General features: G+C 39.3%; 1 protein-coding gene across 1 annotated transcript; it reads right to left on the minus strand.

Moving 5' to 3' along the window:
• Positions 1-11,089: 11,089 nt before the first annotated feature.
• On the minus strand, positions 11,090-89,621 carry UGT8 (UDP glycosyltransferase 8). Its single transcript, XM_062199114.1, has 6 exons — positions 89,547-89,621; positions 80,495-81,318; positions 24,410-24,552; positions 22,733-22,809; positions 17,361-17,580; positions 11,090-11,453 (listed from the first exon to the last, which is right to left on the minus strand). The coding sequence occupies exons 2-6, from the start codon at positions 81,314-81,316 to the stop codon at positions 11,090-11,092; spliced, it is 1,626 nt and encodes a 541-aa protein (XP_062055098.1). The 5' UTR covers positions 81,317-81,318; positions 89,547-89,621.
• Positions 89,622-144,179: the final 54,558 nt, after the last annotated feature.

The following is a 144,179-nucleotide window of genomic DNA, read 5'->3' on the forward strand; positions in this document are numbered from 1 at the left end:
GACACTTTCAGAAGCAGAGAAACTCTGGGTAACAGGAGCCCCAGATTTAGTATGGAGGTGATGAGTGAAGAGGAAGGGAAGAACTGGTCAAGGCTGTGAAAACACCAAGGAACTCTGATAGTATTTTTGTCAAATGGCCTACCCAATATTTGGAAGGATTTGAAGGCCTGTAGTCCAGACTTCTAGAGCAGAAATGTGTATTAAAGTGTTACTGTCAACAAATCTTAGCTAAGTAGCTGCTATCCTGAGCTCAAAAGTCACTCACAACAGAGCATGTTCTATCAGTGATTAGGTCAAGATGTCTAAAGTATAGAAGAATATTTTAATTTAAAAATTACTTTCGTACAATAATTTGTATTTTTTACTTTTTTTTCCAGAAGAAAATGTTTACACTATTTGGACAGAAGGGGCTTTTGAATCTTCTTGAACAAAAGCTCTTGAGCAAAATTCTTAGAGGGAGGAGCAACAGGGAATGTTCTTTTAGAGTTGACATTTACTTAGTTTTCAATGCAGAGCCATGAAACCATTCCAAATTCTCCCACTTCATCTGCTGGCTCTCTTTATCTTAAGTTCCAAGATCTGGCAGCATATCAGACAGTTAGATTCAAGTTTTTAACCCTCTGAGCCTAATGTGAAAATAAATATAATTCAAATAAATCAATATCATTGCTTGGAGTTTTAATTGTAACATTATCAGGCTCTCACACAAGGGAACTCAGGGTGTTTGCTTTCTCAGTCTCTTTGTTCCCAGTTTCTCCTCAAATGAGTCATGGTCAAGGAAAATATGTTTTATTTTCTTTTATCTCCAAGAAGGAGATAAAAGCTCCAAAGATGTAACAGGCCCATTGAACTAGAACTACCAAATCCAATCTGAGGAAAAGGGGTTAGAAGGTATCTTTCTGCATGGGCTCTACTCACAGACTTGAAACTTTTCCTAATTTTATTACTTTATATCCTGTGTTCTTCACCCAACGGCAGAGACAAGATACTGATTCTGAGATTCAGCTATTGAATCAATTGTTAAATTCCATGCATGATTGCCTTATTTACTGTATTTCATTATTGTGCTTAGTGTCCTCGTCATACTGAACTTCAGCACGCCTATCCTTTCCTTACACGTGTTTGGGAAGTTTTAGAAGCCACAGTTGGTCTGATTCTGGGACCTGGGATTCATGTTTTGAATACATTATTTCGTGAAATGGAGATTAATAAAGACTAATAACTGCTAAAGCAAAACAAAATTATAGAAATAACTGCTGATTAAAATGTATGCTATATTCAAAATCTCTAAAAATTATAATATGTGAGATTTTTAAAAAGGTATATAAATGCGTACTATGAGAAAATTATGCATAAATTCTTAAATGCCCATTATGTCTTTTAATTCCATTTTCAATGATTTTCTGAAGTTCCCTTACGTAACACTCAGTTGTAACATTTCTTTTTTTTTTTTTTTTTTTTTTTTTGACAGGCAGAGTTAGACAGAGAGAGACAGAAAGGTAGTTATAACATTTCTTGTATAGTCACTCACACCTAGAGTAATCTTTTTCTTTTTTTTTTTTTTTTAGCAATTTCTTTATCTAAGGCAACATTATGTCCTAATCCTTGCACTCCCATTTAAATCGTTATCACCTAATCATAATCTTTAGTGTATCATGATTGTTCTGGATCACCTTGTTAGCACTCCTAGTCATTCTTCCACACTAAGTTGTGTAAAAAGCTAGTTTATTAATTGTTATTTCTGCTGAATCTTTCATTACCAGAACATAGCCTTTCATGTTTTAAGATGAAAAACAAAAAAATCATTTCTTTTTCTTCAAACCAGCTAAGAAGTTGTGCATGTTACAACTATATTGTATTGGTCATTTCCTAAGCCAAACACAAAGAATCTTAGAAGTGCTTTCCTGTTATCTACAATTTAGCTTAAATGAAATGCTTAAACATTATATCAAATGACCCGTATACAGAAAGTTTGACATCCGTAGTTTTGAGAGCTATGCCACATGACTAGGTATTGAACACTCAAGTACATAAATGCATCTTGGGAGAAGTTACTGAATTGCTAATGCAAGGCAGATTGTGTCTCACAGTGACAAACTGAAGAGCCCAAAGAAAACAGGAACCGGTAAGAAAACAGATCTTGTTCTCAGAATGGTAGTCACTTCATCATAATACACACTTGTCAGAACAAATTACTTGCAGGTTCCTGTGTTCCTCACTGTCTCCTGTAACTCAACCCTTATCACTCTAGGGCCAGCCCTTCCCCAAATGTCCTTCATCTGCTTCTTGGCTTATGGAACTTCTATTCATTATTTCTGATTCCACTAAAATAACTCCCATGGTGTGGAAACTTTTCTGTGTTTCAATGGCACATTGTTCAGACCTCCATTACAATATACATCCCATTGCCTATTGAAATTGCTTATTTGTTGTTTTGTTCTCTTGATGTCAGGGACTATGGCTTCTTCATGCTTGAATCAACACTATCACATACAGTGCCTGGCACTTTAGAAACAAAGAAAACAATGTTTGTTTGTGTTTTAAGAAAGGCAGTACTTAGAGCAGTGAGATCAAGAGGATCATAATACTGACTAAGAAATGCTACTTGGTGGTGCCCAAAATGAAGAAATATTTGATGATATATAAACTAAAATAAATTTTACAGATGAAATCCAACTTAGGAATATGAAGTATATGTTTGGAATTGATTATAAAATGAGTGGGCATCTTGTAAATAAAATTAAGAAATGTGAGAAAGCTAGAGGGTAGGAAGTGAGTAAGCAACATCAATTCATGGAGTTGGGATTAAAAGACCATTAAAACGTAACGAAACACACATCTTTTGCTATAATTTTATGAGATAAATTTCTGATAAATATAGATTATAAGTGAAGGAGAATATTCCACCACACTACTTATTCTATAAATGAGGCAAATAGAAAACAATAAAAACATAAGTAACAGAAATAAAATATTAAATTATCTAATGATTTGCAGCAGAATGTAAGTAGATGGTGTTGAAAGAAGGATTAAGACATGTTAAATTGGTAAAGAGATATACACCAAAAGCCAAGGTGAATGGCAAAAATTACTTAGGTATGTTTGAGAACCATAAAGATCATTCCCATGAGGAAAAAAATGCTATTCTAAAGGACATGGGTGCTTGGGATGACACTCAAACTTTGAGTAGAAATATACAAAGCTTTTTTATTTCCATGGATCTTAAAATCTTTTTCTATGGTGTAGACAGCAATGCAAATGGATACTTAACTTACAAAGAAATAGAGACTTCTAGGGAAAGAGACACCAAAACAGGAGCAATTGGATCCGTTTGATGCTGATAACAACAAGGTATATTCCTACACTGAACCAATAAGAGCACTTGGACTGGATTTCAAAGGCTGGCACACTGGTAATCATCAGATAATAGGTAGCCCTCAACAATGCTCTATATTGTAGCCAGGAAGTAACACACAACTCACAGTTGACAACTTTTAGTTTACAAATAGAATCCAAAAGCAAGGAATTTAGGAAAACTGAAAAAGTGTCAATAAACATGACATGCTATGCCATACACATTAACAATTAGTGTAGCAAAACTAGTAAGCACTAAGTTTAATTGCATGAACAGATCATTTATTTACTTACAGGGTATGGAAAGGCATATTACTCAGGTGACTTTTCATATTTGCTGAAAGGATTTTATCATGTGACACTTTTAACACTGCGAACCTTTGAGTCTTATAAAGCAATAGGAAAATGAAAAGACTTCTATTCACTTAAATAAGGAATTGAAACAATATAAACTGAATAAATTAAATGAAATCTTCAAGAATATAAGATATGCTCTCAAACTGAAACATTTCCCTCATCTGATTCTTTTCTTTTAGAGTTCATAGACTCTATTGTGTAACAAACTTGAAAACATTCATCATAAATATCTAGGAATAGTTTCTTCACCAGTGGTGTGAGGGACAGCAGACATACTTCAGTTGGCATCTAAAATGTGGTAATGTTAAATGGACACACTTGGCACAGACAAACTAAATGCTAAGTTTGTAACCAAATGCTAAGTTTATTAACATTGGAGAATTTAAAATTATTAAGTTCCATCATCTCTGATTCAAGAAAATCAGTGATAACCAGCAGGAATTTGTTTTGCACCATGTTGATATGCAAAAACATGAATTGACTCCATCTGCTCCTACAATAGTAAGCTACTCTCTAAGGGACTGGATCCATTTATACTGAAAGCTGAATCACTAGATCTGGGTCATATATTCAAGTCCTTTAAATACTTTTACTTGATTGTACTTCTTCCCACATTCTCTTGTGCAAAAGAAAAGATGGCTTACCATGCCAACAGGTTACAGAGTTGGAAGACCTACCTATGTAGTACATATAAGCCTCTCTGAAATACATCAATTGAAATAAAAATGCACTGTGAAGAAAATCATAGGCATTATGAGGCAGTTTTGATCTGAAACTTGAATTATTTACGTATTTATTTGATATGCAGAGGAGAGAGAGAGAGAATCTCATCCATTATTTCAGTCCCCAGATGACTGCAATGGCTGGGGCTTAGGCTTAAGCTGGGAGCTGAGAACTCAATCCGGGTCTCCCACACAAGTGGCAGGAATCCAGTTACTTCAGCCATCACCTGATGCCTCCGGCAATATGCATTAGTTGGAAGCTAGAGTCAAGAGCCGAGGCAGGAATCAAATCCAGGTGCTATGATGTTGGACATGGCATCTCAACAGCAGATCAAATACCCATCCCACTGGCTGCTTCCTTCCCAGACTCTCTGCCTTTGTAACCCATACCTTTTTATTCTTTGCCACATAATGAATAATCATGCTGCAATCCCAGGTTCCAATAACTTTTTGAATGCCTGCCATCTATCTGTCTTGGGCTTTTCTCTAACAGACAGTTGGCTACAGTTTCAATGTATTCTGTTAACAACAGGGATATGAGTGATACTAAATAAAGGAGAGCTAGAGAATCAGAAGCAGAATGAATTTCCTGGTGCAGAAGGACCCTGTTAGAAGTACCAATAAAGAAAGGATGAGGCAAGCTTCTAGTGGGGAGAGATGAGGTCTTCATTTGTACAAACTAGTTGTCTAAGAATTTTAACTGACCAAGTTGATGATAAGAAGGCAGATATGTGGCTTGACAATGTACAGACCACCAATATGTCCCAAATAGTTCAAGTAGTGCCACATCCAGAGGGTCACTTGGTGCCCTGAGGAAACAGAATGCTCACTCAGTGACAGCATTCCTCCTGATAGCCACAGGGAGCACAATGTGCTCATTCATCATTTCTGATGGACCTTATACCCCTTAAATGGGATTCAGTTGGCTCAGATAAAACACTTTCAGATGAATTCAAAGTTCTCTTAGTTTGGCAATATGTAATTTAGAATGTTTGAATCCACAATTATTAAGACACTCAGGATATCTACAACCCATATCACAATCTCTACCTTGGAGTCCTAGCTACAGAACTTTCTCCTGATACACACCCCAGGAGGCAGCAAGTGATGGCTCAAATACTTGGGTTTGTGCCACCCACATGGGGCACCTCAGTAGTTCTTGGCTCCTAGCTTCAGCCTGGCCTAGCCCTGGCTGTTGTGGGCATTTGGGAAGTGAATTGGAAGACAGAAGATCTCTCTTACTCTGCTTTTCAAATAGAATATTTTTAAACATAATTTTTTAAAAAATTTCTTAGATACAGCACAAACACCATAAACTTGGAAATGGCGGGCAATTTAGAAAACATCTAATGAAGGTAACAGAAAACCCAGCAGAAGAAACCAAAAGCTTGGAGTTACGAAAAGGATAACAAAAATAAAGAAAACAGAGTATAACACAAAACCCAGATTCAGATAGATTCATGTTCAAAATTAAGTGTGCTTTCAAAAGTGGTACAACTTGCACATCAAGTCCCTTGGTTTCATGAAATTTACAGAGGTACTGGGTAAATTTCTTCCTTATCTTCATCTTCTTTGAGAGCTCAAGTGAGAAAATGTCATCAATCAGTTAAATTCATTGTTAATGTTTATCCCTAGACTGTAAATATAGTTTAATTCCTAAATCTAAAAATGTTTTTATTCCAGAATAAGATGGAAATAGAAGAGTATTCAAAGTCGTGCCTTGATTTTATTCTGTAAGTTTCATTCTATTTTCCCAATATTTAATCAACTGTTGCAAAGAGTACATCTGACAGATTCTAAGACTTGCTACTTCTTTTGAACTTCCTTCCATTAAGATAAATTTTTGTTTCCTGAAATAGTCTTAGTCTGTATTTCTGCCACTGTCTCAAGAAATCAAGAAAGTATTAATATTTTCAAATCTAATTTCTAGAGAATTATAACATTTAAAAACTATGCACATATAAATATATTCATATATAAAAATAGAGTTTATATTTACCACTTACACATATTGCACTAGTATTTGCTTTTTCTATGATCAAAAGTAACTGTTCAGGGCCAGTGCTGTGGCTCACTTGGTTAATCCTCCGGCTGCAGCATTGGCATCCCATATGGGCACCAGGTTCTAGTCCCAGTTGCTCCTCTTCCAGTCCAGCTCTCTGCTGTGGCCCAGGAAGGCAGTGCAGAATGGCCCAAGTGCTTGGGTCCCTGCAACCTCATGGGACACCAGGAGACACCTGGCTCCTGGCTTCGGATCGGCATAGCTCCAGCCGTAGAGGCCATTTGAGAGGTGAACCAACAGAAGGAAGACCTTTCTCTCTGTCTCTCTCTCTTACTGTCTAACTCTATCTTTAAAAAAAAAAAAAAAAAAAACAGAAAAAAGTAATTGTTCACATTGGTATTTTTAAGTACTGCAGCACTGTCTTCTCACTTATACATTGAGCCTCTTGTTATACCTAAAGAGAATATTCAGGCCTAGAAGCAGAATTGATTTTCAAGACATTATATACTTGACCTTTTCTAGATCTCTGGGCTCTGCCAGTTCCTTCAATTGGTGGACGAAAGGCATAGCCCACCCATCACACAGTACTACTAACTTGATAGGCAGTATTACATACAATTTACCTAATGTACTTGCATCCTTCAAGTTCCCATTTTGTGCTAAAAGTGAGGAATACACAGACTGGCCAAAGTTGTATGATGGAAATCAAATTAGCATGGACATATACAATTCATCCTTCCAAACACGTTAGATACTGCAGTGCAGTGTTCTGCTAAGTAAAACAACAACAGATCCTTCAATTAAAAACAAAATCTATTTGGATTAAAGATGTCCATTTAAAAACTCTTAACTCTTTCAGTGTATTTATTTGAAAGGCAGAGTGACATGTGGGGGAGAAGGGATCTCCCATCAACTGGCTCATTCCCCAAATTCCTGCAGTAGCCAGGACTGAGAAAGGCTGAAGCCAGGGGCCAGGAGCCAGGAACTCTATCTGGGTCTCCCCCATGGGTGGCAAGAACCCCAAGTACTTGGACCTTCATCTTCTGCCTCCCAGACACATTACCAGGAAGCTAGATGGAAGGCAGAGGCAGAGGCAGGACTGAATCCTACGCATTCCAATATGAGATGTGTCCCAAGAGGCAGCTTAATCTGCTCTCTGTCCCACAATGCCCATCCATAACATCACATTTTGAAAATGTTAGAACACATTATAGATAAAAACATGAGAATGAAATAATTTGAATTCTATAAAATTCAGTGTGAACTTCAAGTTTCCATGGCTAATAAAAAAATGTACTGTAATACCTGAAATATTACAGTAAATTAGATTAATGTTGGTGCTGGGCTGCTTTGAGTAGATAGACACTATTAATTATTTCATAACAATTTTATCTACAGTTCTGATTTTCCAGTCTGAACTTGGACTATATATTACTGTATTAAAAAAAAACAGTAGTTTAACAAACTAGGTAGATTATCAGAAATCGTGAAGGTTGCATTATAAATTAATGCTCTCTTAAATCATGCCTGATTATTCCAAAAGTAAAGGTATGAGTGATGTAATTACAATGAATCTTTTTGGTTTCCATATTACAAAAACCGAGTATCAGCACCCATGCCATTCATCTCCTGCTAGTCCTCCCAACTTAGCAACTCAAACACGCAAGTGATTGGAGAGCTGTTAAATTTGGCAGGATTTGTAGAAAAATGACAATATGGATATTTTAATTGTGTGGGACTTCTAAGGCACTTCTAACTAGGACTTGCTGAAAAAAAGTTTTTGCTGTCTGCCAATGATCAATAGCATCTTTGTATGAAATTTATGGCTTTAAAAGCTAGCTAAGAATCTCACCATCTCAGAAGCAGGATAAGAAATTCTTTAATTTATAATTTGGAGATGTTTCAAAAAGACAGTGCCTATTGTTCTCAAACTTCATAACATAAGATTGAAATATCTTCTATTTCAAATTATTTTCAATTATATAAGCTGCAAATAAGCATTCTCTGATGTGATTTGATATATAAAAACCAGTGGAATTATGTAGAAGAATGAAAATCAATTAATTATATTTTCAACAAAACATATTAAATTATCTTACAGTTATTTTTCAACTTATTTTGGTTCTTGTATTCTTAAAGCAGTCAATCTGGAATCACTGAATTTTAGTAGCTGGCTTTGAGAATAGAATATTTAGAGATCTTTTCTGAACTTCAACTTTAAACAATTGCTTTAACCCAAACATGAGCTCTCTTCAGTCTTCGACATCCAAAACTAAAGGGAAAATGTATTACTTCTCATTTTTGTCTGACATGATGACACCAACCAAAGAAATATTTAAATAATTGCAAAGATTCTTTCTGAAAAATAAATGAATAAATACTTTCTTGAAAATTTTACTTTATTAGAGAATCTAGCCCAAGTGTGGAAAATTTAAAATCATTCTATTTATCAAAAACTGGCTAACAATAAACTTACTAGAAAAAAAAAAAAACAAAACAGTGATCTGTAAATACCTACAGTTAACATTCTTAGTTCTGGGACAGAATTTTAAGATCCATGTTGATGTACCTGTTAGGTAAATCCTCTTGTTTAATAAGAATAAAAAACATTCTCACATTTAATACATTGTTTTCACACTCATTTATACAAATAAAAGTTGTGAGACCTGTCTTAGAAACAAGTTTATGATGGATATATATATATAAATATAAATAACATTGTCAAATAAAATCTTATTCCAACAACATTTCTCTATTTTAAATCATGTTTATTAAATTTTTATCACAGTGGAGATTACCTTATGCTTAATCATCCAGTCAGTGCCTACTGTCAAATTCATCAAATTCCAAAAAAGTAAAATCAACTCATTCATACACTCTAAGTCCTGTTACCATCCCACCATTCATTGCCTGTCTTTTTTTCCCTTTCAATGTCAACAGTATGATAAGATTGTGAAAAGGTATAACTAACAGACTTATATGTATAATACCATTTCTTCAAGTATTCAGAGAGCAGTACATTTGTCTGCACTGTACATTAGAAAACTACCTGTGACATTATTTCTAGATATAAGGGAGAGGCTCCTGGTGGGAGTGTAATGAAGTTGTATGTCATAGTGTATGACAAGGATTTATAACATTCTAGAATTTTCACAACTCCTCCATATTAGTGAATGATATCAGGTAAATGTTGTATTTTTCTGTTCTCAGCTGTCAGACATGGGATTTCAAACTACAAATAAATAAAGCATACACTCAACATGTGTAGTGCAAATGCTAAGTAAACAGAATGACATGGAATAAACCCATGCTTGCCAACAAGTGAACGGTTCAGCAGGGAGGTCCTGATTTTGCGATGCCTGTGCCTTGGGTCCCTGTTCTCATATGAATACTGCCATTGTTCCATGTCAGCACAATGACTGGAAAAGGCTGCTGCGGTGGGGGCGGCATGGGGGAGGCAGTAAGAGAAACTCATTCTCATGAACAAGTGGTACAATTTCTCTGTCACACCTGTGTATCACGGTAAAGTCTGATTTGCTAACAGAATCTCAAACCTCTCCAGACAAAGCAGGTACCAAGATGGAGAACTGTGAATGTTTCAGTAAAAGTGTTGGCACCTATGTAACATAGATTGTGTGGCTTAGACAACACAGGGATGAGATGATTTTTTAGAGTTAAAACTTTGGAAATGTAACACCTGAACATTCAAAAGTTACATTATAGAAAAGCCATCAAATAGTTATATAAACAAATAATGGCCCGGTTTTAAAATGTCATATAAATGATAATTTTTAGTACTTTGAACAAAAGTCATAGCTTTTTGCTTTGTCTTAATGACACAGTTAACATAATGGCTCTCATTACAATGAATAGAAAAAAAAAAAAACCTAAAATTCTTCTAGAGGAAAATTACTGGGAGGAGAACAAAAGTAAAATGTGACAAGCAATCATACATTTGCTTATTACATGTTTTCCCCACAGAAGTATTCATGGTCTGTAAGCAAAGGAAAACACAAACAATGAACCAAACAAGAAGTACAAAAAACTATACCATCTATATCTTCATTTTCTTCCTCTATTCATTTTTGAGGGCAAAGTGTTCTTTCACATTAGTGTTCTGAATTCACACAGATTAAATGCTGCAAGAGACACATCTGGAACCTGTGTGTTTACTTCATTTCTGAATGTGTTTTACCCTCAACAAATGTAATGAGCAGCCAGGATATATGTTCTCTATTAAGAGAAACACACACAGCCACACCCATACCTACACCCACCCACACACACACACATACAAATATTACTTAGAGGAAGGAAACCATTCCTTATCTGGGACACACACAGATAAAAAGACTTAAAACTAAGGTCTGACACAATCACTTAATTGATTTAAATAATTAAGGCTTCTAAAAGGTTCAGTGCCAAAACTCTCTGCATCAGTGTTCGGAAAAAACACTTTTTTTTTTTTTTTTTTGCATTTTAGGTTTGTGCTTCTTACAGCCATCATCATTCCACAGAATTTCATTAGTAAGATCTGATAAGGGACTGTTAAAATTGTTTTTACTGATGTTTTCCTTTTAGTAGCTGTTAGACTAAATTATAGCAGTAAAAATTCAATGACAACAGATTTGATTCCAACACCCTGGCTGTTGGATCACTTCACTTTCTTTTCATGTTTAATATGGCCGTTTCTTTTATACTTGCCATTGAGGATTCCATTGTGGAAATGTCCATTAACTGCGCTATGCTTATTTCTAGACCACAGACTTTTGATTTTTCTGTAGATAAACTTTGTCACCCAGGACAACAGGAAGTAAAACAAGGCAGCACCAATCAAAAACACAACAGCAACATCCAGTAAAAAATACTGAAAGAAGGAGATCTGATGGACAGCGGCACGCAGGTGGTGGGCTCCATTGTGGCGGAGAATGTAATCTATCCAGTAGACAGTTCGATCAACAGGGTGACCAGGTTGATCCTTGTGAATTTCTGAAAGCTTCCGGGCCCTCTGACGGTAGCTACGGGGTGGAGACAAAACACAGGGTGGTCAAGTATACACACGGTTCTGCATTTCTCTATCTCTGGGAAAATCAAAACAACGATCTTTTATCAAGCACCTACTCTGTTCCAAGCACTGTGTTAAGTGCCTGAAACACATTATCTTTTTATATTTATTACCCAATATTATACATTTCATACTGGCAAGGAAGATGTAAATCAGAGCATTACAATAAACTGGCTATGACTACAAAGCTGAAATTCAGATTCAAACTTAGACCCCAAATTCTACTCTCTTTACTCACTACTCACACATAGTCCTTCTCTCTATAAGCTTTTAAATACTATTCATCCAGTAGTATCAAACAGGAAGGGGAGTGTAGTTATTAGATTGTAAAAGAGAGAATGGAGAAAAAAATGCAGAATTTTGTTCCTCCATTTTTAACAGTGACATTTAATTTTCTTTTAATTGGAAATGGTGGCATGCACATATTCTTTATTATGTTGAAAAATGCTCCAACCTGTGAAGCCATACATGACATCATATGCAAATGTAATTACAATGTTTCCAGCTTGCATAGCTCACATGGTAGAGCCAATTAACAGGACATGGATACAGAACCCAAGGAGTGCTGGGAACAGTCATGACAGTTTGTGATGGAGTGGAAGGAAAGATCCAGAAAGCAGCTAGAAACTTGAGGCAGGAGTGAGAATACAGTGACTAGTGAAAAGTCTACTCAGAATTTATGAGCTGATTGGATGACTCTTTTTATGATTTTAGCCCTAAACATTAAGCTCTAACAGATGAGAACAAATTTGAGAAGTGTGAACAGCAGGGTGTTAGGACTGAGGGAGAGATCAAGTGAAGGCTTTTTCTTACGGGTTTCTTTCTAGAGGGTCACGTAAGATGAAAGAAAGTGATTTTCCACAGGCATGTTTTCTCTTTCAACAATGCCTCACGACCAGGTTACTGTTAAATAATAAACCCAGCTGTAAAAAGTACAAAACCCAAGTAATAAGAGGTCATCAGGACTCTCTTTCTAGGGTAAACAATGGCGTCCCCTTAGGATTCCCCCATGAGGAAACGCTTCCCTCAGGGCTGAATAAATGATCACCTCATATGAAACTCCTATAGGTTCCCTTTTATTTATCAGAAAAGTCCTTGAGGATAAAAGTAAATCACCACTCCCAAAGAGAAAACTACCATATGTTCTCCCTGATCTGTGATAACTAACAGAGCACCAAAAAGGAAACCTGTAGAAGTGAAATTGACACTTTGAGAAGCAATGACTTGAATAGACCTTGTCTTGACTGTAGAGGAACAGTTCTTTTTTTTTTTTTCCTTCTTAATACCATTGGTTGAACTCTACTTAACATAAAATTAATCATATGTGTATAAAGTCAATTTAAAATAGATCCCAGTAAAAAATAAGAGTGCGAATAAGAGAGGGAGGAGCTATATAGTTCTACATACATTCCTATGGCCTTACTTCTAAGGGTACAGCTAAAACCTTGTCATGGGACTCCAAATCTCTTTACGTTGAGTGGAAATAATGCCATCTTAAGTGTTAAAGTGATCACATTAAGTGTTAAATTGATCATAGTTAAAGGGATCTTATAAATAAGACCAAGTGTCTGGTAATAACGATAGAATCAAAAAGGAAAGAATGTTTCAACATGGGAAGTAGTCCACATAGCAGACTCATAGAATGGCCATTGCTCCATATAGCACTCTTACTTCAGAATCAGCCCTTAAGGCATTCTTTTCTAGCTGAAAAGCCCATGAGAGCATTTCAGGCATAGAAAGCCAAGATACTGTGGTAAAAAAAAAAAAAAAAAAAAAAAAATGTCCTACATGAGGGATCTCTGTGAGTGAGACCCCAGTGGAAAAAAGGGGCCATCAAAGAAGAGAGGAGAGAACTTCCACTTTGCTTATGGCCTTGTCTAAATACTGAGGAGACTGTGGACTCAAAATGCTTTCATAGCCTTGGCAGCTCATGTCAAGAACCTCAGGTGGTCACTGAGGTCATACATAGTGTTAACTTGTTAAATTAACAACAGGAGTCACTGTGTACTTAGTCTCCATTATAGGACCTCTGTTCTTAATGAGTTATATTGTGAGAATTAACTGTAAAACTTGTTCTCAGAGAATTTTTTATAATGTGTGTGTGTGCAAATTGTTGAAATCTTTATTTAGTATACAGTTGGTCTTCTCTGTATAAAGTTAATTGAAAATGAATATTAATAGAGAATAGGACTGGGAATGGGAAAGGGAGGAGAAGGGAGAGTGGGAGTCAGGAGTCGGGGTGGACAGGTGGGTATAGGGAGGAAGAATCACTATATTCTTAAAGTTGCACTTATGAAATTTGTACTCATTAAACAAAAGGTTTCTTTGGGAAAAAAAGTAAATCACCTATAATTTCAAGAGGTAGCTATACCATTTTTATGTAAGATGAGGAGTTCAAAAAGTTCATGAACAAGGGCCGGCCTAATGGCATAGCAGGTAAAGCTTATGCCTACAACACTGGCATCCCATAGGGGCATCCATTGGAATCCAGGCTGCCCCATGTCCGATCCAGATCCCTAGTAATGGTCTGGGAAAGCAGAGGAAGATGGCCCAAGTGCTTGAGCCTCTGCCCACATGTGGGAGACCTAGAACAGGTTCCTGGCTCCTGGCTTCAGTCTGGCCTAACCCTAGTCATTGCAGCCATTTGGGGAGTGAACCAGTAAATGGAAAATCCCTCTCTCTCTGTTTCTCCCTTTCTCTCTGTAAGTCTGCATTTAAAAATAAATAAATCATTTTTTAAAAGTTCACAGAAGATGGAATTAAAGAATAATTTTCTTTTATTGCAAAAATATTTTGAAATCAATGCATCATTTTTTAAAAATTTTTCATGAATTTTTTGAAAACCCTTCCTGTATATGATTTCAAAAAAAAGGTGAATCAAACTTTTAATTTCTTTTTTTTTAACTTTTATTTAATGAATATAAATTTCCAAAGTACAGCTTATGAATTACAATGGCTCCCCCGCCAATAACTTCCCTCCCACCCGCAACCCTCCCCTTTCCCGCTCCCTCTCCCCTTCTATTCACATCAAGATTCGTTTTCAATTCTCTTTATATACAGAAGATCAGTTTAGTATATATTAAGTCAAACTTTTAATTTCATTTCCATGAATTTTTTGTAGTACTTTTGCATGTGTGTATTTGTGGAAATGTATCTACATATCTACCAAAAAAGGGGCAGGGGGTAAAAAGTACTTAACTCTCTGCCTCAGCCTATCTGAAGAGTGAAGATTCGTCAACCAGACATTTTTAACTAGAAGCAAACGTTTAAAGCTGGATGCTTCCTAGCAAATCCTATTTTGTGTCAGTTTTCTGTTCACAGGCTCATGGATCAATTGGGAAGGAATACTGGGGCCATAAAAGGTAGATTTTTGAAGAGGAATTATTTTCTTTTCTGGAACTAGCCTTGAAATTAGTATTAAGTGATACTCTCCTTTCAGCATAGTCTTTGCTTTCAATTAAAAAATTATTTCCACTAAGAATAGTGAAGTTGCAAAGTGAAAAAAAAAAAAAGTGAATGGTCATTAAAAAGTGAAGTCATTAAAATGTTCACTTAAGCCATTCAGAATCACTAAGTAATCTATTAAAAATCCTCCTTTTTATAGTAAAAAGAACTACCTTGTAAGGGGCTCATGTAACTTATCTATTACATTTTACAAAAAATGTGTCTTTTATTAAAAAGTGACCAAAGGTTGGATGTGAACTTTGTCAACATGATCAACTCCCCATCTTTTTCCATATATTGTTTTAAAATTAAAATCTCTAGGGTGCAAAGAATCCTCCCACACAAGAAAATCAACAGGATAACATTAAATAAGTACACAAGATTAATAAGGGAAGATGTGTAATAGTTTAATTTTTCATTAGTAAAATAAATAATAACAATAAATAATACTTCAGAATATTGCTTACTTAGTTTAAACTAAAATGTCTTAGACCCAATACTAGTGAAGTAAATTAGCCTTTTCAATTATTATTGCATTTAATATGTATTAAATGTTGCAAATCATCATATATATGAAACAAAGAAAGTCACTTCAGTTTACATAATTACTTTTAGCAAAGGACATACACAAAACACTGTCACTTTCATATCGACTTAGATTTCTTTCAACTGTGAACTATACAAAAGTCTTTCAGTTAAATATTTCAAAGGTGATATGCAAACAAATCTGTATTTCATATATAAACTTTTGAAATAACATGAATTTATTCACTATATAAATTTTTTTAAAATTCTGAAATTCACATTTACTTCAAGATTCAGTTGCTAGAATTTAACAGCAGTGTGATCTAAGATTAAAACAAGTTCTCTCTTTGATTCAGTCTGTCTCATACCTAACAAAACACAGTCACACTAGCTTCCTGTAAATAACCATATTTTTTGCTCTTTTCTTTTTCATGGGCCTGATTTCAGCAACTGTGCAATTCTACACCACCCAAGAAACTCTACTTTAGAACTATACATTATAAAACTTTCCTAAAAAAGACTATATGAGCTCTGTGTGTGTGTGTGGGGGGGGGGGGGTTGTGTTGTTGTTGTTGTTGTTGCTATTGTTGTTTTGCTCCAAGTGCCAGAGCTGTAACCAGAGTCCTGCAACACAGAGTCCTTCATAAGGCTACAGCATGAAGACCACTTCTGAGCCCACATAAAGGCAGAACATTAAGCCTCATTTGAATCCAACAGCATCGTTTTATATAAAATCATTTTTGTTATTATTGTTTGTTCTTTAGAATATAGCAGCGTTTCTTAATCCTGTATTAAGCCATAACCTCCAGGGATAAACAGAAGCAGCTTGCTGTTTTCAAATCTTTAATGTCATTGAAATGGATAATAAACGTCGTATCTAAAAATGGCAGAAACTGGAGCCATCGCAGTGGCATAGTGGGTAGCGCCACTGCCTGCAGTACCAGCATCCCATACAGATGCCAGTTTCAGTCTCAGCTGCTCCACTTCTGATCCAGCTCTATGCTGTGGCTTGGGAAAGCCACAGAAGATGGCCCAAGTCCTTCGGCCCCTGCACCCATGTGGAAGACCTGGAAGAAACTCCTGGCTTCGGATTGGCGCAGCACCTGCTGTTACGGCCATTTGGGGAGCGAACCAGCAAATGGAAGACCCCTCTCTTGCTCTCTCTGCCTCTGCCTTTCTGTAGCTCTGCCTTTCAAATAAATAAATAAATCTTTTTAAAAAAATGGCAGAAACTGCTGCTTTGTTTTGAAACTACATAGGCCAGCTCTCCAGCGTTTCAGATTCATTTATGAACTGGATTAACTCAGGACCCATCAAGAATCTAAAAAACAAAATAAAATAAAATTCTGATTCACCTTTCACCTAACTAAATCTCAGCATGTCAAGAATACCCAGTGCTAGGACCGCCCAGCAGCTGCCTTACTGCAGACTACAGAGGACACTAGCTGGGCAGTCAGCCCTGGCTGCAAATTTACCTCCATAGTTGTGTGAATGGGGGCAAATTACTAAAGCTCTTGGAGTTTCAAGTCCTTTATAATGTCTATAATGAAAACTGCGATTTATAATTGCTATGAGTATTAAATTAAAATGGACATAGAATTTGACACATTGTAGAAATCTAATGATTTTTTCCATTACATGTTCTCTGTCCTCAATGTGGCAAATCCTGATAATTACTCAGAGTCATCATAACCTAGCTGGCCACATAACTGCTATTTTTATTTTTCAAATTACACAGTTCACGGAAAATACATTATCATGGGAATCCAAAGGATATTTCCATAACTGACTTATTAATAATTTGTTGATAATAACTGGGTGCTGACAATATACTGTATAGGTATAGGTGACAGATATAACCATAGATATTTGATATTAATTGAAACCTTACCTGGGATTATTGATCACTTTCACTAATGCTTCATAGAGCTCTCCTTCCGTAACTGTCTTCCACTCTAGCAATATCCCCATGCCTTTTGCCTGGACCCGGGTCATAGTATCATAATGGTCTCCAAAGAGTGGGATTCCCACTACAGGCACACCATGGTACATAGTTTCAAAAATGCTGTTCAAGCCACCATGACTCAGGAAGGCTTTAATATTTGAATGCCCTTAAGAAGGGTAAGAAAAGGAAACAACTTACAATACTATCACTCTAGAAGACAGAGTATTTTATACAATAATAATTTATAACAACATGTATTATAACATTATATAATAATTTTCCAGAAATTTCTTAAAAGTCCTCACTACATTGGGACCAGCATTGTGGCACAGCGGGGAAAGCCATGACCTGCAATGCTAGCATCCCACATTGCCCCAGGTTTGACTCCTAGCTAGCTGTTCCACTTCCAACCCAGCTCTCAGCAGATGCTCCTGGGAAAGCAGCAGAGGATGGCCCAAGTGTTGGCCTTGTATCCATGTGAGAGATGAAGAAGCAGCTCCTGACTCCTGGCCCAGATCTGGTCAATGCAGCCATTTGGGAAGTGAAACAGTGGATGAAAGACCTCTCTTTCTCTCCCTCTAGCTTTCTCTCTCTTTCTCTCTCTGTGTACATGTCTCTCTCTAACTCTGCCTTTCAAATAAATATAATAAATATTTTTAAAAAGTCTACATTATAGTAAAATGCATTTCATATATATAATTTTAAAGCATAATTTCACTACTTTTTTATCTACACTTATTATACTCTTATATACGTAATAATACATTTGTATATATTAATCAAAAGAATTTTAAATACTTAAAAACGTAGCTCTAAACAGAATATTCCTTCTTTCTCTTCATCACATCCCCTGAATGGCCTCACATATTTAAATGGCCAGTAACTAATAGCAAGTCAAAGAAAGCAAAAAATATCAGAAAATGGCAAGGTACCTCCATATTCTACTAAAAGTAGACACCTACTTTGGTGGCTTCTCAGGCATTTATCAATATTAAAGTCAAATTCTCTTCATAGAAAAGTTATGTACCAATTTAGCACAGGATTCTAGAATTTATGTGTTTTTTGTTTGTTTTGTTTTTGTTTTTGTTTTTTGGTTTTTTTTTTTTTTTTTTTTTTTTTGACAGGCAGAGTGGATAGTGAGAAAGAGAGAGACAGAGAGAAAGGTCTTCCTTTTTGCCGTTGGTTCACCCTCCAGTGGCTGCTGTGGCCGGCGCATTGCGCTGATCCGAAGCCAGGAGCCAGGTGCTTCTCCCGGTCTCCCATGTGGGTGCAGGGCCCAAGGACTTGGGCCATCCTCCACTGCCTTCCCGGGCCATAGCAGAGAGCTGGCCTGGAAGAGGGGCAACCGGGATAGAATCCGGCACCCCGACCAGGACTAGAACCTGGTGTGCCGGCGCCGCAAGGTGGAGGATTAGCCTGTTGAGCCGTGGCGCCGGCTAGAATTTATGTGTTTATCTATAAGGAAACATTGTGAAGTAGTCACTATTTGCAGTATTCAAGTTATATTGGCATTAAATTTTAATTTCACATTTTGGGGATACAAATAAGTAGAGAAGCATTTATAGAAATCAGTTGTGGGGCCAGCACTGTGGCATAGTGTAGTAAGCCTCTGCCTGTCGCACTGGCATGCTCTAGTCACAGCTGCTCCTCTTCCGATCTAGCTCTCTTCTGTGGCCTGGGAAGCAGTAGAAGATGCCCAAGTACTTGGTCCCCTACCCCAGCGTGGGAAAACCTGAAGAAGCTCTTGGTTCCTGGCTTTAGGTCTGCTCAGCTCCGGCAGTTGTGGCCATTTGGGGAGTAAATCAACAGATGAAAGACCTTCCTCTCTGTCTCTTTCTTTCTCTCTCTCTCTCTCTCTCTCTCTCTCTCTCTCTCTAACTCTACCTCTCAAATAAAGAAAGAAAATCTTAAAAAAAAAAATCTCTTTTAAGATATGGGATACCATGTCACCTCTAGTTGTCATGGAGGTAAAAGAGGGGGTTTGTCAAAATTAATGAGATATTTCAAAACCCAGATATGCTTTCCTACATAATAGCCTACATTTTATAAAAGATGGAAAGATTTGCATATGAAGTGTAAGAAAAGCAAACTCTGTACTTAAAAAATGTGTTATTGTTCAAAAAGGAATCATAGTTGGTAGAAACACAAGTCTTTTAAACATACACACACCAGGTACAAAAACTGTGTGTTAATCACAGCCTCCACGGGGTACCCAGAGCACTCCAGTATAAAAGCCCAGTGGGGAGCGACAGTCATTGTCACTAGATATAACTTACAAATGGCTTCCAAGAGTCTTAGGTCCAACTAAAGGATATGTCCCACATGTGGATTTCAAGCTTTCTTTTTTAACAGAAGAACCCCTTTCCTTGAATAAAACCATGATGCCAAGGCTGGTAAGAAAAATAAAGCCAAGTTGGCATGCAGAGAAAAGGAGGTAGCAAGGGGTGAGGGAGAGAACTTGATTTGGTTTCTACTTCCCATCCTGAAGGAATGTGTCAATCATGCTTAAAAACCACTAGGGGATCCACAAAGGTGCAGCCTAGAGTTAAAAAGGACATTAATCTCACTTATTGAGATTTGATTATTATTTACAGCTCTTATCTATACTCCTGAGGAACAATGCCTTTTCTACTCACTACTTGTTGAATTCTTTATTTTGTGGAAGGTTAAGCTTATAATTATAAAGTAAATTGAGGGGCTGGTGTCATGGTGTAGAAGGTAAAGCCATGGCTTGCAATGCCAGCATCCCATACCGGCGCCAGCTCAAGTCCCAACTACTCCACTTCCAATCCAGCTCCCTGCTAATGGCCTGGAAAAATAGTGGAAGATACCTCAAATTCTTGAGCCCCTGCTTCCATGTGGGAGACGCCTGGCCCACCTCTGGCCATTGTGGCCATTTGGTAAGTGAACTAGCAGATGGAAGATCTCTCTCTCTCTCTCTCTCTCTCTAACTCTGCCTTTCAAATAAATAAATAAACCTTTTTTTAAAAAAAAGCAAACTGAAAGTATGCCATTGCAAGTTATAAAAGAAAAATAAGAAACAATGAGAACAGAGAGTGGGAGCAAGTGAGGGAGGGAGGGAGGGTAGAGTGGGAATTATCACTATGCTCTTAAAACTATATATACAAAATGCATGAACTTTGTTCCTTTATACAAATAAAAAAAATTTAAAGGACATTAATCTTGGAAATGTCAGAGAGCTGAGACTGTGAAACCCAGAGAATGAGAGACTTGAGGATGGTGTTCAGGAGTGGGCACTGAGTACTGCACTTGCTGGAGAGTCCCATGTCATAGAAGCTTTGGTAATCCTGAATAACAGGATCACACTGTGACTTTGCTTTTTTTTTTTTTTTTTTTGACAGGCAGAGTTAGACAGTGAGAGAGAGAGACAGAGAGAAAGGTCTTCCTTCCGTTGGTTCACCCGCCCCAAATGGCTGCTACGACCGGCGCTGCGCCCATCCGAAGTCAGGAGCCAGGTGCTTCCTCCTGGTCTCCTACGCGGGTGCAGGCGCCCAAGCACTTGAGCCATCCTCCACTGCCTTCCCAGGCCATAGCAGAGAGCTGGACTGGAAGAGGAGCAACCGGGACTAGAACTGGTGCCCACATGGGATGCCGGCGCTGCAGGTGGAGTTTTAGCCTAGTGAGCCATGGCACCGGCCCCCACGCTGTGACTTTGTGATAACCCAGAGTCGAGTCATCAAATTTAAACTTCTTGCTATTTTCCTACTTTCTATGGAATCTGAAGTTGTAATTGTAAAAACATACAGGAAAAAACAGAAAAAGAAAAAATATAAATGTGAAGAAATGGAAATTTTCTTGTCTTCCTTTTTTCTCAGTTTTATCATCCAGAGAAAGTCACTTTTATTCATAAAACACATTTTTCATGACTTTTGGAGCCTCCTTGTAAACACAGATTTCAAAACTTTCACTAAAACAAACTTATCTTCTAATTCCATTTTCCATCTAATTGTTGATGTTTTCTCACATAATAATCACATAAAAATTATTTATGTGTATAGTATATATGATATATACATAATACATGCATATATATTATACATATGCATATATAATAAGCATAGTATATGTATATTATATATATCTATAATTCTTTACTATTTCAAAGTCATGAAGTCCAATTTGCTGATTTTTAGGGGGATCACTATAGTTTCTAGAAAGTACAGCTGGCATTGTGGCACAGCAGGTTAAGTCACTCTGCCAACTTTGGCATCATATATTAAAGTGCTGGTTCAAGTCCCAGATGCTCCACTTCTGATTCAGCTCCCTGCTAATGTGCCTGGAAAAGCAGTGGAAGATGGCCCAAGTGCTTGGACCCCTACCACCCACATGGGAAATCTGGATAACACCACTGGCTCCTGGCTTTGGCCCCTGTCCACAGTGGCCACTTAGAGAATAAACCAGCAGATGGAAGATCTACTTCTGTCTCTGCCTTTGTCACTCTGCCTTTCAAAAATTTAGAAAACAAAAATAAATACATTTTAAAAGCCCATTTTCAAAAGTATAATTTAAAGTCATGTGTATATTATTTTATTAGTATTATTAAGTAAACAGTAGCCAATATGATTCAAATCATAATCTTTTTATAATTTTCTTAATAAATATTACATTAAAGGATAGTGACATACTTTTAATAAATTTAAAAAACAAAAATTTATATTTTATCTGCTTTCTGAATAAATAGTTAAATTATTTAGATTCAAATATAATTAAATGATCTATATAAAATAACTTTCAATTTTGAATTGAGCATAAAAATCCCAAGAAATAAATCAAAAGAAACAATATGCTTCCATAACACCTGGTGATTCATGGGGAAATTGAGGTAGATGACTAAAAGTAAAAATAAATCAACTGTTTCCCTGGTCTTCTATTTTTCTTTGGTTTCAAACAAATAAGTAACTTCTAATATTCCTTGGCTCTGAGACACATCTGTAATAAAACTATAATACAAATCCATATGTTCATTATTTTAATTTTATTACATTCACACAATGAGATTAATCAGGTATAGCTTTATTCACTGGCAAGTTATAAAGTTTAATTATATTTTCCAGATAATTCAAATTGGTGACTGATCTAATGCTTTTAATTTATAACTCAAGTGCTTCTATTTTACAAATTTGCTTTCTAATAAAGACGTGGAATTTTGGGCTGAAATTTGAGACTTGAGATGGCAGAGAACACAGTCACTGTATCATAAAGTACACAGATTTAGTATGAATCATTCAAGTACAAAAGTCATGTTTACACAGTTAAACTCCAATAGCCAAGTAGTCATTCCCACATCATGGACTTACCAAGCAGGTCATTCTGCGGTAACCATTCTATGAGCTTAGTGTTGTTTCCTAGATTCTTTGGTTTGGTTCCAGAAAACCTGAAATGCACACCAGACAATTTATTTTTCAGACATCAAATCCTAGTTCACAATATGAGCTATCTGGTTTAACTATATTTCAAATAATTGGTAGTCTTAGAGTGAAACCATGCTTCAGTAACAACAAACATTTAATTAAGCTCCTTTTGAACCAATGATATTTATTTGAGGGATGCAGAAATAATTTGCTTAGATAGAAGATATATATTCCACTGGCTTCTCTATACAGAGATAGAGGGGGAAAGAACCAAAAAAACCTATAGTGGAAATCAAGTCATTTTCTGCCAGTCCCAGAAGCTGAAACAAAGGGCTAGTTTCACAGAGCAGTCAGGGGGTCCTACCCTTAAAACCTGGAGCCTGAGGGAAGGTACAAGTATTGTATGAAAGCAGAAAATACATCTCTTTAGCTGGGCCCCAAGGACAGCAGTTCCATGGAGCAAAGGACATAATTAGGCTATTCCCTGCCTGCTCTTTAAAAGGTAAACCATAAAGGTGAATCATGATTAAGAGTATGCCAAGAATTTGAACTGAACAGACACAAACTGTCCGAAATAAAATAGAAGAGGTGCTTCCTGGGTGAAATCCAAAGAGGAAATTTAGTAGACCAGAATCTGAAGGGAGAAGTCCTGAAAAGTTAGAATAAAATACTTGTGCACATCCATCTCAATTTAGCTCAGGACACATGAAGGCTGAAACCTACAAAGTTGCTATAAAGGAAAGACCCTTATTACTCACAGCCTACTTGTAATGGCTTGACTGTATGAGCACTATGGGGCTGACAGTGCTCACTACCACATCCACAGAGCCCAACACTGGAGGCAGGCACGAAATAAATACATGCTAAAGAAAGAATTTAGATCTATGTTTCAAACATGGGACTGGAAACTTCATACACAGACACCTGTTGGTGTCTTTCAAAGAAGCTGATGCCAAACTGTGGGTTTGTCATTAACTAGTGTTCACTGCTAAGTTATTCACTATATTTGCACCAACACTGATACACACACACATTTCCTTTTTTTCTTTTTCTTTTTTGTTTGCTTTTTAAATATTATCTCCCACATGTAAGTTAGAACAGTTATCTCAAGAACTAAAAAAAAAAAAAAAAAAAGTGAGCAAGGAAAGAGGGGGAATAAATGGAGGAGAGGAATATCATTGTGTTCTTAGGATTGTATCTACCAACTCCGTTGAATCTGTTAAAAACTAATTAAAAATTAAAATAAAAAATTTACAAACTGACTTAAAGGACCATACTGAAAGGCATCATGCAACTACAACTAAATTTTTTAAAATGATAATAAATAATGCAAGAGTAAATGAGGATAAAAATCTGAAGGAAGATTACAAATGCATCTGAATCTAGAATAAATCATTCTGAATCAAATTCTTTTCTATGCAATAGGCTAGCAGTCTCTTTAATCAATCCCAGAGTCTTATGAATTAATTTCTAAACTCCATTTCACTAAGAAACCAAATGAGGAGTCAGGAGCATCCTGTGAATATTGCCAGAAGACTCAAAGTGCTGTGCTTCAGTGGGACCTGTGCACTCAACAAAGGGATATGGAAAAATCAAAGCAAAGAAGCTTTATTACTGTCTTACCTCCAAATCACTTTTTGAGGCAATCTCCCCAGTGCTCCTGCCAGTTTGTTAGCAATGTCTTCTGACAGATACTTGACACCAGCTCCAAATGAGACCAAGACAAAGCCATGTTCATTAGCACCATTTACCCACTGTTGAAGATCCTATAAGTCAAAGCATGGCAGGTAATTTTATGAAGACCAATAAAGTTCATAATCAGTGTTGTCAACAATCCTGCTTTTCAAAAGCCTTCAACAATTAAGAGGTAAAGAAGAGAATACATTTTCCTATAAATAACTGTCATAGAGAGTGGTTCTGACCCACTCCATACTCCTAACAGGCAGATTGAAATGTCACAGTTCCATTTCACAGACCACACAGGTCTCTTGCTTGAGTCAAATGAGTTGTGACAGCCACATCACCTATGGTTTTCTAGTGTAATCTTTCTAGCATAACCCGATTTGTAGCTCAGGATTACTACAGAATACACTGCATAGCTTAATTATTTAAGTGGAAAGTTAAGCCTAAAGTCCCTTCCCTTCCTTTCCATATCCTTTCATCACTTAATTAGGTTTCTGTTAACTATCACACTCAATTTTAGCAAGGGGGCCCCAAGAGAATCAGTGCATAGTATCGCTACATTATGAAGGTGCATTACCCTTTCCAACTATCGAGCTACAAGTATTTATTTTTTTTTCATTTATTAAACTTTTATTTAATGAATATAAATTTCCAAAGTACAGCTTATGGGTTACAATGGCTTCCCCCCTCCCATAACTTCCCTCCTGCCCGCAACCCTCCCCTTTCCCGCTCCCTCTCCCCTTCCATTCACATCAAGATTCATTTTCAATTCTCTTTATATACAGAAGATCAGTTTAGTATATATTAGGTAAAGATTTCAACAGTTTGCCCCATATAGCAACACAAAGTGAAAAAACTACCGTTGGAGTACTAGTTATAGCATTAAATAACAGTGTACAGCGCATTAAAGACAGAGATCCTACATAATATTTTTTTAATTAATTAATTTTCTATGCCATTTCCAATTTAACACCAGGTTGTTTTTTTTCATTTCCAATTATCTTTATATACAGAAGATCGATTCAGTATATAATTAGTAAAGACCTCATCAGTTTGTACCCACACAGAAACACAAAGTATAAAGTATAAAAATACTGTTTCAGTACTAGTTATAGCATCACTTCACATTAGACAACACATTAAGGACAGATCCCACATGGGGTGTAAGTACACAGTGACTCCTGTTGCTGACTTAACAATTTGACACTCCTGTTCATGGCATCAGTAATCTCCCTAGGCTCTAGTCATGAGTTGTCAGGGCTATGGAAGCCTTTAGAGTTCGCTGACTTTGATCTTATTCCGATAGGGTCACAGTCAAAGTGGAAGTTCTCTCCTCCCTTCAGAGAAAGGTACCTCCTTCTTTGATGGCCCCGTTCTTTCCACTGGGATCTCACTCACAGAGATCTTTCATTTAGTTCTTTTTTTTTTTTTTTTTTTTCTTTTCCATGGTATCTTGGCTTTCCATGCCTACAATACTCTCATGGGCTCTTCAGCCAGATCCGAATGCCTTAAGGGCTGATTCTCAGGCCAGAGTGTTGTTTAGGACATCTGCCATTCTATGAGTCTGCTGTGTGTCCCGCTTCCCATGTTGGATCCTTCTCTCCCTCTTTGATTCTATCAGTTAGTATTAGCAGACACTTGTCTTGTTTGTGTGATCCCTTTGACTCTTAGACCTACCAGAGCCATCGATTGTGAGCTGAAATTGATCACTTGGACTAGTGAGATGGCATTGGTACATGCCGCCTTGATCGGATTGTGTTGGAATCCCCTGGCACATTTCTAACTCCACCATTTGCGGCAAGTACGATTGAGCATGTCCCAAATTGTACATCTCCTCCCTCTCTTTTTCCACTCTTAAATTTAACAGGGATCACTTTTCAGTGTGTGTTAATTACAGAGTTCAACCACTAGTACTAGAACAACAACAACAACAACAAATACTAAAAAGAATAAAGTATTACATTGTACATCTAGAGTCAGGACAAGAGCTGATCAGGTCATTGTTTCTTATAGTGTCCATTTCACTTAACAGGTTTCCCCTTTGGAGATCAGTTGTCACCGATCAGGGAAAACAAATGATATTTGTCTCTTTGGGACTGGCTTAATTCACTCAGCATGATGTTTTCCAGATTGCTCCATCTTGTTGCAAATGACTGGGTTTCGTTGTTTCTTAGTGCTGTATAGTATTCTATGGAGTACATGTCCCATGATTTCTTTATCCAGTTTACTGTTGATGGGCATTTGGGTTGGTTCCAGGTCTTAGCTATTGTGAATTGAGCTGCAATAAACATTAATGTGCAGATGGCTTTTTTATTTGCCAAATTAATTTCCTTTGGGTAAATTCCAAGGAGTGGGATGGCTGAGCTACAAGTATTTATTAAAGCAAACTTGAGGGGCTGGTGCTGTGGCGCAGTAGGTTAATCCCCAGCCTGTGGCACCAGCATCCCAGATGGACGCCAGTTCTAGTCCCAGGTGCTCCTCTTCCGATCCAGCTCTCTGCTGTGGCCTGGGAAAGCAGTAGAAAATGGTCCAAATGCTTGGGCCCATGCACCCGCATTGGAGACCGGGAGAAAGCACCTGGCTCCTGGCTTCAGACCGGTGCAGCTCTGGCCATTGCGGCCACTTGGGGAGTAAACCAATGGAAGGAAGACCTTTCTCTCTGTCTCTCCCTCTCACTGTCTGTAACTCTACCTCTCAAATAAATAAAAATCTTAAAAAAAAAAAAAAACAACAACTTGACCCAAACATCTTATTTTCAAGGAAACTCATTTATAAATATATGAGAGGAATAAAGGCTATACCAAATTTTTAAAGGAAAATGGAGCGAGACAGAGAACTTCCATCTTCTGGTCCCCTTCCTAATTGCCTATAACAGCTGGAGATGGGCCAGGCCACAGCCAGGAGCTAGGAACTCAATCCAGGTCTCCCACACGTGTGGCAAGTTCCCAAGTACTTGAGCAATTTCCTGCTGCCTCCCAGAGTCACAATAACAGGAAGCTGGGATCAGAAATAAAACAGGAATTTGAACCCACATACTTGGATATGGGATGCAGATATTTCAACTGGCATCTTGAATTGCTAAGCCAAATACCCACCTATCTTATATCAACTTTTAATTTATATTCTGCTACATTTACCAAGAATATCACATGTGCTGCTGACATGTTAATGGCATTAAGTATGAATTCACAGAATCAGGAGCAAATTGATTTAAAATTGTAATTTCATGTACAACCCTAAGCTGGATGTACTTAAAACAAACAGAAATGCTATACTTGCAATAACTTGAATATATATGATGTTTTATCCCTAGGGTTTGCTTTCCTCCAAATAAAGTATTATCTACTACCAAGTTCTCTAAAGATGAAACTTCCAGAGCCCATATTATTTACAAAACACTGAATAGTCAAATATATCAGGTAGGTCTTAGATTAATAATGCTACTTAAATTTTACTTCACGAGGACTTAAAAGGTATTTGAGTTTCAATTGACCATCTAATACTTCTCCAATTGTTTGGTTTGTGTTCTGCCTGATACAGTTTTTTAAAGTTTTTTTTTTTTTACTTATTTGAAAGACAGAATTACAGAGAGATGTAGAGACAGAGACAGAGATAGGGATAGAGACAGAAAGAGAGAGAGAGACGTCTTCCATCCGCTGGTTCACTCCCCAAATGGCCACAATGGCTGGAGCTGTGCAGATCCAAAGTTAAAAACCAGGAGCTTCTTCTGGGTCTCCCATGTGGGTGCAGGGACACAAGGACCTGGGCCATCTTCTACTACTTACCCAGGCCAAACAGAGAGCTGGATTGGAAGTGGAGCAGCTGGGCCTAGAACCTGTGTCCATATGGGATGCCAGCACTGCAAGCAGCGGCCCTACCCACTATGTCACAATGCCGGACCCTTGAACTCATTTATTAAGAAGGAGTTTAGGGGAAGAAGTGTTATTAAATCAATTTATAATTGATGGGACCCTAAATTCCAGAAAATACTCCATGTGGAGAGATAGAAACTAGCACCTTTAGGTAACTGGTTATATAGGCAGACTTTTCCTGAAGCTCAAATTTCAAAGTCTTTGTCATGAGTTCATCATGATGGCCCAAATTCTTGGGCCTCTACACCCGTGTGGGAGACCCAGAAGAAGCTCCTGGTTCTTGACTTCGGATCTGCAGAGCTCCAGGCCCAAGTCCTTGGGGTCCCCCACCCATGTGGGAGACCCAGAAGAAGCTCCTGGCTCCTGGCTTCAGATGGGTATAGCGCCAGCTGTTGTGGCCAATCGGGGAGTGAACCATCGGATGGCTCCTGGCTTCAGATTCACTCAGCTCCAGCCACTGCAGCCATTTGGGGAGTGAACCAATGAATGGAAGACTTCTTTTTTTCTCTCTCTGACTCTGTGTAACTCTGCCTTTCAAATAAATAAAGAAATCTTTAAAAAATAAATACATAAGCTTGTTCATTATAAATAAAGATATTTTAGAATCTTCCTGCCCTCAGAAAACATCAAATCTAAAAAAACTAGGCTTAAAAATTCACTCATAATGTCAAGAAAATCAACACGTGCTTAAAACTAACAAAAATTGCATACACAAAAATTAAAAAAAAAACTATATGAAGGACAGCAAAGGAAACCTGAATAAACAGAGACATATAACTTTTGCCTGAATAGGAAATATTAATGTTATCAAGATGCTAATTTTTATAAAAATTAAAGGGAATACAGTCCCAGCCTATCCTCCATGATATAGAAATTAAAAATGAATCTAAAAATCATCCTGAAAAGAAAATGTGACAGACCAGGTGAATTTTGTAAAAGCTCATGCAAAGTTTACTATTCTAGATTCTAAAATGTGCTCTCGATTTTAAAGCCACTACATTGCAAATTTTCATTGTGAACAGAAGGGAAGGTGCCCACAGACACAATGGCTGAGCAAGGTGAACTCAGCATGTTCATTAGCAGGGGAAAGAGTCATTCAGTTGCCAGCTATGGAAATAATATGAGGTTCGATCCATGCACTAGCATAAATCACAGAAAGGTTACAGAGTTAGCCTGAACTACAATACACCAAGCCCTCGAAAGAATCAAAAAATAATACTTTCATTGGGTTTGGGTAGAGAATTCCTCATCCAGCCACAGACTCCAATGTCATCAAGGAAAGACAGGACAGATGTGACTATGTAACAAACTTCTAGAATCTAACAGACACATTTTAAAAAACAACAGAACAACAAATAGACTGGCAGAAATGTTTTATATATAAATGAAGGATTAATACTGGGGCCGGCGCTGTGGCGCAGGGCGGTAATGCCCTGGCCTGAAGTGCCGGTTCAAGACCTGGCTGCTCCACTTCCTACCCAGCTCTCTGTTGTGGCCTGAGAAAGCAGCAGAAGATGGCCCAAGTCCTTGGGGCCCTGCACCTGCATGGGAGACCCAGAAGAGGCTCCTAGCTCCTGGCTTCAGATCGGCACAGCGCCAGCTGTTGCAGCCAACTGGGGAGTGAACCATCGGATGGAAGACACACTCTCTCTGCCTCTCCTCTCTGTAACTCTGCCTTTCAAATAAATAATTTTTTTTGACAGGCAGAGTGGACAGTGAGAGAGAGAGAGAGAAAGAGAGAGAAAGATCTTCCTTTTCCATTGGTTCACTCCTTAAATGGCCGCTGCAGCTGGCGTACCACGCTGACCCGAAGCCAGGAGCCAGGTGCTTATCCTGGTCTCCCATGCGGGTGCAGGGCCCAAGGACTTGGGCCATCCTCCACTGCACTCCCGGGCCACAGCAGAGAGCTGGACCAGAAGAGGAGCAACCAGGACAGAATCCGGCGCCCCGACCAGGACTAGAATCCAGGGTGCCGGCACTGCAGGCGGAGGATTAGCCTATTGAGCCATGGAGCCAGCCTAATAAATAAATCTTTAAAAAAATAAATTAATTAAGGATTAATACTAAGCTGAAATAGCAAGGGAAAGACCCACAAAAACCTTAAGAAACACCCAATTCCCAGCAGGAAAGAGAATGGATTAAACACAGAAAAGTGCTTCACCTCACATGATTTATCAGGGAAATGCAAATTCAAACTTTTTTCACATAAACTATGTAGTAGTCTATTAGAGAAGGCCAATTTACTGTCATTTAACCTTCGAAAACCGAAATTTATATTTACCTTTTAAGTATTACAATTTTGCAAATTTCTTTCAACTTTTTTTGTCACTTGCCAGAAAGATAAAATACCATTTCTTAAATGGCTTCAAGGTTGATAATCTTATGAAGCAAGCCCTTCCAGCTTAAAGTTTATCTTTTAAATTGTCCAGGGGCTGGTACTGTGGCATAGTAGGTTAAGCCTCAGCCTGTAGTGCTGGCATCCCATATGGGGGATATGGGAGTCCAGACTGTTCCATTTCCCATCCAGCTCCCTCCTAATGGCCTGGAAAGCAGCAGAAGATGGCCCAAGTGCTTGGGCCCCTGTACATATGTGGGAAACCGGGAAGAAGTTCTTGGCTCCTGGCTTCACATTGTCCCAGCTCTGGCCATCACAGCCTTTGGGGAGTGAACCAGCCAATGGAAGATCTCTCGGTCTCTGTCTCTCCCTCTCTGTAACTCTGCCTTTTGTATAAAATAAATCTTAAAAGAAAAAAAAGAGAGAGAGAGATAGGTGATTCCAACATGATGGAATAGGGAGGGAGTTTACTGCTCTAGTCTAGGGGAAGATAGTTAAAAAAGAAAAGAAAAAAAGAGAAAGAGTGCATTCTCAGGGAAGAGTTAGGGAGAAAACTGAAGTGGAAACTCCACGGATGTTAGAGGGATAATGTGGATCTACATGGAGCGTGTGGATGTGCAGCATGAATACGACACAACACAGGACCCCAGCAGCCGAGAGCCTCAACACCAGCTTTGGAGAGTGAATTGAGACCAGTTTGCAGCAGACCAAGCCACTGATGATAAAAGCTGTGGGGAGAGCATGCCATGAGTCCAGCCTGGAGCTCAATGGGAGACAGTGTACCTGGCAACCTAGAGAAAAAAAAAAAAAAAAAGGGAGATATGTTTCTGTCTCACCAACTCCCTGACAATGGCACTCTTCAACTAGCAGAGACAGTGTGGGTGCCATTTTGGACATACTTAACAGTTGTGTCAGCTTGTGTCCACAAGCCCAGCAGCCAGCCAAGAAGACACTGAGTCTGGCTAGGAGGATTGACAGGGGGCTGGGTGCCCACATAGGACTGTGAGGTGTCCTCAGCCTCCCAGCACGTCACAGGCTATGGGGCTTAGGCTGCCTTGGTGGATGCCTCTCTGTGGACAGCATGGACTAGCAGGGAAGAGTGGATCCTCAATACCCCATGACTGTGGAAGCTTCCTATGCTGGGAATGTGGAAACACTGTGGCTATGTGGGAGGGCACAGGATATGGGCACCGGTTCCCTGGGCAGTCACTGTGGGCAGCTCCACACACTCAGAGACCCTAATTGTCCCTAATTGCATGGAGTGGGTAACTGCTGCAGGATTTGTGCTCACACTGAGGACTGCACGGATCCTTTGTGTGGTCCTTGTGGTAGCACAGATGAATAATGCACTCACTGGGGCTAGCACCTGGGCATTTGTTGTCTTGGGGGAGAAGAAGTGAGGGTGAGATTACTCCAACAGAGCTGATCAAACTCTCCTTTCTGATTTAAAAAAAAAAAAGAGAGATTTACCACACCCAACTGGGATGTAAACCTGGATACTCCCCCAACCCTGGAGCACTGAACAGAGCTCCCAGGCCACATATGGCAAATAGATTTGGATATTCACTGAAAGAGCAGACACTCCACTAAGCCACAGAGACTTATTTCAAAGGTAAAATCCATCAGAGAAAGAAAAAAAGAAAAACAAATATCCCCACAAATGCCTAAAAATAAATGGAGATACTCAAGGAACAAGAATAAGGAAGACAACATGATGCCCCCATAGGAACACAACAATGCTCCAATACTAGGATGTGAAGATGAAGATATTGATGAAATGCCAGAAATGGAACTAAAAAATAATTATAGGATTACTCAGAAGTAATCAGAAGCATCCATGAATTTAAAAAAAATCCATAAATGACATGAATGAAAATTTTCCCATGAAATTGAGATTTTTAAAGAGAAATATAAACAATACATTATAAATGAAGATTTCAATAGATCAAATAAAAAATGTGGTGGAAAGCCTTAACAACAGACTTAGTGAGGCAGCAGAAAGAATATGAGGGTCGGCACTGTGGCGTAGTGGGTTAAAGCCCTGGCCTGGAATGTCGGCATCCCATATGGGGGAGTCCTGGCTGCTCCTCTTCTGATCCAGTTCTCTGCGATGGCCTGGGAAGGCAGTAGAGGATGGCCCAAGTCCTTGAGGCCCTGCATCCATGTGGGAGACCCAGAAGAAGCTCCTGGCTCCTAACTTTGGATCGGCTCAGCTCCAGACATTGTGGTCATTTGGGGAATGAACCAGCAGATGGAAGATCTCTCTATCTGTCTCTACCTACATCTCTCTGTAACTCTGTCTTTCAAATAAATTTTTTTAAAAAAAGAATATCTGAGTTAGAAGATGAATCTCTGGAAATTTTACAATCAAATAAAAAAACTAGAAAGATTAAAAACAGTGTTAGAGATTTATGGAATACTATCAGGTGACCCAACACACAGGTCTTAAGAGTTCCTGAAGGTATGGATTATAAGGCCTTTTTAGTGAAATAAATACACAAAACTTCCCCAATTTGGAAAAAGAAAGGGCCAAGTACAGGAAGAACACAGAACTCATAATATGCATGACTAGGAAAGATATTCACCATGACACATTGTAGTGAAGCTCTCCACAGCTAAACTTAAAGAAAATATTCTAAAATATGCACTGGAGAAACGCAAATTACTTTCAGAGGATGTCCAATTAGACTCACAGCTACCTCACTTCTCATCAGAAACTCTACAGGCCAGAAGAGAATGGCGAAATATAGTCCATGTCTCAAGAGGAAAAAAAAAAACAAAAACTGTCAACCCAGAAAACTATAACCAGCAAAGCTCTTTTTTGTGAATGAATGTGAAATAAACACCTTCCATAACAAACAGAAACTGAAAGAATTTGTCACCACTCATCCAGTTTTACGAAGATGCTTAAGGATGTGCTGCACACAGAAACATAGAAACGTGAAAAGAATGTGAAGGCAGAAAAATTCCCAGTAAAAGTACAAAGGAAATCCAAAGTAAAAATTAGGAGTATTCATGTAAAAATTGGCAGGGCCAAGTCATAACTTATTTTTTTAAAAAAGATTTATTTATTTATTTATTTATTTATTTGAAAGGCAGAGTTACAGAGAAGTCTTCCATCTGCAGGTTCACTCCCCAGATGGCCACAATGGACAGAGCTGTGCCGACACAAAGCCAGGAGTCAGGAACTTCATTTGGGTCTCCCATGGAGGTGCAGGGGCCCAAGGGCTTTGAAGCTACTGCCTTCCCAGCCACAGCAGAGAGCTAGATTGGAAGTGGAGCAGCTCAGTCTCAAACCAGCACCCATATAGGATGCTCGCACTGCAGGCAGCAGCTTTACCTGCTACACCACAGTGCTGGCTCCACAAGTCATTACTTATCAATAGTAACCTTGAATGTAAATGGCCTCCCTCTCCAATTAAAAGATACAGACTGCCTGAATGGATTAAAAAACAAGACCCATTTGCTGATTAAGAGAAACACATCTCACCAATAAAGATACATGAAGACTGAAAGGATGGAAAAAGATATTCCATGCTAATAGAAAGGAAAAAAGAGCTGGTGTAGCCATCCTAATATCAGACAAAATAGACTTTAACACTAAAACTGTTAAAGCAGACAAAGAAGGGCACCATGTTATGATTAAGAGATCACTTCAAAAGGAAGACTAACTATAATAAATGTATATGCACCCAATTACAGGGCACCTGGCTATTTAAAAGAAATATTAATTGATCTAAAGAGAGACATATACTCCAATAAAACAGTAGTGGAGGACTTCAATATTCCACTTTCAGCAATGGAAAGATAAACCAGACAAAAAAATCAGCAAGAAAACAACAGTTAATCAACATTATAGACTAAAGGAAACTAACAGATATCTGCAGAAGTTTTCATCCCACAGTTGCAGAATACACATTCTTCTCACCAATGCATGGAACTTTCTCTGGGATATATTACAAGCTAGGCCATAAAGCAATTATCAGTAAATTCAAAAAAAAAATCAAAATCATACCATGCATTTTCTCTGACCACAATGCAATGAAGATGGAAATCAACAACTCAAGAATCTCTAAGGGCTGGCACTGTGGCATAGTGGGTAAAGCTGCTGCCTGCAGTGCTGGCATCCCATATGGGCTCCGGTTCAAGTCCTGGTTGCTCCACTTCTAATCCAGCTCTCTGCTTTGGCCTGGGAAAGCAGCAGAACACAGCCCAAGTCCTTGGGACCCTGCATCTGCGTAGGAGACCTAGAAGAAGCTCCTGGCTCCTGGCTTCGGTTCAGTACAGCTCCAGCCATTGAAACCATCTGGGTAGTGAACCAGCGGATGGAAGACTCTCTCTCTCTGCCTCTCCTTCTCTCTCTGTGTAACCCTTTCAAGTAAATACATAAAAAATAAATCTTTATCTTTATACAAATAAATCTATATCCAACATAGTCCTGGAAGTTTTAGCCAGACCCATTAGGAAAGAAAAAGAAATCAAAGGGATAAAAGTTGAAGGAGGAAGTCAAACTATCTCTATTTGTAGATGATATGATTCTGTATATAGGGCATCTAAAAGACTCCACTGAAAGACTGCTGCTACTCATAAAATTTATGAGTTTGATGAAGTGGTAGGCTATAATATTAACACAGAAAAATCAGTAGCCTTTGTATACACAGACAATGCCATGGATGAGAAAACTTCTAACATCAATCCCATTCACAATAGCTACAAAAAAATTAAATACCTTGGGATAAATTTAACCAAGGATGGCAAAGATTTCTATGATGAAACTGCAAAACATTAAAGAGTTAGCAAAAGGCCCCCAAAAAACATAAAAATCTTAAATGTTCATGGATTGGAAGAATCAATATCATCAAAATATTCATACTACCAGAAGTGATTCACAGATACTATGCAATACCAATCAAGTTACCAAGGATATTCTTCTCAGATCTATAAAGAATGATGCTAAAATTGATATGGAAACACAGGAGACCCCAAATAGCTAAAGCAAACTTATACAACAAAAACAAAGCCAGAAGCACCACAATACCAGATTTCAAGACATACTACAGGGCAGTTATAATTTAAAACAGCCTGGTACTGGCACAAGAACAGATGGGTAGACTAATGGAACAGAATAGAAACTCCAGAAATCAATCCCCACATCTACAAACAACTTACCTTTGACAAATCAGCTAAAATCAATCCTTGGAGTAAGGACAGTTTCTTCAACAAACGGTGCTGGGAAAATTGGATCTCCACATGCAGAAGTATGAAACTAGACCCCTTTCTTTCACCTTAAACAAAAATCCACTCAAAATGAATCAAAGAGCTAACTCTACTATCCAATACCATCAAATTACTAGAGAACACTGGGGAAACCCTGCAAGACATTGGCATAGGCAAAGACTTCTTGAAAAAGATCCCAGAAGCACAGGCAATCAGAGCCAAAATTGACAAATGGGATTGCACCAGGCTGAGAAGCTTCTGCACTGCAAAAGAAACTCTCGGCAAAGTGAAGAGGCAATCGATAGAATGGGAGAAAATATTTGCAAACTAAAAAAGGCTTAATATCCAGAATTTATACAGAGCTCAAGAAATTCAACAAAACAAACAATCCAGTTAAGAAATGGGTGAAGGACTTGAATAGACACTTTTCAAAAAGGAAATCCAGGCCGGTGCTGCTGCTCAATAGGCTAATCCTCCGCTTTGTGGCGCCGGCACACCTGGTTCTAGTCCTGGTCGGAGCATAGGATTCTGTCCCGGTCGCTCCTCTTCCAGTCCAGCTCTCCGCTGTGGCCCGGGAGTGCAGTGGAAAATGGCCCAAGTCCTTGGGCCCTGCACCCGCATGGGAGACCAGGAGAAGCACCTGGCTCCTGGCTTCAGACCAGCGCAGTGCGCCGGCCACAGCGCGCCTGCTGTAGCAGCCATTGGAGGGTGAACCAATGGAAAAAGGAAGACCTTTCTCTCTCTCACTGTCCACTCTGCCTGTCAAAAAAAAAAAAAAAGAAAAGAAAAGAAAAAAAAAAGGAAATCCAAATGGCCAAAGGACACATAAAAAAATGCTCAGGATTACTAGCCATCAGGGAAATGCAAATCAAAACCATGATGAGGTTTCACCTCACCCCAGTTAGAATGACATTCATACAAAAATCAACAAACAAGTGCTGGTGAGAATGCAGGGAAAAAGACACGCTAATCTGCCTTAGGTGGGGATGTAAACTGGTGCTGCCACTGTGGAAGACAGAATAGATAGCTCAGAAATCTGAATACAGATCTACAGGCAGTGTTTACTCCAATTCCATTTTCCCAAAGGGGAAGCACGCAAAGCTCAGGGTCCTAAGGCTGAGACAGTAGAGTCCAACTCATCGAAAGAGAGAAAAGAAGCCCCGTTTCTCCTACCACACCAAGTCTCCAGCACATCAGGGTTCCCAGGAGTGATGTGAGCTCCCAGTGTCCTCACTGAGGTGCTGTTCTCCTAAGAGCTGTCTGCCAGGACTCAGCACAGTCCAACTCTAATCCACGGAACGGATTCCCACATGGCGGATAATGAAGAATCTGGCCAAGGGGGATAAACACAAAGGGGCAATAACACTAGAAAACCCTAAGCCTTTCATTTCTTTGCAAACTGAGGTTCTCTGGAGCCACATTAGGATTCAGACATTATGGAACTGTCCTTTGTTTGGGACTGCCGATTAAGCATTCTTGGGATATTACAATTTAGGTCCTAAGAGCAGTGTATTATTTATAGATTTGAACTCCCATGTAAAGAAAAAGTCCAAGAAGTGGTGTGGACTGAACATTTGTTTCTGGCAGCTGTGGTGACTACAGCACTGGAACTGTGTGTGTTTGGGAGTATAAACTCTTTGATGGCAGAAGGAATTAGCAGAAATAACAACAACATAGCAGATAAATGTCATGGCATAACAGCACCAAGTGGCTAGTCTCAAGAAGCACTTTCAAGGGGGGTAGGCTAAAATATGTTAGCATTTAAAGCTAATGTTTGAACTCAAGGGTACAAACTGCAAGTCTTAAGGTTTTCAACAAAATGTAAAAAATAAACATGATCATGAAAAACTATGCCTTTTGAGAGAAGTCTGACTAGGGTTCAGCAAGAATGAAAGTACTGTTAGTAACAGCAGACATGCACTACCACAAGAACTAAACCAACCTGTTTAACGAAGAAATGGGGTGGCTTAATTTTAAGAGGTGAGTTGGAAACTTACATTAAGCATCCTGAAACTTTAGTCTTCACATTCATCCATCCAGCATTAAAAAAAAAAAAAGCCAACAGCCCCTCTTATTTTTTAAATAAACAGATTCTGAGGAGGTAAAAATGAAAACCAGAACTCTTCCAAAGGGCTCTACTTTCCCCTTGTGGATCTTTTATTTTGCTGGGCCTCAGAAAAAGGATCTAACTTATTAACAACCCTAACAAATGTTAAACAGGTGTGATAGTGTTTTTCATCATCCCTGGGTCCCGTTATCTCCTCCTGGGGAACACTGAGAGCCAGGCACAGGGACAAGGGGACAGTGACCTACAGCGTAAGATGTCTTTCCAGCCTGAGAGCAAGCCATTTCAGGACACTCTTATATGCTACTTTCTAAGCATATCACATGACCATCATTTCCCTAATGGAGAAGATGGCCAAATGCATTTGCATTTGCTTTAAGACACTTGGAAATAAGAAGTGCTGGAAGAGGAAGCAAAGGTGAGAGAAAAGGCTAGGCCTGGGGGGGTGAGCTGATCGGAGGCTCACAGCAGCTTTGGGTCATGTGTGTTCCTGCAGTCCGGCAGCTGCTGAAAGCTTTCGGCAGACCTGTACTTCAAAGACCAGTAAAGGCTCAGGACACAGAAGACAAGGGATGAAGCACTAGGACCTGCAAAAAAAAAAAAAAAAAAAAAGGCTTCCAGTCCAGCTCCCTGCCAGTGCTCCCGAGAAAGTAGTGGAGGATGGCCCAAGTCCTTGGGCCCTTGCAACCACAGGGGAGACCACGAAAAAGCTCCTGGCTCCGGCTTGGTCCAGCCCCAGCCATTGTGGCCAGTTAGGTGGCGAATCAGCAGGTGGAAGCTCTCTTTCCCATGTCACTCTGCTTTTCAAAACTAAGTCTTTAATTAAATAAAGATTGAATGGCTGGGGCCTGTGCTGTGGCATCGCGGGTAAAGCCACTGCCTACAGTGCCAGCATCCCATCTGGGCCCCGGTTCAAGTCCTGGCTGCTCTCTGGGAAAGCAGAAGATGGGCCAAATCCTTGGGCCCCTGCACCCACGTGGGAGACCTGGTGGAAGCTCCGGGCTTCAGATCGGCACAGCAGCTCTGGCTAGTACAGCCAGCTGGGGAGTGAACCAGCAGATGGAAGACCTCTCTCTCTCTCTCTCTCTCTGCCTCTCCTTCTCTGTGTAACTCTTTCAATAAATAAATAAATCTTAAAAAAAAAAAAAAAAAAAAAGACTGGTTGGGAGAAGGAAGCAGATGGTCCAGGAACCTGAGACAGACATGGCAGTGCCTTCCCTGGGTTTTCCTCCTGCTCCGTGGTCCCGGGTTCGAACTTCAGCAGCCAGCAACCTAGATATGTTAACAAGCACCAAAGAGGCCACCACAGAAACCTGGTCTCAGCTTAGCCAAAGGATCAAGCTCAGAGCAACCAGCACGACAGAAACTGGGAGACAAGAACGGCTCCAGCACAGCCAAACACCGCAGACCAAGCAGAAGCAACAGCAGCCCACGAGAGCCTGAACGTCCATCCTCCCAGTGAGGCCGCCGGAGTGGTGTCACGGAGACCAAGCAGAGAGCTGAGACACCCCTGGGCGCCAGCCACTGAGAAGGCCTCCTCCTACCTGCATGGGTCTCGCCGAAAACCACGTGAGGAACGTGGATTTGGACCTCTGTTCGTAGTAACGAAGTCCCCTCACCCTTCCTGCCGGGAAACCCCGGGGCAGCCCCGGACTGTGCACCAGGGCCCTGAGGGAACAAGGTTATCCACTCCCCACCACCACCATGGTGGAGTGCCCACGAGGAGTCCGCCCTCCCTGACCCTTGTAAAAAAAAAAAAATACAGATCTACCCAGTCACCCCACTCCTGGGAATTTACCCAAACCAAAAGAAATCAGCACCTGTAAGAATTATCTGTACCCCAGTATTTATTGCAGCACAATTCACTGTAGATAAAATACGGAATCAACCCAGATATCAGTCAACTGAAGAATGGATAAAGAAATTGTGGGATATTTACATATGTAGTATACACAGCTGTAAAAAAAATGAAATTTTGTCCTTTGCAATAAAAAAAATCCAATTGAAAAATATTACAGTTAGTGAAATAAGCCAGTCGCAAAAAAAACAAATACCATGTGTTCTCCCTGATTTTTGGTAATTAATAGAGTAACTAAAAGGTAATCTATAGATGTGAAATTGACACTTTGAGATGCAATGAGTTTATACAGCCCTTAACTGTTGAGGAACAGTTTTTTCATATTATTTGTTGAACTCTTTAATTAGTGTAAGGATAATCTTATGCTTGCAAAGTTATTTGAAAATAGATCTTAGTAAAAAGTAAGAATGAGAACAGGAGAGGGAGGAGGAAGAAAGGTGCAAGTGTCTGTGGGAAGGAGGGCAGGATGGGAAGAATCACTATGTTCCTAAACTCATATATACGAAATGCATAAAGTTTGCATACCTGAAATAAAAGGTTTCTAGGTTAAAAAAAGAAATTGTCCACATTTCCTTTTAATAATTTATAGTGTAATTTTTTAAACTCTTTAACCTTTCATCCACTTAGAATTTACTTTGAAGAAAAGTATATGACTGGTATTCTGTATTTTTCTTTGAAGATTTATTGATTGATTTATTTGAAACGCAGAAGGTGGGGGACAGAGGAGGGGGCAGGCCAAAGCTAGGAGCCAGGAGCTGAGAGCCAGGAAACAGGACCTCCATCTGGTTTTTCCATGTGGGTGCAGGGGCCCAAATACTTGGGCTGTCTTCTGTTGCCTCCTCAGGTGCATTAGCAGGGAGCTGGGTGTGAAGCAGAGCAGCAGGGAATTGAGTCAGCACTCCATATGGCATGCCAATGTGGCAAGAGGTAGCTTGACTTTCTGAGCCACAACACTATTCCCCAGCTTCATTTTTTTAAACAAATAGCACCATTTACTGAATATTTCCTCCTCTCCTCAAAGACCTGGAGTGCTACCCTCTCTGTCCATGTCTAGATTCTACCCTGTTCCACTGATAATTTATCCATTCCTCTGCTAGTTCCAAAGAATTTTCTTTGCTGTCATTTTACATTTATAGTTTAATGTGTCTAGCGTTAGATTTCTCTCATTGCCTTTCAATTTGGGAATTTTACTAGCTATTCTTTGTGTTTTATGCAACTTTTGAAGGACTCTGCTTTTCCTTCTTAACTCACCAAATCCCATATACAGGTGGAATCACTTCTTCTGCATTTCCTGGGTATTTGTCTATGTCTGTGCAGAAAAACATTGCATTTCACTCAACAGCCAACCTTAGAAATCGCACTCAGCCTTTCCTGTTGACTTGGCCAGCTCTGCACGCACAACTGTGCCACTAGATGGCAGGGCAGGAATTCAGCATAAGCCTTTGGGCTTCAACTACAGTGCTCACCAGCCCAAACCCAGAGTCCATCTCTGTGGGCATAGAGAGGAACCTAAACCACAAGGGAAGAAGTCCAGTTTTCCAAATGCAAATGAAAGTCAAATGACCCCAATCATGAATATTAAACAGAAAACCAGCAACATGCGTAAGCGCTCCCCTCACTATGTTATCCTAATATTATTGTATAGAATAATCTTATTCTCATACAATTTAAGTAATCAATTTAGATATCCACTTATACTTTTTGGTAAATTTTATATGGACAAAATTTACAACAATTTGAAATTTGAAAAAAAAATCTTATCAATAAAAATCACTTTATCTTCTTGTAGGGCTAAATCCTTTGTGGAAAAATGTAGTATAATTATGAATTGCATTGATTATATTACATTAATATTACATATATTTAGCAAAATCATGTTATATACAGTAAAGTATTTGCCTTTTGTATTATTTATTTGAGAAGTTGAGAGAGAGAGGGAGGGAGGGAGAGAGCGAGAGCGAAAGTGAGAGAGAGAGAGAGACACGAGAGAAACAAACACTCCTGTCCACTGGTTCATTCCCCAAACTGTTGCAACAGTGAAGGCTACACCAGGCCAAAGTTGGCAACTCTATCCATGTCTCCCATTTGTGTTGCAGTAGTTCAGTCCCTAGAGCCATTATCACTGTGTCCCAAGGCCTACATTAATAGGAAACTGAGCTCAGGAGCCAGAACCTGGTATTGAATTCAGATATTCCAAAATGTGACATGGGCATCTTAACCACTAAGCTAAATGTCCACCCCTGTGCCTTTTTAAATAATCAGAACCTAGATTTAAAAAAATGGTTTGTTTTTTAAATAATGTCAGATTTCTTTTTCTCGAGCAATCATAGGTCAAATGCTTGATTTGGTCATAGGAAGAATAAAACCATGAAAGGTGTGGGGTCCTCCTCTGTCTCCTACCATGCAACTCTCTTCAATGGGAGCTACAGTAAGAAGCTAGGCTCTGTGAGCACAGGAGATGGGCAGGAGCAGGACCTGTGCAATATGACAGAATTGGAGCAATTGTTCCACAAGTAATATATGCAATAAATTTAGGCAAGAAAGGAAGGATGATGAGAAGATACTAAAAGGAATAGAAAGCAAGATCTTGAGATGTTTACAGAAGACAATCATTAGGTGATTCTTTTTTATATACTCAGACCCCTTTCCAAAAACAAACAGAAACTTCCTATAGCTGAAACCAACATAAAACACACCCCAATTCCAGAAATGCAAACATAACTTTTTTAAAAAATTAGCTATTTATGAATCAATGAAAGAATAATTAAATGCTGGATGTTGCAGGCACACCTCTGTAATCACCAGGTCGAGTGTGAGGACATGTGATAGTGTGTGGATCTCTAGAGAGATCTTTAACATTTCTGAGGGCTGGGAAATATTGACCCGCCTGGGTTAGCAGCAGCTATGTCCTCAGGGTAGCCGGTGACCAAACCTCCTCCGTTCTTTCTCCCCAGAATGGGAGTGATGAGAAGGGGGCAGCTCCACCAGGAGTCCAGCAACACTGCATACTTTGTAAACTTCATGAATTCTGAGGGAAGGGATGTATGTTTGGACTGTGAAAGAATCCACACAGAGACCATGATGGGAGAAGCGGGTGGTGCCGACAAGGGCTGTGTTTCGTTTCCCATCAGCAACATCAGTAGGTTTCTTTTCCTACTTTAATGTATTTAAAATAAGGAAATGTTCTGCTTTGGTCAGGTGAGCTGCAAAGAGGTGAAATATTCATTCTTCAAAACCCAATAGGTAAAATAACAGTAAACATTTTGACGAAAAATATTTTTTTTTCTCTTTTTTTTTTTTTTTTTTGACAGGCAGAGTGGACAGTGAGAGAGAGAGACAGAGAGAAAGGTCTTCCTTTGCCATTGGTTCACCCTCCAATGGCCAACGCGGCTGGCGCACTGCGGGCACCCCACTGATCTGAAGCCAGGAGCCAGGTGCTTCTCCTGGTCTCCCATGGGGTGCAGGGCCCAAGCACTTGGGCCATTTTCCACTGCACTCCCGGGCCATAGCAGAGAGCTGGCCTGGAAGAGGGGCAACCGGGACAGAATCCGGTGCCCCGACCGGGACTAGAACCCGGTGTGCCTGCCCTGCAAGGTGGAGGATTAGCCTATTGAGCCACAGCGCTGGCCTGACGAAAAATAACTTAAAACTTCATGGGATCTTGAGATGTTAGTATCATCATTGACTACTCCTGAAACATAACCAGGATTTATTAAGCAAGGGAAAAAATCAAGGAAAATATAAAAGTTATCATATAAAATATTAACTATCCATTGTGTTCAGCAATTTAATTGGCAAAAGTCTTACATCAAATTCCAATTCTAAAATTTACAATGTGATCTTAAATTAATCAAGGTGTCTAATCTCTGTGAGGTGCAGCTTCCTCATCTCTGAAACTACCACACAGTACACTGTGAAAATTAGGTGAGATCAAACACATCAAGCACCCTGTCAATCACAAATCACCTTGATATCTTCTCTAGCTAGGACTGACTCAGAGTTGAAATGATATCTGCATCGAGAAAAGAAAAAAATTAGTTATCTTGCACCAAGATGTTTTGTCTCAGTTATATTTTTTCACCATGTTTTTGGTTCTTCAGATAAAGCTGGTGAAATACATAAACAAAAACTACCACAAAAATGTTTGACATGCAATATCAAATTGAGTTATCAGTTCTGAAAATTTGAAATGATTTCCAAGATTATCCAACAGTATCTAAGCTGCATCCAATCTGAAGAAGTAGTAATGATGTGATAGAATAATAATGTAATCAATCCATTTCTTAAAACTCTCAGAAGATGCCTGCATTAACACAGTAAACATTCAGCAGAAGGAAGCAAACATTAGAAGGATTCATCCATATCCACCAAGATTTTGCTGTTTCTTTTTTTTCCCCTTTTTCTTAAAGCTTTTTCATTTTTGCTAGTACAGTTATGACTAAAAAAAGTAAGCAGGTACCAGCGCTGTGGTGCAGCAGGTTAATGCCTTGGCCTGAAGCGCTGGCATCTCATATGAGAGCCGGTTCTAGTCCTGGCTGCTCCTCTTCCGATCCAGCTTTCTGATATGGCCTGGGATAGCAGTGGAAGATGGCCCAAGTCCTTGGGCCCCTGCACCCAATGGGAGACCCAGAAGAAGCTCCTGGCTCCCGCCTTTGGATCCAGCAGCTCCAGCCTTTGTGGCCATCTGGGGAGTGAACCAGTGGATGGAAGACCTCTCTCTGTCTCTACCTCTGTCTGTAACTCTGTCTTTAAAAAAAAAAATAAATAAATCTTAAAAAAAAGAGAAGTAAGCCAAATTTGAAACCCAATTTGACTTTTAACAAACTTAACATTTTTAAATAAATCTTAAATATAATTTAACACTTTCAAGGTTCTTAACACATTTAAAAAGCTTTGCATGAGCACTCTGGACATCTCAAGGATATGATTACAGCAGGGTACTGAGGTACAACACTAAGTAACGACTGGGTATATGAAAGGGCAGAAATACTAACAGAGATAAAACTCTCACCAAAAAAAAAAAAAAAAGGAAAAAAAGTCAGTCCAAAGATGATATCTAAATATTTCTCATGTAACAAAAGGAAATTAAGGATGTTGAGACTGGGAGTGACCAGCATAGGTGTGAACATGTTTGAGTGCCATGAAAGCAGAGGATGTAGCAGGGAGGGATAAAGCTATAGAAGGTGGGGGCACAGCTTTTCTGTAAACATGAGAGCACCGTACAGACCTACAATTCTAGAGTTCTTTCCTTAACAATCTGCTGTCAGACTAAACGCTGAAAACTCTGCTACAACAAATATGGTCATGGCTTTTGAATAATCACTTATCAAACAGTGTCTCAGCTAGCTAGGTGGATTTCCAAGCCCCTTAATTAATTCAATACTCATTAGATACCAGCTATACATTGCACTTGGCACTCTTCTAGGCACTTGGGGCATACTAAAGAGTAAGTGATCAAAAACTCCTGTCTTTAGAATTGACATTCTTGACAAGGTAGCCATACTTAAAATTTCTATCCCAAGGTTCATCAAGTTCTGCCACTTTCTTTTTCACTCCTTCAAATATAGTCTTCCCTTTGCAATCTGACATTTCCTCCTGACACTACAGTTATTAATCAAAGTCCCAACAAGGATCTCTTCTGTTGTTTTCTGCTGTGAGAGTGGCTCTCTCATAGGGCACCCAGATCACTGCTTGCATTGATCAAGTTTACATATAAGATTTTGTCTCTTGCAGGTTGTGAGATGTAATAAGTACTCAATACTCACTTTTAATAAATGAAGAGAGAAAAACAGTAATCTAAAACTTTAAAATGATCAACAGTAAATCCATTGCTTTATGTTTTCCTTTCAGTTGAGTGGGTACTTACAAGAAGTGTCTCACTGTCTACCTTCTTTCTTTTCAGAAAGTTAATTTACATTTTCTTCTTGGTAATCACAATGTTATGCCATAGGAACACAGAGATTGATAAGTAATACTTATACAGTTTCTGATTGGTCACAAAGATAAAATTCATAACTTGACAGGGAATAAATCTGTTACCTAACAGATTCTAACAGAATCAAATGATAACACCAGAATCAAATGATATCAATAATGGACAGACAAGTCAAAACCACATCCAGCTGGATGGATGCAATACACACAAAATAGCATCCCTTCTGTGATACTCCTGCCAAGGATGTATAACCTGACCCTGAACATAAGATAAACACAATTAGAGGAACATCTTATGAGATAGCAAGTCTACGACCCTCAAAATCATGACAGTCAGAGAAACACTGAATAAATGGCCAACAAGGAGGAGCCTAAAGACAACACCTGATTGTGTACTGGGTCCTTTCCCTGAGAAGGGGTGCTAGCAAATTTTGGCCAAACTTCAGTGAGCTATGAGACTGAGGTGGAACTAATGCATCATTGTTAATTCCCTCATTTTCTCTAAACGTCATGTTGTTTTTTCTAAAAAAAAAAAAAAAATGTGTTTGTTAAAGAATCAAAGAAACACAGCGTTCAATTTGACAATTTCACAGAAGAAACAGAGTTTAAAAAACAAAAACAGGATTTTATGCAATTCACATAAAATATTTTTCATTAAAAATATAAACTACTAAATTTTACTTTTAAAACTTCTTTTTACCAATTTCAGCATCTAATTAAAACACATTTAAGGGCATTATTATTTTTTAAGAAGTGGATACAGAGAATGAGGATGTAATCTAGTTGTAAAAGCAATCTAGGGAGCGGCTGGCGCTGCGCTCCCATATGAGCACTGGTTCTAGTCCCTGCTCCACTTCTGATCCAGCTCTCTGCTATGGCCTGGGAAGGCAGTGGAAGATGGCCCAAGTCTTTGGGCCCCTACACCCACGTGGGAGACCTGAAAGAAGCTCCTGGCTTCGGATCAGCACAGCTCTGGCCATTGCAGCCATCTGGGGAGTGAACCAGTGGATGGAAGACCTCTCTCTGTCTCTACCTCTGTCTGTAACTCTGTCTTTCAAATAAATAAAATAAATATTTTTTATAAAAAGCAATCTAGGGAGATATAAATTACTTAATAATCACACCTTAAAATTACAAAGTCATAGCAAAAACCATGGCAATTATATTGCAACAGAGTGCATTTTCCCAAAATTAGGAAATGCAGTGTTTTCACTCCATCAAGAGAAGCTGTCTACACTGAAGAAATCTGAGCAGGCTCCTGACTTTTCTAACCAACAGGGTACAACAAAAGTAATGCTATGTGATTTCCAACTTTATAATAAAGGACACTGTTTTGCATGTGATTCTCCTTCTCTTGGAACATTTATCCTCGGCTATCCAATCATGCTATCAGCAAATCCAGGCCATATGGAAAGGTCAAGAAGAGCTAACAGCCCCAACTAAGGTCTCAGCCTATATCAACCATCAAACAGGTGACTCAGTGAGCCTGAAGATAATCCCAGCATCCAGCTGAGGTCTCAGAATATGTGCAGCACAGAAAAGTCATTCCCACTGCTCCCTGTCTGAATTCCTCACCAAAGGGCACAATAAATTGTTGCTTAAATGTCACTAGGGTAGATTTTACAGCTCTAGGGACTGGAATGTCTCAAGAGATATTCATTTGGTTCCTTTCTCAAGGGTTGCAAATGGGTTTTTAAAATATGGGAAAGAGATCCACATGAAGTCCCTAACATTTATTCTCAGGAAAAAAAAAAATCAGGGAGAAAATGAAGTAACTAACAGTAACCTAACACCTACTTTGTGATTTTTAAACATATCGATGTTATCTCTTCAAAAAAAGGTAGTTGATGAAGCTGATGCTCAATAACAGCAAATACCCTAGGTTCCAATTCATGAACTGATGACCTTCCTCAATACCATAGTATTAGCTGGTATTTTTCCAAAATAATTCTGGTAGCCACATTTTCTTTTGAAGTCTTTTGGTATGACAAACAGGGACAGAATATAGTACCCTTACATAATCTGTAGGTATATTCATTTCATCATTTGCTCACAGTTAAACAAACGTCTCCTGGCCACCTTCTATGGCCCAGGCACTAGGTACTAGGAATAGGAAAGAACATGATTCCGTTTCTCACCCAGGTCATAATTCGATTCGGCCTCCAGCCCCTCAACATGAACATCAGCACATCAGTACTGCTTTGGCCATATTTCTTCCCTGGATGCTGGGGAAATGGAGACCCTGGAAACAAACTACTGAATTTCTGAAAGTGCTATTAAACAAAATCTCTATAAATGATATCCCATCTTTATCTCAATTTTTGAACTAAATTTTCAAAGAAATAGTTTGGAAACAGGAACAAGCAATTAAACATTATATATTAATATTTCAAAACCTCAATTAGAAACACAGACACATTTGTGTATGTATAATCAGTTCAATTAAATGTTAAAAATGCTGAGCAAGTAAAAAAATATTATAAATTTTTAAAATTCTTTTTTTCCTAATATTGTACTAGTGATGCTTAGCATTTCTAGATTATAAATCCATAGAAAGAAAACCAATAAATATAGAATTTGGGAAAAATCAGTCTCATTCTCATAATTTGCAGGGTAACTCACTCAAACAGATCCTCTCCTGTCAATGATGGCATCAGAGCGTACCTGAGTCGGTTTCCCACTTTTCTATGTAATACGAAGCTAGACAAAGGCCAAAATGTACAACATGGTCATTTCTTTTGATGATATGCATATTTGCATTTGGTCTAATGTTTATTTGATGATCATGAGTAGTGGATGTGGTAAAAAAGGCAGCAGAGTAACTATACAGACTAAAAACTGGAACAGATCTACTCTGTCTTTATCTCACTCCCCTTTTAGGCAATCTATCTCTACACCTGTTCGGGAAGTAAACTCCTCTTGCACAACAAAGTCAGTGACCTAAAGTCAATGACCCAGAAGGGTATGGGCAATGATGTGTTAATAGTGGAATGTGTATTTGGTCATCTCAGTAGAGCATTTGTTCCTTGGGAAGAAACATGCACACAGCCATGGTAAACAGTATGTGCTCAGCTGCATACTATTCTAAGGACTACATTATATAAAGACAATTTTACTATAAACCTCACATTCTGCACAGACAGACAATAGGGGAATCAGAATGTGAAAAAATTCCTAGCTGAACCCATCAGATGCCATATAAATCAAGAAGAAACATCAATTATCAGAGTTTGTTGGGATTTTGCCTGAAGGCTCTGCTTTAACAGGAGCACTCCATCACATTATGCAGCATGGAGTCAATTCTGTGGAACTAAAGTCTGAATTTACCTGCTCTTCAAATACTCCAATACCATGACTCCTTTCAATTCATACAGTCAATCTCTAGGCTTCCAGAATAGCCTGTAGAAGTAGTATACCTAAATAGGTTTCCCTAACGGTGTCTTCTCACAAATTTCCTTTTATCTTAATTTCTGGGCCCTCTCATAAAAGTTCACTTACCAATCCCAACCAATATACAAGTCTCATGCAAGCATTTCCCACTCAATATCCAATGCTCAAGTTCTAAATACTAATTATTGTTTTTTAAAAAATCTTTATTCATGGGGAGAGCAATGTGGTGCAACAGGTAAAGCTGCCACCTGTGATGCTGGCATCCTATATGGGTGCCAGTTTGTGTCCCAGCTGCTCCACTTCCAATCCAGCTCCCTGTCAATTCACCTGGAAAAGCAGCAGGGCACAGCCCAGGTCCTTGAGCTCCTGCACTCATGTGGGAGACCTGGAAGAATCTCCTGGTTCCTGGCTTTGGCCCAGCCCAGCCCCAGGCACTGCAGTTATTTGGTGAGTGAACCAGTGGACAGAAGATCTCTCTCTCTCTCTCTCTCTCTCTCTCTCTCTCTCTCTCTCTCCTTCTCTCTCTCTGTAACTCTTTCAAATAAATCTTAATTTTTTTATTAGTAAGAAAAATCCTAGAATCTTCATTACTCTACCAACTGGCATTCAAGGCCCATGGTTATTATTGTCTACTTGAACTGTACTGCAGCATTCCATGTCCTCTTAGCTTAACCCACCCCTGCCCACTCTGGTGACTTTGTTCACTTTGATTGCCCTTGCATGGTGGCATTTCCACCCAAACTCAATGGGGGCCTTTCAAGGTCAGCTCAAATACCACTTGTTATATCAACCCTTGTGTGACCTTGCCAAGAATTTATTCTTCATTTCTTTTATTTGATAGCGTCTATGTCTCTTTTATGGTACTGTGCATATTTGAATTTGTTATAAAATATTTGCATACATACATTATTTCCTTTAGCAGGCAATAAATTCCCTGAATTTCAAGGGACTCAAAACAACATACAGGCTGAGCATCCCTAATATGAAAATTCAAGACCTGAAGTGTTCCAAAATCAAAATTTTTTAAGCATTGACATGATGGCACAAGTGGTAAATTCCATATCTCACTTCATGTAATGAGTCATGATCAAAACGCAGATGCACTAAAAATTCTGTGTAAAATTACATGCCAGCTATGCGTATAGGATATATATGAAACATAAATGAATTTCATGCTGAGACTTGGGTTCTATGTCCAGGATATCTCATTATGCATGTGTACATATTCCAAAATCCAAAAAGAAAATCCAAAATCTGAAATACTCTCTTCCTAAGAAGAGATACTCAACCTGCCCATAACTCATATACATTTAGTAAAAATTCACTAAATAGCTCATAGTCATATTTCACTATTGTTTTGATAAGTTATGCTTATGCAAAAATCCATCAACTTGTAAATGAGTTTATTCCAAAGATGCATTTTTAAATATTATTTTTTGTGCTTTCTCCCCAAACATTAGTTGCTGTACATGATAATTTAGGGTAAATGAAGATAGACTTCAGTGCTTCAGTTATATTATGGCTTAATTAAAAAGACATTAAGGAGAAGGAAGCAAGAACCCCAGGACAACAGATTCATGCCCTCGTCTTATTCCTCAGCCTCCACAGACTGACAATCTTGCTACATCATTAAAAAAAAAATTCCTGTTTCTATATATGCTCAAGAGTTAGCCTCTTACAAGACGTGAGAATCTGAGGTTTTGTTGTAACACAGGGCAGCGAGGAAACCCCTATCAGAACATTTTAGCAGGATAGCAAGTTTGGTATATACAGAAAAACAGTCAGTATTTGTTTATGATGTTCAAATTACTTTAAATTTCATGTGAAATTATGAGGATATGAGACTTTTACATTTATAAAAGGGAAATACGATGAAAGAAACAAGCTTAAGCAATATACTGCTAAGACAATTCAAGTATTCTCACTTAGAAGAAAGGGAATTGGTCATAATTTGCCAAGTTTTTTTTAAGTCAAATTATTTACATATTTTGATATATTTTATTTTACTCTAAGGCTCCAAAAGAAAACTGGTTAAGAAAGCTGATCAACAGCGCGGTGCGCCGGCAGCAGCGCGCCGGCCGCAGAGGCCATTGGAGGGTGAACCACCGGCAAAGGAAGACCTTTCTCTCTGTCTCTCTGTCTCTCACTGTCCACTCTGCCTGTCAAAAAAAAAAAAAAGAAAGAAAGCTGATCAATAGTATGAAAAACTGGAAAAATAAATAGGTAACTTTGTCACTTTACAAAATATGAGACAAGTGTCCTAGCAAAGACCACAAATATCTTATGGTCTCAAAATATAAGACAGGGCAACCTAAGAACCAAACTACAGAAGGAAGGGATGTTGAGTAAAGCAGAGATCAGATGTTTCTAAGATCAATCAAGTCAGGAGTTTTTGAATAGGTAAGTTTCGTCTAGAAAAGTTTATAACATTAGAGAGAAGAAATGGTAGGATGAAAAAGGATTTTTGAGGCAAAGGGAATGCATGTTTGATGGGAAAAGTAGTAAGATTAAAAAAATAAAAAGTCATAAGAAAGATATTGCAGTATAGAAAGAAAACTTGTATCTCTACAGAATGAAAACCTTTCCATGGGAATACAAGAACTGAATGAGATCAATTAGAAAGCAGGAACCAAAGGGACCAAAGGATTTTTTAAAAAAATTCCTGAATTCATGAGTTCTTCTTGCATTCCTGAGAGATTATTTTGACAAAATAAGCCTCAAAATAGATTGGTAATCAACAACCAAGTCAAAACACCACAAAACTTATTTTAATAGAATTGGAAATTACTGTCACAGATTGGACTAAGAATTTCATAAAAATGTAACAATACATAGATACAATTTTTAAGTAAAAACTGACACATGAGCTTTTATTTGTAAGTTGTAGTAATACACAGACTGCTTCTAACATGAGCCTTAAAAAATAGCTAAAAAATAGCACACACATAGAATGGCAAGAAAAAGAACTCTGGATTCTGATCTCTGTTCCCCCTCCTCTTTCAAATAAATTAAACAAATAAAAAAAAATTAAAAGAAAAAGTACTCAAAGACCAGCCAATTGGCAGTCATTTTTGAAATAATCTACTCCAAAGACAACAACAAAAGACAGCACATGTGGCTACACAGCTGTAGTCACTGGGATGAATTTGGCACCTGCACAGAGGGGAATCAGTGATCCTAACACATCCTCAGGGCAAATGCAGAACCTCCAGGTGAGCTCATCTTGGGAAAATCTCAGTGTAACAATCAAGTGTGGTTTAAAAAACTCACTGGTCCAAAACAGTGTTGCTTTGAATTAACACTTCACATAAAATTTTAAACTAGTGTTTAATCACATATAAACCACACTCTGTCAAAGTGGAAAAACACCAAGATATGCCAGTAACTGCATACTTAAAGCCATAAGATGAAAACCTGATCCTGGAATGTTCATTAAATTTAACCCTTAAAGTTAAATGTTTTTTTGTTTGTTTGTTTTTTAAATAATAAAACAAGAAAGGTAAACCAATGTGAGGGAGATGGTTTGCTGCCTAACAATAGTAATTTCCTTGGCAACCAAAATCCCAATTTTTAGCTGAGTCTCTTGCAGCTAAAGACTACATTTTCCAGTGTTAGCTGACATGCCAGCATGTGACTCATATTTTGGACAATGAGATGTAAGCAAGGATGAGTCTGCCAATGGCTGGAATGCAGCAGCCATATTGAACCTGAGGATGAGAGCTACACATCAGAAAACAGCAAAGCACAGCATTGATGGAGCATGGGTCCCATCTGACCTCTCCATGCTGACACAAACCTTGGACTTTCTAACTCAGAACTCCCTTTATGTGACACAGATACATTTCCACTGGGAATGGGCTGGGCAGGCAGCCAGTTTAGGACCTGCGGAGCTGGAAGTATCTGCAAGCTACTACCCAACCCCATGTTTAATACTATCCTCCCACTTGTCAATCAAAATGCCTCTTTCCCCTGATGCATCTGCTTTATCTGTGATGTCATGAAAATATGTATATTAAGCTCCACATTGGATTTATAAAGGTACCATAAAATTCCCAGGTGGCTTCATATTTGTAGAGGCAAACCCACCCCTACCTTATAAAAGAACGTGCTGGGAGGTGCTCTCTTTCTTTCTATCTCATTTCCTCCAGACACCAGGAATGGAGGAAGTATTGAGGTGCCCTCTCTGTTTCCAATCCCCCACTACATGAATGGCCCACCACCCATTCATGACAGGTATCTCTCTGTGGGGGCAACCTATGCTTGTGTGTGTGTGTGTGTGTGTGTTGGCTTTCTCACCTTTTGAATAAAATTTACTTTATATATGTCACCATTTAGAATGTTTCTCTTTGTGCATGGCAAGGACCTAGAATAAAACATATATATTCCCCACTCTCCCACAACAGATATGGCTATGTCTTCAGTTATGTGTGAGAAAACATAATCCTAAATGATGCCATTGTGAAGAAGAGTCCAAAACAAAAGATCCAGAAAATATCTATATCCGTGCCAATCATGGTCTGAAAGGCACAGTCCCCAATGTTGAGACTGCAAGAAATCAACATCCCGAAAGTAAAAAATACTGAAAATCACAATCCTGAAAGAAAAATTCCAAATGCTGAAATATAGAAAGCCAAAATACCAAAAGAATAATTTCCATTTAAGAGGAAAAGTCTATTTACCAACAGTATTGAAAAACTGGATTCGAGGGAAAGAATCAGTGTGTTTTCTGTTATATGAAGGATAGCTGCACCACGTTAGGCAGAATGAATACCTAGAAATTTGGGAAAGCTTATTTTGGGTGTCTGTGAGGGTGTTTCTGGAGATTAGTGTGTGAGTGAACTGAGTGGACCAGGTGGAAAAGTTCTGAGAATTTCCAAAAGAACACCACTATATGGAAAATGAAAACGTCAACATTTTCTCAAGGATAGCCATGCTGTAAAAGGAAAAAAAAATAAAGGCAGCTATTTATTGCAATGCAAGATTTCAAAATAGAGTGAAGAGAGTGTGATTGTTAGCCAACTCTTTGGGACTACCACCAGTGGCTGGAACACAATTGCCTAAAATCCACATTCTAGTACTTTTTGACATGTCAAATTTTCTTTTTAGGTTTTTTGGAGTTTTTTTTTTTTTTTAAGTTTTCTTTTTTCATGGCTTTAAATTGTAAGCATTGTTTTACAACTCATTATACAATCCATTTTATTTTTTGCATCACTTCCAAAACTGCAGGTATAAAATATTTACTTTCAGAAAGCATTACTTATGCACTTGTTGCAAATTTGACTCCATAAAACAGCACTGACTTTGTAAGCATCATGTTTACAAAAACAAAGGCTGAAACATCTTCAGTAAATGAAGAGATGTCCTTTGAAAACAGCAGTATTTGTGAAAGACAAAATTATTCTCAAGATCTCAGCTTTCAGTGAGACTGCATATGCATATCACAGTTTTTAATCCATCAGAAAGACTCAGACTGTCCATCATGGTATTTGATGCTCACAGTCATAAATCTGGGTGCACACAATTACCAATCATACTGATATACATGTATTTGTTTCTTTATGAATACAGCTCACGTGCTTACAACTATTGTTACTATATAGAAAGTGATGGTAATTGGATGTTAGATTCTTCAAGGAATAAGAAAATCTCCCCAAATGAGAAACAATACACTAAACTGGCATAAGCTGACTACAGTAATAAGTAAATACACTACATTATCCATGAGTGTACTATATGCTTATCCAAGTTCTGTCAATTAACAAAGAAAACATATTGGAAGGACATGAGGAAGAGAGATGGGGTGATGTATATAACCCAGTGGCCTGGGTTCTAATTCTGTCTTCTGCCATTCACTGTGACACTGGTCAAATTATTCCATCTTGTTGGAGTTCAAGCCTCTTTTGCAAAATGGACATAAAATCAACCCTTACCTTATAAGGATGCCATGAGGCTTAAAACAGGTAATTCATGTAAATTGTTCAGAATTGTCACTGCTAACTAAAAGAACTCAATGGGCATTAGCTATTACTGTTTAACACAATCTAATTATTGACAAAAAAGAAAATCCAAAGTTATTACATCAGACCCTTGAAAGGAAGCCATTGTCATCTCTTTTATAACATCTCAGACATTACCCCTGGGGACTACTTAGGGATTAAAAATTATAATTGAGAATTGAGAATTGAGGTATTTTACAAAATCTCTGCAGGAGCCAATATATCTTTCTAAAAAGAATGAACTATTTATCACTGAAATTGTGAACTGTTTCCAGTTGTATACTCGTTTATAACCAGAACCAAACCTGTCTAGAAGAAAGAAGTCATAATGAATCCCAGTGATAGCAAAATGCTTCTTTTCCCTCCATCAGTAGTCACATTTCTCCAAAGACTTCTTTCTGGTCTGGCTCAGATACAGCGCAAACGCCTCTCTGAAGTGCTGTAATGCTGACTGAGATGCTGGCAAAAACACACATTTATTGACCTAATTTATCTGAACCAAGGAATACTTTCACTCCTGGGCATGTCAAAAAATGCCATGTCCAGTTCATGAATTATTTGTATGACACAGCATGGAGATCAATTTTAAGGGGATGTTGATTAAAAGCTGATCTGGATTCTTCCTGATCCCATCTAAGGCTTCCATTGTGTGTAGTGAATTAACTTCTCTTGATTGTAGTGCAATGGGAATAGCTCTGTAGCAACTTTAGGAGAACTGAAAAATAAGTCATTCACATCATTTTCTATAGGGCTTAATATTCTTGTCAAACCAGAGTTGAGAACTGCTACTTTTGGGAAATAATTTATTTCATTAAAATAGAAATTGTGTCCCACGGCAGCATTAATGCTGCTGCTGCTGCTGTTGCTGCTAACTCCTCTGCTCACTACATAGTTTCCATCACATGGATTGGCATTGCAGCATTTTATTATGTGCATATACACATATAGATCTGTTTATATAATGTACCTTAAATTAGTAGCAATCTTTTTTCACAATGAAATTCTAAACAGATAGTTTATGTTGTCCTTTTTTCCAACAAAAGATATTTGATTCTAGGGTCTCTTTTAATTTAACAATAAAAATAAGAAATAAGTATTTTTAATCATTTATATCTGATTCAAGAATGTACATTTTTGGAAGGACCATATTTCATTCTCTTCTGTTCCCGAAACCTAGAAAAACTAGCTCAAACTAGGAACTCAATAGGTATTTGCTAAAGTAATAATGTTCTAAAAGACATAAAGTCTACCCATTTCACTAACCTATCCCTGTATAACTCAGAAAAACACACATGTAGATCATGCCAAGTCCACACAGCTAACAAATCTAGGCTATGTAAGAATATTTTTCCCAGCTGACATATTAACATGAGGCCACTGGTGTATACTGAGAACTCTTTTTAGTGTAAGCAGGTTTTCCTATGAAGACTGTAAGAGAACTTGCCTTCTTTCTTCATCCTATATAAAGTATTAGAAGGAATTTCATTTTAGCACACAGTTATTTGCAGGCTTTTTTCTATTGCCAACAATGCAATGGAATAGCACACCTATTATAACATGTGTATGTAATATGGCCTAATCAAATCACATAATCATACTGGTTTTAAGGGTACAGAAAATTCATGAAAAATATTACTAATTTTTTACTAGTTCTGTTTAAATGGTTCAAACTACTGTGATATCAGGTTAACTCCACAGCGGACAGAAATAGTAATTAGTAGTACAAGCTTTCAAAAAACTTGGGCTTGATATCTCATTATCTGATTTGGATGAAGGTACTCATCTTTTCTTATAAGAAAAATGAGGTTGTCAATATTTCCTATATCTCACAAGGTTATGATAAAGAATAGTGAAACGGTGCTTTTGAGACACTAATTCCTCACAGTGAGTATGTGCCAAATGTTAACCACTGGTATTGATCATCATCAGGGGACTGGTGATGTGATATAGTAGGAGAAACCTCTGTGTGCAGCACCCGCATCCCATATAGGCACCAGTTCATGTCCCAGCTGCTCCTCTTCTGATCCAGCTCTCTGCTTATAGCCTGGGAAATCAGTAGAGGACAGCCCAAGTGCTTAGGACTCTGCACCCACATGGAAGACCCAGAAGAAGCTCCTGGCTGCTAGCTGCAGATCCACTCAGCTCTGGCCATTGAGGCCATTTGGGCAGTGAACCAGCAGAGGCAAGACCTCTCTCTCTCTGTGTGTGTAACTCTACCTTTCAAATAAATAAAAAGTCTTAAAAAAAATCATCATTAATGAAATTCTTGATGCTTGTTCTCATTCAGAAATTTCTACAGCTTTCTTTCATCAATTTTTAGCCTTTTGTTTATTTGCTTTTCTCCACCTATAATTACAGACTGAATTTTCTTACTTTTTCCACAAAACTTCCTTATTTCTTTTTAATCCCTGAAGATGCCTTGCAGGCAGTGGCTATTACAGAAGAAGCTGAGAGAGGCTTTAAGGAGCTAATAACCAGGCTACAAATAGGTAAGACATAGAGACTCAGATGAATAATTGAAATGTGATGGGTTCTAGTAAAGTGGTACACAAAAATGACAACCCAAGGGGTTAGCATACCACTGTCAGCTACAGAAAGACCATATAGAGAAGCATACTCACTACTACATGCCCACCATGTCCTATAGTTCCTAAGCACTCAATAACCATTAATTAAGTGAAAAAAGCAGATGTGGGATTTTAATAGGCAAAAGCAATAGATAGGACATTTTAGGCAGGGAAAGACTTGAAAATGAATAAACTATAAATTTTAAGTTACATTAATTCATTCATTCAGTCCAAGTTTATAAAAGGCCTTCAATGACAGTCTTGTAAGCAATCAGGGATATAAAAATGATAAAACAAAATGTCAACTTTAAAAGGTCCCCATCAGGGACCAATAGACACAGCCCACTCCAAGGACAGCAAGATAATAAAACCAATAAAAGCAATAAAAACTTCCTTGCAGTTCAATGTGATGTGCTGAAAGAGACTATGGAATTCACATAAAAACATCAAAGAACCCAAGAAACCTTTCTAATGAAGCAATGTTTAAAATAAGGAACATGGGGAGAGCATTTGCTCCCATGGTTCCATGGTTAAGAGAACATTTCGGATGCCAACATCCCATATCCAAGTGCCTGGTATGAGTCCCAGCCTTGCTTCCAATTCTAACTTCCTACTATCGTGCATCCTGGGAGGCACAGGTGATGGCTCAGATACTTGGCTCCCTGCCACCCAAGTTGAGGACCCAGATTGGTTCTGATTTCCTGGCCTCGACCTGGCCCATCTTTGGCTGTTGTAGGCATTTTGGAGTGAACCAGCAGAAGGAAGATCTCTGTGTGTCTTGCTCTGTCCCTCTGTTTTTCAAGTAAAGTGAAAAGAAAGAAGAAAAGAAAAATAAAGAACAAATCAGTTTCACTGAATTAATTGTAAGGAATCACATTTAAAAAGGTAAGAACAGAATAAGCAAGTAAGCCTGGCTGCAAATCTCAGGTGTTTTAACAAAGTAATTTGTATATGGTAGCCACAAAGGATTTGTTGGGGAGATGACATAACAATTGCTGTATTATTCAAACTAATAAGTCATGGTTTTTGTCACAGTTTAGATTAGAGGAAGAAAGGCACTGCTACTGAAGAGTGAAGCCAGGAAACAGGTTAGTGGGCTCTGTAATTATCCACATAAGAAGCCTTTACAGTTTGCAGAAAGTGGGAGCAGAAATAGAAGAGAAGATGGGTGACATTTTCAAGGAGGAACCACCAGTATCTGCTGAAACCAGAAGGAAACACCGAAAGACTTTCAGAAATCTGTATTTAATTTTTGATAATGCCATGGGCTTTCAAGAAATTTACAACATTAAAGAAGAATGCCTACATTAGGAAAAATGGTTCCCTTTCTAAAACTGCTATGCAACATGCTGAAAGACTCAGTTTCTCCCCAGTCTGAAAAAACAGTGTAAAAACTACAAATGCACCCGTTCACCCAACAGTTCACTGAGTCCCTACTGTGCGTGATGCCAGAAACTCAGCACAGCATTCAGGGAAGAAAATATAGTTTCAGTGATTTGCCTTTTGTTTGTGAAATAAGAACTTACCCTAAACTAATGCCCTGAAGCTACTTAATGGCCAAGTATTATTAACCTCACTCAGGAAAATGTGATAATGTAGCATTTCTTCTAACCTCCCCCTCACCACCAAATTCAGCTTTATCAGTATCAAATGGAAAATGACAGACACATGGACATTTCCCTGGTGCCCTAGGGCTCAATGCTGTTTTTTTTCCAAGGATAGGTCTGCCTAATTGCCCTAATTGTAATTCAGCCAGCATATTTAGGTGCTTTATCATTCCCCAGACCTGTAACTATTAAAATGAAAACCTGGGTGTACACCACTTTACAAGAAATTTCTATTTGTTACATATTTATTTGAAAGGCAGAGAGACAGAGGGAGAGAGAAGCAGACAGAGAGATCTCTCATCCAGTAGGTCATTCCCTGGATGCCTGTACAATGGCAGGGGTTGAGCCAGGCTGAATCCGGGAGTCAAGAACTACATACGGGTCTCCCGCATGGATGGCAAGGATCCAAGTACTTGAGCCATCACTTACTGCATTCCAGCGGGTGCACCACCAGTCTGCTGGAATTGGAATTGAACCCAGGCACTCAGATGGGTGATGGAGGGATCCCAAGTGGCATCTCAGTGGCTGGGGCAAAAGCATGCTCTGGCAGATAGCATTTCTTTTTTATTATGTTTTTAAAGGAATTTATTAATAAATTTATTTTCTCCTAAACACAAGGGCCTGATCACTTAGGGACTGCTGTTGCCATTGTCTTGTCTGCAGACAGTTTTTATAATTTAATGTACATAATGATATCACAGAGAATATGACTATGCCACTTAAGTCCCAGGCACTGTCCTGTCACAGTTTTGACCTCAGCCCTTAACCACAAATTGTATACAACCTAAGGCATCATTAAAGTAACTTGAACCAAAAAGCCCTTTTGCTCCTTCAAAGCTCCAGAAAAGTAATTTCCCAATATTCCTTCAGAGTGGTAGCATTTCTAACTGTTCTGGTTGAGCCGTGTTACTGGTCAGAGATCACACTGCTTATCTCAGAGGTCCACAAATCAGTCACAAATTAAAAGCACCATTTTCGGCATTAAAAATAATTTCTGTAAATGCCAGAGAAAAACAGTATCTTTAAACAACTCTACCCTGTTTATTTTCCTATGACTTAGCATGTTAAGGACCCTTAAATATGTTTCTGAAAAAAAAAATACATTTTTCTGAGACACTGACAAAAAGTGAAACACTGTGTTTAAATTGCTTTCAAACTAAAAACAGCTTGAGAGAGGAAAAAGTACAGTAAAACGGAATTTTATTTACTGAAGTGATGAGTGCTTTGTTTATTTAGATGTCGGTGCTGGGCGATTCCATACATAGCTGTTCGTTCAAGTGAAAACAGAGGAACAGAACCGAGGAAGCAAAACACAAAGTCTAAAAGTTTGATAAAAAGAACAGGTTTGGAGCAGGTGTCTGCCATAGTGGTGAAAATGCTGCTTGAGTCAAATCTGGCTTTTCCGTTATGAACGCAACTTCTTCTAATGTATGCACTGGGAGACTGCAAACAATGGCTCCGTGGCTCACTAGGCTAATCCTCTGCCTTGCGGCGCCGACACACCAGGTTCTAGTCCCTGTCGGGGCACCGATCCTGTCCCGGTTGCCCCTCTTCCAGGCCACCTCTCTGCTGTGGCCAGGGAGTGCAGTGGAGGATGGCCCAAGTGCTTGGGCCCTGCACCCCATGGGAGACCAGGAGAAGCACCTGGCTCCTGCCTTCAGATCAGCGCGATGCGCTGGCCACGGCGGCCATTGGAGGGTGAACCAACGGCAAAAGGAAGACCTTTCTCTCTGTGTCTCTCTCTCACTGTCCACTCTGCCTGTCAAAAATTAAAAAAAAAAAAAAAAAATCCAACAACAACAAAAAACAATGGCTCAAGCAGCTGGGCTGAAACCACCCATACAGAAGACCTGGATTGAGTTCCCAGATTTTGGCTTCCACTTGACTCAGAACTGGCTGTTGTAGGCATTTGGGGAGTGAACCAGATGAGAGGTCTCTGTCTGTTCCCGTCTCTCAAATAAATTAAATAAATAGCTTAAAAAAAGAATAACTTTACCCAAACAGTTGTATATTAGCAAGAACACATCAATAAAAAATTTTATGATTGTATGTACACCTTGCAATAAGTAAAAGCTGCTGATCATGGAGTGCCTTATGTGCACAGAGTATAGCAATAAATACGGTGCTTTACTCATTCTGTTATCCTGTGTAAACAGCAAAACATCACTATAAGGTAGACTGTTATCCTTAAAAGACAAAAATCTTAAAGCTATAAAAGATTAAAAAAATATTCAACCAGTGTTAATGTAAATCCGAAAAGCTCCTCATCTTTAAGTAAATACTGCTCTTAATTCAATTAAGTACACAGGGGCCATGTTAACAATTTTTTTTTTTTTTTGGACAGGCAGAGTGGACAGTGAGAGAGACAGAGAAAAAGGTCTTCCTTTGCCGTTGGTTCATCCTCCAATGGCCGCCGTGGCTGGCGCGCTGCGGCTGGCACATCGCGCTGATCTGAAGCCAGGAGCCAGGTGCTTCTCCTGGTCTCCCATGGGGTGCAGGGCCCAAGAACTTGGGCCATCCTCCACTGCACTCCCGGGCCATAGCAGAGAGCTGGCCTGGAAGAGGGGCAACCGGGACAGAATCTGGCGCCCCGACCAGAACTAGAACCTGATGTGCCGGCGCCGCAAGGCGGAGGATTAGCCTGTTGAGCCACGGCGCCGGCCCATGTTAACAATTTTAACAAAAGGAGACTATTACTCAGCATATAGGTATCAGTAAGTACCACCTCTACTACCTTACACGGAGAATGAGCACCATCTCCTCTTTCTATTGATGTTTATTTCCTTTAACAGAAATTTCCATATACTCAAAAACTATTGTTTCATCTTGTAACATTTCAAGTTTACTTTTAAAACTATCATCCCCGAGGCTGGTGCTCTGGCATAGCTGGTTAAGCCCTGCCTGAAGTGCCAGCATCTCCTATGGACTCCAGTTCAAGTCTCAGCTGTTCCACTTCCAATCCAGCTCCCTGCGAGGCAGCAGAAGATGGCCCAAGTGCGTTGGCCCCTTCACTCACATGGGAGACCCAGAAGAAGCTCCTGGCTCCAGCCTGGCCAAGCCCTGGCCATTGTGGCCATTTGAGGAGTGAACCAGTGGATGGAAGACCTCACTCTCTCTCTGCCTCTGCCTCTGCCTCTCTCTAACTCTCTTTCAAATAAATGGATAAATCTTTAAAAAAAAAAAAACCTATCATCCATGTTAGAATATTTTTTAGTGGATAGAAAAATAAATCTATAAACATTTCATTTTTCCCTTAAAGTATAAAAAATGAGAGGGTAATTCAGGAAATGGAGAAACTTAAGCCTTTTAATTTCTCAAAGTTTATTTGTATCTGTTTCAGGATCTAAAGATCTTACAGCAGTTTTTCTTCTTTATCCTGTTCCCTCATTTTCTTATATATTACAATGGTTTACTGCATTGGTCAGCACAACCACTTCACTATAACGGTTACAATGGTTGGTCTCTCATAATCAGTAAATACAGTCAATCGCTATGATCTTATTGCTGTAATCTTGGCCATAAATATCTAGAAGTAAACCTGTCTACCATCCATGGTGGTTTGTAGACAACAGAAAGTCTTTTTTTTAAAACTATGTATAAAATTTTCCTAGGTTTAACATTTTAAATTTTAAGTTTCTCACAACTTCTAGGAAATAGAATCTAAGATTGGTTCATTCAGGGCAGTCACCAGACTCAAACGAAATATAAATCAAATTCAGGAGAGCTCCCTGACATGGTTGGAAGAAAGGGAAGGGATAAACTAGAAATGTACTGTATTTCTGATATCATCTATGAGGTTAACAGTGCCAACAACACTAGAGCTTTTGTGTTTCTTTTCTCAACAATTGATTAAGTGTTGAAAAAGATTTGTTCCAAACCACTAACTCAAATTTCAGCCCTACCTTTTCTAAAGGAACTAATTTTAGTTGTTAAATTTAGACTTTGCCTTTCAGATTTTTTTGTACACATCAACATTAAAAAGTTTAACAGAACTTCTCCACAGACATTTTCAGATTGACAACAATGAGTAAATGGCTGTGAATATCTGAGCTTCACATTTAAGGTGAGACATCCTATTCTTTTGGTGATATGTTCTAGAATAGATCTTTGAATTTAAAAAAAAAATCCTACAATATTTAATCCTTGGGAAGCATATATTTTTAATGTTAGCATTTAAAAAAAAACCTACTTATTTTGGATGGCAGGTGGATCTACATAAGTCAATAACTCTAAATTTATTCTTAAGAAATAATACAGAAGTAGGAATCTGATGAATTATTCTGTCCTCAGAAATATCTTTCTACGAAAATTATCAACCTATGAGATCTTAACAGTAAAATGAAAAATGCAACAAATGTCTCACTGAACTGAAGTCAACAACTGGTGTTTTCTGCACCCAGTAAAGCACCCACCATCCCTGTTACAGTTCATTGCTTCCATGTGATCCCTTAACTCTCCTCCAGGGCATTTCAGAAAGGCCACGCCAGGCAACCAAGCAAGAGTAAGTTATGGTGTGCCAGGTGCTTAACATGATTTCCCATGTTTCTATGACAGAATTATTTTTCTTGTTTCATAGAGAAGTTGATGTTCAGAGAAATTAGACTATCTGTCCAATGACCTAGAATGAATAATGATGAAAACTATAATTACAACAGAGATTAATTGTGCTGGCATTTGGCCTGGCAGTTGAGTCACTGGTTGGGAGGTCCACATTCTGTATGACTTTGCCAGGGTTTGGGTCCTGACTCTCTTCCCAATTCCAGCTTCCTGCTAACATGCACCCTGTGATGAAGCAATGATGGCTCAAGTGGTTGGTCCCTGCCACCCACATGGGAGACCTGGATTGAGTTCTGGCTCCTGGCTTCAGCCTGGCCAAATTCTAGTCATTATGAGCGTTTGAGAAATAAACCAGCAGATGCAAGTGCCCTCTCTCCCTCCCTCTCTTCCTTTGTCCCATTCCAGTAACTCTGCCTCTCAAATAAATAAAATTAATTAAGTAAATAAAGTTTTTTAAACACAGAGACATATTTATTCACCTTGTTTCAAAAATCACCACTCATTTCAGTACCAGGTGATCTCCTTGGGTCAGTTCATACAAAAAAATATTTCCAAAAGAAACTATTCTCACATGTTATGGGAAAAGTCAAAAAATAACAAAAGGCCATAGTAAGGAAATAGGAAAGATTACAGGACACAGATCCTTTATTTCAAAGTAACTAAAGCCTAGCCTAGTGCTAGTGTCTAGACACATAATCCCATTCCAACTCTTTGTCTCAACTATGCCCCATGAAATAGGAATGTGACTACCTACATTAAACCAAAGAGACAGGGAGTGCCCACAAGGTTAGGCTAACATATGGCAGGGTTCTCCCAGTACCTTTAAATCAGGGCAAAGTTAACACCACTTGGCCATGACATCTAGAATACAATCTTACATTAAATACACATTTGTTGACAAAACTGGTGAATGAAAATGAGTGGAGTCTGCTAGTGAGGGTGGAAGTGAGCCCGAGACTGTAGCCTTTCATTGACATTTGAGGTTTTCATTCACTGCTGGAATCACCACTGGAGCCTCAGAGGCCTAGAAAACACATAAGCCGCGTCTAAGATCCCTGACAGCTTTATGGACTAGGGCATTTCATCTGTGCTTCTAGCATTCAATGGCACATGATACACATTCAACAACATTGCTCAATAAGTGAATGAATAAGCCAAGCATATAGGTACGAAGGACTGGGTATTTTCTTTTCTACAGATAAGTAATATTCTCAGCTAAGATTCACATTAGATCAAGAAAGTCTGTGAAACCTAAAAATCCACAGTGAGCTTGGGATAGAAGGTAGGAAATTTTATGCAATAAAAAAAAAAATTCAAGAGGGATGGAAAAGTAGACTTGACTATGGAAGGGCCACAGTAAATCCACAAAACTTAGAATCACAAAATGACATAATTCATCACCCAAATAAGTAGTTAGTAGAACTAACTTTCTAATAAAATAGAGAGAGAGCAGCATGATCAAAGATCAGAATGGCCTAAAATATCACCATAATACAGGGCGGGCTTTGCTAACCCAAAACCTAAATCTGAGTGATGATATGATACCTACGTGGAAAATTCCACAACTGACCTCATGTGATCAGTCACACTCATGGGAGCCAGTGTCGTGGCACAACAGATTAGATATTTCCCATGAACTCCAGTTCAAGTCCTAGCTGTTCCGCTTCTGATCCAGCTCCCTGCTAACGCACCTGGGAATGGACAGGAAGATGTCCTAAGTCTTGGTTCCCTGCTACACATGAGTGTTCTGGATGAAGCTTCTGGGTGCAGCCCGGCCCAACCCTGGCCACTGCAATCATTCAGGGAAAAAACCAGCAGAAGGAAGATCTCTCTCTTTTTTTTCTCTCCTTCTCTCTCTCTAATTTGCCTTTCAAATAAATACATAATTTTTTTAAAAAAAGCACAGGTGCACTAAAAATATTGCATGAAATATTCACACAGTGTGTTTAAGAATACATTAATTTTGTGTTTAGACCTGGATCCCATTTATATCTCAGCACATACATGCAAATATTATAAAAAAGATTAAAATCTGAAACATTTTTGACTCCAATCATTTCTGATAATGGATGCTCAACCTGCAGTAGCAGAAGCAGACCTTTGCTCCCTGTCATAAGAGCATGAGTTTTAAGAGTACAGGGGGCATCACACAGGGTGATCTTCAATAAATTACAATGCAAAAGAGGAAGGTAAGGAGGGAGGGGGACAGAGGAATGCAACCCTAAGATTTGCTTTGTTTGAAATTTTTTTTATTTTTTCCACTCCTTTCAAAGAGTTTTAGCCACTGGGCTTCCCCAGAAGGCCCTGTCATGAGGTTGTGGCCATACTGAGCAAGAATTTCCATATGAGACCCTCATGTGAAAAACTCATAATTGACCCTATTCCTTATTAAGTCTTCAACATCCTCTATTTTCATTTCTGGCACTTTTAAATGTTCATTAATATGATTACTAGTTTAATGTCTGTCTCTCTTATCAATTAATATGATTACTAGTTTAATGTCTGTCTCTCTTATCAAAATTAAGACCCTTAAAGTCAAAAATCGGGTCTATTTTTGCTAAATCCTATGTTCCCTCAGAGATGGCAGTCTTTGGGAAGTGCTCAACATATATTTGTTAGATGAATCAATGATTTAAAATTTTTAATTGTTATTTTCTGGCCTGATATTAATGATCAAAGGGCTTTAGGTTGAAAGACCACTGTTAAGTAAATAAAGCAAGCACCATATGTAATTCTAAACACAGACATCATCCATGGTAAAACTGATTTCAAGAAATCTGCCAGAAGTTGAAAACATTATACTGATTTGGTAGAAAGTATATATAAAGTTACCTATCTTAGCTTCTAATCTTAAAGGCTAGGTTAACCCTAACACTTCATTCTGCAAATGAATAAATGGAGCCTATTTTGAAGAAGTAGTTCTGTGTCAGTTAACGTAAGTACAAATACAGCTATCTGAAACCTACTGAGAATTGTTATCATTCTGGAACTTGCATTTGCATGAAAGCTAAGGCCTACTGTTGATGGAAGTCCATGTAACAGGCTCTCTGTACTTCCCTCCTTGATCACACAGGGCAACATATGATCACACAAGTAACATATGAACTTAATTATGTTTTCTGGTACTGTGATGGTGCCATGTCCACAAGGCTTGGGACACTAGACAATCCAGGAGGTCTTGCATATTTAATTATTTACATTCTTTTTACAGCTATTTTGGAAGAGGTTCCTGCCTTCTCAGGTTATTAAATCATCAGTTTTTCCCTTTTTAAACATGCCTGTCTCAAAAACTTTTCTGCTGTTTTAATCTTCCATGGGCTAGGAAATAAAATAGCCATACTGTTTAGAAGATATGCAGTTGAGGTAAACTAGTTCCATGTGAAGAAAGCGTAAGTCATGTTGTAAATCAAGTATTTGACCTGCAGTACCTGGACATCTTGGCATTGATATTGGCCTCGCCCATGTCTTTATGACTTACTTTGAAGAGTTTGGATGCCATTTGGATGTGAGACTCCCAGAAAAGCTAGTTACTGGAATTAGCAGAAATGGCACCAGAATGCCAGATATTTGACCCTCCACTAAATTTTTTCTTAAAATGCATGTCATCTTACTAAATTACGTTTACTTTTTAAAATTTATAACACTTAGTTCCTACATATTACTACAATAACACTTCTCTTTTATAATAATGCTTAGTAATTTATAGATACCTACAAGCATTTTAACAATTATTCAATGAACATTGGTTTGGACAAAGAAGAAAGCTCCTTTTACAAAAAACAAAACTGCATCTGGAAAGCTCATGTGACAAGTCCCATGGTGACAAAGCTAGTAAGTGACAGACAAGAGACTCCATCTCAGATCTTCTGAGTTCCAAGGCTCTCCCTGTTACTATAGGAGCACAGGTTTGTCTACAAAGGCCACAACTAAGTGTGTACTTCTGGAATTTCAGACAGTCACAACTTCACTCTTGTTCAAAAAGTTCAACTCTTTGAGCATGTCATCCTCCTTGTGACCAGGTCATAAAAACTGTTACCAGAGACACCCAGTGTGTGCACCCCTAATCTTCTGGAACCTTCATCGCTCTGCTTTTACAAACCAGGCTAATTATGCTGCAGGTATTGATCCTTCTGACTTACGTCTGTTGCTAGACCTCCGATTTCAGCATAAAATATTCAGTACTCCTAGAAAGCCAATATGTTACTGCTATCAGTCATTAATACACAGCACTGAACAAATTTCTTTTGCCCTTATTCTTTGTTAGAGCTAACTGCATCTGAGGTTTAAAAACAAGATAGTTTTGATAAAAGGAAAGCAGAAAGTGACTTTGGAGCATTAAAGCAGCCTAAGCCACAGGAAGATTAACTGAGGATGCTACAGTGGGGTTCCTGGGTTTAGGGTTCCTATCAGGGGTGAAACAAAGCAGAGGACAAGACAGTCGTGTGATGGGGGGGGGGGGGTGACTACTTAAAAGGAGGAGAATAGGCTGGCACTGCAGCTCACTAGGCTAATCCTCCGCCTGCAGTGCCTGCATCCCTGGTTTTAGTCGTGCTTGGGGCGCCAATTCTAGTCCCTGTTGCTCTTCTTCCAGTCCAGCTCTCTGCTGTGGCCCGGGAAGGCAGTGGAGGATGGCCCAAGTGCTTGGGCCCTGCATTCACATGGGAGACCAGGGGAAGCTCCTGGCTCCTGGCTTTGGATCGGCGCAGCGTGCCGGCCGTAAAAGCCATTTGGGGAGGTGAACCAACGGAGGAAGACCTTTCTCTCTCACTGTCTAACTTGCCTGTCAAAAAAAAAAAAAAAAATAGGAAAAGTGAAAAGTAGATAATTCAAAACGCCAAATGTAAATCTAACAATTTTGACTAAGGCAGTCCACACTTTAAACAGATAACAGATTTCTGTTAAGGATGATACTGATATATCCCTAATGGGTTAAAACATCTTGTTAGCGATTGTCTGTCTGTTTTACATATTCAGTACAAATACTTATTAATGAAACCGCTAATGTGTAGAGATTATTTATTTTATTTATGTTTCTCAAACAGAAATGCTATTGTGTCAACTCCACTGGGTACGCTTTGTTCAGTCTGCTTTTCTAATTAGCAATTCCTAGCATGAATAAATGCTAAATACACAGCTGTGTAAGGCTTCAGCTGGTAGTAACCAGTAGTGCCTAATACTGAGTTTTTAAAGAGAATAACAAAAGTGCTCAAACACTGAATATAAAACTTTCGGGGCCCAATTCAGCTATAAGAAGTAAAGTCAACAATATAACTGCTGACCCTATGAAATATGTGAATAAAGCTAATAGTTGGGCAGTGTTTGTCACCTTTGTTGAAAAGCAATGAGAACCACACAGAAATTAAGCCTGGTCTAAGTAGCTCACTCAGCAGAAAACACATATAAAACATATTATAAATGATTTTTATCAAACCATAATTTTAAATGACTTTACTGTACAAAACAATTCTAGAGGAATAAACCATATCAACTCTACTAAACATAATATCCAAAACTTATATGTTTTGATAATTGAACTTTTTGCTTTCAACTGAAAGTACAAGGGTACTTTGATGGGTTAATGGACAAATGGACTTAAATGTTTTCTGATACAGAAATCTTTGAAATCTAAGCATAGCTTTTCCATAAAATGCATTTTTATGAATTTTTGGGAGAGCTCTTATATGCATGGATTTTAAAAAAGTCTTTGTGCCAAAATAAACTGGCTGGCACCGTGGCTTAACAGGCTAATCCTCCGCCTTGTGGCGCCGGCACACCGGCTTCTAGTCCCGGTTGGGGTGCCGGATTCTATCCCGGTTGCCCCTCTTCCAGGCCAGCTCTCTGCTATGGCCCGGGAGTGCAGCGGAGGATGGCCCAAGTACTTGGGCCCTGCACCCCATGGGAGACCAGGAGAAGCACCTGGCTCCTGCCTTCGGATCAGCGCGATGCGCCAGCCGCAGCGGCCATTGGAGGGTGAACCAATGGCAAAAAGGAAGACCTTTCTCTCTGTCTGTCTCTCTCACTATCCACTCTGCCTGTCAAAAAAAAAAAAAAAGAATTTAAAATAAATAAATAAATAAATAAACTCATCTTTAAATTCCATTTTTCCACGAATTTTTCTTTTACACCTTTAACTAACTTTATTCCTTGTAATATCTAATACTACTCAACAGTTAGAAACAAAGGAGTCTTTTCTATCTTAATAAAGAAAATTAACCCAAATTACATGTTAGTATACATTTCTGTTCTTTAAACCATAAAGGTCTACTAAAATATAAAAAGCTTCATTTAAATATTTATTTTAAAAGCAACTTAATTAAAAACAACTATAAGTTTAAAAAAAACAAAAAAGTATTAGAACTTTACCACAACAATATCAAACGTGTAAAGGTCTGAAGCATTTTCCTTATTTCAAGTTTTGCCTTTTTAAAGAGACATTTTACAAAATCTTACTCACAAATTTCCTGTTACAAAATGCTGGAAGATACAGTATTTTAAAAGAAAGAAGAAACCAATGTATATGGCTTAATGCATTTTAAAATTACCTTTAAAGTTATAGTTAAATATTTCAATAAAAATATAATTCAATTGTAGTCCCTGGTAGGGAAAAATATAGTTTGTGCATTGTGAAAAAAAAGGAAGAAAAAACAAGAAATGATGGTTTACCTTTTCAATCACTAATTTTTTAAAACACAAATATTACTTCAATATTTCTAATGATTGCTTACAATTTACTAGAAAACCAAAGTTTCACTAGCACAGAAACTTCAAAGTCAATCCTTTCCTATATTCCTTGTCCATTCTCAGGGAGTCTCCACATTTTTTAAAGGCAGAGTGAAGAGAGTTTCCATTCACGGTTTCACTTCCCAAATGCCCACAACAGACAGGATTGGTACAGGCCACAGCTAGGAACTAGGAACTCCATCCAGGTCTCCCATGTGGGTGGCAAGGACCCAGGTACTTGGGCAATCATATCCTGCCTCCATAAGCATATTAGCAAGAAGCCAGATTGGAAGTGGAGCAGCTAGGACTCTACCTGGCCCTATGATATGGGATGCAGGTGTCCGAAATGGTAGCCTAACCTGTTGCACTACAGTGCCCACCATGAAGTGTAAGAAACTTTCAAAACACAATCTAAGCTTCAACACAAATGCACCAATATTTAGTGATAAAGGTAAAGACATCTTCCTAAGGACCAAGACTGAGACCTGAAAACATTCACTTGGCTCCTAGTGAGTGCTCTGTCAATTTAACCAGCAGGAAGACACCACAGGAATAAGTGTGCTATTAAAGGAGAGTATGAATTCAGCCATGTGTTGCTATTATCTACTCAGCAACAATTAAAATTCTCCAGTGACATATGACCACATGTATACATACCCAGCTAACACACGGCAACATCCAACATGGCAGCAGCAATAGTTGGTGGATATAAACCATCACTTGCTCTGGTTATCCTTTACTTCTTCTGTCATAAATATTCAGAATTCTTGAAGAGGAAGCTCCTCCTTGTTTGCCCTCTAAATGGTGAAGGGCTCTACACCTCTGTAATTTCACTTATGTCTATGACCTCAATGCAATCCCTTGGAAAAGCACTCCTATATCTAAAAACCTAACCTTGACCTTTCTTATCAATATCACATATTCCATGTCAACTTCACATGGGACTACTTATATATCCACAGGTTGCTTAAATTCAGAAATGTTCCAAACCAAGTATTTGCCCTCAGAGATCTTTGTGCCCCTGTCTTTCCCATCAATGAAATGCCATTCAGCAGTTGCTCAAGTAGGAAACCTGGCTGTTTTCTAAGAATTCCACCTTACCCAACTTCAGCCCAGTGAAGTCCACCTCATCAAAATACTTGGAATGACCCCACTTTTTGCCATCTCTGCAACCAAAAAACTACCTCTGAGCTATCAAAACATTCACCCAATTGCCCTACCAATCTCTTCTCATCACCTCTTACAGTTCTTTCTCTACAAAGTGAATAAAGCAACCCTTTCTAAAAGTAAATCCAACCAGGCTTAAGCCCACTGAAAGCTTCAGAATGAAACCCTCAACCCTTATGGCATACAGGGACTCATATAATAAGATCTCAGCTCATCCATGCAATCCCCTGGGCCACCTTACACTTGCCCCATCCCATAAGTTCTTCGCCCCACCAATCTTTCTAGGGTCTTCAAAATGCAATGTCTTTCCCACTTGGGGAGAGGTATGCTCAAGTTCTTTGACTGCAATGCTCTCCCTAGGTTGGCGGGCTCCAGCTACCTGGGAGGCACTTCACTCATCATCTGAGAAGATTCCCTACTTTTTATCACTGCATCTGTAGGTTTCATTCACTGTACTTCAGCATTGAATCTCCTTCTAAACGTGGTTCCAACACACAGCAATAAATGCTGCTCTACAAAAATACACCTTAACAAAAAGCCAAAAGCACATGGTGGCAGCAAATGCAATCAGGGAGAGGAGCTGAAGGCTGTTGTTCTGGTGTCCGTATGGATTACTATCATGCTGCACAATGACATTCTACTTAGGTCTAGGCTGTAAGCAAGGATTGACAATTCAACATCTTAACTTCACAAAATGGCAAGGAGCCATCTAGACCTGCAATGAAATTCAGAGCTTTTCTAGTTTTTGAAATCAAGAAACATGCACATTTATTTGGCTAAAATTTACTCTAAAAATCATTTCCTAAAACACAGGAAGTCTATCATTGCCAGAAAACAATCTTTCTCATATAAAATATATAACACAATTAAAACATACTGAGCACATGTAATGTCTGAGTCTCTGTCAATGATTCTCAAAGAGTGGTTGATCTTCATATCTGCAACACCAGCATCCTCAGTGAACTGGTCAGACTTATTAGTCCCATCCCAGCTCTACCAATAGCCTACAATCATATATTAGCATGAGTTTCACAGGACTATGGACTAAACCATGCCCAGGAAAAGGAAGGTGAGTACAAAAGAGATGAGAGGACATACCATGCAGGAGGAAGTCAGGCTGAGGAAAGACACTGGTGGCTGGGTTAGCATACCCTAAGTCTTAGAAGGAAACAGTAAACGTTTTGGGTTTTGAATTTTGTTTTGTTTTTGGAGAACTCCATTCTCATTCTGTTCTATTAAAAATGCACAATGAGAATGGTATAACAGCTTAAGTCCCCATATGCAATGCCAGCATCCCATATGGGCACTAGTTTGAGTCCTGGCTGTTCAATTACTGATCCTGCTTCCTGTTAATACACCTGAGAAAGTGGTGGAAGATGGCCCAAGTTCTTGAGCCCCTGTGACCCACGTGGGAGATCTGGATGAAGAGCCTGGCTCCTGGCCTCATTGAGGCCATGTGATGAGTGAATCAATGGATGAAATCTCGATCTCTCTCTCTCTCTGTCTCTCTCTCTCCCCCTAACTCTACTTTTCAAAAAATAAATAAATCTTTTTAAAAAGCAGACCTGACAAACTGGCAGTAGTGATTTTAATTTTGAAAATAGAACTCTTTGGCTGAGAGTGAGAGTAACTTGTGAGGAATATCATATCAAAAACACTGGTGCCAGTAGTAATTTAATCACAAAAATTGTCATTTGTAAAAATTATCAGTTTAAAATATTTCCCTTGACATTGGCAGTGTTGAATCAATACCTACATGGACAATATTATAGAGTATATTCAAACTTAAAATGTTGAACAGCAGTTGGGAAGTCTTTAGAAATCCTTAGACTTTGCGACAATTATAAATAAGTTTGTCTGGATCTGTTTGTGTATTTGGATACCTTATCCCAAAATTCTCACAAGCCCAGGTTCTTAAAGTGTCAATTGACAAGTTGTTTTTAACTACAATGCTGCTTAGAAAATTACCATATCAAGCTGCAGCCTGAAATGCTCACATCAGTTCTGTCCAGGCTCCACTGCCAGTCCTGCTCCCTGCTAATGGCCTAGGAAAAGCAGTAGAAACTGGTCCAAGTCCCTAGGCCCCTGCCACCCAGGTGGGAGACCCAGATGAAGTTACTGGCTTCAGCCTGGCCCTGCCCTGGACATTGCAGCCAACTGGGGAGTGAACCAGAAGATGGAAGATCTCTCTCTCTCTCTCTCTCTCTCTCTCTCTCTCTGTAACTCTTTCAGATAAATAAATCAATCTTTAAAGAAAAAAAGGGACAATTACTATATCAGTAGGCTATTGATAATTTGAATACAGCCTAATTTACTTCCTGTATAGAGTCTTTTAATATCTAGTATCTTAACTATGTGATAAAGACAAAATACACACTCAATCTACAAATTTCTGCAAAAATATCTGCAAGTACATTTTAATTTAATAAACTTCCATTAAAAATCTACCATTTTTGCCCAGCTCTCATGCTATATCAAATATCTAAGCTCAGAATTAGTAGGTACAATTAAGTTATTAGTCTTTTCCAAACACTATTGTCCTGTTTGCTTTTTTTGTTGTTTAAGAGTGATTGTTTTATTTATTTGAAAGCCAGAGTTAAAGAGAGAGAGGGAGTGACAGAGACAGAGAGAGAGAGATCTTCTGTCCACTGTCCAATCTCCAAATGGCCAGGCCAAAACCAGAAGCCAGGAGCTTCTTCTAGTCTTCCACATGGGCAACAGAGGCACAGGAACTTGGGCCATCTTCCACTGCTTTCTCAGACACATTAACAGGGAACTGGATCAGAAATGGAATAGCGGGTACTTGAACAGGTGCCCATATGGGATGCCAGCACTGCAGGCAGAGGCTCAACCTGCTGTGCCACAGCGCTGGCCCCAGTCCTGTTTTCTGATCCTCATACAAATAACCAACATAGCGTATTATTACTTTATGGATGAAGAGGACCTATGTTTTGATTAAATAAAATGTATTTTGGGTGCAGGCACTGTGTACAGTTGGGTTAAGCTGCCATTTCAGACACCTGCATCCCAGTTTGAGTCCTGCCTATACCCTTCTTCCAATCCAATGAAGCAATGGATGATGGCCCAAACACTTGGCTCCCTGCCACCCACGAGAGATCCGGATTGAGTTCTTGGCTCCTGGCTTCACTCAGGCCCAACTCTAGCTGTTTCAGCCATTTGGGGAGTGAACAAACATAAATGATCTCTCTCTCTCTCCCTCCCTTTCTTACATTTTCTCTCTCTCTCTCTCTCTCTCTCTCTCTCTCTCTCTTTCTTCCTTTCAAATAAAAAGATAAATCTTTTTAAAAACATTTAATCAATATGGAATAATTATTACAATCCTCTCCAGCTTTAAATTTCACGAGACAGTATAAGTGTACTTCAAAAATTTTGCAGAAAAACAGAATTTAAAGATAGGCTTACTTTTGTGCAAAAATTTTTGAAACTCCCACATAAAAGTTCATGGAAATATGTGTCATGGATTTGAAATATTTTTGCAGGAAATGAGACTTACTATTTTTTAAACTAATTTTGATTTGTTGCACCTATCATTTTTATAGTCTAGTGGTTTTTTAAAAAAATATTTAGTATTTATCTGAAAGAGTTGCACAGAGACAGAGAGACAGAAAGAGAGAGATAGAGGTCTTCCATCCACTGGTTCACCCCAAAATGGCCACAACAGCCGAAACCAGGCCAGTCCAAAGCCAGGAATCACAAGCTTCTTCTGGGTCTCCCATCTCCCATGCAAGTACAGGGACCCAAGGACTTGGGCCATCTTTCACTGCTTTCCCAGGCCATAGCAGAGAGCTGGTTGGGACGTGGAGCAGCCAGAACTCAAACTGGAGCCCAAATGGATGCCAGCACTGCAGGCGGCAGTTTTATCAGCTATACCACAGCGCCGGCCCCTAAACTTACTTTTTAATTCTATTTTCCGTATCGTTGCATATGGTTTGGAAATTAACATTATTTTGGAAAAAACATTTGAAATCTATTCATATGTACTATTAAAATAGTCTTAATTTTCTACATTTGTTGCAACTCTGGACCAATCCATTTAGCCCTAAGGTTTCTTGTCCCATAGCCCAAATACTTCATTCTTAAACAGTGAAATCAGCTTTCAATCATTATATATAATAAGTCACAGTTTCTACATGAATCAATGAATACTGAATACAAAAAGCCATTGTCAATTGGTTTCATTCCTCTTCTCATAGTCTGATCTGTTCACAAGTGGCTAATTCCACAAATCTGTTGCTCAATGTCTTATTCTTTACAAAACCTCTCTCTAGGAAGGAGTTCTGGCAAGTGATAAAATGACAGTGAGTTACCTCTTGACCCTCTCCATGGCAGGTACCATGCTCTTCCTTATCCCAGTTTATCTCTTGTCTTATCTGTAATTTTCCACATGACAAGTTCCCTAAATTTAAAAGGTCCACAAATTGCTGAAACCAAGATGCCCTTAATATTCCTAACCTAGCAATAAGTCATCTTTGAGAGTCATCACATGATGCCAAGCAACTTAAGTTATTTTTCCAGACAGCTGGCCCATTCTTCACTATTATCTCTGTGTATGTGCTTATTTGGAGCAAGGTAGAGACCACTGTAGTTCAACAAATGGAGAATATATGCTTATCTCCTTTTTTCAATATTAATAACATTAAGGTTGTTATTCTAATTCATCAGAATAAGTTAGCCTGGAATTTGAGGTTGTTTAATGGTGGGATGGTATGCAAACATAAAATTGGAATAAGCAGGTAATGGTTATAATATTACAACATTGTTGTACAAGCTGAATCACCTACCTTTTGGCAACTATTTCTATTTGATGTAGTTAATTTAATATTTAACATTTATTGAATGTTTACCATTTTCCAGACACCCAAGAGACAAAGTAAGTAGGATATCTACTTTTTGAGGTAATTACATTCTAGCTAGGAAGAGAGTCAGATAAAAGACAAACAGTTGAGGTGTAACCTACTATGTGCTGTTAGGAATTCAGGGCAGGGCTGGTTCTGTGGCACAGTGGGTTAACGCCCTGGCTTGAATTGCCAGCATCCCATGTGGGCACTGGTTCAAGACCTGGCTGCTCTACTTCCGATCCAGCTCTCTGCTGTGGCCTGGGAAAGCAGTGGAAGATGGCCCAAGTCCTTGAGCCCTCCTTCTTGGCCAAAGTAAACCTTTAAAAAATAATGTATCCATGTTCTCTACTTATCTTCAAAGACAGAACAGACAAACCACTACATAGATATGATCTAACTCAGAATGCTTACTCTTAATCCACTCCTGTGAGCTACCAGGTAGTAGAAAATACAGTTAAGAGGTAGTTTCTCCAGGCACATTTCCAACAAGTTTTAAAATGAGCCTATTGTCAAGTCACAACATTTCCTCAGTCAATGCCAATATTTTTATATTTTAAAACAAAAACGTTAGCATTTTGGTTGATTCCTATTACCAATTTTCTAAAACATAAGAGTGTAAATGGTTTCATTAGACTCTCATATTAAACCCTCACACTTATTTAGATGTCAAATAAGACTGGAAAATTGCTATATCTGCATAGTTTTATACACACTTATAAGTGTGTGATAAAAAAAATGAGTGACAAGAGATGCAGGCATCCTTACAAAAAAATCAATAGCAAGCAATCTACATTATCCCTACCTTTGCTGCAAACTATCTTTGCAATCCTGGATGAGCCACTCCAACTCAGTATGATAAATGAATGAACTATTCGGTCTACTCTAAATATTTCAAAGAAAAAAAAAATACAACATGAGTGAAGCTGTACTAGACACTCCAGTTTTTTAGGTTCAAAATTTGAATATTTCTAAAAAAATGTCTATTAGAAATTCTCTACCCTGTCATCCCAGTTGGTGAAGCTCAGATCCCACTGTCAAATCACTTCCAGACATCTGAAACACTTAATCCCTTCCAGCTTAAGATACTCAGGTGATTAACAGTGAAGCTCTTATTAGTGAATCATGTGTTCTTAGTGGCTATTTTCTGGACCTTCTCATTTTAGTTTCAAATCACACCCTGTCAAGTATACAGGCATTTGAGAAACTTTAACTTTTAGAACCCTAATGTACAATTTGTTGTTGTTGTTGTTGTTGTTTTGACAGGCAGAGTTAGACAGAGAGAGAGAGACAGAGAGAAAGGTCTTCCTTCCATTAGTTCACCCCTCAAATGGTCACTACAGCCAGCACACTGAGCCAATCTGAAGCCAGGAGTCAGGTGCTTCCTCTTGGTCTCCCATGCGGGTGCAGGACCCAAGCGCTTGGGCCATCCTCCACTGCCTTCCCGGGCCACAGCAGAGAGCTGGACTGGAAGAGGAACAACAGGGACTAGAACTGGCGCCCCCAACCAGGACGAGAACCCGGGATGCCGGCGCCACAGGCAGAGGATTAGCCTAGTGAGCCGCAGCGCCGGCCTAATTTGTTGTTATTTCAGATAAATACGCTAGGAAAAAAATTCCAAAAGGAACACATATATTTCTAAATATACCTCAGAATAAGGAATATCTGAAAAACTAAGATACATCATTCTTCAAAATACTCCCTGTTCAAGAACCATGCATGTCATGCTGAAATGGAAAATAGCCCTTCACACCAGGAATCTAACAAACTGCCAATGACAGTAATATATTCATCCATGTTCTCATATTATAAATAACACATGCGCAGGCATAAATGAGTATCTTTGTAGGTTACCCAACTAACTGGCACAAGCCATTGTTGTAAATCAAAGACAGTCTTTCAAAAGAATCATTGTAGAAATTCAAAAAAGAAAAAAAATTAAGGAAGTAAGCAAAGTAGGATAAGTCAATGGCAAAGCAAAAAGATGGCAAATCAAAAGACAATTTGAGTAATACCTTACATAAGGCTCCAAAAACCACCTGAGATGTTTGTTAAGTAAAACAAAACTGATAAATTGGTTAGGACATCAATGGGCAAAGAATCCATGGGAGAAGCAATAAGTTTGAATTGTAGTGAAAAAGAAATTCCCACGTTATGGATCTGAATGAAAGATACAGTATAGAAAACAGAGCATAAAATGTCATTTATACTATGTCATTCAAGTTGCTGCAACTCAAGAAAAATATGTAAGAGCTGAAGAGGAAAAAAAGGCAATTAGAAGGTTCCATTCCTTCACTGATCCCTTCCTCAATCAACTGATTGAAGATGAGCTGTTAACAACCAAAAAAAGAAAAAAAAAAAAGCCAAAAGGAGCCAGCAAAAGGGTAGAAGGGCCACACTCTGGTTGGGAGAAGATGAGGAGGTGGAGAGAACAACGTGGATTTGAGTAGCAATATAAATGACTTGGTTAAAAAAAGAACAACTTGCTTACTAACTCTTGTACTGTAGAAGCTACATCTGAAATCTGATTTTACCTTTACAGAGGAGTAACATATCACAAAGTAACCCTGACAGGGAAAATTTAAGAATTCATAATGGGCTTCAATACTACATGACTGTAGTATTGAGATAATTTGAAGAATGATGCATTGAGAGATTGTAGTATTAGAGATAAGCAATGATTAATTTCTATCCCTTGTAGCTGATGTCAGAGAGCACCAGTGCCCTGTGGTCTCTAGACGCCTCATCTATTTGAAATGCTAGGACTGTACAGTGCATGGATCTGGCTCTTTCCATGCTTCCATGTTACATGAAATATACCAAGGTATTATTTCTTAAATATAACAGTTGTATTAGAAAAGTCTACAGTGTGTATATCACAATCATCTTATTATCCTTTTAAAAATCTGCCCAGTAATTGTTCTTATCTGACACCTATAAGCAAATGTGGGTTTACCCTTCAGTAAGACCCTGACAGACATCGTAGCATGTAGTACCCAGAGCTAGAAATTAACAATCCAACAGTTTTTTCAGCGTGACTGTTTTCAGAGGAAAGAGTAGAAATAGTTTCAACAATGAAAATCCAGAAACAAAGCCTGAGCATCCTGGTAAACAGCATCAGATGTTCAGATTAAATCTAGAGAGTCAACCTAAGTTTAGACAATCCACTGCAATGACAGATATGTGTACATCCCCCGTTACTTTGAGATACCTATTGAAAAGGCAAACTAGAAGAGAGAACACTATAGAATTCACTGATGGCTCAACCAGTTTTAAGAAACTAGTTGAGCAAATATATTTTCTTAAAGTGGCATTAACTCCATCTTTGGAATGAAATGGCAATAAAATATGATTTCCGTAAAACAGTTAAATTTTCTTGCTAACTTACATTAGCTGTCTATTTTGATGAAAGTCAGTATTTCATTTTCTTTGTTGGACGTAAGTTTAGTGGTGATGACTTCCTCAAGAACTTCTATTCACTTGGCTTACATTTATTTGAGTTCACTGAGCCTAAATACACAGACTTACTGTTGTGCTATTTGGTGTAAAACAGTGGAATTTATGTTTTATTAAAAGTAAAATCAACCACCCTTATTAAAGCTAATTGTCTAACTCTATTCTCTTCATTTACTATGCTTGTTAATCAAACCCTGTTTACCAGCTATTCTGTTGATCAGCAGAGTGGCCTCTCATCACAGGGACACTCATTCAAAGCAGGAATGTGTTCCAGGGAGCTAGTGGATCCACAGATAGAGGGATCTTAGAGTCCTGACCGCTTTTTAGAGTGGCATTAGTTTCCAAAGGACAGTCAATCTTATCTCTTTTATATTTTATATTCTATTTTACATTTCAACAAAATTACCAAGGAGTTTAGCAAACCTTACTTCTGGCAGTGGCCCGGCTGGCTTGGTTAGGATTCCTCCTACATACACAACATTAGGCAGAGTGGGTCTTGGAAACTCCAGGGCTACGTCAGTGCACAGCATCCACAGGCTGGACCCATGAACCAAATCATACATGGACTTCTCCGGCTGCAAGTTGTATTTCTGCATTATCCTCTCGTATTTGGGAAGAACCAGAAAGCTGACCCCTATTCTGGAAATGAGGTAAACGCCGGTGTTTTTCATCCTTTGAAGCAAGTTCATGCGGTCTGTGAGGAGTGAGTTAAACTCTGGGACATAAGCTAACGGAGCAGGGGCACCCACTTCGGCAGGATACCAAAGGCCGGTGGAAAACACAGCGTATTTAACGCCTAAAAGATGAGCTATCACAAATCCACACATATCATTAGGGTCCACCAGCAGCAGGTCAAACCTCTCTTTTTTCAGATCTTGGATCAAGGCCTGGTTGCCAACCATCATGTCACAGTTCTTAGTGTAGCGATCCAGTATGTCAAACAGTTCGATGGCTGTTAATCTCCCAGAGAAAATATTCCGCATTTTGGACTGCAGGAAAGCGTCAGAGGTGGTACTGTTAAAGATTCCTGGGTAGCGCTGGAGGCTGTAATGATTAGATGGGGCAATGTCTCTACCTTCAGAGAGGAGAAACACTGTGTGGTGGCCTCTCTCATGCAAGGCTGAAGCTAGTGTCTTGAAAATGTACATATGGCTTTCAAACATAATTGGCGGCACAATGATGATTTTGGCAGCCTTTGCAATCCCAACAGCACTCCACAGGAGCATGAAATATGGAGTGTAAGACTTCATAGCTGTAAGACAATGAGAAAACAACATGAGACACAACATAACGCTTACCCTTCAGAACAATCTCAAACTCTTTCTCCAACATATCAGATGATCCAAAACTCTAAGGAACTACTTTTTAAAAATTATACTAATATTTATTTGAATAATCCTTCTATTTTTGAAAATAAATTTAAGTATAAAATTGGCAGCAAAATTAACAAACTGAAATATACTAAAAATGGGTCAATTTTAGAACAGATAATTGTATCAATAAACTAGTCTAAAATCTGAAATAAAGCTTATATAATACTGAATGATAAATTATGTCTCTGTTTCAAGTAATGTCTATGAAACATTTGTTAATTTTCTAATTGAGTGTTAATGTTAATCCCAGGAAGAAAAGTGGAGATTTTTTTTATTTCCAAGTATATGTTCATGTCACTTAAATCATTTCAGTAGTTATATTTTCAGTTATAACCAAAGCATAGCAAAGAAAAATTATGTTTTAAAAATTATTTCAAATAGGAGTTTGAAAATTTGTAGAAAATGCCTTTTTCCCACAGGGGGAAAAAAAAAGACCTTTGACATATATTTCTCTTTCACCTAAATATCATAAATATTCTGAGAGTCTCTGCATTTGTCATTTTGCTTGTGCATTTCAGGCATTATCTACAAGAGAAATATAACAGAAAAGTTAAAACAGGCTAAACAGATCTCAGTAAATGTTTACTGAAGAAGGGATCCATAAATGAAAATGCCCCAGGTCACAATTCCTGTGATGTAGCTTTAGCTCAGCTGTGAATGGCAAGTCAGATGGTAGCTGTACAATTGCAGCCTCCTGTGCTTTCGTGGTAACAGGTTATAAGTAACAGTCAAAGTTCTCCTCTGTCGTTGTTTAGAAATAAGTACACTAAAAATGGGAGCAAACACTCCTAACCTGCTCAGTACAATTAACACTCAGACTCTAAAGTAGATCTCAAATAAAGAAAACATCTAAACAATTCCCCACATAATCTGGACACTTATTTCAAGAACAACTCAACATAGATTTTTGTATGTATCGCCAAATCATTAGTTATTTTTATTCATTTCCATACTTCAACCAACCTACTTCTACAAATCCCCACTACCTAAATTCACTTGAATTGAATAACTGTACCTTCTCAACATTCAAATATTTTAAATAACCTAAAAAAAGAAACAACAGCAGCCAAGTGATGGATTCTTCCAATATCAACATTGAACTATAAAATAAATTATATTTCCAGATACGTTTTTCCCTCTCTAACTCCAAGAAAAGTTTCAAAGTACTTCTAAATAAATTGAAACTGTGTCACTAAGAATAAAGAAAGGTTGGCCAATGTTGTGGTGCAGCAGGTTAAGTTGCTGCCCACAAGGCTGGCAACCCATATGAGCTGTCAGTTCTGAGGCCTGGTTGCTATAGTTCTGATCCAGCTCCCTGTTAATGTGCCTGAGAAAGCAGGAGAGGATGGCCCAAATAATTGGACCCCCACCACCCTACCTGAACTCCTGTCACCTTCATGGGAGACCTAGATGTAGTTCCAGTCTCTTAGCTTCAGCCTGGCCTAGTCTTGTCCATTGTGGTCATCTGGGGAGTGAACCGGCTGTTGGAAGATGTATCTCTCTCTACCTATCTCTCTGTAACTCTGCCTTTCAAATAAACCTTTTTTTTTTTAAAGAAAAAAAGAAAAATAATGAGCATTTCAAACATCTGTTAAAAGCTGCTTGAATTGTTACAAAGATTTTAAAAGTAAATAGATTCAGAGAGACCCTGTTTCTATACAAAATTCACTCTACAATTACAAGATTAATGAAGAAAAAGAAGTAACCAATCTTGGAAAATACCTTCTAGGTCTATAGTCTACTATATTGCCTCATCATGCTTCCCTGATGTTCACTTCTTAGGGATTTTCCATGGACATGCAATGAGTTCCAGGGATAAGATTTATGCAAAAACAGTTATCCTAGAAGCTCCTTCCTATTGGTATCACTGCTTGTATGTCCAGGAAAATGTGTTTAATGATAGACCAGTGCTAGACAATTGTTCTCTCCACTAGGTTTTGGTGTAACTGAGCAGACAGTGGGCACACCATTCAGTTGTACTTAAAACCACTACTTTATTATAAATAACTAACAATAAAACAAAAATATAGTAGGGAAACAAATCATTTACTGTTATTTTATTCTTTTTATTTTACTATTTCATTTCAGTAACTACAGAATTACCAAAAGAATAATTTTTAAATGAACACCTGCTTATGCTCTAAAACAGCACCACCCAGCAGAACTTCCTATAAGACTGGTCAAGATCCTCACTGTCCAATACGATATCTCCTAGCCACATGTGGCTACAGTGCAGTTGAAATGTGGCTAGTATGTCTGAGGAACTCAAAAGTAACTGTTGTTTAATTTAGCTACTTGTGCCTGGTGGCTATTATATTAGAATAAAATAAAAAATAAAAATAAAAGAGGTGGACATTTGTGGTTAAGGTGGTATTGTGGTTAAGACACCAGTTACAATATTTGGGGCTGATACCTGGTTCTGGCTCCTGACTTCAGTTTTCTGCTAATGTGTATCCTGGGAGGCAGTAGTGATGCCTCAAGTTACTGGGTTCCTGCCACTCATGTGAGATATATGGATGTGTTCTCAGTCCCTGGCTTCTGCACTGGAGAAACCCCAGCTGTTGAGGGCATCTGGGGGACGAATCATTTGTTAGGAGCTCTTTATTTCTGTCTCTCTCACCCACTCTCCAGTTTAAATAAATAAATGTGTAAATTTTTAAAGATTGCATAGATTCAGGGACTGGTATTGTGGCACAGTAGGTTAAGCTATGACTTGGGCTGCCTGCATTGAATACAAGCTCCAATTCCAGTCCTGGTTACTCCACATCTGGTCCATTTCCAATCCTGCTTGCTGTTAATGTGCCTGGGAAGGCACAAGAAAGTGGTTCAAGTGCTTGAACCCCTGCCACCCACGAGGGAAATCCAAATGGAGTTCCAGGCTCCCAGCTTTGACCTGCCCAGCCCCAGCCACTGTGGCAATTTGGGGAGTGAACCAGAGGATGGAAGATCCCTCTTTCTGTCTCTCCCTCTTTCTCTGTAACTCTGCCTTTTGAATCAATAAAGTAAATCTTAAAAATGTATAAATTTTGTATATATTATATATATACATATTCTGAAAGTCACTATTCAGAAATTTACATGGCAAAATACCTTCTCACAAGAACATGTACGGCCGGCGCTGCGGCTCACTAGGTTAATCCTCCACCTGTGGCACCAGCATCCCAGGTTCTAGACCTGGTTGGGGCACCGGTTTTGTCCCGGTTGCTCCTCTTCCAGTCCAGCTCTCTGCTGTGGCCCGAGAAGGCAGTGGAGGATGGCCCAAATCCTTGGGCCCTGCACCCGCATGAGAGACCAAGAGGAAGCACCTGGCTGCTGGCTTCAGATTGGCACAGTGTGCCGGCCGTAGCGGCCATTTGGGGGGTGCACCAATGGAAGGAAAACCTTTCTCTCTGTCTCTCCCTCTCATTGTCTATAACTCTACCTGTCAAAAAAAAAAAAAAAAAGAACATGTACCACATATTCACATCTCTTTATGAAACAACACTCATTATCATCAAAGAAGCATCATTTACATAGCACGTTGTTGTGTTCTCATTAAAAATTCTGAGATGCTTTAATCTCAAATATCATTGTGGTGGATAAAAAAAATACCATCGTGGTGATTTAGAGAGTAGCTGACACAACTAGAAACAAATTCTTGCTGGTCCAGAATTACCTGAATGTGTCCATCAGAAGAAATGATTTGCTGAAATGTTACATGGTGTCAGTTTTAGCATCCTCTTTTTAAATTTACTTTAGAGAGAGAGAAAGAGAAAAGAGAGCACTCCCATCTGTTCACTCTCCCAATGCCTGTAAAGTTCCAGGCTCAACCCAGGTCTTCCACATGGGTGTCAGGAGCCTAACACCTTGAGCCATCACTGTTGCCTTCCAGGATCTGCACTGGCAGGAAGCTGGAGTCAGGAGTTGAACCTAGGCACTCTGATGTGAGACACCAGCATTTTAACCACTAAGCAACATGCCACCCCAATGTTTTTTAAGATCTTTTATGATTCTGAGTTTTATTTGTAAAACAAGATACACCACCAAAATGTCTTACCAAAATGTAAATACTTTCAATGTTGTGCTCATTAACACATCCAAGTAAGTATGTGTTGACTTAGAAGCTGAAACTGAATATTCCAGACACCACAGGAGAATTTTAAAACTTAAAATATAATTTCAATATATGACACATGACAGACAGCACTTGATATTTTAAAATGCCAAGAACAGAGTTTTTTAAAACAAGTTTAAGCAAAAGCTGTCTTTTCTTACATAATTACAGTAGGACAGAGCTGGATGGGATATTAAGTGTAATGTCATCCAAGCAATCCACAAACACTTGAATCTACTCTTAAACCTAGTTTTCCAACCTACAAGGTTGGTAGCAACTTAAAAATTATCCCCATCATTTCTACTTTTTAGCATAATTCTGAACATGAGTGCTCATGTTTTAGAAAATAAAAGAAGTATAAAGATTAAAAGGTAAGAAACATGGGGCTGGCAGTGTGGGTATCCCATATAGGCATTGGTTGGAGTCCTGGCTGCTTCACCTCCAATCCAGCTCTCGGCTATGGCCTAGGAGAGCAGTAGAGATGGCCCAAGCATTTAGGTCCCTGCACCCACATGGGTGACCTGGAAGAAGTTCCTGGCTCCCAGCTTTGGATTGAAGCAGCTTTGGCCATTGTGGCCACCTGAGGAGTAAATCAGTAGAGAGATGACCTTTCTCTCTCCCTCTCTCTCTCTGCTTCTGCTTCTCTGTAACATTGCCTTTCACACAAAATGTGTATTGTGAAAAAACTATGCATGGATTTCAAACTTTTTACCACCCAAATAAACTTATCTTTTAATTTAATTTTCCATGAACTTTTTAAAGTACCCTTTTACAGTGACTAATGGTATCCTAGAAAAGCAACCTGCAACATACATACTGGACATTTAACTTCCATAAATATTCCAGCGAATTTATTAAGTGAAAGGCAGGATTGTTCTTAACTGAAAAGATATATTAAATTCCCAACAACTGAAGGTTAATTAAATAAGTTGACATTCACTGATACAATGCAAACACTTGAATAGTGTTGTAAAAAGAAAATGATATGACAATCATAATTTCGTGAAAATTATGATACTAAATATTCTACATTTCATGCACCACTTTGTAAAACATACACATATGTACACACACAGTAATACCATATACCAAAATAAGTGTTTTTCTCTGGATGTGTGAATTGTAAATGTTAAAATTTTCTGTGTACTTGCAAAGAAATACAGTGGGCATAAAACTTTTCTTGAATAAATTTTGTAAAATAATACTTGATTAAAAAATATCTTTCGGAGCCAGTGCCATGGCTCAGTAGGTTAATCCTCTGCCTGCGGCGCCGGCATCCCACATGGGCACCAGTTCTAGTCCCTGGCTGCTCCCCTTCCAATCCAGCTCTCTGCTGTGGCCTGGGAAAGCAGTAGAGGATGGCCCAAGTCCTTGGGCCCCTGCACCCAAGTGGGAGACCTGGAAGAAGCTGCTGGCTCCCGGCTTCAGATCGGCATAGCTCCGGCCCTTGCGGCCATTTGGGGAGTGAACCAACAGAAGGAAGACCTTTCTCTTGTCTCTCCCTCTCACTGTCTGTAACTCTACCTCTCAGATACATAATTTAAAAATCTTTAAAAACAAATATCTTTCAGATACTAACAATAACAGAGAGAGGTAGAGACAGAGAGAGAGGTCTTCCATCTGCTGGTTCACTCCCCAGATGGCTGCAATGGCCAGAGCTGCACCAATCCTAAGCCAAGGACCAAGAACTTCTTCCAGGTCTCCCACCTGGGTGCAAGGGCCCAAGGACTTGGGCCATCTTCTACTGCTATCCCAGGTCACCGCAGAGAGCTGGATCGGAAGAGGAGCTGCCGGGACTAGAACTGGAGACCCTATGGGATACCGGTGCTTCAGGCCAGGGCTTTAACCCACTGTGTCACAGCATCTGCCCCGCATAACACATTTTCTTTAATATTTAGTTATCTGAAAGAGTGATATATAGAGGGAGAGACAAAGAGAGGTATGATAGAGAGATACAGAGATAGAGATAGAGATAGTGATAGAGATAGGGTTAGAGATAGAGATAGGGAGAGGGAGAGGGAGAGATAGAGATAGAGAGATAGAGATGAAATAGAGAGAGATGAGCTAGAGGTGATATAGGGATAGGGATAGAGATAGGGAGACTGGGGGGGGAGAGATGAGATAGGGATAGATATAGAGATAGAGATGATATAGGGATAGGGATAGGGATAGAGATATAGAGATAGAGATAGAGATAGAGATAGAGAGATAGAGAGAGAAAGAGAGAGAGAGAGAGAGAGACAGAGAGATAAATACAGATAAAGATGGAGAGAGTTTCCATCCACTGGTTTATTCTCCAAATGAGCACAACAGCCAAGTCTGGGTGAGGTAAAACCCAGGATCCAGGAACACCATCTTGGTCTCCAACCTGGGCAGAAGATCCCCAAGTACTTGAGCCATCTCTGATGCCTTCCCAGGCACATTAGCAGAGAGCTGCTTCGAAAGCAGAGAAGCTGGGACTTGAACATGTCACAGGCAGTGGCTTAACCTCCTGCGCCACAATGTTGGCTCCCTGTGTAACACCTTTTAAATCACAAAAAAAAAAAAAAAAAAAGTTTTTGTTGACTGTACTCGCAAATATGGCCATACTTTCCCTAAGGATACATACATAGAAACAACACAAAATGTACAGGAACATTATTTTAACAAAAACCTACATTCTGATAAAGGCAATCATTCATATACTATAGACAGATTGGATATATTCCTCTCAAACTGCACAAGATGATTTTTTTGAATTTTTTGTAATTTGATGAAATTATACCCATGCTTATTTGGAAGACTAAACAGGAAGGAATATTTTTTAAAAAGAGAGAGAAAAGGAGGAAGAGTATCTATTTATTTGAAAAGTAAAGTAACAGAAAGAGAGGAAAAGTCAGAGAGAGAAAAGAATCTTCCAGCTGCTGGTTTGCTCCCCAAATGCCTGTAACAGCAGGTTTCGGCCAGACAGAAGCCTGGAGCCAAGAACTCCATCCAGGTCTCCCACGTCAGTAGCAGGGACCCAAGAACTTGGGCCATGTTTCACTGCTTTCCTAGGCTGGGAATGAAGGAGCTGAGCCTTTAATCGGTGCTCATAAGGGATGCTGCCTGGCGATGGTTAACCCACTACACCACAACACGAGCCGCAACAAATGAATTTTTAATTAGCTCAATATTTGAAAAAATAAAATCAGCATAAAAGTTTTACTTTAGGCCTGTCCCAAAGTAAATCAGATGGTACCATATTAACATTATTTTAAAATAAACCCATTAAAAGTGTTGATATTAAAATCATTACCTGAATTGAGAAAAATAGTCTAAAATAAAGACAAAATCACTTTAACAAATATTACATTTGGTTCCATATCCACTATGTATGTTTGGAATATTTTGAGCATCCAGAGCTCAGGTCTCTAGTTTTGGATAGCAGATTGAACACAAGTGGTTTTACTGCTTTTTTCTCAAAGTCCATTAGAAATTTGACTGAGGGATATAAACAGGAATAAATACGTAATAGTCTTGAGAAATGGGATGAGTAATCAGATATTGTCAGGGCTGTAGTCATCAATGGAATGAAGTCTTGATAAATTTCTAGCAAACAAATTCTGAGAAGAGCTCATTGAGTGATAAAAGAAAGAGTATAAGAAGTCATGACTCAAAATGCACAGAGAGGTCTTGGCAGACATGAAAACTCCTTCAAGGGTGGCTTTGAATTTAACATGTATGTGTGAGGAGACCAAGAATAGGGCACACTGCAAAAAATCAGTAGAAGAATTCTCTAAAGAGGAGCTCTCCCAGTTCACTCCACCTACCAATCAACCATCACTCCCACATGGGCAAAGTAGTAGAATTACATTTACCCCTAGAGTAAAAAAGTAGATCAGTTCTCTAAATAAAGTGATAATCTGCCAGAGGAGGGATCAGAACTGGTACCTCAGGGTAAGACCTGAGACCCTTCTAATGTTGGCATACTAGAGGCAGTATATGGCTTTCCATCTGTGCACCTTAAAGAGAAAACATTGATCATTAACTTACCACAGCCATATATGCAGTTTGAACTCAACTTCAAAGTTAGTCACAAGACAAAAGAGGTAATGGAGGAAATTAAAAGTTTACCAAATTCAAATTCATGTCCTCAGGAAGATTTTTATCTGTGAAACAAAAAACAAAACAAACAACAACAAACTTTTCTGAAAAAGATCAAAACCAAGAAAATTGGGAAATCCAGAATGACTACCAAAAAAATCAAGCAACCTCCAAGTACAACAAAATAAGACAGAAAGCGTAAGAGAAAAGTTAGCAGACACAAATGACCAATTTAACATACATCAAGCAGGGGAAAAGTAGTTTTTAAAAAAAGAAAGAAAAAATATTTACAAGACTGAAAAAGAAAAGTCTTAAAACTAAAAAGGATGAACAAAGATTTTTGACCACACACATCATGGTAAAATTTCAGAATACCAAGGAATCCACACCAGAGAGAAGATCCCAAATGCTTTCAGTCATCTCTGATACCACTTCCTCTTCGAAAAGGTTTTGTGCACCCAAAGCATCATCTAACAATGCAGATGTAAACTCAGAGCACTCTCTCAACTCTGTCCAATTTATCACAATCTTCTCCACAGTCGCTCAGAAGGATTCCACCATTCTTGCATATACTGCAACAATCTACTAACTAAACTTTCCAAACATCCCTTAATCACTCCTGGAATATTTTTGCCAAATGCAAAGCTACTGTCATTCCTCTTACGTAAAACACTGCAATAGCTTCCTACAAAATAACTAACATGGTGTCCCAAGCCCTGCACTACCTGGACCTTCCTTGAGTCTCCAGCCTCACATCTCACCCATCTTGCTTTCTGTATTCCCACCCATAGGCTTCTTGCCCTACTCACTCTGAAAGACGATTTGTTCACAATATTACCCCACCTGCAGTGCTCACCATTTGACCTTCTTCAGAGCACAACTCCAACTCTGCTTCCCCAGAAGAGGATTCATTACTTTGTAGGCAGGCTGTTTTGTGCCCTTTAATACAGTTCTAAGGTCACTGCACTGTGACTCACTGAATGTATCTATCTTTCCACAACCTTCTTATGGGCAGATTCATTTCCACTCCCTCAAACCACCGACCTTTGACCACACCATTATATCCCCATGACCAGCACCAAGCCTAACAAGAAACAAGAGCTTAAAAATTTACTGAATGATTAAACTATGAAAAAATCAGGTTTTTAAAAATAAAAATGCATTTTATTTATTATTTATTTGAAAGTCACAGTTACACAAAGAGTTGGAAAGACAGAGAGACAAACAGAGAGAAGAGAAAGAGGAAAGAAACCTTCCATCTGCTGGTTTACACCCCAAGATGGCTGCCATGGCTGGGGCTCGGCAATGACGAAGCCAAGAGCCAGGAGTTTCTTCCAGGTCTCCCATGTAGGTGGGTGGCAGGGGGCTTAAGCACTTGGGAAATCTTCCACCGCTTTTCTCAAGCAATTAGTAGGGAGCTGGATTGGAAGTGGAATAGCCAGGAAGTGAAACTGTTGCTCCTATGGGATACTGGTGTGGCAGGCGAAGGCCCTACCAACTATGCCACAATGCTGGTCCCAGTTTTTGCTTTTCTTGTTTTCTGATTTGGTTGTTGGTATTCTTTTTATAAAGTGCCTTGGGTTTAAAACAAAATCCAAAACAAAAACCTTTACTTACTTGAGACAGAAAGAGATAGCCCTTATCCTCTGTTTCACTCCTGAAATGCCTTCAATTACCAGGGTAGGCTAAGCTGGGCTGGGCTGAAGCCAGGAACTCAGTGCAGGTTCCTCACATGAACAACAAGAATGCATTTACTTGAACCATTACAGCTGCCTCCCACAGTCTACATTAGCAGGAAACTGGGGTCAGGAGCCACAGGTAGTTATCAAACCTAGGTATTCTTATGTGTGACATGGAACTAAATACTCACAGGATTTTCAAAAGGTACAGCAATTGCAAAGCAATTGCACAGTATGAAACAGCTAATAGAAATGTCAACTGATACAAATGTTCTGAAATACCCCTGGCACATTATTTTACATTTACTTTTATGTACAGATGATTACCATACTCATTTCCACTAGCAAACAGCTAGTAACCACTAAGAATCCAGTGGTACAGGATTAATCAAATTAATTACAGTACATTTCAAAATGGAATACTACAGAACTATTAACAATCATGTTTTTAAAGAATTTTTTTCAAAGCAGCAGGGACACGAACCAGCGCCCAAATGAGATGCCGGCATTGCAGGCAGTAGCTTTACTCCTATGCCACAACACCAGCCCGATCATAGAACTTTAATATTATAAAATACTGTAACAACACTATGAAAAAATTAAATATACGTACATGATTACAATGACAACAAACTGTGGTTTTTGAACCAGGATATAGGGATGGAACACCTGCACCTCCACTCAGCCCCATTTATTTCTTTAATTTTAAATGAATCTTCTAATACTACCAAATAGCTTATATCTGAACAAAATTCTAAATCCAAAGTGTTTGTCCTAGGCACAGAAGTTAGCCATGCACCTGAATTACAGAGAAAATCCCTGGGGTAAATGGGTACAGAAGCAGAGGAAAAGCAAGACAAAGATAGAGTTTTCATTATAGTTCTTCCTTGAGTCCAGGGTCTTCTTTCATCTGTTAGCCAACATACACATTCACAGACATGCCACAAATGCATGAGAGAATTGGCATCATTGTCACTAATAATAGCAGTGGGGTTACGAATGAAACTGGAAATTGCTGTGCCCCGTTCACAGGCACATGGGAGACTGAGATGGCATCCAGAAGTTCTCTTCTGCTTCCAGGAATAAAATCTTCCACTTCAGCTTGACTCACAGACCAAAGGATGAGAGACCACAATTGTGAGCCTCTCCTAAGAGCTAGTTTTAATCTGATAAATAAGTTCTAGTCAGTGAGAATGAGACCGAAGTATAACTGAAATGTGCCATCGCTAATTTATGTCTTTAGAGGCTTCACATTTCACTCTCCTGCAGGCTCTGGAAGGAGCACATGGTAATGATTAACATCTTGGACCAGGCAGACAAAAGCATAAATGGGGAAAGGTGGAACAAGGAAGGCACTTGGGGCCCACTCTGTGAGGCCAGAACAATGGTTCTGTCTGCTTATGCCCACAAGATTGTGTGTAAGGCAACGAATGACCTTTTCTATGCCCTGGTATTTTGTATCTGTTGATAGCGCTAGTGAGACATCCACACTAGTTTTGCCCAGAATGGATGTGGGACTTGGCAAAACTGGGAGGAATCAGTCACCTCGAAGCACCAAACCCCATGTCTGAGGATACAACTATCTATAAACACCAACTGTTTTTAATCACTATGCGACTTTCTCACATTACAGATTTCATGAGCATGATCTAATTTTATGTTGAGAGATGCACAAGGGCAAATACAGTTGTCCCCATTTTGCAGGTTATGATTGAGAAGCTAAGAATTTGACAAAGATTGGCATCCAGTAAATTTGTCCACTTTTATACCACCATGTAAAGAGAGGAAGGAAAGAAGGCTACATTAACATATAACAGTGGCAAAATTCAGTTTTATTGCTCCGTAGTTGTTAAATAGCCAGGTTCTAAATGCTTTATGTTTCATATCAAGCTATTTTCTAGTGTTTCGAAGTTAATGATGACTGGCTGTTTGCAAGCAAAGTACTAAAGGAAGGAACTCTCTTAAAATCACTTTGTAGAATGGGAATTTCTTGACTGCTGGTTCACTCCCCAAATAGCTGCAATGACCAGGTAGAAGCCAGGAGCCAGGAGCTTCATCTGGCTCCACGTGGGTGGCAGGGGCCTGATCACTTTGGGACATCCTCTGCTACTCCCATGTGCATTAGCAGGGAGCTGGATTGGAAGTAGAGTAGCTGGGACGCGAATATGTGCCCATATAGAACCCTGGTGTGGCAGGTGATGGTTTAACCCATTACATCACAACGCTAACCCTTATCTGGCAGCTTTAATTAACTAAGACTATAATCTGGGTGGAACTTTACAACGGGAGAACTACCCAGTTGGCTGCCAGTAGTTAATAACGCCAGATTTTTAAGATCCACCTCTTGGGGCTGACGCTGTCGTGCACTGGGTTAAAGCCCTGGCCTGCAGCATCAGCACCCCATGTGAGTACTGGTTTAAGTTTCAGCTGCTCCACTTCCAATCCAGCTCCCTGCTGATGGCCTGAGAAAGCAGTGGAAGATGATCCAAGACCTTGGGTCTCTGTATTGGCATGAGAAACTGGAGGAAGCTCCTGGCTCTTAGCTTCAGATCAGCTCAGCTCTGGCTATTGTGGCCATCTGAGGAGTGAACCAGCAGATGGAAGACTCCAACTCTCTGCTAGTGGCCTGGGAAAGCAGTGGAAGATGGCCCAAGTCCTTGGGCCCCTGTGCCCATATGGGAGACCTGGAAGAAGTTCCTGGCTCCTGGCTTTGGATTAGCTCAATTCTGGACGTTATGGCCATTACAGGAGTGAACCAGCAGATGGAAGACCTCTCTTTTCTGTAATTCTTTCAAATACATAAAATAAATCTTAAAAATAAAAAATCCACCTCTTCATTTAGTCTTGATTAATTTAGAAATATTAAAGAAATTTATTTGTATAAGAATGTACTGCTTAAGTACAGAAATAAAATTTTAAAATGCTGAATGTAAAGGAAGAAATTTGGTGCCATTTCACGAATATAACAAATGAAGCCGAAGCTTCCCAAAAAATGCTTCCAGTCAATATTTCTAAACAATCACTTTTTCTTTTTTAAAAAATATAGTTTTTGTCTCATAACACCTTTTGAAAAGACATGAAGTGAAATGGACACTATGAGAAACAGTGACTTGATCAGCCCTTGTCCTGAATGTTGATGTACAATTTAATGCTTTATCCCTTTTAGTATTTTTTTTTGTTCTACTTAATACTATTGGTTGAACTCTGTAATTAACACACAATTATTCTTAGGTGTTTAAATTTAACTGAAAAGTGATCTCTGTTAAATATAAGAGTGGAAAAAGAGAGGGAGGAGATGTACAATTTGGGACATGCTCAATCGGACTTGCCCCAAATGGTGGAGTTAGAAATGTGCCAGGGGATTCCAATACAATCCCAGCAAGGCTGCATGTACCAATGCCATCTCACTAGTCCAAGTGATCAATTTCAGCTCACAATTGATCACACTGATAGGTCTAAAAGTCAAAGGGATCACACAAACAAGACTAGTGTCTGCTAATACTAACTGACAGAATCAAAAAGGGAGAGAACGATCCAACAGGGGAAGCAGGATACACAGCAGACTCATAAATCAGCCCTTAAGGCATTCAGATCTGGCTGAAGAGCCCATGAGAGTATTTTAGGGATGGAAAGCCAAGACACTCTGGCAAAAAAAAAAAAAAAAAAAAGAAAGAAAGAAAGAAAGAAAGAAAGAAGGAGGAAGGAGAAGGAGAAGAAGCAGAAGCAGAAGAAGAAGACCTAAATGAAAGATCTCTGCAAGTGAAATCCCAGTGGAAAGAACGGGGCCATCAAAGGAGGTACCTTTCTCTGAAGGGAGGAAAGAACTTCCACTTTGACTATGACCTTGTCTGAATAAGATCGAAGTCCATGAACTCAAAAGGCTTCCATAGCCTTGGCAACTCATGACTAGAGCCTAGGGGGATTACTGACACCATAAACATGAGTGTCAAATTGTTAAGTCAACAACAGGAGTCACTGTGTACTTACTCCTCATGTAGGACCTCTGTCCTTAATGTGTTGTCCAATGTGAATTAATGCTATAACTAGTACTGAAACAGTATTTTACACTTTATGTTCTGTGTGGGTGCAAACTGTTTAAATCTTTACTTATTATATACTAAATTGACCTTCTGTATATAAAGAGAATTGAAAATGAATCTTCATGTGAATGGAATGGGAAAGGGAGCAGGAGATGGGAGGGGTGCGAGTGGGAGGGAAGTTATGTGGGGGGGAGCCACTGTAATCCATAAACTGTACTTTGGAAATTTATATTTATTAAATAAAAGTTAAAAAAAAGAAAAGGCATGATAGTAAACATCCTACTTTTATTACAGTCTTCACACTGATATGTCACATTATGGAAAATGAGATTAATATAAATCTCTAGAAGCACTACCCAGATAGATCTTCCTCTGCACATAAAATACTGAAAGTAATAGAAAATTATCAAAACCACCCTAAAAATTCAGTTCTGGGACTTTGATGCCAAGGTGCATACAAAAGAACTCCTCCGGTAGGAGAGGTAATAAAGAATTGTGTTGCATCCCAAGTTGGCTGCACTTGCCACTTCTACCTACTATTACATGTGGTTATCTCTACTCACACATCTACTGTACAGGTGGTGACGCTGTAATGAGAAACTCAACCCTATTCCCTTATCACTGAGAGCTGGCTCAGGCACCTGAGGAGTTTCTCACAATCATCAAGTGTAAAGGGAGATATACAAGAATATAGAAAGAGAAATGACATAATATGGATATCAACAGACAATGTGAATAGCATCTTGTATCCCTTGTATCCAATTAATGTTTGGTGATAGTGTTTAAATTTAACTATCTAAAACTCACAACAAATTTAATCATCAAAAGTAACAATCCTCAAATTTTAGTGTCTAGTTGAATCACCTCTAGGGCTTACTAAAAATGCAGATTCCAGGATCTGACCAGCAAATAAGCAGTTATGCAGTCTAGGGAGAAACTCAAGATTCTGCATTTTTGACAACCACCTGCAGCTTTTGATGCAAATGTCCACCAAATTGACAAATAAGAAACTCGTACTTAATACAAATGTGCAATAAGAGAAACAGAGGAGATGCAATGAAGGAGCTGTGGATCCAAAATATCAAGATTCAAACAGAAGCTCAATTATCCAAGGAATTCATAGAATATAATACACAGCCCCCAATCCTAAAGAACTCAGAATAAGCAACCCAACAGTCCCAGAACAGCGTTTTGTAATTTCCTCTTATAAAGTACCTGCATCTCTCAGGAGCATACGAACACAGTCTCAGTACTTTCTGAGTATTTTATGAGTACTAAAGACACATGGCAGTCCCTCTAATTTTAATTCAGTTTAATATTCAACTTTCCCATTGTAACTTTATTACAAATTCTAAACTATTTTGAAATACTAATGTGTCAGTAAAATATTTTAATTATCTAAGTTAATAATTATTAATGAATATTTAAAATTTGAGAGTTTGAGAGTTCTATCATATTTGGTAACCGAAGACAGCCTTTTTTTTTAGTTAGCTTACATTTCAAGTAGTTTAAATTACAAAATAATATCATTTTATTACAGTAAATAATGACACTTTATTATAATAATTACATCACTTTAATTGGCCTCCGATGAAAGTAAAAATTAAAACTATGGCACATACCCATGATTCCTAATTCAGTGGCTTTTGTAATTTTGGCAAGGGTTTCCCAGGTGCATCAGCAGGAGATGCACAGGAAGTGGGGTAGGCAGGACTTGAACTGTTGCCTATAGGGATGCCAGACTCGCATGCAGCAGCTTAACCAGCTGTGTCACAACGTGGGCCTGATCATCGTTATTATAAACTGTGATTCAATATTCTGGGGTGGAGGTCACAAATTACTAATCTTCCAGACAAGTTCTCCAGGGATAGAAGATGCTGGTGGTACCTGGATATTCTGTGAAAAGGCAAAGATTTAGAAAAGCCAAAAGGTAGAATGAAGAGCAGTACAATGTGGTCAAGCAATAAACTATGCCAATCACCTATTGGAAAACACATTATTTTTTAATCATACACAAAATTTGCTTAAAATCATGAAAAGATATTTTCAAAAAGTTCATAATGCTTATGATGAAAAAACTCTGGGTTTCAGACTTTTTTCATACTAAAATAAACGTATCTATTAATCCAATTTTCTACAAACTTTTTGATGCACCCTCATAATATGCAAGTTTTTAATGGCATGATGTACAGTAGGCAAGCCAATCTATGAACATATATAGCTGTAGACCAATTCTGCCTGCAAATTAGAACCATCCGTGGAGCTTGTAAAAACCTCAGCAGCCTGAAAACCTCTGTGTTAGTCAGCTTTTCATCAACGAAATACCTAAGGAAAGTAACTGTCTAAAGAGAAAGGGTTTTTTAGCTCACAGTTTTGCTGGTTTAAGTCCATGATTGGGAGGCTACATTGGTGTGACCTTTGATGAGGGCAGAGGATGGATCACATGGCAAAACAGAGCAGAAACTGAGAGGCTGGGCCAGACTCGGCTTTTGTACCCAACCCTTTCTGCAGAACGACTTTCTGAGGACACATCCTCAAGGACCCAAGTACCTCCCACTAGGCCCACCCACAAAACACCATAGTTACATCAAAATTTCCACCCCCAAGTAAATCAACTTATAACTTTGGGTTTTAAATTCCTGCATGAGGGGCTGGCACTGTGGCATAGTAAGCTAAGCCTCCTCCTTCTGTATGAGATGCCAATTCGAGTCCCAGCTGCTCCATTTCTGATCCAGCTCCTGACTAATGGCCTGGGAAAGCAGTAGAAGATGGCCCAAGTACTTGGGCCCCTACACCCATGTGGGAGATCCAGAGGAAGCTCCTGCTCCTGGCTTCGGATCAGCCCAGCTCTGGCCATTGCAGCCATTTGGGGAGTGAATCCATGGATGGAAGACCTCTCTCTCTCTCTGTCTCTCCCTCTCTCTGTGACTCTCTTCTCAAATAAACAAAATCTTAAAAAAAAAAAAAAAAAAAAAAAAAAAAAAAAAAAAACCCTGCCTGCAGCCATTAACCTGGTTCAATTCAATCTGAATTTCTAGTGATGAGGCCTAATCAGAAGATTCTCCTTTATGTAATGTTCACCAGTTGGTTATAAAATTGAGAATCACTGGGCTACACTATCTAATGTCACAGAAAACATACAAAAACAAACAACTAACCAAACCCTTTCTTTTTAAATAAACTTAAGAGTATGCTTTATATAGAATTAAGACTACATCTATTCTGATAAATAAATAATTAGTAAAATACAGTATCACAAGTTTAGCTATAAAATTAACCACAAAAGTTTTAAGCAAGAAAGTATTTTGAAACCCAATCAGAATTTCTTTTTTATCATCAAAATGATCAAAAATTTTTTCTAACATGGAAAAATATATAAAATATGCACTTAATTTACATATACATATATAAAAATATATATTTTACTTATATATACATATATAATACATATTTTATCTATGTGCATATAATTATGTGTTTATATATACATATATATTTTATTTATGTATACATATGAACTATCTATTTTATTTACAGATACATATATATCTTTCAAAATAAGATGTGCATTTCATTTTTTGTAATTCCCCAAGACTAGCCTGGCACTTGTTATCACCATCCATCTGTATTATGTGGTCAACATTTCAGCCAATGATAGGGATATTCCCTGTGCTGGTTCTGATCTCATCTTCAAACAAATGGAAAAAGTTTCATGGACCACAGAGTTGATACTGCCTGAGGCATTAAATTCTAACAGGTTATATTTTCTTAAAATACTCATGGCAGATGTTTTAAAATGACTTTTTATAACTCTTTTACAAATTTGGAATTTTAGAATTTCAAACGGTAGAGCACAGGCAGTGAATGAAGAAGAAATCTGGATTAAATCTTCATCTTATTCCATGGGGAAATACCTTCACAGCATAGGGAAAACTGCTTTTCAATGCATAATTACTTAGAGATTCTCAGTGGTGCAAAAACGTATGGTCACAGTATTGTTTCCTTTATTTACTATGCATATCCTTTCTTTATTATAACCAGGTCAAATGGATTTTTATTATCTACATTATCATCATTAAGTCACAAAATAAATGTCCATGCAATGTCTCAGTCATGTTTTCGGGACAAAACTGGCCAAATGTTACAAAAAAAAAAAAAAAATCAAACAACAAAGAAGAGTCTAGTATTTCCTTATTCAATTTCCAGAGGTTCTCACAAGTGAACAAATAACAAATTTCCCCCCATGGCTTTCTCATAAAATTCCAGCATAAATCGCTATTGTTATAGACTATGAGAAAAAAAAAAAGCAAAATCTTATTAACACCCAGAAGATTAAGATTTTGATAGGAGCTGCAAAAAGATGGAGTTCATCTCCCTCAGACTCTCTCGCTAACACAGGAGTACAGTTTTGTGTCTCAGATATCCAACATGATGAAATAAGTAAACAGTATTGTATATAACAGCCACTGTTACTGTACCGCAAAAAAAAAAAAAATACAGATTTACTTAAACATTAGTACTTTATATATGTGTGCTTGAAATGACATCAAATATGTAAAACACATGCATTTTCATTTAGAAAATTTATCAGGATTACTGTTTGGAACCTGAAGATATCTGAGTCTGCAACCTCTCATTTGTACAGAAAGGGACAAAGTCTCTGGGAGTGGTTGCCTAGCATCACACACCTACTTCGTGGTTACTCATTGGCAGAATTGGAACTGGCACTCTGGTTTCCTGGGTCCCAATCCAGTTATCTCTTACCTGAACCATATAAGGACTCTTCAAACTTGTCATTACTGCATGTCAGATAACAGAATGAGTTTTCTTGAACTCTGGGATACATACGTTCCAACAGCAGTCTTTGAAAAAGCTTCAGTAATGATCTTCATAAATGTTCATACTATAAAATCCTTATGTGTTTATACTACTAAAAATGCACAATGATTCTGAGCTCTGGGGCAGGAGAGTTTTATTATGGAATAGGCTGTTTACTGAATGAATGGTTGAATTAAGTCTTAAATGTCACAGATAATTACCCACTGTACAATGTCCAGGAAGTCAATATGTTTAGTTCAAAATATTTCCCCTTTCATCTCCTTTTAGGCAAAGCAATGAAGATAGGAAGAGGAACTGTAATTTAGTTGTACTAAAATAAGCTGAAGTATTTCTACTGGTAAAATAATGCTTACAAAGCACAAAGTTCCACATCCTACACTGGTCTGCCTGGATTCTGCTCCTGGATTCTGCACAGCCTGGGAGGCAGCAGGTTACAGCTCAAGTAGCTGAGTTCCTGGCACTCACAAGGGAGACTTGGACTGAGTTCTGAACCCCTGGCTTTGACATAGCCCACCCCAGCAGTGGAGGATATTAGGGAAATGAACCACCACATGGGAGATATCTCTCTGTGTCTCTCTCTGCCCTTCAAATAAATAACAAGCCTTTAAAAATTAAGAGAAAGTGCACAAAGCACTTAGAGTCCCCACTGAGACTGGATAACTGCTATATAGGATTATTTGAAACAACCAGGTACTAGTAATGGGCAGACTCTGTACCCTCTCCACTCTATCCACATCCCTGTACCCACCCGCAGTGTGTAAATCCACGGTTAGAATAGCCCCTTCAATTTCCCTAGAAAGTCAGGAACATTATCTCTGCAAGGGTAGACAGGTCGAAGGAGAGGAAGGCTGCAAGGAAGCATCAGGGCAGTCAGAGGGGTCCATTTCTATATATTATGCATGGTTTAGAAAGCTGAAGAGAAAGTATATTCCAAAGCATAGTCTAACAGATGGAAGTAATATAAATAACTCTAAATGCCTTCAAAAATTATGTTGTAGTAATTATCATGCATTTGCTGTGACCTTGAAAATCTAATGTAAATCAATTTCTTAAAAAAAATGCTAATGCTAAAAAAACTAATTACTTAAGGGCAGATGTTTCATTCAGTGATTAAGACCCAATTTAGGATGCCCACATCCCATGAAGGGCTTGTATTTGAATCTCTGCTCTGCTCTCCATTCCAGTTTCCTGTTAATGTATATCATGTAGGCAGCAAATAATGGCTCACGTGGGTGGGTTCTTGCCACCCACATGGGGCACCAGAGTGATGTCCCTGGCTCTTCACTTAAAACTAACCCAGCCCCAGCTATTGTGGACATCTGGGGAATGAACTAGCAGATGGAAGGTCTCTGTCTCCATATCTTTTGTCTGTCTCTCTGCCTTTCAAATAAAATGAAAATAAAAGCATAAAATAATAGAGAATTATTTATTTATTTGAAAGTCAGAGTTACAAAGAGAGAGGCAGAAAGAGAGAGGTGTTCCATCTGCTAGTTCACTCCCTAGATGGCTGCAACAGCCAGGGCTGGACCAGGCTAAAGCCAGGAGCTTCATCCGGGTCTCCCATGTGCACCTGAGACATCTTCCACCACTTTCCTAGGCCATTAACAGGGAGCTGGATGGTGAGTGAAGCAACCAGGAAAAGAACTGCCCACATTGGATGCCGGCATCACAGGTGGTGGCTTTATCTGCTTCGCCACAATGCCAGCCCCAAGAAATACTTAATACTGGTAAACAGCACAGAGAAGCATCCCTTATAATTGTCTTGCATGTTTTCCTTTTATTTACTCATTTTTTGCTAAGGTTTCTTAAAATATATCCTTATTCCTTTGGCCTGCCCTTCTGCAGTTACCCAGAGGAAAAATCAAGCACAGAGGAGGGAAAAAAATAAGTCAGCCTGGGCTAGAGCTTTGAATTACCTGGTATAAAATGTTCATGGGCAGAGGAAAGGCATTAGAATGGTACTCCTCGTGTGAGTAACCTTCATTTCTCCAACTATACTTTCATGACATCAGGCACAGTTACATTCAAAATAAACACTAAATACATTTTATTACCTCTCTTGTTTTAATTGTGTTACTTAGAACCAACTGTAAATGTACTTCCAGCTATTAGAAGCTCCAACCAAATGCAAAACAAAAACCTACTAAAATGTATTTTATTTATAATAAGGAATTCTATGGAATCATCACATGAGCTTTCCACAGATCAGACTTTTCTATTTTAACTAAGTGATGCAGCAGTATTGTTTTAAATAAAATGCTCTAGTAAGCCAATACTTGAAATACCTATATCTGCTATCAGAGTGCCTGGTTCAAGTCCTGGCTACTCTGCTTCTGATACAGTTTTCTACTAATTAGTGTACCCTGGAAGTAGCAGATGATGGCTTAAGAGCTTGGGTCCCTCTGAACCAAAAGCCTGTGAGAAAGCCAGATGGAGTTCTTGGCTCTTGTCTTCAGTGTGGCCTAAGCCTGGCTGTTGCAGGCATTTGGGGAGTGGACCCTCAGATGGAAGATACTTCTCTCTCTCTCTCTCTCTTTCTCTCCCTTTCAAATAAATAAACAGAGCTTTAATAAAAACATTAAGGGAACATTTCAGTTTGAATAATGCAATTTGACAGGAGGTGGGGAGAACAAAAAGAAACCATCAATATACATACAGAGAATTGGCGAACTTACTGACCTTCACTACCTTATGCAAAACTAAAGATATCATTCAATCATGTTTGAATATCTTATCTCTGATAAGTATTGTTTGCCCAAGGCACTATGGGGGAGACAAAAAGTGAGAGTCCACCTCTAAGAGCTCACACTTTCACCTGAGGGAATATGTGAACAAAATTAAGTGCTATTCTATCATGGATGTATGTAAAAGTGGAATTTGAGGAAATGTGAAACAGCCTGGGAAGCAAGAGTCCAAGGAAGGATGAGGGTGTCAAAACCTGGAAGGATGAGGATTTCACAGTACAGAGGGGGAAAGGCTGGACACTCCAAGTCAGGGAATATCCTGAAGCGAAAGTCTCAAAAACAGGTAAATGGAACCCTGTTGGGAAATAAAAGATAAACAGGGGTGATCAGAACACTGACTGACCACCAGTCAATAGAGACCTGAAAGCTAGGTTAATGGTTTGGGGTCTCCACAGGAAAATGAATGCAACAGTGATGTGGCATTGGGGAGGCAAGTGGGTCAGCCCTAAAGCAACTGACTGACAGCTTTGAGAGGGGATTCCAGGCCAAGGGCAGGGTAAGAAAGAGACCTCAGTGGCCAAGACATGATGAAGGACTGCACAAAGCAAAGAGGAAAAGAATACAGTAACTGAATCAGGGACCAGCCAGGATATAATGGTCAAAGAAGAGAGATAAAGGAGGAGGTAAAATCAAAACCAATGTTAAAACTGTCTCTTGAAGACTTCAGACCTGAGTTTGGAAGCTGAGTTTGGAACTCCGAAGTGTTGAGTCCTCCAGCATGAGTGAGAGGTGTACAGGTCTGTGAACCATCTGGTTATAAGTCCAGTCCCTGAGGATATATAACCTTACCAAGAGAGTGAGAATAAGGAGGTAAGAGGAAAGGTGTGGGGACTACAAATGTTCTTTAAAATTCCCAGAAGGAAGCAGAGACAAATTAAGAGTACATGAAAAGTAAAGTCACAGAGATCAAGAAGAAAGGAAATCTCAACTCATGGGAAAGGCATGGAAAGAGTAAGGGTAGGGACTACAGAGACTGTTTAAAAGTAATTTCAGGGACCAGTGTTGTGGCATAGCAGGTTAAGCTGCCTGTAGCATATGGGCATCGGTTGGTATCCTGGCTGCTCCACTTCTGGCCCAGCACCTTGCTAATGCACTTGGAAAAGCAGTGGATGTTGGTCCAAGTGCTTGGGCCCCTACTTCCACATGGGAGACTGGAAGAAGCTTCTGGTCCCTGGCTTCAGCCTGGCCCAGTCCTGTAGGTTGTGACCATTTAGAGAGTGAACTAGTGGATGGAAGATATCTCTGTTTCTTTTTCTCTTTCTCTCTCTCTCTCTCTCTCCTCTTTCTCTAAATCCACCTTGAAAATAAATAAATAAATCTCTTAAAAATGTAATTTCAATAGAGTTAAGATTTCAGCATTTCCAGAAAACAAGGCAGGTGGTAAGCTGTAGTGCAGGTACATCACTCCAAGAAGTCCAAGCTCTCTGTTCTCTCTCTCTCTCTCTCTTTTTTTTTTTTTTTTTTTTTTAGTTTACTTATTTATGTTTCTAAAAGGCAGGGTGACACAGACAAAGATATCTTCCATTCCTGCTTTACTCTCCAAATGCTCACAACAGCCAGGTTGGGCCAGGCTAAAGCCAGAAGCCTAGAATTACACCCAGGTTTGAGAGAGTGAGTAGCAAGGACCCAAGTACTGGAGCCATTATCTGTTCCCAGGTGCACTAGTAAGAAGCTGTTTCCAAAGTGGAGTAGCCAAGACTCAATGGAGATACTCCAATATAGAATGTAAGCATCTCAAGATGCAACTTAACCCCACAGTGCCTCAACACTCACGTCCAAGAAGTTGCTGGGTACGATCCTGGTGACCTCAAGAAGTGACTTCAGAATTCTGCATCCCCAGTGTCTGTCAAATGCTACTACCTACTTGATAATGCCCAGAGGCAGAATGAGGACAATATGATAGAATGCACATATGTAGGGGCCAATATTGTGTGCAGCTGCAGCCAGCAAAGCCTTCACCTGTGACACCACCATCCCATATGAGCATCGACCCAAATCTCAGCTGCTCCACTTCCAATCCAGCTTCCTGCTAAAGCAACTGGGAAGGTAGTAGATGATGACGTAAGTACTTGGGCCCCTGCCACCCAAATGAGAGACCCTGATGGAGTTCAGCCTCCTGTCTTCAGCCTGGCCCAGTCCAGCTACTGCAATCATTTGGGGGAGTGAACCAGTGGATGCAGGATGATCTCCCTTCCTCCCTTCCTCCCTCCATTCCTTCCTTCCTTTTTCTTTCTCTCTTTCTCTCTTTTTCTCTTTCCCTCCTTCCCCCTCCCTGCCTTCCTCTCTTTCTCTCATTCTGCCTTTCGAAAAATAATTTTTTTTAATAAATACTTTTGTGAAACTGTACCCAACGTGTAAGAGATTTGCGAACTATAAAAATCCTGTTGGAAATAGCATTTTACTATTGTTTAGGGAAAAAGAAAAATTTCTAAGATAAAGTTTGTATCAGAGACAGTAACTACAACATTTTCCCACCAGCATTCCTAGTCTACCTCATCCCTGATCTGGTATTGTGTGCCCTATTTTGGATGTTGGGGACCACAGGCAGGCATTTGTTTTAATCACATTCATTCTATGGCTTCCTGTTCTGACACACCTAGATTACACAAAGCCCACATATGGCACTGAAACACTCCTTTTTCTCTTGAGTTTTTTCCCTTCACTATTGCTTCTCTGTCCCTGTTCCTTATTTCTTGCTCTTCTTCCCTCTCACTTTATCTTCCTTAAGACATACTCTCACAAATGTCTCCAAAGTATTTTCAAGGTCAAAAGAAAACACAGTTAGTGATTAGCATTAATATTCCTTAAAATAGTTTTCCTTCTAACCTTTATGCTTTCACTGTTTTGTCCCTCTTTTCACTGGACAGGCAAACCTGTTTGACTAGTTTTCCTCTAGGCCCTGCTCTCCTGATTGGCTTAGTGAGTACCACCGCACAGCCAGTAAAGCATGAATGCAAAACGCTATGTAAAGCACAAGGGCCTCCTTCAGGAACACAGTCCACAGGAAGGGCCTGAAGGTCTGGCACTGCCTATTCAGAGGGCAGCTCTCTCAGTGCAGGCAGACAACATCACTGTACCACCAATCATTCATACCACTGCCGGTAAAAGCACTTATTTAAACTAATTTTTAGTCATTCCTGTTGATGCCTTTTCCATTCCACATGATGGATACAATGAGCATGAGGTAGAATCAGATTATCGTTATTTTCAATGAAAAAGATCAAAACATTCTATGAATAAGCCTATACTCTAAACGTGGCACAGAGGTGGAATCAAGTTTGTTTTGTGTGTGTACATCTGTAGTTGCTAAAGCAAAATAGAAAAATCTGAATTTGCAAAACAGTTTAATCAAAGGAGAATTCTTTCTGTGGAAAGAATTAACTTGATATTGCTTTAAATAGCAAAGTCCTTGGGTATATTTAGAATAGGATACATATTTGCTTATTTAAAACAGGTACAAAAAGAGACTGAAGGGGCAGGGGGATCTTCTATCCTTTGGTTCACTCCCCAAATGGCCCCCACAGTCAGGTTTGAGACAGGCTAAAAGCAGGATCCCCAAATTTCATCTGGGTCTCACATATGATAACAGGAGTGCAACTACTTAAGTCATCTTCCCCTGCCTTTCCTGGCGTATTAGCAGGAAACTGGATCAGAAGTGGATAGCAAGGCCTAAAACAGACAACTCTTACATGAGATTGCCAATGTCACAAGGGGCAGCTTAACCATTGTGCCTCAATGCAAGCCCCAAAACATGGTGTATTTCAAAATTATCTATTATTTAATGTAAAATATTTCTAACATACAGAAAATCATAAATATTAATATAACAAACATCTGTATACCCACCATCTATGTTTTACAAGTATTTATGCAGCTTGTATGTTTTTTAAATTTTAGGGACCATTTCTGAGCAGTGGGTTAAGCTACCACATTCAGCACCAGCATTCTATATCAGAGAATTTGTTCTATTCCCAGTTTCTCCCTTTCTGATCCAGCTCCCTTTTAATGTGCCTGGGAAAACCAGGGAAGATGACCTAAGAACCTTAAGCCCCTGCCACCCATGTGGACGATCCAGATGTAGTTCCTGTCTGCCGGTTTCATCATGGCACAAACCTGGCTGTTACGGCCATTTAGGGAGTGAACCAGCAGATGAAAAACTCTTTCTCTGGCTTTCCTTCTACATTGCTATGCCTTTCAAATAAATAAAATAAATCTTTAAAAAATTCTAGTTTTGGGGGCTGGCACCGTGGCTCACTTGGCTGGTCCTCCGCCTGCAGCACCAGCATCCCATATGGGTACCAGGTTCTAGTCCTGGCTGCTCCTCTTCCAGTCCAGCTCTCTACTGTGGCCCAGGAGGGCAGTGGAAGGCACATGCACCCGCATTGGAGAACAGGAGAAAGCACCTGGCTCGTGGCTTCGGATCGGCATAGCTCCGGCCATAGCGGCCATTTGGGGGGTGAACCAATGGAAGGGAGAGCTTTCTCTCTCTCTCTCTCTCTCTCTCTCTCTCTCTCTCACTAACTCTATCTGTCAAAAAAAATTTTTTTAAATAAAATATTCTAGTTCCATAAATGTAATTCAATTTATAAAAACTGAATTTCTAAGAAATTTTTCAAGAACATCTGACTACAGAAAATTAAGCATATTTGTACACTTGATTCTATTTTCTAATTTCATGAGCACATATTGAAACTGAATGTCTAAGAGAATTAGCCCCACTGTTATGATTTATTAAGGTAAGTTATAGCTAATACTGTAAGTTAAAAATTATTGGTGTCTTCTGTAAAAAAAAAAAAAATGACCTAAATAAAAAATCTCTGTGAGTGAGATCCCAGTGGAAAGAACAGGCCATCAAAGAAGGAGGTACCTTTCTCTGAAGGGAGGAAAGAACTTCCACTTTGACTATAACCTTATCTAAATATGATCAGAGTCGGTGAACTCAAAAGGCTTCCATAGCCTTGGCAAATCATGACAAGAGCCTCGGGTGATTACAGATGCCATAAATAAGAGTATCAATTGTTAAGTCAACAACAGGAGTCACTGTGCACTTACTCCCCATGTAGGATCTCTGTCCTTAATGTGTTGTACTATGTGAATTAATGCTATAACTAGTACTCAAAGAGTACTTTACACTTTGTGTTTCTGTGTGGGTGCAAACTGCTGAAATCTTTAGTTAGTATATACTAAATTGATCTTCTGTAAATAAAGATAAATCTTGATGTGAATGGGATGCGAGAGGGAGTGGGAGATGAGATGGCTGCGGGTGGGAGTGAAGTTATAGGGTGAAAAAGCCACTGTAATCCAAAAGCTGTACTTTGGAAATTTATATTTATTAAATAAAAGCTAAAAATAAAAATAAATAAATAAATAAATAAGAACAAACAAAAAATTATTGGTGTCTTGAAAACATTTCCTGTTTTAAATTTCTTCAAAACCAATACAAATGCAAAATGATTTTACAAATATCTTGTTATGTAATACTGCCAAATCAAGCAAATATTTAACAATTCAGTTACAAATGTAAATATTTTACTAGGCAGAATTACTTACAGAGCATTTCTGTTATCTACATCAAGTCCATGCAAACTGATTATACCTTCAAAATAAAACCAATATAGTCGCTCTTACGCAATAGCTATTCAGGTATATAGCAAAACACATATTATCTCTGAAATGTTCCCATTATATGTTCTTTCCAAGTGATCCAAATGTCTTAAAACTGACATTAATTTCTAGCCATAGAACAAGAATTGACCTAAGTTGTCTTACATATCTTGTCATCTTTCATAAACCCAAAGGTATCATTTTGTTTTGGCTGTGCACTCCTCAACGCTTACCTAGGTGTGGCACCCCAGTAATAAGTCAATTTCAACTTGACATTTGTTAACCCTGTAAAGGAGTACTGGACAGCATACACTCTGAAACTGAGCCTGTGAGTGAACATATAATATGGAACTGGCAAAACTCCTAAACTAAACATTACCTGCATAGATCACTATGTTTTGCAAATAACAGGACCATATATCATGACAAAGTAAGAATGGTTATCAAAAAGCACTAGATGTGCTGGTAGCAAAGAGTGTGGCTGGAGAATTCCAAGAACAGCATATGAAATATTAAATTAAGTATCATATTAAGTTTAAATTATATTAAACTTGATAAATTAACAAATAATTTCACTTGATATTAAAAATTACAATTACATGCATAACAGACTTCCTTTCACCTTACATACATGGAACAAATTTCATTTACTCAAATATTTATCAAGTGTCTAAAGGTACTGCTCTAAAATGGCAAATAATGACTAACAATAGAATGTACTGAAATAGTCATGCTAACTTAAATTTTAAAAGAATAATTAATTTTATCTATAACCAATTAATCACCTGTAAGCCTTACATACAACTAATAACAATATGTACTACACTCACTTGGTGAGTTTCTGAAGAAACCAGTTCATGCATGACGTGTTAAAATACTATATGTACATATTCAAATCGAAAATTATTTTTGATATTTATATCCAATATAAAGCATTCTATCATCCAAACACAGAAAATCCTAAGATAAAAAGTAGATATGTTTAAATTTTACCAGAGTAGACTCAAAAACATAAAAACAAACATCTAGAAATCAATCCTTCCTTCATTACAAACAGGTTAATAATTTGTCTCACATTATTAATTTTTAAAACTCCACAACATATGGAAGTGTCTTCTGAATCATCAGATATTAAATTAGGGGCAGACATTTGGCACAGAGGCTAAGAAGATGCTTGGGAAGCCTACATTCCACACAGAAGTACCTGGGTTAGAGTCCCAGTTCTGCTCCTGACTCTAGCTTCCTGCTAACATGCAACCTGGGAAACAGCAGTTGATGGCTCAAATACTTGGGTCTCTGCCACCCACGTGAAAGACCCAGCTGAAACTCTGGGCTTCTGTCTTAACCTGTTCCAGTCCCTGCTAATAGGCATTTAGGGAGTGAATCAGCAGATAAAAAAATCTCTCTGTGTCTATCTTCTGTCTCTTTCTCTCTCTCTCTCTATCTTTGCCTTTCAAATAAATGAACACATAAATAAAATATTTTTAAATTATATTTTGTTAACCTGTGATACTACTGTCTTTTGTTGTTTTCAGAGTCCAAAAGAGTACTTCAGAAAGTTTGTAGAAAAAGTGGAATCAAAAGATGAGCTTATTTTGGTATGAAAAAATTAAAATTCATGCACAATTTTGGCATAATATATATTTTCCATTAATTTTTTGAAGAACCACAATATGAAAATAGATAACATTATCTTGATTATCTCAGGAGCTAGGAAATACATATCAGGAATACTTTTTTAAAAAAACACATGAAAAATGCCTATGATTTGCTTACCAGATTTTTTTAAAAGATTTATTTGATTCATTTAAAAGGCACAGTGACAAAGATGGAGGGATTCAGACAAAGAGAGAAATTGTCCATCCACTGGTCCCTACATGGCCACAATAGCCTGGGCTCAGATAGGCCGAAGCTAGGAGCCTTCAACTCCATCTGGGTTTCCCACATAAGTGGCAAATATCCAAGCATTTGGACCATCTTTCACCACCTTCCCAAGCTTAGCAGGGAGCTGGATAGGAAGAACTTGCACTGACCCTCTGATATGGAATGCTGGTGTCGCAAGCAGCAGCTTAACTTGCCATGCCACAGCACCAGGCCCCCAAGTGTTTTTAAAACATCACACAGGGGGCCAGCGTTGTGGTGCTGCGGGTTAACGCCCTGGTCTGAAGCGCTGGTATCCCAAATGGGCGCTGGTTTGAGACCCCGCTGCTCCACTTCTGATCCAGCTCTCTCTCTGGCCTGGGAAAGCAGTAGAAGATGGCCCAAGTCCTTGGGCCCCTGCACCCACGTGGGAGACCCAGAGGAGGCACCTGGCTTCCTGCTTTGGACAGGCGCAGCTCCGGCCGTTGCAGCTAATTGGGGAGTGAACCATTGGATGGAAGACCTTTCTATCTCTCTGTCTCTCTGTGTAACTCTGACTTTCAAATAAATAAATAAATCTTTAAAAAAAAAATCACACATGAAAGGATGCGTGACACAGGACTGCCACCTTAAGTCTGGGCAGGTCTACTTCTAATGTAGTTTCTCCCTAATGTATCCTGATAGGCAGCAGATGATGGTTCAAGGGTTTGGGCTCCTGTCATCCATGTGGGACACTAGGATGGAGTTCCTGGCTCCTGGCTCTTGACTTCAGAAGGGCCTAGTCAAGGCTCTTTTAGGCATTTGAAGAGCAGACCAGAAGATGGAGGATCTCTCTTTCTCTCCCAGCTCTCTGTTGTTATACCTGTTAATTAGGTGAAACTAAATAAATAAACATTAGGGCTGGCACTGTGGTGCAGCGGGTTAAAGCCCTGCCCTGCAGTGCCAGCATCCCATATGGACACGAGTTCAAGATCCAGCTGTTCCACTTCCGATCCAGCTCTCTGCTATGGCTTGGGAAAGCAGTGGAAGACGGTCCAAGGCCTTGGGCCCTTGCACCCGTGTTGGAGACCCAGAGGAAGCTCCTGGTTCCTGGCTTTGGATCAGCGCAGCTCAGGCCATTGCAGCCAATTGGGGGAGTGAACCAACTGATCGAAGAACTCTCTCTCCCTCTCCTTCTCTCTGTGTAACTCTTTCAAATAAATAAATAAATATTTAAAATAAATAAATAAACAAACATTAAAAAACAAACAAACAAACAAAAACATGTAAAGGCTAGCAGCCCTTGCTAACTTCTCCCCAGAACATTTGTGGCAACTCTCACCCTTTCTTCAAGGACTATTTACTTTGTTCTGTCTGCAACCTTCAAATTTTTCAATTACTGCTATTTTACTGGCTTCTAACCCATAGGATATGATCAAGTTTTCATCTCAAAATGTCTTTTTGATCTACTGCCCTGAATCCTGAGAACCAGAAGTTTTGAAGCAAAAGTCACTAAGGACCTCCTACTCACAGATCCAAGTCATGTTTTCATAAAAGCAACTAGCATGTATTAACACAAACCAGTAACCTTCCACACATTGTGCCTGACAGAACTTATCTGATTCAATCCTCACAGCAGCACTATTCTGAGGATTAAAAGAAGCACTTGGATCCCCAATTTGTGGATGAGCAAATGGAAATGTGAGACCAAGGTCTTGGGACTATTAGGGACAAAACCAGGACTCTCTAATACCTCTCACTGTAGTATCTGACCTCTCATTCTTTGAAATACTTTTCCTTTAGAGAGAGAGAGAGAGAGAGAGAGAGAGAGAGAGGAAGAGAGAGAGGAAGAAAAAGAAGAGAAGAGAAAAGAAAGGAAAAGAAAAGAAGAGAAAAGTAAAGAAACGAAACGAAACGAAACGAAACCTGTTCCCCACCTAGTGTTCCCCTTCCTCTCTTCCTCTGGACCCTCTGGTTGTTCTGTTTCTCTGTATTTCTCTAGCTAACTCTCAGATTTTAAGATCTTCTCAAGCTTCTATTTCCTTCTTAAATCTTGGTACTTGCCCTAGAAAACATATCAACTTTTGTGTACAATCACCTATATGCTGGAAGCTGCTAAATCAGTTCAGCCATCCATCCATCCATCCATCCATCCTTTTGTTCACCTACCTACTATCTAGCCAAAGACCTCTCTTCTCAGAACTTGTGTAACATTATCTCTGGACATAGATCTCCTGTTGCCTTTTCTATGAGCACTTCACATTCCACATGTCAAAAATTGAAGTCAGTCACCCTTGCATCTCAAATCTGCCTCTCCCTCCCTCCCCATCCTCTTGTCCCACCCTCCCCCACTCCACGTTTAACCCCACCTAATCTCAAGGACTCCACCTCCTGAATAGCTCCATGACCAAACTTGTTCTTTAGCTTACTGCTACCTCTTTAGTGGTAAGGCCCTCATCTTCTATTACCAAGGTCATTTCAATACCTTCTCAATGGCAGTTACCATTTCACATTCCTCAGATCCATCCTTCTAGATTGCTGAGAGAGTTGTCTTCTCATTATATCATTCCATTGCTTAAAACAACCTCGGACAGAAAATGGTCCACTCCTCAGTATGGCAAACAGCCCTCTATGTTCTGACTCCTGCTTACAACAACTCATCTTTTACATCACCTTCTTCCAAGCTTTTCTAGTCTTCTGCTTCCATGCAGAAGTGGCCACTTCCAAATATCTGTGTAGAGGACTCTGTGCACATCGTTATCACAGCACTTGCACCATTTACAGCACTCTCCTGTACCCAATGAAACTAACCTCTTTCCTATCCATCTCTCTCTTGTTAACCCAGAGCCCTCTCAGGGTCTCAGCTGTCTCCCATCCCTATAGCACAGTGCATGGCACAGAGTAGGTTTTCAACAAATATCTGTTGAAGAGAAACCTGAATATTTATAAATGCTTCAGATTAAGATGGTATGATCACCGCTGTTTTAGAGACTAAATTAAATTACAACTCCTGCATAGGTAGGTATGCAAAATAATATTTAAATAACTAAACAAGTCCCAAGTGTGGTTAGCAAGATCACATTATTCATTTCTAGCTTTCAGGAAAAGGAAATGGTAACAGCATTACATAGGGTCAGAATTCCAGCGGTAGAAAGTGGTGTGTAAAACACACAATACATATTCCTAAATGAAGTCAATATGGGCCTATCATAAAAGCAACATTTTTAAAGCACTGCTCCAATTTCACAGAAAAGTGAAAAATTTTCAAAAGACAGACAAAATTTTCTATAATAAAATAAAATGTAATTGTGTATTTAGAGGCCATGTTTCTGAAAACTTCAACCATACATCTTACAATCCAGTCCAGAAATACAGCATGTGAAGACAAAATATCTGTCACAAAATCCATAGGCTTTCTACTCAGGCAGCAGTCCAGATCGTACCAGGGAAAAGGAGACAACAGATAATATAGCAAGAGGGCCGCTCACAGCCTGACAGCACTAGAAAGTGATAGCTGATAACAGAAAGAGGACCCAGAAAAACCATAAAAAGAAGAATGGTACTTCTGTCTCCATTCTAGTATTTCAAGCTGCAGGCTGAGACCATTTACAATAAACAAAAAACAGCTCTATACACCTCAACGAATAGTGCTATTCAATTCTTTATGAATCCACGCTCATAATAACCCAACAACAAAAAAATAACTTTCTAATATCCTCCAAGGGAACAAGGAACACAGTAAAATTTCACTTGTTTCAAGCTTTCAGTAATTAATGGAGTAAGGGGTCAGCTTTCCAGAAAATGTGTTTATTTTAACATGCACCAATTCAGATGATGTTAAAAAAAAAAAAAAAAAAACTGAGATGCCCAGTATAAACAACCAAAAATTCTCACTCTGCTCATTTATCTTGGAATTTTCCAGGAGCATGCTGAAAACTGAGTATGAAACAAAACAGCAGTAAATCTATTTTTGATAATTAAGCACATAAATAATTTTGAAAAGCAGTCGGAAGATTGAGAGTGGGGGTGTTTTGGCAATATTTAAATGGAACTTAAACAGAAGGTTGTTATAACTTAAATTAAATCACTGAGAAATGTGAACTGGCAAACTATAAAAAATCCAGAAAATAAATTTTACAAAAAACAATTTTTGTTATAAATATCTTTATTGCATTGCTATATTTATCCTAACATGAGCACCACGTATAAATACAAACATGATGCTCTGGAGATTTTGGATTTAGATAGAACTTGAACCTCTGGAATAGTATTAGCTGGAAAAAGTAAAAAGTATGGCGCTACTCAGCTGTATCCAAGTTGTAAATAGAGATTCAAGTGTTTTACTAAATGTCAGGGCACCATGCTTCACCACAGTATTAAACACTCCTATTGCACTAGGTCACACACTTAAGTCAACTTAACCTTGTTGGTGGCAGGCAAACCAAACAATGCTAGTGTATTTCTCTCTAGCACTGCCTAGAATAGTTGCTGAAGTATATCCTAAACAAAACTTCTAACCACCAAGAGATAGCTTCTACTGGAGAAATCCAAGGCTTTAATTTACCACATACTATTGCAGTGCCTGGCTTTTCAACTAATTTAAAAATCTCCCAAGAACACGGTGTGATTACTCCTAATGCTATTAACTACAGTTTAAAAGCCCTGCCCAGCCTTCCTGCAAATGGTAGGCATGTATTCCCAGGATATGTGGGAATGAAGCATGCAGATTCTGAAGGGATACAGATTTGGGGGGAGAAGGGGACAAGAAATGGTCAGACATAAAAACAACAGCAAACTTGGTATCTAGCCAAACTACCATACATCCCAAGTCATTCATCTTGGGAAACAAAAGTTGTACAAGGTGACAGCCTCAAAGGGCTGAAAATTGAGTAATGTGGTTTTGATAACCTTTTCCCGTTGGAACTCAAGTGTAGAGGAGGGAAAAAAAAAAAAAAGGAAGGAAGGAAGGATGGAAGGAAGGAAGGAAGAGAGAAAGAAAAAGGCTCTCCACTGCTAACGCTGGCTCCTAGCAAAGGTGACTCTCCAGATCACACCTGGCTTGAAATCGTCACCCATCCCCTGGATACCTGCTCTCCCCGTGAGAACGCCAGTCTCGCGGTCCCGCCTGCCGCCTTGCTGATGAGACTCTCAGAAGTTCTGCTTCTTCACCTGCTCAGCTCCCAGGCGGCCGCCGCCACAGCCACCACTACCAGTACTGCCAGCGCCCCCCCCCCCCCCACCCAGCCTGCTGGATGAGAAAGGGTGATAGGAACCCCAGGTCCAAGTTCAGCAGCTGCACTCTCCCTAAGCGGAAAGAGCACGCTCCCCTCGCTCAACTTCAGGAGCCCTCAGTGAAAACAGTAAACGTGTATTTACACACTGGGCACCCGGCTTGCGCCACCCCTGGGTGTCCTTTTGCCCTGGCGCACCGCGCGGACTGGCCCTCTCCGAGGCGGGCAGCCGTCTTTCCAAGTCCAGACCGCACTTCCCCGGTCCCCTCGCCGTTCCTCCAGCCCGGGAAGGCGCCCTTCTCCCCTGCGGCGCGCCGGCCAGCGCTCCCTCCTGGCTCACCCCAAGGGCCCGCACGCGCTTCTCCTCAAAGCAAGGGCGCCCCACAGGTCCATTCCTGCGGGTCGCGCGGCTCCGGATGCCCGCGTGTGGTAAGCAGCCCCGACACGCTCCCCACCCCCAACGCGGCCGGCGCGAGTTCCCTCTCGGGGGGCGGCCGAGTAGGGCAGAGTCGGAGGGGTCCCCAAAGCAACTCCCGGGGCCCCGCCGTCGCCGCCCGACACCCGGTTCGGGCCTCGGGGCTCCGCTGCGCACGTCTCCCCAGGGTCAAGTGCAAGGTCTTCCGTCAGATCGGCGCCCTGCAATCTCCTACCGCTGCGGGTAGGAAAGAACGCGGCCGGACCCTCCAACGGGTCCATATGGGAGCGAGGAGGTTGCGGGCGGGACCCGGGGGGGCCGCCTACAAAGACCTCCTTTGCACTTCCCCAACTCCGGCCTCGCTCTCTACCCCGCACCCCTCGCCACCGACTCCTAACTCCCTCAGCCCAACCTCGGCAGAGCTTTCCAATTTCTACCCCCCACCCCGCCCCCGGATCGCCGCGAGCAAAACAACGCCCCCCTCTCCTCCTCCCTGCCCGCCCCCCTTCCCGCCGCGGGACGGCGTGGTCCCTCCGCTTACCTCGTCTCTCGACTGCGGTGCGTGAGTTTGCGCGTGTCTCAGCCGCGTAATCGTATCCGGGACAGGAGGGACCCGTGCTGGCGCGCTGGATCAGGTGTCGCCGCCTTCGGTGGTTCGGGGGCGTGAAGGAGGCTGCAGAACCGGCGTTGGCTCAGCACGGGCTCTCTGGGCTGCCGGCTGATGGCAAAGCTTTAACCGTGCCCTCCCTCGGGGCCGCAGCGCGCCTGCTCCTCCGCAGCTCCCCCGCGGGCGGGCGGACGGGCGGACCCCCCCACCACCACACACACACTCCTCCCCACCCCCGCCAGCCGCGCCCCGCCCCGCGCGCGGTCAGCGGAGCCCGAGCGCGCCCCTGGCCTCCCTGCCTGGCTCGGCGGGGCACGACGCCGGCCGCCAGGCGCTCAGCCTCGCATCACACGCCTGCCGCTCCCGCCGCGAGAGCATGGATGCGGACGCGCCTCGGCGCCACGCGCTCACGCGCTCGCAGGCTGCCGCAAGGGTCGGCGTCCGGGGAGCCGCGGCAGGCGGGCGAGCGGGGGCTCTCGCCGGGCTTCCCGCCGCGCTCAGCCCGCGACCCCCTGCCGGCGCGTCCGTCGCCCCCTAGGCGGCAGCCCGCCCTTTTTCTCCTTTCGCCCGCGCCCCGAGGTCGGCGCTGCGCCTCACCTTCTCACCTTCCTCTCGCGCGCTCCTCGCGAACCCAGTCAAAAGTTCCACTTGGGCAAATGGGTGGGGGCGATAAGCGGCAGGAAGAGGAGGGGGTCGGGTCCCTGAGGCGAGCGGGCACCAGCGCGGCTGCCAAGCACGGGCTTCACTTTGTGGAGAGCGGTGGAAAACGCGAGTTTGGGTCAGGGGGAGTCCCGTGAGAAGTAAATTGGGTTGCTGGGTACAGGAACATCCCTCCTCTTGGTCTCCCGCTGAAAAGAGCCATTTATGCCTTGCCGGGCTTTGCCTGTGGTGATTTTATTCTGACTAATCAGTGTTTGCCAGCCCCATATCCTTGCCAAGTTGGCGTCTGGGCCAGGAAGCAGTCTGCCCAGGGCCTCCGTGGGGCGGCCTTCCTGTGGACCGCGGCTCCGAGGCGTCTTTGGCGTCTGGAGGTAGCTCCTGGGCTTCGTGGGAACCAGCGAAGTGTGAGAGCGCTGTTTGCTTTTCCGCTCAGCCTGGTGGGCGTTGTACACACACGACTGGAGCGGAGTGGTTTATGTCCCCGCTGTGAGGAGAGCAAAAGGCAGGTAGAACAGTGGTTCCAGGAGCCAGGATGCCCCCCACAAGGCAGGTAGAACATGGGTTCCAGGAGCCAAGATGCCCCCACTGCACGCAAGCGTGATGTGTGTAAGTTTGGGAAATCACAAAATGCCAACTCTGGCTGCCCTTTCCCTGCAGGTTAGAACTTTGCTCCCTGAGGTAAGAAAACAGAAGTTGTGTTTTAAGGTAACTGTTATTGTGGAACGATAAATAAAACACTGATGTCACCTGCTATTATTTTTTTAAAACATCTATTTTTAAAATTAATCTTTCTTGTCTTTTTTTAAAAAAGATTATTTATTTGAAAGGCAGAGTTACAGAGAGGCAAAGGTGGGGAGAGAGAGAGAGGTCTTCCATCCGCTGGTTCACTCCCCAAATGACCACAATGGCTGGAGCTGAGCTGATCCAAAGCCAGGTGCCAGGAGCTCCTCCGTGTTTCCCATGTGGGTGCAGGAGCCCAAGGACTCGGGCCACCCTCTGCTGCTTTCCCGGAGCCATAGCTGGATCAGAAATGGAGCAGCCAGATCTTGAACCAGCTCCTGTATGACACGCCAGCACTGCAAGTGGTGGCTTTACCTGCTAAGCCACAGAGCGGGCCCCAACCTGCTATTATTTTTTAAATCTGTGTATGTTTTCAGAAGTGCAGTGTCTGAAGTCCCTGAGCTCAAGAGGGTTCATAGGGGAACATATTTTCACATGTAGATTTCGAAAAATCTGCTTCCCTTCTTTGCTGATTAAACACTTGAAAACATCTTCCTGGCTTTTGTACCAGGCCCAGGGAATTCACAGTCTTGTATGTTTATTTCTTGTTTATATCATACTAGGCATAACCGTTTGACCTACCAGGTACATCCTTGAAGTACCTGGTCCCAAGCCCGTTGTGTCCTGAAGTCTCCAGCTTTAGGCTAATGCAGTTCTTAGGAGGCAAAGGTTGACTCAGGTAGTTAGATACATGTGGTAGACCCAGGTTGAGTTCCCAGCTCCTGGCTTTGGCCGGACTTATTCTAGGCTGCTGTGGGCATTTAAGGAGTAAGCTAACAGATGGGTTTCTCTCTGTCTCTTTCTCCTCACAACTTAAATGAGTACATTTTGTAAAAATTGCACTATAAAGGCCTGGTGTTGCAGCTAGCTCCTTAAGTTAAGCTGCCACCTGCAACACCAGCATCCCATATGGGCACTGATTAGAGTCCCAGCTGCTCCACTTCTAATCAAGTTCCCTGCTAATGAGCCTGGAAGTGCTGCAGAAAATGGCCCAAATGTCACTCACGTGGAAGACCTAGCTGAATCTCCTGGCTGCTGACTTCAGCCTTGCCCAACCCTAGCTGATGCAACCATTTGAGGAGTGAACCAATCAATGAAAGATTCTCTTTCTCTCCCTCTCTCTCTCTACCTCTGCCTCTCCCTCTCAGTAACTCCTCTTTTTGAATAAATAAATAAGTAAATAAATTAAATATTTGAATAACTGTACTAGAAAATGCCCCAAACATTAAACAAATAACAATCAAGAAAGAACTTAAATTTTTTCTTTAAAAAATTTAAAATGTAGATTTCAAAATCTGCTTTTGAAAATATGTTCCCCTGTGAACCCTCTTGAGCTCAGGTACTTCAGATACTGCACTTCTGAAAACATACACACATTTAAAACAATTTGTTTTCTTAAATGTCAAGCTTCTGACACAAGCATTTGTTTTGCTAATGCATATGTGAATACTTGATAAAAACTTGATCATCAGAAATTAAAAACCTTTTTACTTTATGAAAATCTTTCTAAAATGCACGCCACATCTTTGTGATTAGTGAAATCACATAAATTGGCCATCTTATGAGATTTAGTCAGACTTGCAGGTGGAAAAGGCATTACTATGTATTAGCTGTCCATGTGCATCTAGCATCTGTCTATTGTCTTCCATTCCTCACAGCTCTGCACAAAGAGCTGTCCATAACTTCGAATAAGTTTAATTGTATAAATAGTTGAATTGCATGCTTGTAGTTTGGCATTTTAAAAACAAGAAATTAATAACAATCATTGTCTTTTAATTCTTTATTTATTTTAGAAGCAGAGGGACAGAGAGATACAGACAACTCACCAAACCCAGTTCACTCCTAGATGATCACAGCTCTGAAACCAGAGCTAAGGAATCAGTATGTTCCTCACATGAGTGGCAGGGACCCAACTACTTGAACCATCACCAGCTGCCTCCTGGGGTGCATATTAGCAGGAAGCTGGAATCAGGATCAGAACCCAGACCGGAACCCAGGCTCTCCAAGATAGCATCTGGTATCCAAGTGGCATTTTAACCACTGCACCAAGTGCCCACCCCTGGAAAAAGGTATTAAAACTCACTCATTATTTGTGTAGATTACATGTGTCAATATGCTCAATGGTTATTTTTTTTTAAATGCTTGTTATGATTCTTTGGACAAGTGAGCTCATATGATTTTATTGGAAAATATCAATAACCATATGAAAGATATTAATTTGATCTGGTAATCATTAAACATTAACTCTGGAACCAGACTACCCCATATTGAATTTCAGCCTCACCATTTGTCAGTTCTGTGACCTTTGGCATGTTACCTAGCTTCCTTGATTTCCTTGCATACAAAGTGAAATAATAATAGCATCTACTTCATAAAGTTATTGTAAGAATTATAGGAACTAAATTGTAAGTTGCAGAAGAAACAGCACCTGGACCTAGTGAATGACCCAAAATTTGGCCATTTAAATTATTTACCTGCAACTGTCACTGGCAATGTGGGAGTTAATCAACATATTATTTTGTGGCTGTTGTGTTTATTGACAGATTTAATAAGGGATTTTTCTATTACAGGAGAAAATGTCCTGTTTTTAGCTTCTTCGCTATTTTTCTTGGACTTATTTTTCATGCAATGTTCTAATGCTTTGCCTTTTACTATAATAAGTGAACTAGTTAGTACTTTTTACAAAGAGTTCTTAGATTCAATTTACTCACCTCACTGGTTCTACTCTTTTTGTTCATCTAGCAAGTATTTTTTTAATCACCCAACTTATGCTCAGTGTAGAGAATTTTCCTCCTACACCCCCCAAAATTCTTTCATGGATTCTGCCCTTGGCAGGATAATCAGCTTACAAAAACATAGAAAAATGTGAGTGTATAAGTGTAGTTTCTTAAAATGTAATCAAGTACCAGCTGCATAAAAAAGACAATAAGTAGTGAGGGAAAAGAGAAAAGAAGATTAATACTAGCCAGATTTGTTAAAAAAGGATCTTGGGGGCCTGGCACTGTGGCTTTCTTGGTTAATCCTCCAGCTGCGGCACCAGCATCCCATATGGGCACCATGTTCTAGTCCTGGCTGCTCCTCTTCCAGTCCAGCTCTCTGCTGTGGCCCAGGAGGGCAGTGAAAGATGGCCCAAGTGCTTGGACCCTGCACCCACATGGGAGACCAGGCGGAAGCACCTGACTCCTGGCTTCGGATCGGCGCAGCGCTGGCCATAGCAGCCATTTGGGGAGTGAACCAATGGAAGACCTTTCTCTCTGTCTCTCTCTCTCTCTCTCACTGTATGTAACTCTACCTGTCAAATAAATAAATAAATAAATAAATAAAAGATTAAAAAAAGATCTTGGGAATGGTTTCAGTAGAAGTAAATGATACTTGGTGAGAATAAAATAATCTATTATTATTCTTTCTGGGCAATTTTTATAATCCTAAAAGTATATAATATTGAAAATATCCTAAATGTGAAATACACTGGCTTGTTCAATTATATTTTTCACATGGTTGAATAGAAAATTGAGCTCTATAGGAGCAGACCCTGCAAGACAGTCCAGCCATAAATATGAGTGTGGTGATGTCCTCTGCACCTGCACGAAGTTGGTATTGTAAGACGGAAGAGTAAATAAATGAGACATACAATCAGACAACTATGATGAAAGGACAGAAGTACTGCAAAGGGAGAAGGGTAACTATGAGAAAGTCTAGGAAAACTTCACAACGAATTGACACTGAGTTGTGTTTTGAAAGATGAATTAAAAGTCAGTAAGTTGGCACCGTATTGCCTGCAATTCTGGCATCCTATAATTGCACCGGTTTGTGTCTTGGCTGCCCAACTTCTGATCCAGCTTCTTGCTAATGCACCTGGGAAAACAGCAGAGGATTGCCCAAGTCCTTGGGTCCCTGCACCCACTTGGGAGAACCAGATGGAGTTTCAGGCTCTTGAATTTTGCCTGGTCAAGCCCCAGGAGTTGTGGCCATTTGAGGAGTGGACCAGCAGATGGAAGATCTCTCACTTTATTTCCCTCCCTATCTGTAACCCTGCCTTTCAAATAAATAAAAAATTTTTTTAAGTCAGTAAGTTAACAAAGAGGACAACTCAAGAACAAAGAATAGTTCAGTGGTTAATACTTCTCTCTCTAAATAAATTCATCCATTATATATAGTCCCTATAATATATCTCATTATTATTGACTTGAACATTTTCTGATAAAGTTACCTACTTGGCTTATTTCTCCCATTTTCAAGTAGAAATAATAGAGACAACTCCTGCTACAAAATATAGGGAGGAAAGTAGGCAGTATGATTGCTGGATGTATATAAATGCATTTAACATATTTTAATGGAAGAAGAATGAGATAAGGATGGGTTTTAAATGAAGACCTCTAACAAGAATAGTAGACAAGAAAGTGTGCTTAAAAATCTAGATGAGTTTTAGGCATTTTACTGTAAGTGGAACAGGGCTAGAAGAAAGTTATGATCTATTCAGATGTTGAAACAATTGCAGAATATAATTTCATAGATTAACAACTTAATATGTACCTTTTCCTTTAAAATTCTCAAAAATGACACTGCCTAAAATCAAGTACAAATGATACACTTTTGTATCATTTGACTCAGTAATGTAGAGCAGATAAAGAGTATGAAGATATACAAAGATATATTAGGTCTGGTGTGAAACTATTCTCCATTAGAATAATAAAAATAAAGTTTTCTACATGAGTCCTCAATAATGTGTTTCAGGAATAATAATACCAAGAGTGATCTTGTTTAACTCTGATTAAAAATCCTGGAGGTAGATACTACTTTTATTCTGTATAAGGTAGAGTAGCACAGCGTTGAAAAATAAAAGTTATCCAAGGTCACAGCTGGGAAAGTAGCAAAACCAGGAATTGAACTGAAATCTATTTGAGTCAGTGGTCATGTCCTGAACTGCTGGGGTTATTCCTACTGAATCCCATAGTGTGTATAAATCTTGGTCAGAAGAAAGGCTGCGATACATAAATCCAACGCAACGCTGGGGAAACCTCCAAATTCAGGAAGCATGTAACAAACGCCGTGTGCTTTGCTGTGTATCTTCTTTTATACACAGAGAAAAGGCTTTATAAATAAATCACAGGACAAATATGTCTCATGATAATAGGGCTTTAATTTCCTGTGTATCCATGTTTGATAATTTGCCATTATTTTCTGTTTTAATTTCTGTTTACAGCAGACTCTGCAATGCTACATATCTTAGTTTGAACATTAAACCTCATAGTAAATCAAACAAATATCACGCACAAAGTCCACATACTAAAAATAGGTTCAACATCAGTTTATGTTTTCCTTATTGTGCTTTCATTTTTAACTTTTCCTATCATCTCTTATTTTCATGTATACATTAGTTTTTTAAAAAAGATTTATTTATTTGAAAGGCAGAATTGCAAAGAGAGAGGGACAAAGAAAGAAAAGATAGAGAGATCTTCCATCTGATGATTTGCTCCCCAAATGTCCACAATGGCTGGGACTAATGATGTCTATTGTCAAATAATCAAAATTATTGAAAAATAAAAGACTCTATCTGGGTCTCCCACATGGGTGGCAGGTGCCGATGGGTGCTCATACAGGATGTGGGCATCATCACAGGCAGCAGCTTAACCTGCTGCACCACAATGCCAGCCCCAAGCATTAGCTTCTGACTTTCAGTTTCAACAATACACATTCTGTATTTACATGCTATATTCTATTGTATACATATTTTTATATCTACAAATTAGTTTTTCAGTTTTTGTAATTTAGTATAGTCCATTAGGCATTACAGACTACATTAGGAAATCTTGACTTGTGGGTCAAACTGTAACAGAAAGGAAGGATCAGAGGAGCTAAGAGGGATTTCTAGAACTTTGGAAAGGATACAGATAGTTACATTGCATGAAAACTTCTATATTGTCATTAACAGATTTTTAGAATAAATTTTTTAAAAGACTATCTCATAAAAATGGAAAACCAAAAAAACTTTTATTTTTCAATAATTTTGATTATATAACAATAGACATCATTGGTTTATTCTATATGTCTTTCTAAGAATATTTATTTGTATGATTAGAAAATATTATCAATGAAAATCTGTTCTCTAATCTAGTCTCCAACAAACTGAATCATAAATAATTTCCAAACTTCACGATGTGGTCCAGCATTGTGGTTTAGTGGGCTAAACTGCCTTCGGCAACACCAGCATCCCATATGAGTGCCAGGCTTTTCCCAGATGCTGCACTTCTGACCCGGCTTCCTGCTAACACACTTGGAAACAGCAGAAGATGACCCAAGTGCTTGGGCCCCTGCACCCACGTGGGATACCTGGAAGAAGCTCTTGGCTCCTGGCATTGGCCTGACCTGGCCCTGCCTGTTGTGGCCATTTGGGGAGTGAACCAGAAGATGGAAGAGTCTCTCTCCCTATCTCATTCTGTAATTTTGCCTTTCAAATAAATAAATAAATCTTTAAAAAACAAAACACTTCATGGTGAACACTACTGATTTAATTGTAGAAAGTTTGAGGGGGGGGAGATGTTATGGGGTACCAGATGCCTGTGATGCTAGCATCCTTCATGGGCATGGTTTTAAGTCCCGGCTGCTCCACTTATAGTCCAATCAAGAAAAAAGTAATAGAAACTGCTTAGCAATGCCTCCATTGTGGGACAGCAGATCAGCCAGTATCACATATTGCAGCAACAGTTCAGGTCCCAGCTGTTCTGCCTCTGATCCAATTCCCTGTTAATGTGCCTAGGAGAGCAGCAGAAGATGATCTAAGCACTTGGGCCCTTGCCACCCACACTGAAGATCCAGGTGAAGCTCCTGGCTCCTAGCTTCGGGGCCCTGGTTTCAGCCTGGTCCTGGTGCAGCGCCAGCCATTGCAGCCATTTAGGGAGTGAACCAGCTGATGGAAGATCTCTAAATGTCTCACTCTCTCTGTCACCTGCCACTCACATAAATAGATTTTAAAAACAAAATAAAAAGACACTGTTTGGGACAACTGTACGCCCTGTTGAAGTGCCCAGATCTGAGTCTTGGCTCTGCCTCCAATTCCAGCTTCTTGCTAGGTAGCAGCAATGATAGCCAAGAATCTCCTATCCATATAGGAGACTGAGATTGAGTTTCTGGTTTCTGGCTTTGACCTGAGTCTTGGCTGTTGCTGGCACTTGGGGAATTAACCACCCAATGGAAGCTCTCTCTCTCTCTCTCTCTCACTTTCTCTCTCTCTCTCTTTCTCAAATAAAAATAGAGAAATAATTTTTAAAAGTAAGGGGCTTGGGGCCGGCGCAGTGGCGTAGCAGGTAAAGCCACCGCATGCAATACTGGCATCCCAGTCAGTTCGAGTCTCGGCTGCTCCACTTCCAATCCAGCTCTCTGCTGTGACCTGGGAAAGCAATGAAGGATGTCCCAGGACCTTGGGCCCCTGCAACCCCTGCACCTTCGTGGGAGATCTGGAAGAAGATCCTGGCTCCTGGCTTCGGATCGGCGCAGCTCTGGCCATTGTGGCCAAAGGGAGTGAACCAGCAGATGGAAGATCTCTCTCTCTCTCTCTCTCTCTCTCTCTCTCTCTTTCTCTCTCTCTGCATCTCCTTCTCTCTCTGTGTAACTCTGACTTTCAGATAAATAAATCTTTCAAAAAAAAAAAGAGAAAAAAAGAAAGGGGCTTGCCCTATATAAGCAATATTTTATGACTCTACTAGTATTTCATATGGTTATCTTAAATATTCATTTTCTCAGGTCAAGTTGCAGTTCTGAGATGAAATTGTTAACTATATGTTTGTTCATAAGTGTCAGCCCTAAACATGACCCTTCCAAGGTCCGCAAAGAGGTAGATCTCATAAAGACTAAGGACTTTGCTACTAGTACTTAAACTTCTGCTTAGGTTAATTCTTGTGTATTTTAGTTTATCATTAAAATTCTGCTAGGGTATCTTTTCTGTCTTATTTTTCATTCATTACTTAAAGTATTAAAATATATAGTGTAACAAATTGTTTAAAGAAGTATTCCATATAACAGGGTGAGCCAGGTAGAAAAATCCTGAACAGGCACAGCATATTTCTATAATGTGAAGACATCAAAGTTGCATGGGTCTTCCCTAGGTATAATTAGATGTTGAGGTTCTTACAGGAAACCAGATAGTCTGCTTTTACAAATCATCATCTAATAGTCAACAAGCAGCTGGGGCTGTTAATTATACAGCTGCAGGGAAATGAATTCTGTTGATGAATGAGTTCGAAAGTGTATTTGTGCCCAGTTAGTTCTCCAGATGAGAGTAGCCTGACCAACGCCTTCATTGTAGCCTTGAGACACAAGCAGACAGCACAGCTAATCCATGCTCAGATCACTGAGCTGCAAACACCTGAGATAATAAATGTGTGTTGTTTTACTATGCTGTGTGTATGGCGGGCATTGTGGTATAGCAGGCTAAGTTGCCAATTATATGCATCACATATGAGTTCCTAGGTTGAGTCCCTCCTCCATCTCCAATCCAGCTTCCTGCTAATATGCCTGGGCAAGCTAGGGAAGATGACCTAAGTAACTTGGGCCCCTGCCACCCATGTGGGAGACCCAGATGGAGTTCCTGGTTCTTGACTTCAGCCAGGTCCAGCCTGGTTATTGCTGGCATTTGGAAAATGAACTAGTGGGCAGAAAATCTCTGCCTCTCCCTCTCCCTCTCTCTCTCTCATCTGCCTTTCAAATAAATAAATATCAAAAAAATTAATATGAGTTTGTGTTCTTTCATTATATAACAACAACTAATTAATATAGTAGTCCATACTGGAGAAAAACCAAGACTAAGTTCACAGCTTACAGCTAAGGTTGGGACCAGGATTCCCACAGGTATCATCAGAATCTGAATAAAAAGACTAGTGTGACCTGGCTCTTTAGAACCCTGGCTATATGGAAGTCTGAGGACTCACAACTAGGAATCAAGTAAATACCTCCAATAGCTCCCTGGAACAGGAGCCTTAACATGGTATTGGAAAACTTGTGTCTGAATTGGTAGCTCAGGAGTTCCAGGCAAAGGCAATTACAAGCACCTGAAAACCATTAGACCGGAAGGGCAATGCCAAAGAGAAAAGGAAATCATCCTCTTTCCAGTCTGAACCACATGTATATGTAAATCCAAAAACTCATGGAGAACTCTAATGCTAAGACAAGCAAGCAAGCACTACAGTGCCCAAAGCATGAATTTTTTGCAGTTGAAATTAATTTTGTAGACTAGTTTGATATGGGTATTAAAAATGCCTAATGAGGGAGCAACATCTATTAAAAGAAGAATTCAAAAGCAAAAAATATTTCCTTGAAAAAATTGATTTTATGGACTTGTTTGACACAGGTTTTAAAATATATTCAATGAAGAAATATCAACTATTAAAAATCCTAAGAATCTGAAAGCAAACAATTTCCAAGAAAAGTTTGAATATGAAATTAGGTATCTTTAAAAGTGCATTGTATTGGCCTGTGCCTTGGCTCACTTGGCTAATCCTCCACCTGCGGCACCGGCACCCTGGGTTCTAGTCCCAGTTGCTCTTCTTCCAGTCCAGCTCTCTGCTGTGGCCCGAGAGGGCAGTGGAGGATGGCCCAAGTGCTTGGGCTCCTGAACCCGCATGGGAGACCAGGAGGAAGCACCTGGCTCCTGGCTTTGGATCGGCGCAGCGCCAGCCGTAACGGCCATTAGGGGAGTGAACCAACGGAAGGAAGACCTTTCACTCCATCTCTCTCTCACTGTCTGTAACTCTACCTGTCAAATAAAATTTAAAGAATGCATTGTAGCCTATACATCTGTGAACAGAATTTAGTAAATCTGGAATGGTTCTGAGAACTTCACTCAGTATGGAGGAAAAGAACATATACACACATAAATATATACATACAAACACACAAGCACACATGTGTGCATGCACATGTACAAGTTAAAAGACCTGATGAACAATTGATACATGTAACTGAAGTTTCAGGAAAAAAGAAAGGAATTTCAAGAAGCAATGCAAAATAATAGCTAGGAATTTTCCAAGACTGGAAAAAGTTTAGATTCCCTGATCTTTTTTTAATGATTTTTATATTTACTTGAGAGGCAGAGTTACAGACATAAAGAGGGAGAAGAGAGGTCTTCCATCCACTGGTTCACTTCCCAAATGGCGGCAGTGGCCTGAGCTGAGCCAGTCCAAAGCCAGGAGCCAGGAGCTTCCTCTTAGTCTCCCACGTGGGTGCAGAGGCCCAAACACTTGGGCCATCCTCCATGGCTCTCCCAAAACATAAGCAGAGTTTGATGGAAAAGGAGCAGCCAGGACACAGCTGGCGTCCAAACGGGATGCCTGCACTGCAGGCCCTGGACCCCCTGATCTTAACTGGTATCTGACTGTCATTAGAAATTAGCTCACAATTGATTAAGAAGAATGAAAGGAAAGGAGGAGAAATGAGGGGAGGGAGGAGAAAACGAAAAGAGGAAATCATTGCCACAGAGGGAGAAAATGCCAATGAAGCTAACAACAGAGTAATGGAGGAATCGAATTTAAAAATGTTTCAGAGGCTTCCATGGGAAAATGACATTTGAGCAGAATCAAATAGCTATTTTTTTTGCTTTTTGGTTTTGATTTTTTTATTAATATAAAGAACAGATTTCGTGTATTTTATAGATATGATTCTATGAACATAGTGAAACTTCCCTCTTTCTTTTTTCCTTTTATTTCTGTGATAATGTGTTTTTAATTTACTGATATGAATATCATCATATAATAAGAATATTCACAGTGACTGTAAGACATATTTTCTCAAAATTAGGGAACTTACATTAGATCTTTACTTAGGGAGATGAAATGCCTGTTTCTGATAGTTTGGGAAATCATGAACTTTTACACATCATTAAAATGATTTTGGAGCTGCTGCTTGCAACTTCATTCTAAATCAGTTAAAATGCTTTCATCTCCAAATGTTGCCTTACCCGTCTATATTACCCTAGACAATAAGATGTTTAGGTCATTTAATAAGAAGCCTTGAGGTTGGCAGTCTCAAGTTTGCTGTAGTCAATCAGTGGTGATAGATTTAGGCTCTATCGTCTGCTTCCATACTTAATATGGATGTCAGAGCTGCATGTCCAATATCTCAGGCAAGAAAACTAGGAGCAGACAGAAACAAAAACTATCTTCTTGAGAACCTCTCTTTTATAAAGAATGTTTTCCTACGAAGACATTTCTTAGCAGTTTTCCCCCTTATATATCATTAGCCAAGGTAGATTATGACATGAATTACTGGGGCTGGTGCCGTGGCGCAATTGGTTAATCCTCCGCCTGTGGCACTGGCATCACATATGGGCACCAGTTCTAGTCCTGCTCCTCTTCCAACCCAGCTCTCTGCAATGGCCTGGGAAGGCAGTAGAAGATGGCCCAAATACTTGGGCCCTTGCGCCTGCATGGGAGACTGGAAAGAAGCACCTGGCTCCATGCTTTGGATTGGTGCAGTTCCTGCCGTTGCAGCTATTTGGGGAGTGAAACAATGGAAGGGAGACCTTTCTCTCTGTCTCTCCCTCTCACTGTCTGTAATTCTACATCTCAAATAAATAAATAAAATCTTAAAAAAATAAAAAAAGAGATGAATTATTAATATGGAAGAAAGGCATTGCTATGCTGGATTTAGACAAACTAAAAGTCACCCACTAAAGCTGGCAGCTTACCGCTATAACAAAATTGAGATTCTCTTAACTGTGATAGAAAAATGACTGGGGAAAGAGACCATTAGTGCTTATAACATTCCACAAGATACTCTCTGTCATCATTATGCCATTGACAACTGAAATATTTTGGCCTTGATTTCAATGATTATTAAATATATCAGCAAATCCATTACTGCTTTATTATTTAGTTTCACATAATTTCTTCAAAGCTTGAGTGATATTATAATGAGACCTGTATTAATTACAGCAAGTAACTGTAAATTTTAGAGGGAATCATTGTATCTTAACCCTCAATGTCTATATCAGTATGTAAATTAATGAAACAGACTATTTTAACAGAAATACCACTCAGACATTCCCATAAATGTTTTCCTACAAATTATTCATTTTGGGAAATTGCACACTTCCAACACAGCCATTGGACAAAGGAAATCAGAATTAATCCTGAGGAATTGAAAGGGTCTGTGACATTTATTGTGATTATTTTCAGTAATCAAATATCTTTGTCTTTGGTATATTAATTTGATTGGTGGAAATAAATGCCATTCTGAGCCAATCCAAGAGAATTGGTTAGAAAAGTATTCAAATTGACTAAGGCTATATATTGGCCAGAAAGTAGTTACTAAGAAGTATATTATACACTTGTATGACCTGTTAACATGCTCCAGAAACAGTTCCAAATGGAAAATTCCAAATCTACTTTGATAAAAGGAAACAGAGATAAAGGATATCCTAAAACATTATTGAAAGATAATATTAACTTAGGCAAGTACTAGTATTTATTTATTTATTTTAAAATATGTATTTATTTACTTGAAAGTCAGAATTACTCAGAGAGAGGAGAGGCAGAGAGAGAGAGAGAGAGAGAGGTCTTCCATTCGCTGGTTCACTCTCCAGATGGCCACAACGGCCAGAGCTGTGCTGATCTGAAGCCAGGAGCCAGGAGCTTCTTCAAGGTCTCCCAACTGGGTGCAGGGGCCCAAGGACTTGAGCTGTTTTCTACTTATTTCCCAGGGCCATAGCAGAGAGCTGGTTTGGAATTGGAGCAGCCGGGACCCAAATGGGTTCCCACATGGGATGCCAGAACTGCAGACTGTGGCTTTACCCGCTGTGCCACAGCGCCGGCCCCAACAATTACCAAGTATTTTAAAAATCAATATATGTATGGTTACCTTCAAATCAAACCAATTTTAATAGTATTAACTTTAAATATAAATTTTAGTATAAAATACATACATTTGGGTCTGCACCGTGGCTCACTAGGCTAATCCTCCACCTGTGGCACTGGTATTCTGGATTCTAGTCCCAGTTGGGGTGCCGGTTCTGTCCTGGTTGCCCCTCTTTCAGTCCAGCTCTCTGCTGTGGCCTGGGAAGGAAGTGGAGAATGGCCCAAGTGCTTGGGCCCTGTACCCGCATGGGAGACCAAGAGGAAGCACCTGGCTCCTGGCTTCGGATCGCCGGCCATAGCAGCCATTTGGGGGGTGAACCAACGGAAGAAAGACCTTTCTCTCTGTCTCTCTCTCTCACAGTCTAACTCTGCCTGTAAAAAAAATACATTTGAAAATATCTTTAATAAGATATCCAGTTAAAGTCATTTATTCTAAGTGCTTAGTAGATATTAGGTAACTGACAATGCTGTTGGACACCTGAGTAATACAATCTCAATTAAGTTGAATAAATGTATATCATTTGGCAGTAAATAGAGAAATTATCTATTTGTGACCTATATTTTTGTTTTGCCTAGTACTGTCATAAACAAAGATATACTCCTGGTGAGAAAATTCATACTACATAATAAATGCCTACAATTTTAAAAAGATGATAGAGTAGATAGATCCTGGATTGGGTATCTGGCTTTTGGTATTATACAACAGATAACATCATGTGTGAAAACTAAATATAAGAAATTATGTTCTGTAATTAAGTTGTTATTTCAGTTGTGAAAAGAACTCAGGAACCTGTAGGGCCATTCCACACCAAAATGATAACTGCTGAGATGTTCATAACAATCATTCTTTGATCTCTGTAACACAATGGATGTATACTCAAAGCCAAAAAACAAGAGAGGAAAAATGCAGTACAGCAGCCTTTGAAGCTTTACCCCATAACTATTGTGAGTAGAAGTACATAGCTACTTGTTAAAGTTATGTATGTGTATACATATGTATATATATATGCACACACATTTAAATACATGAACGTATAAGACATGGTATATATGAGACACATATAAGATACATATGAGAGGTAAGATTCTGAAATTCCTCATATTAAGTACCCATATACACACACAATAGATTATTTGAATATATTTCACATCCTTTTGCACTTTGGTTCCAATATGTGAAGATTCTTACTTGATAATTCCAAGGCTTCAAATGTGTACTAATTTCATCAGATGTATGGTCTGAGTCCTAACAATGTAAAACTATGAGGTTATAGTGGCTAACAAGTGCATAATGAGCCTTGACTCAGCTCTCCACTGAATTCTCTAGAAAGATTGACATTGGTATAGACCCTTCAAGAATTAGGATTAAACATTCTCCCTGTGCAACCTAAAGATCCTCTTTAATATGTTCCATGAATATTAGCTTCTCTGTGGTCATTAGTGTTTCCAAATATTTTGCTTGTAAATTCTTCATTTTTGGTTTTTCTATGTATGCTTTATGTCTACCTTCTCCGGAAACTTTGCCTGGCTGGCTTACTTAGATCCCAAGTTAGGTCTCTCTTCCCAAAATGCCCTCTGAGCCCTTGCAGAGGTTGGTCATCTGTCTCTAATTTATCCCTGTACCGGTCCTCAAACTACATTATTAGAACTCTTTAGTTGTCTGTATCTCTTGCTAAACTGTAAGCTTCATAATAACAGAAATATGGTATCTAGTGGAAAATGGTAGTTAATGAATGAGAGTAGATTTACTTTCAGCATCCTGATGAACTGTATGTATTAATTTGACATGTTAGTATAAATGTGAGATTTCCCAGGTTTCAGAGATTCATAAGTGCAAATCACTGATCAACAATATGTGGTCACAGCTTTTACTTAAAAAACAAGACAATGTACTGTTTTGTAAAACAATGCAAATAAAGTATATAGTTGTTAACATTTGTCATACACTTCTGTGCCTGGAAGTATGCTAAGCAGTTTACCTGATTATTAAAAATACTTCTTACAACTCCATGATACTATCACCATTCCCATTCTATTCCTAGGCCAAATTGCTTTTATGAGGCATAAACAGTCAAAAGTCTCACACAGCTGTTAAGTGATAGAATTTGGAACTAAATTTAGGCCATCTACCAATCCCAGCTCTTACAGACCATGAAGTAATTCTTATCACTATGCTACTTGCACCAGTTTTTAACTTAACTCTCAACTTCAACCTGCCTTTCTCTCATCTGCTTTGGAATTCTGAGACTAGGGAGCCACTTTCTGCTTATCTATGTCTGTACTATGCTCTGCCAAGAGGGGGTGCAAGTGGGCAGCTGCAAGCCCACGAAGGACCACGAAGGAGCAAGCGTGGTCTTGGTTCTTTCTGGTGGGCTTCCCGTCTGCTTGTGCTTCTGGTGTGCAATCAATCAACCCCACCTGGTTCTTTACTCCAGCAGCAGAAGTCTGTTCGCTAGTTAGCATGAGAATCCAGTTTGCAGTTGTTTGACCTTTGAAGACTCTTATTCTAACCAGTATCCTTAAATCTCTCCTGGGAGGCTGGGTGTCATGTACAAGGAGCCCTTCTCTAAAGGTCTTAAATCCATACCTTTGTTCCCTAAGACTAGGGAGGGGGCCTGTTTCCTGATGCTGCAACCCATGTAAAACCCAGAGTTCTCATTCACTAACCTAATTAAAAACTTCATGCTTATGAACAAGCACTCCTGACTGGACCTTGACCCATACAAGATAATACATACAGCTATTAAGCAATGAAGTCAGGAACCAGTGTGGGTCAATCTACCAATCACAGCTCTGATCTACTGTGAAATACTCTTATCACTAAGCTAATGGATATGAAAGTCCATTCACTTGTTGCCATGTTATAAATAAGTAATAGTAATAGAAAACAGGACAACAAAGAAACATTAAGAAAAACAAATTAATTTTAAAACTTAGAAGCTCAAATTTACATCTGCATTTTGTCATGCAGCCATGGACTTCTTGAAATATTTTTGGCTGAAATATAACCAGATAGATAGATGATATAGAGAGATGAGTATATTATATAGTTAATATGTAACTATATATAAATATATATGGAGAGATATGGATATATAACTAGCTAGCTAGCTACTTACTTGGGCTTTGAAATGAATAATTATGTGGTCAGAAATGTAACCACACACATTTAGTTAAAAAGTCTATACTTTTTCCTATCTAGAATAAATGCCATTTTGATATTGTGAGTTTATTTATATTTCCAGGTTTAAAGTTAGTAGATTGTTGTTGCTTCTGCTGCTATTACTATTTTCTACATCATTCCAACTGCGAGAATAAGAGAAGATTTTCATATTTGGAGCCTTTTTACTAAGTAATAGATATGGCCTTCATTTGATCAACATTTTAACTGCATATATCCTAGGTACAATGCCAACTATTTGTTATACATTGGAAAACAAGAGAGGATATGCAGTCCATTCCCTTAGTCTTGCAGGGCAGGTGCATATTAAAAAAGTTGGTGGGGCCAGTGCTGTGGCTTAGCAGGTAAAGCCTCTGCCTGCAGTGCTGGCATCCTATATGGGTACCAGTTCGAGTCCCGGCTGCTCCATTTCTGATTCAGCTCTTTGCTATGGCCTGGGAAATCAGTAGAAGATAGCTCAAGTTCTTGGGAACCCTGTACCCATGTGGGAGACCGGGAAAAAGCTCCTGGCTTCAGATCGGCACAGTTCCGACCATTGCAGCCATCTGGGGAGTGAATCAGCAGATGGAAGCCTCTCTTTCTCTCTCTGCCTATGCTTCTCTATAACTCTGTCTTTCAAATAAATAAATAAATCTATAAAAATAAATAAGTTGGCATTCTATAGAAAGTATTCAATTTTATATCGGTTTTTTTCCTGAGATGTTTTTGGACTGCTATTTTCTTTTTCTTGTGAAAATAAGAAAATATTTCCTAATATTCAACTAAAAGGTGGTAAGCAAAACTTTAAGATTTTTTTCCAGCAAATGAATTCATTATGTCAATCAAGTTCATAAGTCACATGGAAACTTAGGAAAGATCAAGGAATGAAAAAGTGATTTGGATTGGTGGCTATACCTTCTCTAATTTTAGGTTATGCTCCCAAACTTAAATGTCTATACATATCAATTACATTTGTTGAAAAACAGTCTGCAATTACATGGACTTATGAGTTATAGCTACATTTCATATTTGCAGTTCTCAGAGTCCATACACTAAACATGGTCATGTCACTACCCACTGGCTCCACTCACTCTATAAAAGATGCTGTGACTGGAAGAAAATGAGAGCAGAATTTTCCTATTTCTTGGGCTCCTATGATTCATTGCTTTCCCTGCTCCAAACTCCACAATCCTTAAAACTGTAGTTTGCAACTTTTGTGTATCCAAGTATCACCCAGGAGACTTACTAAAAACACGAATTTCTGATTTCCAACCTCAGAGATTATGTCTGGGGTAAGTCTCATGAATTCTGTTTAAGGAGAACTACAAATCAGAAAGCTCTCAAGCTTTGAAGATTAGGTCAGAATATTAGAGTGAGTGTGAACCAGCAGATGATGTGGTATGTGGGATATATGCAATATAGAATATAGTGTAAATTAAGTTCACATGGATTCTGAAGACATTTGACAAATATATCATTGTTCTCCAAAAGTGTCTGATGATAAGAGTCACCCAGATATGTTGCCAAGCTTAATTTGTAGCTTCCTCTGATAAAACAGTGGTTCTTGACTTTATCTGCTAATAATCATCTGAAGAACATTAAAAATCCAGATATCCAAGCTACATTGCAAACTGAATCAAAATCTACACACTTAGCCCAGGAATGACTATTTTTTAAAGCACTGTGAATTCAATATGCCATCAAGGTTTTGAGCCACTGTGCTAGAGACTGATTAGGCTGACTCCCAAAATCATTTGCTGACCACAAACTGGTGATTTTAGTAAAATCCCTATATGATTCTTATAGATACAAATTTGAAAGCTATTAATTTGGTGCATAAGTATCTGTTTCAGATTTTTTAGGAAAGAACCAGTCACATTTGGCTAACTTTGTAATGTATAGTACAAGGAGATGGCCTTGCATTTTTTTTTTTTGAAAATAGAAATAAAGAAACTGTTTAGTTCAAACTGCCTATCTTTGTAACCAAAATTTTATTTTACATACTTATAAATTTATATATGGTACTTCAAAAGTTCATGTGAAATTGAATTAAAAGATAAGTTTATTCTGGTATAAATTTTTTTTTAATCCATGTCTAGACTTTTCATAATACATGTTTCCATAAATCTATTGAAATCCCACACATAAAGGGACTGTGCATATGAGTGTATTATCCAGGTTTCCTCCAGAGAAATAAAAACAATAGGATATGGATGCATGTAAGATATATGTAAGAAGAGATCATTGGGCCAGTGCTGTGGGGTAGCAGGTAGAGTCGCTGCCTGCAGTGCCAGCATCCCATATGAGTAGCGGTTCAAGTCCCAGCTGCTCTGCTTCTGATTCAGCTCTTTGCTATGGCCTAGGAATGCAGTAGAAGATAGCCCAAGTCCTCGGGCCCCTGTGCCCACGTGGGAGACCCGGAAGAAGTTCCTGGCTCCTGGCTTCAGATCAGTGCAGCTCTTGCCATTGCGTCCAATTGAGGAGTGAACCAGCAGATGGAAGAACCTCTGTCTCTCTCTGCCTCTCCTTCTCTTTCTGTGTAACTCTGCCTTTCAAATAAATAATCTTTAAGAGAGAAAGAGAGATCATTACAGCAATTGGTTTACTCAGTTATAGAGACTGGGAGTCCCACAATCTGTTGTCTGTAAACTGTAGAACAAAGAAAGCTGGCTATGAAATTCATTCAACTTCCAGATGCCTGAGCATCAGAGGTCTGTGAGTAAGGTCCGGTCTTAGGCCGCAAGCCAAAGAATCAGGAGTGAGGACATCTGAGGGCAGTAAAAGGTGGATGTCAGCCTCAGTGGGAAGGGGATTCGCCCCTTCTCTGCCTTTTTGTTCTAGTTACTTTCTGTTCTATTTAGCCAGGTGATTGGATGATGCTACCCACGTTGGGGAAGGCTGTCTGCTTTGCTCAGTTCACCAATTCAAATTCCTTTTCTTTCTTTTTTTTTTTTTTTGCCAGGCAGAGTTAGACAGTGAGAAAGAGTTATAGACAGTAAGAGAGAGAGAGGAAGGTCTTCCTTCCAATGGTTCACTCCCCTAATGGCTGCTACAGCCAGTGCTACGCTGATCTGAAGCCAGGAGCCAGGTACTTCTTCCCGGTCTCCCATGTGGGTTCAGGAACCCAAGCACTTTGGGCCATCCTCCAATGCCTTCTCGGGACACAGCAGAAAGCTGGACTGGAAGAGGAGCAACCAGGACTACCAGGACTAGTACCGGCACCCCAAGCGGGACTAGAATCTGGGGTGCCAGTGCCGCAGGCGGAGGATTAGCCAAGTGAGCCACAGCACTGGCCACCAATTCAAATTCTAATCCCTCCCAAAAACACCTTTCCAGCAGACACTCAGCTATTCTGTTTTATTAGCTGTACAGTTATCCCTTAGCCCAATCAATTTGTTTCATATAATTATTCATAAATATTTGACAGATAGATGATAAATGGAAGCATCTCTTCCATTGTCTTGTGAAATAAGGACTAAACATACAAGTGACAAATATTATCTTAATAAGATTTACTGCTACTTACTAATGTAATAAAATATTACTTCCCTAGAAGATGATTTTTCAGGGTATGTGATTAAAATTACCTTTCCTTGTTTCAACTTATTCATCACTTTGACCAAGCTCTTAAAAATTCACAGTGGAGCAACCTGTTCCTAACAAGAAAAAGTAGTACCCTAACTTCAGTAAAATTTTTCACATGAGAATAGTGTATATTCTATGGAAATCAGCCAAATATAACACTATCCAAGAGGCCTACAAACCTCAGTGTCATCTAACAACACACACATCAAGGCAGCATTAAGACTCAATTCCAGAAAAGCTTATTTATGATTTCATCCATCATAGTCTACGGTCATCTCAGAGAACCAAGAGATCTTAAAACAGAACTGGACAACATAGGCTTAAGATCTAGCTTAACTGTCACATTTAAAAGAAGAGTAAATTGATAAGTAGAGAAATTAACTGAGTTGGCCTGGAGTCGCATACTGCATTATTTTCTAGTTTCCATGCCTGCTGTCTTCTCTTCTAACCCACACACCTTTTGGCTAACTATTATTGAACACTAAGCTGTAGTAATGTGGGACTACCTAAAATTCATCTTCGTTCACACTGAGGAAAGGTAGTGTTGAGATGGTGAAAATCAGATAAAGAAAACTGCTGAGGACAGAGTTTTCATTAAGATTCTGAAGTATCAAAGTCTTTGTGTTGTGCCCTTTGAATGGCTTTACTATATTTCCATCCTTTGAGTCTTTTCGGGGAAGGGTATAAGTCAGGAAGGTAAAGACATGATTACATTGTGTCCTAGCTTTTAAAGACATGACACTTTCCTTTGACCTTTGTTTTCTTACATCTGCTTGCCTTGGTTCTACCATAACTTCTGTGATGCTAAGGCTTCCTAACCACCAGTTTATATTTCTGAGAATGGCCTAATTTTTTTTCCATCTAGGCCAGAAACTCTCCAATTGCTATGAATTCTTGGTACTCTAGGATTTCTCAAGAGAAATTAAAATTAATTTTAGTGAATTGTGGAGTTTTCGAATAGCAACCACTAATCCTGTACCACTACCTGGTTAATACTCAGTTATTCATGTTTATGTTCATAGGTGTGTGTCATCGACTGGAAGTCAACTAACACAAAAAGCCATGGACAAAACATTTTGCAGCAGTTCAAATAAAGGAAACTGGAAGCATAACTGAGTCCTATTCAGAATGTTGACTCTTTATAAGTCAAAATATAGTTTTACTGTAATTGTGATTTTAGCTGGTTTGAATTCAATTCTTTGTACAAAACAAGTTAAAATAGTTTAAGTGTAAGTGATAGCACTATGACTAATGTATTGCTTTTTATTATTTATCCACCATGTTCTGCAATTGTCTTGCAAAATTACTTTGCCTGTAGATGAAGCAGTAAACATGCAAAAAATATCTTTTGTTCCCTATTCCAGAACTCCATGGATAAGATACTCTATTCCTATGGATTTTATAATTGCCATGATACTCTCCTGTAAGTGAATAAGATATTCCAATACAGTTTTTAATAATACTTCATTAAATTATCATTTACAGATTGTTTGAGGGCAATTGAGTTTGATTAAGCATGAGATTTGAATACAGAGACTTAGCAAACATAGTGATGGAATGAAGCTTTCTTATTTTGCTTAGGCTCTGGAATCAGGATGTATGGATCCAAATCTTGATTCTCTTTAGTCTAGATCACTTACTAGACATTTATGTGTCTTAGTTACATGATCTATAAAATGATAGCAATTTCAACATCATAGGATTGTCATGAAGCTTAAATTTGTGATAAATGAAAAACATTTAGAATAGTACTTTGTGTATTGTAAATGCTCCAAAAAAGTGTTAGCATTATTGAAATTGAAAAGCAGAAATATTTTAAATCTGATTTTATATCTTTCTATCATTAAAGCCAGCACTCATGACTTGATTTTAGTAAACATCATTATTTCTTTGGAATTTTCAAGTACAGTTATAATTAATTTGTAGATTTATTTGTACTTGGTTTATTTTTGTCTATATTTAGATACATGTAGTAAAAAATAATTTCAAGCAAGTAGACTAAGATATTTCACCAGTGTGCATTCATTTATCAAGTTTGAGAAAGAGCAATGTAACCCAGTGATTATCATACTTGCTTTTGTGAACAATCCTCACTTTATTTTCAAAGGACATGGGTTTGAACATAATGAATAGAAAACACAGAGGAACAAATAACAAATATATGCTGAAAAGAAATCCTTTCTGGGAAATGCAGAGAGTCATTTTAACTTGGGTAATGAGGAAAGTTTCAAAAACATGTGGTTTTAAATGGATTTATAACCAGGTAAGTAATTTAATGGATGAAAAAGATAGTGCCTTTGGGGCCAATGGACAGGGCATTTGGTTCAGTGTACCTTGAACTACGAATTGACAAAGTCTGGTCTCAGGGCAGATGTCACAGTTGAAATGCTGATCCATGTATTTCAGGCTAAATACAGATTCAAGGAAAGCCAGGAGGAAGAATAGGTCTGGCAAATAAGAAAGATTGAGGAGCTATTAGAGCTATTAGAGGGTTGTATTTACTAGGAGAATTTAAAGAACAGAACAAATCTCTGTTCAAAATTTCACTGGATCAGAATTTTACTAGTGTTCTGAATTCTGAATTTAAGTAATATTAATGCCATGAAAAGTGACATAATTTTGGGGGCTTTACTGCCTTCAAATCCATGACCCATACTACTGCCAAGATACTCTCTCTAAAACAAAAGTCTAAATCATATTTTTCTGTGGTACAAACACTTGACTGACTTCACAGTGCCTAGTATGTTAAAAATCCTTACCATGGCATTTGAAATTCTTCATTACTACCTTAAAAAATACATATTTAACACCAGACTGCCTAGACAGCCTTGAAAGTACTTAATTTATCTATGCTTTTCTTTAGTTATGCTGATCTGTCTGTCTGGTCTATATGGGAAAATGGCAAACCCATTTTAATTTTTAAAATCTTTTCAGGAAGGTTTTGATAAAATATTTCATCTTGCAGTACCCAACACACCCATTAGTTTATCTTTTCTTCTTCTTTCTACTTTGATGCCTTTCTCTGTTTATGAAGATGATGAGATCGAAGAAATGCAAGAAGCGGATCTCAAAAAACTGATAAGAACATTAAAAAGTTCTCAAAAACAAATTCTTGAACTACAGAAATCCTTAATGGACAAGATAGAAAATCTCTCTCATGAAAATGAAATATTAAGGAGGAATCAAAATGAAATGAAACAACTAGTGGAACAAGAAACTCTGATAGTGACTAGAAATCATAATGAAATGAAGAATTCAATAGATCAAATGACAAACACATTAGAGAGCCTTAAAAACAGAATGTTTTTGTTGTAGATCTTATCAATGTAGACTGTCACTAACAAAATGTTTCAGAGGGTGTGAATTAAGCATGAATGTAGGATGAAAAGACAATTCATGCTGACGTGCTTGTATTACGACAAGCATAATATCTAATAGTTAAAATATTTTAAAACATTGTTGTCATAACAAAATAGATGAAACATATTTAAGGCACACATGAGCTTCTTTACTATCCAAAAGCAACAAGTAGGTTTCTATTCTTTAGGTATGTCAGAAAATGACTTAATTTTGAAGTGGATGGCAGTTTTACATGTCAAAACTAGAATGACACAATGAATTCACTAGGGTAACAGAGTCTGTGCTGTAAGTCTCTTACTCAAAGATACCCAAGGAAAACTAGTGACACAAATTCTTCACGAAGCAAGGAGCTGAAAGTGAACCTTGAATGAAGGTATAAGGACCTAGTAGGTCCAGCTTTGTTGGTTTTCCCATCATACAGACCTTCACAATGTCTGAAAGAGTGACCATGTCATTTTTCAAAATTATAAACTATCTCCTCTGATTCATTTATAAGTTCATGAGCTGGATAAAGTCAGTCTAGAAGAGAGACCTTGATGAGTTTGGCAACAGGAACAAGTTTTACAGGAGCCCTTTCAGCTTTAGCAGTGAAGAGCTCTGTAATTATCACAGATAGTCTGATGGCCCACACATCTCCTACATCTACCAAGATTTCCCTTGTGACCTTAGGAATTCACAAGAGAACTTCAACAAGTTTGTGGATAAGTGAAATTAAGAAGATAATTTTATTTTGGCACAAAGAATTTTGAAGTCCATGTGTGGTCTTTTCATGAGACTCCTCACGTGAACATTCTCAGTTTCCTTTTGGACATCTCTTAGTTGACTGACAAGCACTTTAAAAACAACAAGCTCTAAACTGAATTTGTCATTTTTCTTCCCGTCATCACCAAACGCGAAAAGAACTGCTTTCCCTCATGATTTATGTGGCTGCCCAATTCAGAGACCTATGGGTCATCTTGGAGAACTCCATTATTCTTCTCATCTAACTCATATGTAAGCCTTAGCAATTTCTCTTCCTGTCTCTCCATGGTAGCATCCCTGTTTGCTCAGACAGCTGACAGACTGACTTCCACTCCTTCACAACCCATTCTTCACATTGTAGTTAAAATCATTTATGAAGTACAAACTTCAGCTTTAAACCCTTCTTTATCTCCTGTCACTCTTAGGATAAAATTAAGAACTTAAGTCAGCAAAGAAAACCCTACCCAGCTGTCTAGAGGCTCTTCCATTCTTTGCTCTATTGCTCTCAGACATTAGTTCTTTCACTGATTAAACAAATGTTGAGGGCCTACTATATGCCAAAAAGCTGGGTGAATAAAACAGGAAATGAGGAGATAGAAAAAGTACATGTTGTGTTCAATGTCGTGTAGGAAGGGCAGGTATTGTGTCACAGTGAATTAAACTACCACTTAAGGTACCAGTATCCCTTATCGAGTGCCTAGAATCTGTCTTGCTTCTACTTCTTAAGTGGCTTCCTGCAGTCTGGGAGGCAGCAGAAGATGGGTCTGCTGCTGTCCAGTATTTGGGCCTCTGTTGCCCATATAGGAGCCTGGATGGTATTCCCTGCTCTTGAAGGCATTTGTGGGGTAGTCAGGTGGATGGGAAATCTCTCTCTCCCTCTCCCTCTCCCTCTCCCTCTCCCTCTCCCTCTCCCTCTCCCTCTCCCTCTCCCTCTCCCTCTCCCTCCCTTTCTCTCTCTCTCTCTCTCTCTTTCATGTTAATAAAAGTGAATACATACTTTTAAAATGTTGTGTAGGAAAACTAGAAGGCACATTGAAAGAGTATTAGAGAGCAGTATAAATGAATGAGATTGGTCACCCAGGGAACCCAAACCTGATACCCTCATTCAACTTTCCTGAAAAGAGCTATATTCTTGCACCTGTGGAACTCTTCATTATCTATCAGTTCACACAAATACCAGATTATCAAAATATCAGATCATCAATATCCCAGCCCACATGATACTTTGTTCTGGATGCCATGTGGATACCTGAAACCTGGATTGGATCCTTCTCTGATCACTGAAGTTACCTTATCATTTATATTGTAGCTGTTTACATTCCTGTAGATCAATGATAGAAGGTCTCTCTGCTTTTGCCCCTTTGGGTCTTTAACTTCCAGCTTAGTGGATGTTACAGAGTAAGTCTTCTGTAAACATTTCTTGGATCTATAAATGGATAAATTCTGCTCCCACTGACAGAATAAAAGGAAATTTTAGAAAAATAGTGTTGATGAAAACCCTGCCCCCTTACTACTGGCCCCACAAGATCAAGTCTTAAAAACTTCCCTTATTCAGTGGGCACAAACATCAGCCCTATCTGTATTAAAAATTTATTACTTAATATGATAGATGCCTGGCAAGTACAAGAGACTAGGAGAATGCAAGTTGTTTTAAATAGATGGATCTAAGGGAGTGCTTTTACTTAGGAACCTTAGACTCCATGACTCTATTACAAAGATAATCTTGTAGTGTCTTCAGCTTTTTCATCTACTGGTGACTCTCTGCAGCCCTACCCTATGCATGAGTCATCAGTTTTATGACCTACTATTTGTTTGATCTCACACTAGTCAACTTGAAATATTACAATGAAAACCCACTACAAACTTGATATACTACTGAGCAAACATGTAGGTAATGTTGTGAAATGACATTTATGAACAGTTGAAGATGATTTATGGAGACAAGTGGTAAGATTTAGGAAGGCTGCTACGTAAATAGGTTAATATGCAAAGTCAGTGTCTCAAAAAATAAAAAGATGAAGTTCATAAACTAAGAACCTCACTTGTGAATCCAGGTGTGTTGTAAGTAGACCATCTGATGCAAATTGTGTTACCTATTGAGAACAGATTAAACAAACTCATACAAATTAACCTGTTTCCATTCTCTTAACATCACTTCTTTGTTTACTAGGACTAAATGGGCACCAAGCTGCCCTGTGACCTATTGCATTAGAAATTCTCTGGACCTCTGTGGAACTCTTGTCAATGAGTGTCATGTTTAGCCTTTTTTCTCCCTCCATTGCACTTAACTCACTCACTAACAGAAAACCCAGCAATACTATAGGTTAGAAAGGACTTATCCAATACACCTTCCCTAAAGCTCATGCATTTAGAAGACCTGTGATGTATCTGACAGCCTTCTGTTTAACATACATACAATTTCTTGCTAAGAAAAGTAGCAAAAGTTGTGATGA

Source organism: Lepus europaeus, chromosome 8, assembly GCF_033115175.1.
Source record: "Lepus europaeus isolate LE1 chromosome 8, mLepTim1.pri, whole genome shotgun sequence".
Lineage (NCBI taxonomy): Eukaryota > Metazoa > Chordata > Mammalia > Lagomorpha > Leporidae > Lepus > Lepus europaeus.

Excerpts from the sequence above, each read along its gene's own strand:
- UGT8 (XM_062199114.1), bottom strand. The coding sequence starts at position 81,316 with ATGAAGTCTTACACTCCATATTTCATGCTCCTGTGGAGTGCTGTTGGG. Across the intron at positions 24,553-80,494 it reads CAGCCGGGCCACTGCCAGAA|GATCTTCAACAGTGGGTAAA; the intron begins GTAAGGTTTGCT and ends TTTGACTTATAG. Across the intron at positions 22,810-24,409 it reads CCTCAAAAAGTGATTTGGAG|GTTTTCTGGAACCAAACCAA; the intron begins GTAAGACAGTAA and ends TGTGCATTTCAG.